Consider the following 132292-nt stretch of genomic DNA (forward strand, 5'->3'; position numbering starts at 1 on the left):
CCGGACACGTATTGATTATTGACTATTACGTCTTTCGTTGATGAACTATTTCAAGCTTGCTAATCTATGAGCTAGAAACTCTTTAGGTTTACCATAACCTATGTTCGGGAGATCCATTCTCAATTTATATTTTTGAAGGTTTCTTTAAAGTTATACTTTCAAACTTATCCTGATATACAAGAGTTTCTTGGATCTCGTGTTAAAGTCAAAACATGAACATCAGCTCCCAGTCCGAAGATCGCATTGTGAGCTAGAGGGGCTAGTGTTATGGGTATTTTTCAAAAAGAGCTAAGCGGGCTGGTCTCGACCCAGCAAGCCAGTCCAATCTCTCGAGGCTCAACGAGCCTAAGGCCAAGGCCTTCAAAATAAGGTCGCACGTCACTAAACCCGAGCTCAGACCTTGGGTACCAAGCAAGCTAATAGCAAAGCCTACAACTCGCTGACCGACCACACAGCTCTCTGACCGACCATGAAGCTCGCCTAAAAAAATGACCGCGGGATAATTGGAGGTGGAGCTCACTACTTTATTTGAAGCCAATCAAATCCCTAGCAATGCAAGATTCACTCCAAATTTTAAGGAAGTGATAAGGATATCCTGTCTCCATCAATATTATCTTCTTATTTTGGATTTTATGTAAATTGTAAAACACCCCACTTTATAAATAAGGGTCAAAACACCATTGTATGGACATGATCAATTACACATTGTTACTCTACCGGAATAACCAGAGAATAGTTGTGGAGTAGGTATCGTTCTGACAGAACCACGTAAAAACCCCTTTGTGTGTTCTCTCTTCTTCTCTATGGTATTTATTTTCTTAGTGTGGGCCAAACGAATCACGGTCGGCCACTTTTCACTGTCGACAAGTTGATTGATGAATAAAAATTCCATTTGTCAAATGCTTAATTTGCAAACCAAGACAAAATTTTGTTTTTCCGAGATCTTTCATTTCAAATTCTTTCTTTAAGTATTATATTGCCTTAGATAGTTTATTCATAGTTCCATTAATATTTAAGTCATCAACATACACTACAATAATAACGAACTTTGATCCTGAATTCTTTATAAAGACACAGACAAATAGGATCATTTATATATCCTTCCTTTAATAGATATTCACTCAAACGATTGTACCACATGCATCCATATTGTTTTAATCCATACAGGGATCTTTGCAATTTAATTGAATACATTTCTCGAGAACTTGAGTTATATGTTTCCGGCATTTTAAATTCTTTAGGGATTTTCATATAAATATCACTATCAAGTGATCCATATGAGCTGTAACCACATCCATTAGATGCATATTAAGCTTTTCATGAACTGCAAAACTGATTAGATATCGAAATGTAATTGCATCCACCATAGGGAAATATGTTGCTTCATAATCAATATCAAGTATTTGAGAAAACCCTTGTGCAACAAGTTGAGCTTTATGTCTCACGAATTCATTTTTCTCATTTCATTTTCGTACAAAAACCCATTTGTATCCAACCGGTATTACACCTTCTAGTGTTCGAACTATAGGTCCAAAAACTTTGCGTTTTGTGAGCGAATTTAATTCTGCTTGAATTGCTTCTTTCCATTTTGGCCAATCATTTCGTTGTCAACATTGTTCAATAGAATTTGGTTCAATATCCTCGTTTTCCTTAATAACATCAAGTGCTATAGCATATGCAAAAATATTGTCAATAACTTGTTCTTTTTGGTTCCCCATCTTTTTCTTGTACAGATAGAATTTATTGAGATCTCATCACTTTCATTATTTTCAAGTACCTAAACCTCTTCTGGGGGGGTTTTCATCAATTATGTCTTGAGTCTAATCAAGAGTACTAAACTCCTTTATTGTGCCATCTTGATCACGTACTCCTTTTTTCTTTTTCTAGGATTTTTATCCTTGGAACCGATTGGTCTACCACGTTACGTTTCAAACATGTCTTAAATTCATTAGCTACAAGCAGTCCTTTAGAGACATCAACTTTTGTAGGAGTATTTACAATTGGTATATGCGATTTAGTTATTTTTTTTAGGTCAATAAATGCATCTGGTAATTGATTTGTAATATTTTAAAGATGAATTATTTTTTGAACTTCTACCTCACATTGATTTGTGCGAGGATCAAAATGAGATAGTGATGATGCATTCCATATAATTTCCTTTTCCAACTATTTTTTATCTCTCTCTAATGCTGGAAAATTTGTCTTATCAAAATGACAGTTAACAAATCGTGCCGTAAAAACATCACCTGTTATTGGTTCAAGATATTTAATAATTGAGGGAGAATCATATCCCGCATATGTTCTCAGCCTTCTTTGAGAACCCATCTTAGTACGTTGTGGTAGAGCAATTGGAACAAATATTGCGCAACCAAATATTCTTAGATGAGAAATATCTGTTTCCTAACAAAAAACCAATTTTGATGGGGAGAACTTATGATATGATGTTGGCCTTATGCGTATAAGTGTTGCTGCATGTAGAATTGCATGACACCAAATAGAAATTGGGAGTTTTCTTCTCATGAGTAATGTTCTAGCAATTAATTGGAGGCGTTTAATAAAAGATTCTACTAAACCATTTTATGTATGCACATGAGCAACTGGATGTTCAACGGTTATTAATTCCAACTAACATACGATAATCATTAAAAGTTCGAGATGTAAATTCACCTGCATTATCAAGACGAATTGTCTTGATTGGATAATCTAAAAATTGTGCTCGCAATCTAATCATTTGAGCAAGTAATCTTGCAAATGCCACATTACAAGTGGATAATAAACAAACATGTGACCATCTAGTGGATGCATCTATCAATATCATAAAATACCTAAATGGTCCACATTGTGGATGAATAGGTCCACATATATCCCCTTGGATATGTTCTAGAAATATAGGTTATTCATTTTGAACTTTAGATGGTAAAGGTCTAATAATCAATTTTCTTTGAGAACAAGCAACACATGAGAATTCATTAGGCAAAAGAATTTTCTAGTTCTTTAATTGATGTCCATGTGAATTCTCAATAATTTTTCACATCATTATTGACCCGAGATGGCTTAACCGGTCATGCCAAACAACAAAACTTTCTTTATTAATGAACTTCTAGTTCATTGTAGCATATCCTTCAATTGTACTAATGTTTGTATAATACAAATCAAAAGAAAAGGCAAGTAGCTTTTCTAATACACATTTTTTTACCAGAGACATTTGATGTAATATAGAGATATTCTATATTATTTTCATTCATAGTCTCAACATGATATCCATTTTGTCGAATACCTTTGAAACTCAATAAATTTCTTTTTGATTTAGTAGATAATAAAACATCATTAATAGTGAGTTTTGTTCCTCTAGGTAATAAAATACTTGCTCTTCCAGAGCCTTCAATGATTTTTATATTGCCTGATATTGTAGTGACAGTGACTTCCATTATTTTTAAATTTGTAAAATACTTCTTATTTTTCAATATAGTATGTGTTGTGGCGCTATCTGCTAAGCATATATCTTCACCATTGATATCGAGACCAACAAAAGGAAGTGAAAGATCCATGCTTCTTCATTAAAAAAAAATAATAAAATTCAAGTAAAAGAAAGCAAATTACAAAAGAAACACACCAACAAAAATAAACACACCAATGCTAATGCAACATGAAGATAACAAATTTAGAAATGAACATTCTTATCACCAACTGAAGGGTTAATTTTTCCATCAAAAAAATCATCAATATTTTGGTCAAAAAATCTACAACATCCAAGTGTGTTGTCCCCAAAGAGTGAAGATAATCACCATCAAAATCACATTGAAATGCAAAGTTTGCTTCAACATTTTTTCCTTTCTCCTTCAGGGAGGCTTGATAGAGCACAACCAAATGTTTAGCAATACGACATGTATGTGACTAATGATCTTTCATTCCACACCTATAACATGCACTGTCAGTATGTTTTGGGGATCTTATTTTGTGAAATTTTCTCGTCTCATGGTTTTCTTCATTAGGTGTAATTTTCTTCAAATTGGAAGTATTATAATGACCACCATGATATTGAAAATTATTTCGACCACGACCACATCCTCTTCTATACCCACGACCTTATCCTCGATTGTTATACATTGTCGCATTCATTTCAGGGAATGGGGTAGAACCAGTAGGACGTGATTTATGATTTTTCATCAAAAACTCATTATTTTGTTCAGCCACAAGAAGGCATGTAATCAATTTTGAATATTTTTTAAAGCCTCTTTCTCGATATTGCTATTGCAGGAGCACATTCGAGGCATGAAACATGGATAATGCTTTTTTTTTTTAACATATCATCTTCATTAATCTTTTCTCCACATAATTTTAATTGAGAATTGATTTTAAATATTGCAGAATTGTACTCACTTACAGATTTAAAGTCTTGCAATCGTAAGTGCATCCAATCAAAACGAGCTTTTGGGAGAACTACCGTTTTCTGATGATCATATCTTTCTTTTAAACTTTGCCAAAGAATAAGTGTAACAGCCCACCTCTTCAGGGCGCGTTATGCCTTAGGAAATTTGTACTTATTTTTTTTTATTTCCTAAGACCTTATCTAGTGCTAGGCGAGATATTTACACTAGAAAATAAATACAAAGCGGAAGCTAAATCGAACCTGCTCATGGCAATACATACATGAATAACTGGACATAGCATTTATTACAAAGTTATTACATAAGCTTCTGAAAATAAAACAAGTGTTCATAATTCTTAGACTATTCATATTACAACATGGCGCATTTCCTTGTTTATTGACATCTCGCGTCACTACACATCTCCAATCTCGGTATCATCACTGCAAGTCCCGACTGGAACGTTGAATGTTCCAGGGCAAACCCAAGTTAGATGATGAACCATCTAAGTAAGGGTACATAATGTTATGCCATGTGTGTATGCAATGTCTTACCTCGTAGGTGTCAACTGCACCCTCATGCTACCTATCATTTTAGCGACCACCTCTATCGAAGCCGAGGTGTATGGGTGCACCCTTGGTAAGGTAGCGGTGCCAGTTCGTACTCCCTACGGCCTCATATGCATGTGATCAATGACATCAACGTGTATTTATGCATTTCATAATCATGTCATGGATGCAGTCTACATGTTGGGTACATATCATAACATGTCAATATGATGTAAGCATTCTCGAAGATAAACATTTATAATCGTACTAAGTTCGAAACGGTACACTTACAGCTAAGTTGTCTCGAAAGACGTGTCGGCCTCGAAAATTGTGTCGAGCGGCTATTTCTCAATCTTCTTGCCCTCAAGGGCTCCTAAAACATCAATTTATTTTTAGAATATCATTTCACTATTTTTCCATAATTTCTATAATTTTTCTCTATTTCTAGGCCTTATTTCTCCAAAAATTGCATAAAAATTATCTAGACTTTCATAAAGTCTAATTTCTCTCTGCTAGAATTCCTTAAATAATATTTCTAAAATTCTGGAATTTTCTTGAAATTTTCCAACTTAAATTCCTATTTTTCCCTTATTTCCATAATAATCAAATTCCCTAAATAAATAACTATTACATAATAATTATCTAAAATTTCATATTATTCAATTTCCCTTCACTAATATTTCTTAAATAACACTTCTAACATTTTGAAATTTTCTTGGAGTTTTCCAAATTAAAATCCTATTTTTTCTTTATTTCCATAATAGAAAAACCACCTGAATAATTAATAAAATTAGCATTTTCCAGAAATTTTTTCACAAAATAAGACATAAACAATATTCTAGACTTAAATAAATTTTTTGCAAAATTTTATTTCTTTTATTTTTATTTTTCTTTTATTTATTTTCTTTTCATTTTCTTTCTAGCGGGTGCGTGGAAGGCACGCGCCTTCTTCCTACTCGCGGGCGCGTGCAGCCACGTGCCCACCTAGTTCGTCTTCTCCGGCGGCTTTCTCGCCACCGGGGAAGCCCCCGAGCCTTCAAGCTACGAAACGAAGCTCTATCCCCCCTAAACCCGACCTCCCGAGCCCAAAAATAGCATTAAAATTGAGAAAAAAAACAACACAAAATACATTAATTTAACGTTTGAAGGCTCGGCTCCGGTGAATAGCGATTTTTTCGGCGAGCTTCGATTCCCCCTCCTTGCTGCTCCACTGGCCACCAAAATCACCAGAAAGTTTGCCCATGACTCAAAGACCAAGACCCCGCTCTCAAACCTCACAAACACTGCCTCAAAAGCCCGATCTTAGCTATCAAATTTTTGGATGAATGGGCATGCGCGAACTCGGCTATTTATAGCCAAAACTCCGCCGCGAACGTCCCATTGAAGGTGCCACGCGTCCCTGAGGCCATTCCTAAGGCCATTTCCCATTAATTGCCCCCCCTCTCCTTGATTTTGCTTGTTGCAAGCGCGATTTTGTGCCTACTCCAATTTCTGCCAGATTTTGCATTTTTTTTTACATATATATATATACAGATATATATATCATATACATACGAGATTACATAGCTATATACATACATACTAAATTATATACAGCAAGCTATATACATACTTATTTTCATTTACATACTTATATACTTATATATACTTATATTTACATATTTACATGCTTCTTGTTGTTGCCAAACTACAATAATTAAAATTTATGATGTGGGATCCACTCGAGCGTGGTGTTGGGTGAAGTTAGGTTGCCGTAAGAGATGTTGTCTCAAGGGAAATTGCCGCTAGGATGTTCGCCGCAAGGATTCGCCACTAGCTTGGCCACAAGGCTTCGCCACTAGCTTTGCCACAAGCTCTCGCCACTAGCTTTTGCCACAAGGCTTCACCACTAGCTTTGCCACAAGTTCTCGCCACTAGCTTCGTCACAAGTTCTCGCCGCTAGCTCTTGCCACTAACTTTGCCGCTAGCTTTTGCCACTAGCTTTGCTACTAGGCTCGCCGCAAGGATTCGATCCTGTTAATGCTGAGAAAATGGGTTAGAAGGCTCGCGGGAATCTTCCCCGCGAAGGCGCTCCAATGCCAAAGTCAGTCCCGAATCCCGATGAATATTCACGAAAAAATAGTCAAAGTGATAAGATTTACCGAAGTTGGAGGTCCCTCTTAATGTCCTGTAGCTAGGTATTTATAGGGTACAATTTTCAAGGGTGGCTGGCGTCGGCACGTGGTGGTTGCTGAATGGAGACAATTTCAACGAATATGCGGGGTAATTTGTCACAGGGTGCCGCGGGGCTAGCCCTCGCGGCTAGCCAACAAATGGCCGCAAGGTTGGCAGCCTTGCGGCCAACTTTTGTGGGGTCGCAAGGCTGAGCCTTGCGGCCAGTCAATAAGCAACCGCAAGGTTGGTAGCTTTGCGGCCAGCCAATAAGCGGCCGCAAGGATGAGCCTTACGGCCTGCCATTAAGCAGCTGCAAGGCATCAGCCTTGTGGCCAGCCCCCCGTGGGGCCGCAAGGCATCAACCTTGCGACCATCTTCCTTTTGCTTTTTTTTTTTTTAATTCATTTTTGACCCCCCATTTTTTCCATGGCACCACAATTGCCCCCTACTCTTCTGTTTTGTCTTTAGACAAAATTGAAGAGTAAAAAATATTAGCCAAGGAGTCGGGTCTAACACCTTACCTTAACCAAGTGCTCCAGAATGCCCAAAAGATCTCACCTCGACCAGGGACTGAAGTACCAAATTATCTCTGGGCAACCATACCCCTGATAGATAGACTTCACTGTGGAATTCTTGCTGAGTGTCCGAGCTTGCTGGGAGGCCTAGGCGCTAGATCAACTTAAGGAGTCGGGTCTAGCTCGGGAGCATAGCACTGGACCCAGTCAATGGATCCCGACGAGCCTTCGGGCACAGTCTCCAGAGCATCCGGTGATCCTATGATGGATTATAGCGCTCTGGCTATTATGTTCTCCATGTCCGTCTTTCGGGGTTAGCCTATCTCAGGAAATCTGGGTTTGGCCAGTGATCCAGCACGGGATTTCTACCAGACATCCGAGTTTGCCGGGAGATCTAGGCATCGGATCAACCTAGGAGTCGGTCTAACCAAAAAGGAATAACACCGAACTCAAACGAGGGATTCGGGTGAGTCTACGGGCATAGGCATCGGATGTTCTGGTAATCCTGGGCCGACTTGTGGTCATAGGCACCAGATTTCGACTGGATGACTCAACTCCGATAAGCAGGGTCATGGCAGAGTTATCATAGGGTTGTTGTCTTTCCATGCCTTCCTTGGTCCAATCTACCTCAGGGGATTTGGATTTGGCTAGTGGCCCGGCACGGGATTCCTACCAGGCATCCGAGTTTGCCGGGAGACCTAGGCGCCAGATCAACCAAGGAGTCGGGTTTAGCCAAAAAGGTATAACACTGAACTCAAACGAGGGATCCGGGTGAGTCTACGGGCATAGGCATCGGATGTTCTGGTAATCCCGGGCTATTTCGTGGTCATTAGCACCAGATTACAGCTAGGCGACTTGACCTATTGGAAGCGAGCTGTGCTTGAGCCGCCATACCTGCAAGACACATACAAATAATCTAGGCTCTTGTAGATTTTACGTGGTTCGGTTTATAGTTTTTCCTACTCCACAGGAATACATGGGATATATTCTTTTATTTATCGGGGGATGTTATTACAATGAAAAATTTGAAAATAATTCTGGCCTCTAACCGGGTCGAGGAACGCTTCTGACGATAGGCTTGACTCTATGTCTCGTGCTTCGTCCCTTCCCCTGGGGCTAAAGCCAGGAAGTACCTCTCGAGGTGCACGGTGTTATGAGATTTTCCTATCGCCTCCCTTTGTGGTGTCGGTAGTGTGTACCTGTTGGTGTCTACCATCTTCTAGATTTTGTAAGATCCTTCGCACTTTGGGCTGGGTTTCCCTTGCTCTTCTATTACCTTCCCCTACGTCCAAAATTTCTATTTGGGTGACAAACTGTTCTGCTCGGTCGAACAACTCAGTCACTGAATTTGGCTCAGAGAAGGCTAAGGATCTTCTAAGCGGGGCGTAGGTAGTTCTGTTTAGCAGGGCTGACGCTGCCAATCCGATTGGGAGATCCCTTACTTCATGCGTCGTAACTCTAAACCGCTCGATGTATTGCTTTAGGGATTCATCCGACTTCTACTGTAAACTCATTAGATATATTGCACTCTTCTTCTTTGGAAAATAAACGAAGAATGCATCTAAAAATTCTTTCTTCAACTGTTCGAATGATCGTATATGTCCTGCCGGTAATTTAGTGAACCACTGTTGAGCTTGTCCTGCTAGGGAGAGTGGGAAAGCCCTACACCTAGTGACCTCGTTCCATCCATGTAACACGGCCACTGCGACAAAATGTTGTAAGTGTTTCTCGGGGTCCTCCCTTCCTGAGTATACCGAGAGTTGTGGTAGTTCAAACCCTGGTTGCACTGGTCTCCTCTGGAGTTCCTCAGATAGAGGGAACCCTTTTGAGAGAGTTACCTTTGGTATCATCATTACCTATTTCTATTCTAGCACCTCTTCTATGAGGCGTTTAATGTCGGACACGCTAAGTGTTTCTTGTTTCCCTTCATTTTTGCCGAGAGATGGGTCATAAGGCGCTCCCGAGTAGGTATTTTCTATTGTCTCTTTATACGTGGGAGCTTTTCTTTCCCTCCTGCTATTTTTTCTTCTCGAGTCCATTACTTCCGAGACTTGACTATTCAACCCCGGAGTTCTGATTCTTATCCCCTATTGAGGGGCTCTTGAAGGGTTGCCTTGGGATCTCCGATATTCTACCCTTGTATCGATTTGTCCCATGTGGGGAATGTGAATGTCCGGCTTTCGTTCACGTAACAAAGCAATGACTTCCTATAGTCTTCTCATATTCTCCTCATTGGACATTTTGAGTTCGTCATTCTATTTCTTCAGCTCCCCAAAATTCTTCTGCAATAGTTCATAATCTGAGAGTAAGACTGTGGGTGGAGCTATTCTTGAAGTTTCCACAAGGTTTCCATTTGGAATTGAAGATTGTCCAAATGAGCGTGGTTCCTGACTGGCGGGCACTACATGGGGGACTTGTTCCTCTCGCCTTGTCGCGTATCTCCTCAATCCAGCTATGTGTGCTTTTTCTTACTCTGAATGCTCCATGCCCCCTAATCCGGTGGTATGGTTGCATTCGAGTACAGGAAAGTTCCCGGAACGCACTTCGTTGTTAGGGTGATCTACTGAAAATTCTAGTACTCTAGAGTGCACCTGGTGGGAGCTTTTCGTGGCTCCCGTCTTGGTACAAGCGCTCCTTCAGGTGGGGTCAGGCGGGCTCGTCCAACTGGCTGATCTTATCCCTCTCGGCATTTTGTGTTGAAATTGGCTATTTGTTGCGTTTCCCATAGACGGCGCCAAATTGTTGTTCCAAACTACAATAATTAAAATTTATAATCTGGGGTCCACTCGAGCTTGGTGTCGGGTGAAGTTAGGTTGCCGTAAGAGATGTCGCCTCAAGGGAAATTGCCGCTAGGATGTTCGCTGCAAGGATTCGCCACTATCTTGGCCACAAGGCTTCGCCACGAGCTCTCGCCACTAGCTTTTTCCACAAGGCTTCGCCACTATCTTCGCCACAAGTTCTCACCACTAGCTTCGCCACAAGTTCTCGCCGCTAGCTCTTGCCACAAGCTCTCGCCGCTAGCTCTTGCCACTAGCTTCGCTGCTAGACTTTTCCTTCGCCGATAGGCTCGTCGCAAGGATTCGATTCTGTTAATGCTGAGAAAATGGGTTAGAAGGCTCGCAGGAATCTTCCCCGCAAAGGCCCTCCGATGCAAAAGTTAGTCCCGAATCCCAATGAATATTCACGAAAAAATAGTCAAAGTGTATTCAAAGTGATAAGATTTACCGAAGTTGGAGGTCCCTCTTAATGTCCCGTAACTGGGTATTTATAGGGCACGATTCTCAAGAGTGGCTGGCGTCGACACGTGGCGGTTGCTGAATGGAGACAATTTCAATGAATAAGCGGGGTAACTTGTGACAGGGTGTCGCGGGGCTAGCCAACAAATGGCCACAAGGCTCAGCCTTGCGGCCAGCTTTTGTGGGGCCACAAGGCATCAGCCTTGTGGCCAGCCAATAAGTGGCCGCAAGGCTGAGCCTTGCGGCCACCATTTGTGGGGCCGCAAGGCATCAGCCTTGCGGCCATCCTCCTTTTGCTTTTTATTTTAATTCATTTTTGACCCGCCTTTTTTTCCATGGCACCACACTTATACATACTTATATAATTTCTGTCATAAGCATACTTTAATAAATTAATTACATATCATATTAAACTAAATAAATATATCATATTATTTTCATTTACATACTTATATACTTACTTATATTTACATATTTACATACTTACACATACTTATATAATAAGCATACTTTAATAACTTAATTACATATCATATTAAACTAAATAAATATATCATATAACCATAATTTATTTAAACTAAATAAAAGCATAACTAAGTATAATATTAAATTTATTCATAATGACTTAGGGTATTACAATAAGGGGATCATTTACTGTGAGATATTCAGATTTTAGTCCCTCATGAAGATGACGCTTAAGGAATATCATAGCCTTAGCATGGTTTTGGCTAGATGCATTATTTTTATCTTTAATGGTGTCTCTGATATTTTACTCTTGTGTTTAGTTTTGATGATGAAAAATCTCAAATGGTTTTTATTTTCTCTCAATCAAAGCATATAGTTTGGAAACAAAAATCAATTTCAAAGTGCTTTGTTAAAATGATCTATGATCTTTTATATTATTTGGAGATTAGCATAAACAAGTTTTAAGATCTAAAAAGAATCTCCTTGAAATCATTGGTCAAAACAATTCTAAGGCAAAAGACCAACTAGAACATGTTTTTGAAAGTGTGTTCATTTTAGAAAACTATCTCTTGGTAATGTTTTTGAAAGTGTGTTCATTTTAGAAAACTATCTCTTGGTATTTTGATATCTAATATCTCTTGGAAATGAAATGGTTTTGATAAATGTCTATATGAATGGTTTTTGATAAATGACTATATGAAAATCAATTTCTACTATGTGGATTATATGAATGAGAAAATGAATTTTTAGTATATAAGCTTTGAAGCAAGATATGAAAACTTATAGAAGAAATATTGAGTATGGTTGAGAGTGATTTGAAAAACTTGCTTGTTGAGAGTGATTTGTTTCAAAATATACTTTTGATAATCTCAACTTGCTTTCAAGATAATCAAAATGAGGTTTTAAAAGAATCGAATAAGGATGTATTGAAAATTCAAGTTTTTCTAAAGAATAGTCGACTATCAGGATCTTTCTATTGACTATGCTTCAAAATAGTCGACTATTTTTGATGTTCTGTCGACTATTTAAGCATCTGTCGACTATTTTAGCATCTGTCGACTATCGAGTAAAAATAGTCGACTATGCCTTTTGATCTGTCGACTATTTTTGTTCATAAGTTTCAAAAATTTCTTCATATCTCAGCATCTGTCGACTATTGGAATGTGTCTGTCGACTATTGAAATTTTGTGTTATAAAATAGTCGACTATTCGTTTTGTCTGTCAACTATTTCTTGCTTTAGTTGTAAAAATAGTCAACTATATATTTCTTCTGTCGACTATTTCTTTTTGCAGAAAGCTCCAACGGCTATTTTTTCAAATCCCAACGGCTCCAAACGGCTATATTTCTCTTCAACTTCGTGGGACACTTATATATACATGTCATAGATGATCAAGAGAAGGCTAATGGACGGAAACGAGATGATCTAGAATTTGGAAATCATTTTATTTGAGCTTACAGTGTTCTCTGTGCTTTCAATTTTATATTTTTCTATGCAAGGCTTCGTTCTATCATTGTAAACCTATTCTTAAGCCTAGTTTTCATTGTGAGAGAACTTGTGACTAAGAGTGTTAACTCTTAGCTTCTCTCTTTCATTTGTATCGTTGTTATTTTCCTAGCTTGTGTAGCTAGAGGGCCCATTTGAGTGGGAGGTTGTAATTCCTAGTCTTGGACTAGAGGACCTACTTGGTTTAAGTAGGGGGTTTTAGTGGATGGTTTGAAAAATCCTTAGTGAGGAGCTAAGGTAGTGGATTAGGCTTGGGTTAAGCCGAACCACTATAAATCCTTTGTGTTCTTCTCTTGTGCTTGTGGTTTTATTTCATTTATTATTTCAAGCAATTCAATAATCCTCACTTGCATCGAATTTTCCATCAAAAGGATTTCAAAGTTCTATCAAAGATTTTTAAAATATCCAATTCACCCCCCCTCTTGGTGTGTGCCATAGAACCTACTGTTCTAACAGTCTCCAAGACTCATAGCATCAAGATGGATTTCAGCATCTAGTATCCACGATAAATAATTTTTTCCAGTAATGTCAAGTGCCACAAACTCCAGTTTTGTAAGATTTACCATGGAGACTACTTCAATTTGTATGCTAGAATAAACAAATTGGTAGAGAATCGAGCTAATAACATGTTATAAAATTAAAGAGAATAAGGGCAAGAAAAATAGAAAAAAACTCATGGGATGAGAGAATAGAAATTTCGTTTATCCCTGTTATCAAAAGTCCTCCTCACAACATAAAATGCCTCTATTTATAGGCTTACAAGAAAAGAAATTCAAAGGTCACATGTTACAATTATCATGAAGGGAGTAAAGGAGTAATCATATGTTACAATTATCATGAAGGGAGTAAAGGAGTAATCATATGTTACAATTATAATGAAGGGAGTAAAGGGGTAAGAGTTTAGAAGATGAATGGACATCCACTTAATCATGGTATTTATAACATATTAAATTTTAATTTTATACTGAATTTTTATTTCTTTTTAATACTTAAAATAAATTTTTTATCTGGTTTTAATAATGATTGTTGTTTGTCTCTCATCAAATGATGATGTCATAAATTTAAATAAATTATTTAAAAATAAAGTGATAAATTTATTTTCTTGCTTTTAATTTTTGGTTTGATTTCGCAAAATTCTAACATTTAAAAATCTAATTAAAATTATAAGATTAATAAGAAGTTTAATAAAAATTGCATATTATACCAAACTTTAGGTGTGCTATATATTTTGTAATTATCTTTGCCTTTTAACAACTTGTTTGGCTCAACTTAAATCATAAAGCTTGTACAATAAAGGATGATGGTACTTGTATATCAAGAGCTATATCTTAAGTTACACACACGTTCACAAATGATTAAAATATCTCTTGCGTCTCATCGCCTCGGCTCACCACACCTCACTGTCTCGCGCCGTCTCACCAAAAGGTGTGAGGGGTATTTTGACCATTTGCACACGTGTGTATAACTTAAGGTGTAGTTCTTAATGTATAAAAAATATTTTCCCACAACAAAAATTTATTTACTAATAAATTATTATGTTCTTTTAAGATAATGAATAACAAAGAATTAACAAAAGTAAAAGACAAAAATAGATCCAAAATTAAATTCATCATATATCATAATTTCTTCCAAAACAAATAGGTCCTCTCTACCATCATATATCATGGTACACAAAAAAAAAAAAAAAAACATAAGGAGAGATGATATCCTAAGAGTCTATTGTAAATTGTCAATACGAGATACGAAACTTTAAAATCCAAATATTAAAACATGAAATTGGGAGTTCTTGAGTTGACGTTTTAACAATAATCACTGAACCCTTTCAATTCAAATGAAAATCCAAATAGAGCTTGAATGTGACAAAGTTGTAGCAAAAGACAAAAGTTAGTTTAATAAATCAAATTCCAATGTATTTTAAGGTAGCATATAGCTTATACATTAGTCTAACAAGTCACACTTGGTGAGTTAATTTAGCTAAATATTAGAAAGAACTTTGCTAGAGGAAAAAGAAGGCAACCATGGGGCAACCATAAGCTACATAAACACAGTTTAAGTGCAAGAGGGATTTAGTTCATTACTACTAAACTAACATGGGTTGCAAGATTTATGAAGAAACAATGCCTCCTATTCATTTTGCTCCGAACAAGAAAAGAAAAAAATTGATTTTCATGAAGACAATTCTTTTAGGAAGAAACTAGACTTAAACAACAATGATTTATTTATAGATCAAAAACAAGTAGATAAGTATTTTGGCCACAATTTTAACTCAAAAAAATCGAACATTGTCTTTTCATTGGAAATTGGTAGATGAGTGTATTAGTGGGGTTGGCAAGAAAAGAATGAAAGCAAGAGAAGCAAGGATTTATGAATAAGAAATGGAAGGTTGGATCTTATCAAATTTAAAAATTGATCAGAGCCATTGATCGAGTTCTCTCAATGGCAGTGATTAATATTTTTATAAACCAAGCTAATCCAATGATTAGATCTTACCAAATTTAAAAATTAATTTTTTGTCAAAAGTTTTCATTTTTTGAAAGGCACCGTTATCAATTTTTGATGATTGGAATAGACTATCAAAATCGTCTTGATCTTGCGACTCACATGCCCAAAAATCAACATGATCCAATGATTAATTTTCACAAGATCTGAAAATTAAATTTTTGTCAAAATTGCTCACATTTTTGGAAAGACACTAGTTGACTATCAAAATTACCTTGGTTTTGTAACCCACATATTCAAGAATCAACATGATCCAACAGCTAGATCTTACTAGATTTGGAAATTAATATTTTTATTAAACCTACTTTACATTTTTGAAAGGACACTGTTGAGTCATTGTCCATAGTAAATTCCGATGATTGGAACTAACCGTTAAAATTGCCTTGCTCTTTGACCCACATACCCAAATATTAACATGATCCAATAACATTTTTGAAAGGGCAACACAGGTCTTCGTCCATGGTAGATTTCAATGATCGAAACTGACCATTGAAATTTTCTTAGCCTTGTAACCCACGTACTTAAAAATCAACACAATCCAACAGCTAGATTTTACGAGATCTAGAAATTATTTTTTTGTCAAAATTGCTCACATTTTTGGAATGGCATTACCGATGCAGATTTCAATGATTGGAACCAAACATCAAAATTGCCTTAATCTTATGATCTACATATTCAAAAATCAACACAATCTATTAGTTGGATTTCTTGAGATTTAAAAATTAGTTTTTTTGGTTAAAACATGTCACATTTTTAGAAAAGCATCGCGGTCACCATCTAAGGCAGATTTCAATATTTGAAACCAACCATCGAAAATGTCCTGGTCTTGTGACCCATACACCTAAAAATCATCATGATCCAACAATAGGATTTTACTAGATTTAGGTTTTAATTTTTTCTATACAACAACCAATCTATGCGTATATACATATATTTCACTTAAAACCGTTGTAAACCACTGAGAAATGGCCAAAATTGCTTATCTTAAGATCAAACTACTCTAATAAGCCATCGTAGGTGTATGGGACTTGTTGGCTATGAACTTGTAAACAGGGCCGACCCTGAGGGTAGGATATCAAGGCGGTTGCCTAAGGCCCCCAACCATAAAAGGCCCCCCAAAAATTATGTTCGGGTTTTGAATATATACTTTAAAAATATAATAAATACATGCTAAAATATATAATTTACACCAATTCTATTTGAGCTTAGTTGGTAGAGTGGTGGGTTGTAAATCAAAAGTTTCTTAGGTTACTGGTTCAAGTCACTTCATCATTACGTTTAGTTTTTTTATATTTTAATATTTTTTAAACAATAAATACCAATCCCACAAATTTTGTAAGAAAAATTAATGATTTAGTGAATTTTTTTACATTTTAATGTTTGCTGGATAATAAATACCAATTTCACAAATTTTGTAAGAAAAATTAATGTCTTAGTGAATTTTTCTATATTTTAATATTTTTTAAACAATAAATATCATTTTTGTATCAAAATTTTGTAAGAAAAATTAATACTTTAGTCATTGGACCTTTGAAAGTTTTCAGTTAAATTTTTTGAACTTGAAAATCAATCATATAAACATTTAATACCAAATTCAATCTAAAATCTTGAAAGTCTAGGCCTAATAAAATTTTGATTTATGGGCTTACTTAAGGCCCTAAAATCTTAGGGTCAACCCTGCTTGTAAACTATAGTTGGGTAGATAAGGGTCACTTGGACAGTAATTTTGGTGTCAGATCACTAGAAGTCTAGCTGGTAGTTGGTTGAAAAAGGAAAGAAATGGATAGAGGAAGAGAGAAGGGTAGCCGAGCTAGGGTTTGGGGAAGATTCGATGGGTTGTCCCAGCCTTTTATATTTAGATCGTTAGATTGATATAAGAATTTATTCACACATTTATTGGTCATAATTGAATAGTATTTTATATGTATTTTACCTATAATTGTCTAGTATTTTGAGTTTCCTTTACATATATTTAATTTTTAGTACTTCTTGTTATTTTACAAGAATACTACTTGGTGTTTGGGTTAGAAAAAAAAAGAATAAAAAAATTATAAAGGTAATTTTAAAATTAATAAGATAATATAATTAAAGTTAATACAATTAATAGTATATTAAATATTAAACCTTCTATTTTATATTATATTTTATTATATCATATATTATATATCATATTTTATATTATATTATATATATATATGAAGTGGCGTGAATTGGGGGAGTATTAGGGCTAAGCCATGCGCACATATATATTACATAATGGTCCCGTTTGTTGCAACTTAATTAAAGAAATTATAGCTTATAGCTTCTTAGATTATAACTTCTAAAATTTAGAATAAGTTGTAAACCTGTTTGCTACAACTTCTTAGAAGTTGTAGTTAAGTAGTTGTGGTGTTTGATACCATAAGCTGTAAAATAACTTATTTTTGTATAATTGTCCATAATACCCTTAGTAGTTATAGAATGATAATTTAAAAATTAATTAGTGTATATGTATAAGTTTCAAGTGTTATAAAAAAATTAATTAAAGTATGGAGAGAGAGGAAGATGACGAGAGAGAGGAAGAGATTTGAAAATGGAAATGGCGGTGGAAAAGAAAAACCCATGATTGCGTAGACAAGAGAGTAATTCTTTGCTAAAAATAAGGGCAAAATTGTCATAAAAATATAATTATTTAAGTAGAACTTGTAAAAGCTGGGGTACCCCAGCTTTGAAAAAGCCAGCTTCTACCTCTTCTAAAAGCTAGTAGAAGCTATAAATTAGAATTCTATAAGCTAAAACAAACACTACATCCCAATTTTTTTGAAGTTAGAAACTAGAAGTTGCAACAAACAGGGCCAATATATAATATGGGATTGGCAGGGAGATTGGGAGAAGGCTGCGGTGGAATTTGGCAGTGAAGGAATTGGAGGATAGAAGGCCGCCGCGAAAAAGCAGGGATCGGAGGATTAAGAAGGAAGCAGAGATTGGAGACTTACAAAGCGGCGCACATGAGGACGAAATTGGAGAAGCAGCCGCAACGCAGCGTACGCAAGGTCAAGTAGCTACTGATCAGATTCGGCATCCAGATCTGTTTCAGATCTGGACTAGGGAGTTCCCTATTCTTCTTTTTCTTTGTTTAATTTATTCTCTTATGCTTCCATTGTTACTTTAAATTTTAATTAATTTTACCATAAATTAATTTGTTAAATTAAGACCATGTATTAATCGAAACTATAATGGTGCATTTTTTTACTATATTACTTGTACTATATGTGAAAATTTTAGGGCGATTAAGTTTTTGACGTCGTTGTCGAGAAAAGTATTCTTCCATATCATATTAAAAAAAATTCTTTATTAATTTAGACTGTATACATACTTTTTGTGAGTGTCTTGTTTTCTATAATTTTTTATTTATTTTTATTATTATTATTTTTTACCATTATTTTGCCTATCTTACATAGTCTTGTTTTACATTGCAGGCTGAGTAGTACATACCAAGAAATTGTGAAGACATTCAGCCATTTGATCCGGAGATAAACAAAACCTGCTGAACAATAAAGAAAGAGACTCGATTAGCACAACAAGTAACAGTCATGGCAGAAAATCACAACCAGAACCAGAACAAAAAATTGTTACGTGATTATACCATGCCAGACCTAGTTGGAGCTCAACCCAACATACTGAAACCAACAGTCAATACCATTAATTTTGAGATCAAACCAGCACTAATTCAAATGGTCCAGCAGGGGCAATTTGGTGGAAATCCAATTAAAGATCCTAATATGCATTTAGTAAACTTTTTAGAGATATGCGACACCATTAAAATGAACGGCGTCAGTGAGGATGCAATCAGACTAAGATTGTTTCCTTTTTCGTTGAGAGATAAAGCCAAGGTGTGGTTGAATTCCAAAGCTCCAAATTCATTTGCCACATGGGCAGCCGTATCACAAGCATTTTTGAGTAAGTATTTTGCACCAGGTAAGACTGCCAAACTCAGGAATGATATTATTAGTTTTGTTCAAATTAATGGTGAATCTTTGTATAAGGCATGGGAAAGGTTTAAAGAATTGCAAATACAGTGTCCACACCATGGTCTGCCTGACTGGTTGATTGTGCAAACATTCTATAATGGTTTATCTCATTCAGTTAGAATCACTTTAGATGCTGTAACAGGGGGTGCACTAATGGGTAAGTCTACAAAAGATGCATATGAGTTGCTTGAAGAAATGGCTTCCAACAATTATCAATGGTCTATTGAGAGAGGTATGCCTAAGAAAGCCTCAAGTATGTATGGAGTTGATGGCATTAATATGTTAAATGCCAAGGTAGACAATCTAGTAAGAATGTTTGGTAAGTTGGGGAATGTCAATGTTGTTTATTCTAATTTCAATTCTGTCAGTAATTGTGATTGGTATGAGAATGCTCACTTGGGTTCTGAATATATGCAAATTGAACAACCTCAGTATATTTCAAATTATAACATGCAGAACCAACAAAATAACCCATATTCTAACAGCTATAATGCAGGTTGGAGAAATTATCCCAATTTTTCTTGGAAGGATCAGGGTGACAGTAGCAATTTTAGGCCTACTAATCCTCCTGGTTTTCAACCAAGACCTCAAGGAGTGATGCAGCAACAACCAGAAAGCAAACCATCTTGGGAGTTGGCAATTGAAAAGTTAGCGAATGCCACTGCAGATAGATTTGAAAAGCTGGAGGCAAAAGTAGACCAGATGGCCAATTTCAACAGAAATCTAGAGGTTCAATTAGGGTAAATATCAAATGCCATAAATTCGAGAGGTCAAAATAAATTGTCCAGCAAAACTGAGGTGAATCCAAGAGATAAAGTCAAGACAGTGACATTGAGAAGTGGAAAGCAACTTGGTGAGGTAAGTAGCGAACATGTTATAGGTGATGTTGATAAAAAGAATAATGTTGAGATTAGTGATGAGAATGAGCAGGACGAGATACTATCCCTAACACTACCTATTAAACCTTATGTTCCTCCTATTCCTTTTCCTCAAATGCTTAAACAGAATAAGGTTGACAAACAATTTGAAAACTTTCTTGAAGTTTTTAAGCAGTTGCGCATTAACATTTCATTTGTAGATGCTTTAGCACAGATTCCTACTTATGCAAAATTTCTGAAAGAAATTATGTCAAACAAAAGGAAGTTGGAGGATTATAAGACCATTGCCTTGACTGAAGAATTCAGTGCTGTGATTTAGAAGAAACTGCCACCAAAGTTGAGAGATCCAAGGAGTTTTTCTATTCCCTGTACTATTGGTGAAATTAATTTTGATAAAGTTTTATGTGACCTTGGTACAAGTATTAATTTGATACCCTTTTCTATTTTCAGGAAGCTTGGATTAAAAGAACCAACACCCACCACTATTTCTCTTCAATTGGTAGATAAAAGTATCAAATATCCAAGAGGAGTAGTGGAAGATGTTTTGGTAAAAGTAGATAAATTTATTTTTCCTGTTGATTTCATTATTCTGGACATGGAAGAAGATTATGATATGCCCCTAATTTTAGGGAGACCTTTTCTTGCCACAGGGAGAGTTTTGATTGATGTCCAACAAGGAACACTTAGCCTTAGAATTTATGATGAGACAGTTACTTTCAATGTGTTTAAGGCTACGAAACATTCTAATGACAATGAAAAAAAAGTCTTAAAGATAGATAACATTGATGATTTGGTAGAGAGATTAGACGAGCCTATGGAAAATTGCATTGCTAACCCTTTTGATGAGCAGGAACAAATTTTAAATGTTAAGAACAAGGCTGTGGTTGTGGGCTATTTGGGAAAAAAACAAAAAGGTTGTCCATCTAGAAGAGACAAATTGTTGCCTTTGGATGTTTCTTCTTCTTCTTCAAAGGGCAAACCACCAAGTCGTAAAAAATAAAAGTTGATAAATGTGCTTAGAGAGTAAAAGAAGGGATTGGATTGAAAGTTGCTAACATTTAAGGAATAAGTCTATTAACCGGCATGTACAAAATTTTGACAAAAGAGTATTCAAGTCTCTGTGAAGATGGAAACATAGTCAAGCTAAGGACTATAAACAAACGCTTCTTGAAAGGCAACCCAAGTTCTTTTTTCTTTTTGTTTTTATTATTTTATTTTAGTTTTTTTGAATAAATATGACTAATAACCCATACTTGTGATGTTGTGCAGGTTTAAAAGAAAGGAAAATAAAGATGATTCAATTTGAACTGGCGTTGGTATTTGTAGTGTTTAATTATGTGGTCAGGGGAGTATTCATTTTTCATTCTCCTTCTTCTTTACATTTCACATTGAGAATAATGTGTTAAATAAGTTTGAGGGGTGGAATTATTAATTGTTGATATATGCTAATTGTTTTGCTTAGGTGTTTTTGATATGAAAACTTTTTGCGAAACTTATATCAAGTGCATATTTGGCCAACCCCTAGACTATATATAAATTTTTGTGAAAGATAAAATAAGCAGAACCTGTTATTTGAAATCATGATTTGCATTTGGGTTCTTTATTGTGTTTAACATTAAGTTTTTGATTTGGAATGGACAATATCTTATAAAGCAAGATTAAGTATAGTTGGGTTCTAAGATCATTTAAGTACATGTTCTTTGCAAAGTTATGTGAGTTGTGTGACTATGCATGAAAGATAAATGTAATACTTTTCTTATGATTGTTCCCTTTGAGCTAAGCCTAAACACGGTTTAAGTAAATAGGGTGAATAATGTTGAGCGAGATGGAACATAAAATGCACTCGTTCAGTTAAAAAAAAAATGAGATGGAGCATAAAATGCACGTGTACAAGAAAAAGAAAGAAAGAAAGAAAGAGAGAGAAAAAAGAAAAAAGAAACCCTACTTTGCTACCTTTGTTTGTAGTAGTGAGAAGGGATGATTGCAAGAATAATTGTTAAATTATTCGATCGTGCGAGATACATGACAAAGCATGATTGAGTTTAGAATTTTGTATGAATTCTTGAACTTGAGAATGTAACTATGCTTAGTTTTCTTTATTTGCTATTGTTGCATTTTAGATTGAGGATCTAGATGTAAGCATAGCAAAGGATTTGAATGTGATGAATGATTCAAAATATATGTTGTGTTTCAAGTTTAGGATTTATTTCCTTTCCTTGAGGGCAATCAATAGTTCAAGTTTGGGGGTATTTGATGTGAAAATTTATTCACATATTTATTGATCATAATTAAGTAGTATTTTTAGTATTTTATATGTATTTTACCTAAAATTATCTAGTGTTTTGAGTTTCCTTTATATATATTTAATTTCTATTACTTCTTGTTATTTTACAGAAATATTACTTAGTGTCTGGGTTAAAAAAAATAAAAAATTATAAAGTTAATCTTAAAATTAATATTAAAATATAAATATTATAAATAATTAATATGATAATATAATTAAAATTAATATAATTAATAGTATATCATATATTATATATCATATTATATATATGAAGTGGCGTGAATTGGGAGAGTACTAGGGCTAAGCCATGCGCACATATATATTATATAATATATAATATGGGATTGGCAGGGAGATTGGGAGAAGGCTGCGGCGGAATTTGGCAGTGAAGGAATTGGAGGATAGAAGGCCGCCGCGGAAAAGCAGGGATTGGAGGATTAAGAAGGAAGCAGAGATTGGAGACTTACAAAGCGGCGCACAGGAGGACGAAATTGGAGAAGCAGCCGCAACGCAGCGTACGCAAGGTCAAGTAGCTACTGATCAGATTCGGCGTCCAAATCTGTTTCAGATTTGGACTAGGGAGTTCCCTGTTCTTTTTCTTTGTTCAATTTATTCTCCTATGCTTCTATTGTTACTTTAAATTTTAATTAATTTTGTTAAACTAAGGCTATGTATTAACTAAAACTATGATGGTGTATTTTTTTATAATTTTATGTGATTGAATAAATTATGTTATGTTAAGTTATGTGATATTAAATTTAAAGTTTGTGAATAATTGATCATTATTTATAATATTTGATGCCTAATCTTGAGATAAAAAGCAGATAGGTTGGGAATTGTATCGTAGATACCATATACCATAAAGTAAAACTGATTAAAAATAGAATTCAATTTTTTTATGCAACTTTTAGAGATAAGATAGAAATTTCACAAATTATAATACGTTTTCATTTAATTAAACTTTTATAAAAATATAGAAAGTTAGTAAATGAGAATAAACTCGTTATAATCTAAAAATAAGATAACGAATGCGTTAAAAGATTTTACCGTCATATATTCAAGTGACCAATTCCTTTGTATAAAAGTCTATGATTTACATTACATAACTATGTTCATACATGTGCTTTAGTTATTAAAACTTATTAATTTCTTTGGTTCAACTTGCCTTCTAAATCAATTTTATTTTATTAATTTAATTATTTTTTTCTATTCCTTATTAAATTTGAAATTTTTGGTTGTCTAAATAATATAAAAAATTTAAAAATTTAGTATTTAAAATATTTTCTGGTGGAAACGATATTCTTACTCATTACTATATTATTTGTTCGACCCATATACTTATAGTAAATTTTAAGATGATCATGGATCGAGTTAACCTAATCCACATTCTCGCACGTCCTCATATTTTGAATACCAGGATATCCAACGTTATTGTTTCCTATATATATATGTGTGTATATATATAAAGAAATATGCAAATAATCAATTTATCATGTATAAAAAAAATGTATATATATTCTTTTTATTTATTTATTTATTCCTTTTATTCACACTTTAATTGTTTATTCTTTATATTCAATTGCATGTTCCCCCTTGTTTGATCCTTAAAAATGAGGAATGATTTGGAAGATCTAAATTCAAAGATAGTAGTATTTGCTAGCAACAATGCCTACCCAATGTCAAAAGGTTAAGGAAGTAGGTGACTTGATGATAGGGGGGCCGACGACCAAAGTCCTGATGAACAACAACTATAACCAAAACTGTCCTAAGATAGCAAAATTTCTTGTTAGGTAACTTCTGACCTACATGAAATGCATAACGATCTAGGCACTAGGTTGGGTTCTTTAAATGAATCAGGTTGGTCCTTTTATAGAAACCCATACTGGGCTTGATTCCCTTGAAGTTCACAATCAAGCAAAACTTAAGCCTACCCTCGTTTTAAACCACAATTGGGTTTGGTGTACTTTTAAACAAAATTGAGCCTGATTTCCTTTAAAGGCTTCCCGTTGTTCACCAAACAATGTCTGATTTAAACCCCACACCCAAAACACCAAATCCAAGACCAATTTCCAATCAAGTTAGACTTGATTTATAAAGGCTCACGGTCAACCCAAAAGGCCTACTCTCCTTTAGCCTTGTGCCCCAGTTCCCTGACATTTTAAAAGGAATGAAGAGGGTGGTCAATCTATTAAATGGCGGCTCAAGCAAGAGGCAAGAAGATGATAAACCCAGAGGCCATCTTCGGCAGCGACAGTGGCTTGAGGAGGAGGATCAACCAGCGCCTTAGATCTTGTGGTTAGTGGCGACGTTTTTTTTGTCAAAGAAGAAAGTTGGGCCCTTAACACTGCCTTGGTTTGCAACCATTAGCATGAGGAGATAAGGTTATCGGTCGGCGACATGCTGAAAGGGAAGACGATTGGTCTCGGTTGGTGAATGAGGATCGTCATTATTGGTCACTAAAGATTATTAGCCCTGTGATGATGAAAGAAGCCTAAAAGAGATCTTGGTCGGTGATGTTAGGGATGTAGCATCGACCGTCACTGCCCCCTGCCCTTATCAACCTCAACTCAAGGTGATTAGAAGAGAGTGGCTGCCAGAGACAACCTATAAATCAAATTAGTAGCGGACATCTCCAAAAATGGTGCAAAAATATAAGGCAAAATCCATAAAAATACCCTTGAACTTTGACATTTTGGCCGTGTGCCACCAACACATACTTGGATTTACTATGCCCCTTCACTTCTAATTTTGTAATAATTGCACACCTCTTTGTCCAATCAGCAGATAACATGCACTCATGCATGGTTGAGTGAGTGTGAAGTATGGTTCTATGTTGTTGAATCCACGACTAAAAATTTCAACTTTCACAGGGTCACATTCTCTGCTATTAATCTTTCTTTCCTTATCAACACTATTTCCGCACCAACGTTGCTTCCATCCCGACACTGCTTTCATCTACATATGAACGCCGAAGTAGACATGGAAGGTCAAGGATACAATTTGCTGGAGTGCGGGTATGGACTTTTCGTGCAGATGATTTTATGATTGTCGTTGATATAGGATAATTAATTTACTTTTTTTTTCCCCATATTAGATAATTTAATATCTTGATATATGTGGTTTGGTTTGTTTCTTGAGTTTAATCTACAGAGGGGTGAATTGCAATTTTTTTCGTGGCATGATCCTCCCATGCCTGAACATGTCTGGTATGCTATTAATGAGCTGACGAAAAGAATAAAGAAGGTTGAGAAAGAGAGGAAGAGTTTGAAGAAAAAATTGGCACTATGTTTTTTTTTACTGCAAGCTACCTTCGTTGAAATGCAGATATTGGAGAATTGTAGGTTTGCATGAAGGAAAGAAATTAGACCCTTTTTGAGTTCAACTCTGGAATTATATTTTAGAAAACTTGAAGTTGGTTATGTTTTATAAATTCCAAGTTGAACTTGTTTTCAATGAATTGTGGAAGGAAAAATTCAATCCCCTGTTTTATTAATCAATGTTTAGGTTGTTATAATGTACTCTAGCATTTGGGACCTCCGTCAAGCAAATAACTCCCAATCCAATAATTTAAATTCAAAACATTTTCAGAATCAAACTCAACACAAGGTATCAAGGAATAAGTTCATTTCAAAATCAAACATTCAACACAAGGTATCCCACATTAGACTTTAGTATTCACTTAATAATTTAAATAAAAAACAAGCATTAAATGCTAATTGCACTATTTAATTACATATATTGTTCAGTGCTTATATTTGAAGCATGCCCCTAAAATGTTAGTTGGTTGGTGGCACTTTGCTAAGAAAGCATGTTGGTTGTCGGAGTCTTGATACTTTGGTTGAGGTGACTCCACTTTGTTCTTGTCTTTTTCGCAATTGGTCAAACTTTTGCTATTGAAGTTGGTTGGTTATTACTGCATTCTTTCTTTTCAATTTCATCCCTAGTGGTTTAAAGCCAATGGTCACCTATGACAACTGTTAAGCTCTTTACTTTCTTCAGGCATATATAAGTCTTAGAGTGGAATTTAGTGACTGTATACCAACAAATAAGAAATTCAATCAATCTGACAAATTAAGCAAAATTTCACATAATGACATATTTAATATAGGTAAGCAGTATACATCACATGTCATGATCCCAGCAACTTCGTTGTACAAGACTCTCATTTCCCTCATCACAATCTGTCTTTTAGATTGAGAAGTCACTGGTGGAGTTGCATAAGACTTTTTAGGACTATTAATACCAACATTTGGACCAGTAACCCTCCCTGAACCTTTTTCAACCTCACACCACTACTAGGAACATTTTGAGTGGAACCTCTTTCTTTACCCTTACCCATGCCACTTGGTTGGATTGTATAACCTGAACCTACACTAACAGCAAAGATATATTGCTCAAAACATAGAAATATAAATCTATTGCACTATCTTAGTTTTCTTGAAAAATACGTGTAAAGATTAAATGATCAATTGTTACCAATATTGACTCCATGACTCATCCTAGATACATTTGCATTCAACTCATATTTCTTGACTACTGAAAATATAAAAATATAAAAAGTCAATAAAGTATTATAGGAAGTTGATATGTTATGTTAATCAAGACTTTACCGCATGATTACTTGAACTTGCCTTACAACCTTTCATCTCCTAAAATATTTACCAATTTCTCTTTTTGGTGCATCTCTATCCTTATTTCTCTTAAACTTTGGTCTAACTAGTTGTTTCTTAGGTTCAGGTGATTGAATAGTTGGATTTTTTTGACTAGCCACAATTTCATACCTCTTACTAGTTGCAAACTAAATCTGTATGACGTCAGATAAGTCTCTTTTCTACACCACTTTGCAATGTAATCCTCAAGATTCAGCTTTCTATGGAACAAAGCACATATAACATGTTAGCAAGATATCCCTTTCAAGTCCCAACTCCTACAAATACATGTCATGTTCTTCAAGTCCACAATATGCCTATACTTCCCTTCCAAAACCTCAAAATCAATTATCCCCATTCCATCGAAACTGACATTTCACTGTTAAAATTTTATTCACCTCCAACTTCTACATAGCATGAGGTGAAATATCTAAAATCCATGCATTTGCAAATTGTCTCATGGCTACAATCCTTTCCATCACTTGTACTCTAATTTATTCTAACAGAGACTTTAGTCTAGCATTGAGAATCCAACTATTGAAAGTTTCACTCATGTTATTATCTACAATCACATTGATAATTTGTTCTAAAGAATACCATGCACCATGCATTTTGGTTATAATACAAGAGGTCCTCAACTATCTATTTTCCAAGGTTATTCATTTCATTCAATTTTTCCTTTAACAACTACTCAAAAGGTGTCCTTGTAACCTCCTTAAATTTCTTTCTCCTCTCCTCACCTCTCCACTTCTTAACCTAGTTTGACCATATGTACCTAACACACATCGTATGCTCAACTTCTAATAACTCGTCAACAATTGCAAAATCCAAACTCTGGCATGCAAATTTTCAATTCATGTATTGACATTATATAAAGCATAATTAGTAAATGAAAAATAATTAATTGAACTATAAGTTCAAACACTACACCTTTTGCATGTTTGTGACCAACCAACACCTGTAGTGATGCCAAGGTTCATCTTCACAGTAGAGATAAACCATTTTCAGTTTTTCTTGGTTCTCTATATCCACAACCCCCCAAGCTATTGAATACATCTGATTATTATCATCCTTTGATACACAATTTAAAAGTTGACTCCTACATGGAAAGGATTCATCAAACCTTAGAATCTGTTTATACCTAGCCTTAAACCCCTTCTTGATAGTATCAAAACAAACATAAAACCTTCTGAAATGTTGTAGCTCATCTTCACCATTTTTGAATTTAACAAAACATGTAGATCCAGGATTGAATCTCTTAATTTCATCTGCATAGTTATGCAACCTATCATATTCAACCACGTAATCGCCTGTCATACTTGCAAGTAACTTATTCTTTGCTCTGCAAACTGTTTTCCCCACAAACACATTCAATAACTCCCTACAAAGTTTTTGAATTTTTCTAACTTTAATACTAGATTTTGACAAAATACTATCCATAAAATGCTAGCAATATACTTTGAATTAGATAGCTTATTTCTGTTAGTTCTATAACACTGGTGTACAGGGCTATAAGTTTTATAATGAAGTTTGATTTTTTTTTTTCTACACCAGCAAACAACAACCACGGTCACCATTCCTTGCACTTAACCTTACCCTTTTAGGCTCATTAGGTCTAATGATGAGGTCAACTCCCCTTGCAATAACATACTTAACCACAGTTGCTCTGAATTCATCCACACTCTGAAAAATCATACCCAACTACTAGTAAGGAATTTCAGTGTTTGGATCGTAACAAACATTTCTACCTCTACATCTTCTTCTTTCCCCAGACTCAACCTCATCTTCAAAGTCTCCCTCAGTACCCCCTCTGCTACCAGGATCAGAGCTATTCTCATAAGACTCACCACCTCCAGTTACACCCCTTCATAAAGTGTTCACAACAAGTTCCCCCTGGAAACCTACATCAATACCAAATCCTTTTAATGGTACATCATGCAAATGCCCCTTACTTGCAGCTCTGGTTTTCCTTTTGTAATTCCTTACCCTCTTTCTAGCTGTCCTTAACTCATCATCAACATCATTAGTAACTTGACCACCCTTAACATCATCTTCTTCTGATGAGTCAGTCCTTTCCTCACTTTTATCTCAACTGCTTTCCTAAATGCTTTCCCCCAACGCCTTAAAACCAAATTCTTACACCCTATTGCCCTTAGTTATTAAAAGGGTTAACCTCACTTTCTAAATGCTTAACAAATACATCCACAATATCACCATCTATAGTTGCAGCACAGAAGTCTATCACATCCTGATCTCTCTCAATCAAAGTGTAATGCTGGACATCACCACCTATAAGCCACCCATAGTAAATGCCCAAGTGGTTAGCGTATCCCAATTCTCTGACACGAGTTTGCAATTCAAAAAATAACAGCTTATCTGGGTCCGCAGAGTCTACATTTTGCAAGGCACCAATATACCTCTTCTCCCTATAATCAATAACAAAAGTACCCCCACGGTTCCACCTTAACCTCACAACCTTTTCAGCTATGTGCAATCAGCTTCCAAAATGTTCAAAGAATACAATAAACAAATATAATTTCAATTAGGGACTAGCAACACAGTCAACAAAATCCAATAAATTAATACCCAAAACCATCAATAAACCCTAACCAAAAAGACAATCATACCCACAATATTTTGTCATTACTAGTGAAATTGCAGAGCCGTTGCAGGTGAAATTGCAAAGAGGGGTTAGGGTCGGCATTGCTGGTGAAATTGTAGATTCAGTTGCTGATTGCGAAGCAATGGCCAATCCCTATGAATCATTTACAGAGACAACAAGTCATAAAAAAAGCCCTGCATTTTCCATTAAACGAGAGCATAAACCCATGTGCATAGCCCTAAAATTGTAGAGCCATAATCAATCTCCTCTGTTGTTCTTACCTCGTTTCGATGGAAATCGCCAACAATCGCAAAGCCAATCTCCTTCACCAACATTTATGTTCTTGTCAACGCTGCTTCCTTACTGATGCAATCTTATCTTTTTCGAAAGCTTTAATTTCTGTTCTTGCCAAAAAGCCAAGCTTCACCGACACAATTTTCTCTTCTCCAACATGTTTCTCTTCTCCATGAAATTCATTGACATTGGTGTTCTTGTTGCATCGGTCAAGATTCATTGACGAGATTTTATGGTTTTCCAACCGGTTTTTGTTCTCCAAATAAATTAATCACTAGGGTTTCGGTCAACTATTTTGTTGTTATCCCACATCAGGCTGCGTGCAGTCACGGGTTGCATTTTGGATAAATATGTGTGTAATTGTTACAAAATTATAAATTGAGAGACACAATAGGTCAAAGTTTAAATTAGGAGTGCCACACGACAAAAATAGTAAAATTTAAAGACATTTTATACCTTTTACCAATACTTGTCAAACTTACTTAATGTACATGATGCCATTGACCATATCATCTCATTGTCACAACAAATGTCTAATCTCACAAACTTTGAAAAACTAAAAATTTCTTATTGGATATTTTATCCTAAAACACATCTCAACTGTTGAATAAAACAACTTTAATTTATCACAATATGTTCCATTCTTTATCTCTAGGTAAAAAATCTAAATCGTAACTTAGTGTTGTTTTAAATAATTGTATACTTCTCTATAGCTTCAAGCAACAACAAACATTAAATAAATAGAATTCCATCAGGTCTTACAATCAAGATTCAGTTTTTTATGCTTTCAATGCCTAAAAGTCGTATCATTTCTTTATATTTTGGCAAAAAGGCATAGAAATGTCCATGAACTTTGGCATTTAGGCCATGTGGCACCCCCAACTTAAACTTGAACCTATTGTGCCTCTCAACTTCTAATTTTGTAATAATTATACACCTCTTTATCCAAATGCAATGTGTGATTGCACATGGTCTAACGTGGGATAACAGTCAAATAGTTGATCGAAACCCTGGTGATTAATTTATTTGGAGAACAAAAACCCATTGGTGAGGAGATCAAAAACACATCGGAAAACCATGAAATCTCATAGGTGAATCTCGGCTAACGCCACAAGAACATCAACGTCGGTGAAGTTCATGGAGAAGAGAAACCCATCAGATAAGAGAAAATCAAGTCGGTGAAGCTCGACTTTTTGATAAGAGCAAAAACGTCGGTGAACCTTTCAGAGAAGCCCATAAGAGAAGATAAAATCACGTTGGTCAAGAAACAACATTGACAAAAACAAAAACGTTGGAGACTGAGATTAGCTTTTTGGCTCTGCGATTATTAGCGATTTTCGTCAAAACGAGGTAAGAACAATGAAAGAGATTGATTATGGCTCTGCAATTTTAGGGCTCTGCAATCGTGTCTATTCTCTTGTTTAATGGAAATTTTAAGGCTTTTTTATGATTTCCTATCTTTGTAAATGATCCATAGGGATCGACCATTGCTTCGCGATTAGCAATCGACTCTGCAATTTCATCGACAACAGCGATGCTAACACCTTGCAACAATTTCACCGGTAAAGGCTCTACAATTTCATCAGCAACAACAAAATTTTTTGGATATGATTGTCTTTTTGGTTAGGGTTTATAGATGGTTTTGGGGATTAATTTATTATATTCTATTGGCTATATTGTTGGTCCCTAATTGAATTTATATTTATTTATTGTATTCTTTGAACATTTTGAAAGTTGATTGCATATGATTGAAAAGGTTGTGAGGTTAAGGTGGAACCATAGGAGTACTTTTGTAATTGATTATGGGGAAAAGAGGTATATTGGTGCCTTGCAAAATGTAGAGACTATGAAACTAGATAAGCTATTATTTTTTGAATTGTAAACTTGTGTCAAAGAGTTGTGATGCATCAATCACTTGGGCATTTACTATGGGTAGCTTATAAGTGGTGATGTCCAATATTACGTTTTGATTGAAGAAGATCAAGAAGTGATGGACTTCTATGCTGCAACTGTAGATGGTGATACTGTAAATGTATTTGTTGAGCATCTAGAAAATGATGTTAACCCTTCAACAACTAAGGGCAGTAAGGTGTAAGAATTTGGTTTTGATGTGGGGTTCCATTGAAAATTTGTTGTGAACACTTTATGTAGGGGTGTAATTGAAGGGGATAACTAGTACGAAGGTGCGGGTAAAAATAAAATTTTTATCGTGTATCAGATACACGCAGCAGAATATAATATACATACGATACATAGCTTAAGTATTTAAGCAACACATATATTCAACAATTGAATATAAATAAATGCATACCTGCTGCCCGATGTAAGGATAGAGTACAAAAATTATTTTTGTATTGAGACTAAATCTACTTCAAGATGTGGTGGTCCTAGTTGATCCACACCTAGTATATCGAATGGTACCGTTTCAGTCATCTCTTCCCATGCTAGACACAGAGATTCCGTGTATTACTAGTACTCACGTCTCAAAATTATACACGTGACTTTCACACGTATAATTTATGGCAGCAAAAGAAATTACAGAGGAAGAAGAAGGAAAAAAAGAGGAAGAATGTATGTGTAGGAGAGAGAGAGAAAAGGCAAAGGCCTTGCCTCTATTTTTTTTTTTAATTAATCAATCCCCCCTCCCATTTTCTTCTTCCTTCTCCCATAATTAAATTTCCCTCACGTCTGTAACCCTCCCCCACCTCCAATAATTTCAAAGTAATCATTCAAGAGTATTATACAATTTTACTATATACTATATACTATGCCCTATTATGTATTATTGGCAGAAGAGGCTAAAAGTCAACATCTAACCAATCACTTCTAGAGACATTATGAGCACAAAATATCAATACCAAATGTAACACTATATGATGTGTGACTTTTTAGATTCACTACCTGCTCGTAATCAGATGATACCAAAACCCCTTTCGATATTGGTCAACCCTTTGACCCATCACCAAAATTTCTCTAAATCCCAATGACGTTCCAACATTTTTTGAATAACGCCTAGCAGCGATTCAAGATAGTATAGGTGGCAGTGAAGTCTCACTTCAAGTAAACCTATTACAATTGACGATTATCGTGTGCTATAATCCTTCCATCTCTTAACGTCCCAACTCAATGAGAACCATGGAACGACAAACTCACAAACTCAGTAACTATGTATCAAACCTTATTAATGTGACTAAATGACGCCCTAGAAAACACCTTTCTTGACTTTCAATCTGCCCTGCTCAGGGACTGTTCCGTCACATTAATAGTAGATCACATAGGACGTTTACTCCATCAAATACTGACAAGGGCGACGAATCCTATTCCTAACAGTTGTTTTCATATACCAGCAATATGAAACCACATAGATGAACATTCCCACTTCTCAGTTAGATGGTTCGACTTATTAGCAAATCTCAAAATATTAATACACAAAACAATTGTGCTAGTTCAAGTCTAAAGATTAACACACCATCGCAACCTCATAACTCGACCATTATCCACTATGCTATGTGGTCAGTCATTGGCGTCACATTCGACTGATCGTTCCCCAATGACCACCCACAAGTTTACTAGCGACATGTCATGTCATATAGCGTGTGACACACCATCCTCCCATTGATATTCCCATACCGAATGAGATAGTAACCCCTGTGCTAGTCCATACTAGATTAATCGGAGTCCCCATCCAATGAATCTAAGGATTAGAAATAGTTTAAAAAGTTTTGTTACCAGATAGTCTTAACACCTTGAGAATAAGATTCTCACACAAAAAGATCTAAGGACTTGTTCATATAATTGATTGGAGAAAATATGAATGAAGAAAACCTTGTCTTTTATTTATTTATAAAAAAATACAATTAATGTATTAAAAATAAGCCCACTAGATGTCATCCAAGTCTAACATCAGGGCACACAACACTAACAATCTCCCACTTGCACTAATATTAGTTTACATCACATGTACATCTCGTACTGCACCATCGGCAGGAATCGGATACCCATCTTCTCAAGATGCTAATCTAGCTGTGACTGAGTCATAGCTTTGGTAAGTGGGTTAGCTATATTATTCACTAAATCTATTCTCTACAGTTGCACGTCCTTATGTGCTATAATCTCTTGAATCAAATAAAATTAGCATTCAATGTGTTTAGACTTTTAATGAGACCCGGGTTCCTTCGTCTATATGATAGCTCTATTGTTATCACAATACAAAGGTACTGGTGACAGAATGGCCGAAACCGCATCAACTTCAGAATCCAAACAGCTTCCTTACCAGTATCATATGTCGCAACATACTCGACTTCAATGGTTAAATATGCTATGATTGCTTGCTTGAAACTTTTTCAACTCACAGCACCATTCAAGAAATATACAAAACTAAATGTCAATTTGCGATCATCAACATCCGATTGAAAATTCGAATCAGTAAATCCATCCACATAGAAATCATTCCCTCCATAAATCAATAGCATATTTTTAATTCCTCACAAGTACTTCAGAATATGCTTCACTACGATCCAATGACTATCATTGGGATCAAACTGATATCGACCTATAACACTCACAACATATGTAATATTTGGCCTCGTACATATCATTGCATACATGAGGCTCCTAATCGCCGAAGCATAAGGTATTATACTCATACGATCCCTCTCTTCAAGAGTATTAAGGGACATCTTCTTAGAGAGATGAACTCTACCCGACAGACAATTGCCCCATTTTGGATTTCAACATGTTAAACCTCTTTAACATCTTTTCTATGTACAAGATTTAGGAGAGATTTATCAATTTCCTGACTCTATCTCTATAAAGTTTAACGCCCAAAATATAAGTAGCATCTTTTAAATCCTTCATGGAGAATACTTTAGACAACCAAACTTTCGTAGACATCATCATGCCCGCAATGTTACCCATAATTAGAATATCATCCACATACAAGACTAGGAACACAATGTTACTCCCACTAGCCTTCTTATCAGTGTTCTAAAAGGCGTTAGGCCCTAGTCGGGCGACAGACTCGTGCCTAACGTCTAGGCGCTGCCTAGATTTTTTTTATTTTTTATTAATACATTAACAAATACTAAAATAAATGATGTAGCAATTGCTACTTGTAAATATTAAAATATTTGAAACATTAACAAATATCTTTATATACAAAAGTAGGATAGTTTGGCAAAGAATTTTTTCTCCCAAAATTTGTATTAATTACTAAAAGTATTAATTATTGTAAAATTAATAATGAAGTTTCCAATACATGAGTTTTTCAATGCTAATTATGGGTTTTTCAATACATTATTTTGTGTATATTAAATATTTAGTTAATATACACATAATAAAATAAGATATTTTGTAAAAGAATTTTCCCCCCCAAAACTTGCATTAATAATAACTTAATTAATCCCTCAATCAATCAAAAATAAATATTATTTTTGAATAATATGAATAGACAACTTAAATTATTAATTAAGTCATAGAAAATTATTCATTTATATAAAATAAAAATAATTTACATTTAGTACTTATTATTCCAAAGCTATTGGAGACCTCTTATAAAGTATTTTAAAATTTTTCACTATCAATTAAATAAATATTATTAATAGAAAATTTGAATAGACAATTTAAATTATTAATTATGCCATGTATAGATATATAATTTCTCAATGAATAAAAAATAAATATTTTTTTATAAATATCATTAATAAAAAATATTTTTAATATTATTTTTAATTAATTCCTCAATTATTAAAAAATAAATATTAATGTATGAGTTTTTCAATATTAATTAAGAATTAACAAGTCACATTTGCAAGACTATGGAAGAAAATTAATACATAGTGAAAGAAAAATAAGTCAAAATTCATATTTTCAAAGTTTTGTTATCATTGCAAAAATTAAATTTCAAAATCAGAAATTAAAAATTTTGAGTAAATTTTTAATTAGCATTAAAAAATCCATACTCTCACATTTAGGAGTTTTAATTTATATTTATATTTATAATTTATAAATAAATATATAATATAATAAAATAAATAATTTTAGTTTAATAATTAATCAATCACTACCTTTAATTTAATGCAAGAGTAATGCATGGGTTTTTCAATACTAATTAAGATTTAAGATATTGTATTTTCAAGACTAATATATGAATTTTTTAATATTAATTAAAATTTAATTTTTAAATTTATTGTGGTTACATCTCTCGTGCAACTCACAGGTGAACACTAGTTCAAATAACAAATATTAACAAAAGGCAAAACAACACTTCTTGTGTAGCACATTAACAAATATTAAAATAAGTTAAATAACAAAGGCAACAACAAGCAACAAATATTAAAATAAGTTAAATAACAAAGGCATCAGCAACGCTTGATGCTTGCTTATTGTTTACCGGAGGACTGGAGGCCAAGGTATAAGAGTTTGGTGGCAGTGAGACGATTGGGGTCGACCTTGGAAACCAGAGAGAAAGGAACGACGGTCGACGGCATCAGCAATTCCACTGTCCACAAGAGACGACGGTGGCGTGCGATGAAAGAGGCTGAGACAGAAAGGGAAAGTGACGAGAGACGGAGAGAGAGGAATGACAATCGGCGACGACAACAACCAAAGAGAGCAAGCGGCGATAGTGACTCCACGAGAGACTATCAGTGGTGGTGCCCGAGAGAGAGAAGGCTCAGGCAGTTCATGGGGTTAGGTGGCCCATGCGACTAAGCGGCCGCCTATGCGCCACTCAGCACCGATTAGCTGGGTCGACGCCTAAAGGGGTCGATTAGGCCATAATTGTGGCGGCTAGGGGCCGCCTAGTGCCTCGTCAGTGCCTAGACGGCCTCTAGGCCGATTTTTAGATCACTGCTTCTTATAAACACATGGTCATCTGGATTTATCAAGAAACCAAACCATTTGATATCATGATTAAAACGGATGTTCCAACTTCTTGATGCTTGCTTCAGACCATATATTGATATCTTCAACAAGCACACCTGACGTGGATCGACGAACTCAAATATATATCTCCTTTTCAAGAAATTCATTTGGAAAAGTCGTCTTGACGTCCATCTGGTATATCTCATAGTCATAGTAAGCAGCAATGGCTAACATCATTCTGATGGACTTTACCATCGCGATAGGTGAGAAAATCTCATCATAGTCAATACTTTGACGCTAATAATAACCCTTTGCCATCTAGGTCAAAACCTATCAATTTGAACCGATCTTTCTCTTAAAGATCCATTTACACCCGACATGAACAATTCCCTTAAGTGGATCTACCAAGACCCACACTTGGTTGGAATACATAGACTACATCTCAGATTCTATAACTATTTGACATTTCGAGACATCGATATCAGATATTGCCTCCTTATAGGTGGTAGGGTCAACTAACTTTTCACTATCCCTATACAAGAATAATTCATGTATCTTCTCCACCGATAAACCATACTATCGATCCGGATGATGGGGCACTTTACCAGACCTACGGGGAACTTGTGAATGATCTCCCTGACTTAATTCGCTTTACTCAATAATCCAATTAGGTATTTGGGGAAGAAAAGACCTTTCTTCTACTAAATCTATTTCCTTCCCCATACCATCTTCTTGGATGAACTATTCTTTCAAGAAAATGACATGCTTAGCGACCACAACTCTTGGGCTAGCCGAAAAATAGATATAATACCCTAAATTATCTTTAGGATATCTCACAAAACAACATTTCCCAGATCTATGATCCAACTTCTCTATTCTCAACCTCTTCACAAAAATCGAGCAATCCCAAATCCTAACATACTTAAGACTCGGAGGTTTCTCAACCCCTATCTAATTTGATGTGGTTGAAACAAATTTAGTTGGTACTCAATTTATCGCAGTCAGAAGTGTAAGGAGGAGTCAATTGTAAAACTATACCACAAGTCTTATGATAATCAATAAACTCAATACTTAAGTATTCACCTCCTCGATCTAATTAAAAAATCTCGATACTTTTTCCTATTTGGTTTTCTACTTCAGCCTTGAATTCTTTGAACTTTTCAAATACTTCAAACTTGTACTTCATTAAGTACACGTAACCATACTGTGATATATCATCAGTAAAAGTTACAAGCTAGATATAAATGTTAGATATAAGCCCTTAAGACCAGTTCTACTAACACAAAGGGATTTGATCTTGTAATTCTTTAAATTCAATTTAATGACAACTTTTATGTTTAATTTAAATTGTAATATGGTTTGAATTAAGCATATAAATGTCCTTTAGTATAATAAGGAGTGGATACCATTCTCAAATGTTAAGAATAGTCGTGATGGTTAATCCACAATATGTTATGCTATAAATGAGTTCTTGACCATAGAGTTCATAACCCGAATATTAGCAACTCACAAAGGCCGGCACATCATCTTCCTCTTTGTTTTGGTATGAGATGCTGAAAGATAAGATTGGTGAGTCTCGTGCCATTCTGTATGAGATATAGAAGGAAGATGAGTAGGTGCTCGTTAGAGGAACAAATTCACTGAAAGACACATGGATTTTATCTCACGGGCTGTTAACTATGGATTTACAACTAGTTCTTAGACCTGAGATGACATGGATATTCGTGTGTTGGTGGATTAAGATATCAACGATATTATATGGTTGTTTTAATCAGGGACGACCATACGTATCTATGTGCCTAGTTCAGTGACACATAGGTGCATCACACATGGAATCTATCGCCTCAAGATATACGAGGAGAATATCCTATGTGATCCAGTAATTACTTGACGATAAATCCTTGGTCTAGGTAATATGATGATGGAATGTGTGTTCCATAAATGTTGTGTCATATTAGTCAAGATTAATTTTGGATTTGGTCATATGACGAGATTAAGAGATTTGACCTGCTGACCATGATTTCGTATCTTCTTAAGATATAGGATGATAGAGGGACCGTATTGCATGGCATCATAATGTAAAGTCCACATTACCCGCTTCACGTTAAATTAGGTAATTATAACATATTGCTAGATGTCACTCATAATTTACAAAAGTTAATAATTAATTGATTCTCGCTACTAATTTGATTGTGAATCTAGACAGTCACACCCAACAAAAAATCGTTTTAAAGAGACAAAGGACAAATTAGTAATTATGGAATTACTAATTATAGTGTAATTTATTTATTGGGTAAATAAGGATAATTAAATAATTAATATGTGCCTTAGGGTTTTAGGGTTTTTTGCTTATAAATAGGCCATTAAGCCCTGAATCTAAGATAGAGAAAAAGTGCATTCAATTAAATCCAGAAAGAAAAGAAATTTAAAAAAATGTTGTGTCCTTTCTTCTTGAAGTCTCTTGGAGTTTAGGCAATTTTGGATGGACTGACTCGGCATCTCACACGTGAGAGATATACTTATCGTTAATGAAATCAGATTTCGTTTCTAGGTACCTTTCATTTATGTTATAGTTTTATAAACCGTATAATCTAAAAAACGTGATACATATAAAATCATATTTTGTTTTTGTTGCGTATGGTCCGATCATATTATTCTAATAGTGGTATCAGAGCCATCATTTTTGCAGATTTATGATTTTTGTTTATGTGATTGTTGGACAATGTTTTATGTTTTGAATAATATATATATTTCGCTAAAAAAAATCAACAGAGGAAGATGAAGGGAAACCGTCGCTAGAAGACCCTTAGGGGACACAACGCTGTTGGGCGGCGCTGTCTGTTATGAGCAGACGCCGCTGGCCAATGCCATTGAACGTTGCTCCCTGGTAGCCACAGCAGTTACGGCGTTGCTGGGCGCCTTCGTTGTTGCTAATGATGGCGAAGGCAGAGCTGCCCAACGTTGCCATTGCCATCAAAGGCGATGGTAGCTGAGAAGGGGTACCGCGTTTGTAGATGCCGGCGAAGGCCAGGATGCCGTTGGGTAGCCATCGGACGAAGGGAAGACCACCGCCTAGGGCAGTGGCGTGCGTGCAAAGGCCGCTTTGGGCGGCGTGCACACGCACGACGCAGGTTGGGCTCGCAAGTCCCTCGGCCGAACGAGTAGGCCGACCCGTGATTCGTTCACTGGCCATGCGTGTGGGTTTGGGCCACCTTGTGTAGCCTTACCCATGTGCACACGTGCAGGCGCATTTTCGTGTGCATTTGCGCTTACACGCGGGCACGTGCTAGCTGCCTTGCCTCCTAATTTTTTTGATTTTTTTAAAAAAAAAGTTATTTAAAAATAATTATTTTGTTTTTCAAAAAACTTAAGGTATAATTGTTATACCTATATCCAATAATCGCATAAATCAAGTATTATATGCTTTTAATTGTTAATAACATGTTATGGATGCCTTGTCATATATCGATATTGGTCATGGACTTAGGACACTACATAGATGATGTATGTATTGTGTTGATGTATAGATTATTTTATTTGGCGACATGCGTGTTGAGATTTGTCCTTTTCTGGATGATGGTTGTAAAATAAATGAAATTTATTTTATTTTATTTTATTTAATTGTAAAAGTAATTTACAGTAAATGTAAAAGCGAAGATTGAGCTGTTGGAGGCACGGCATGGAGTAGAGTCGTTAAAGGTGAAACAATCGAGGAAACGGAAACCCTATGTAAAAGGGTTATGCTTGTAATAGTTATAAACAGTTTTCTTTTATTGCAATCACGTATGCACTGCACAATTTCAATGACTAGAATTGCGCCTAGTATGCATGTTTGAGTCTGACCATATCAACTACTTTTTATGCAATGTTTATTTACACATTTGATGTATGTTAAAACGTTACATGTGAAAAGTGAGACCTAATAATTAAAGACCGAAAATCTTCTATATTTGTAAAATTAAATTATAATCAATTAGAGCTTAAGAGTTAAGACAATCTAATCGGGGCTCTCCATCACAGTAGAAATGGGGGCATTTTGATTCGTATGTTGATCGGCTATGGATACATAGGGGTTGCACACTGATTAAAATGTTTTAATTTCTATTTAACATTTCTATTATATGAGGAAATCGATATTTAATTGTGCAAACTTGTCAGCGTAATGGTATAATTTGACTATATTCAATTGCCAATAAACTATTATGTGAGGTACATTAGACAAGGTTAGTATGGTGCTGTTAGGATCGATGGATGTCTATCTCCCAAAATATAACATTTTTTCAAGAATTAATACAGCACAATACTAACCTTGTCAGACAAACCAATAATTGATCATACTCTTCTTTGTTGGAAGAAATTAAAATCTCACACTTGAAAATAATCGAGAATTTTTTTAATAAGAAATTATTTTGGAGAATGAAAGAAAGAAACCAATAACACTACAAAAAATCAACGTTTTAGCGACGGAAAATTCCGTCACTAAAACATCAAAATTCGTCGCTAAATTTTTTAGTGACAGATTTAGTGACGAGTACCTTTCCGTCGCTAAAAAGGGTGTCGCTGAAATTTAGCGACAGGGTTAGCTACGGGATTCTTTTAGCGACGGAATCAGTGATGGGGGTTGTAAACGTCTCTAATCAGCGACGGGGTCAACCCCGTCAATAAATTCAAAATTCAACGCGTGCCAAGGCTCGACCTCCCCTCATGTGCGCCACATGGTCACGCCTCTGCTCGCCACGTGGCAGCGCTGGGATATTACTCCTAGCTATAATCTCAAACTCTACTGGATTCAAACCCCCAACCTCTCATAACCAAGTTTTGCGCGCGAGCCACTCGATCTAGAAACCTCCTTGTTTATTGATGTATATAAAATATATTTATAATATTCTCTTCCAAATATTTCAGAATTATATTCATATACCAAAATTTCTCAAACTTATTTAATGATATTAATTTTAATATTAATGCTAGTAAAGCGAAATGAATTTTAATTTTAATTTTATCTTGTTATTAATTCAAATAAAACTTTATTAATTATTATATTGGCAGTGAAAAATTATGTTTTTATTTTGATTTTAATTTGTAATATGTTTAAAAAATTATTTGTTTAATTTTTACTAATACGTTAGTAAAAATTATTATGATATGTTTAAATGTAAATTTTTAATTTAATTTTTAATTTTTTTATATTTTTTTTTTATTTTAGCGACGGGTTGACCTCCTAGCTAAATTTTAATTCTTTATTTAATTTTGTTTTATTTTTTAACGACGGGGTTGACCCGTCACTAAATTTTAATTCTTTATTTAAATTTTTTTATTTTTTAGCCACGGGATAAACCCATCACTAAATTTTATTTTTTTATTTAATTTTTATTTTTTAGCGACCGGGTGACCTCGTCGCTAAATTTTATTTTTTTATTTAAATTTTTTTATTTTTTAGCGACAGGTTGACCCCGCCACTAAATTTTCATTTTTTATGTATTTTTTAGCGACGAGGTTGACCCTATCGCTAAATTTTAATTCTTTATTTAATTTTTTTTTTTTAGCTAAATTTTATTTTTTTTATTTTTTAGCAATGGGGTGAACCCCGTCGCTAAATTTTAATTTTTTTATTTAATTTTTTTTATTTTTTAGCAACGAGCGACCTATCACTAAATTTTAATTTTTTATTTAAAGTTTTTTTATTTTTAGCGACGAGGTTGAACCTCGTCGCTAATTCCGTCTCTAAATTTAAAAATATTTAAAAAAATTAACGACAAAAATTCCGTCGCTAAAAACTATTTTTCTTGTAGTGTAACTTGAATTGATTTTTTTGAATGGAGAAAATAGAATTAAAGGGTCATATTTATAGATTTCAAGTGTCAAATCCTGAAAGGGCATGTTGTTTAATTCAGATTAATCTATATCGTCAGATCGCATCCTTTTAGATTTGGGCACGATCTAGTAGTCTAGATCACACCCTCTCATGAAGATCCACATCTCTCACCATGCACCTCTTACCACAAACCCAATTTTGTTTCATTACATAAAATATAGAGGTGTAGGGTATTCATTTGAACCAAAATGAACCAATCTTAGACTTGACTAAACTAAGATTGGACTTACTAAAAACCCTAAACCAAAGGTTGGACCAAACCAAACTGGTTTGATCTTAGACGATGCAAACTCTTCCTTTTCCAATGCTTTTAATATAAATTTTTTAAAAAATATGTATGTATATATCATCCAAACAAAAATTTTCATTAAAAAAATCCAATCAAAAATCAATATAATGTAACTACTTTTACTTAAATACAATAATAAATTTTTAATGCAGGAGAGTGTTGATGAGGTAGTGAGTGACCTATTCGTGACTGACTTGAATGCGAGTGACCTTTCTTTAAGTGACTTGTAAAGAAGAAATTAGTTAAGGGCGTGGGTGAGTGTCTTGCGCGGACTCTCCAATGCCTAAGTTAATTTTTGAATGAGTAGATAAAAGGCAAAAAGTAAATAAGGAGGGTGGTCTAGTCCTTCTATTTATAGAGATGAAAATAATAGAAAGATCACATCTTTCGACAAGTATCTCGGACACTCGTCCGAATTTATCAACGGGTAGTTTAGAGTTGAGTTTGATCTATTCTTCGTGGTCTCATGTCTGCAACAGGTCTTTAGAGGTCTACAGTCTCTTAGGAGAGTCTCTCACATGGTTTGGATGGCCTACGAGAGTCTCCAATATATTTTCTTGTGGATTAGTGACCGGTGAGGTCCTTTGAAAGGGCCTCTCGATAGTGTCTCGAGAAAGGCTTCTAGGAGGTCACTCAACCATATTTGCTTGATTGTTCAACTATTTTTAGGTGTCACTCGAGTAATAACTAGCCTCATTTGACTAAGTCTTCCATAGCATAGTCACACGATCTCTCGACAATCATCTCACTCTAGCATGTCTCTTGGCCTCACTTGGCCATGTATCTCATATAGCCTCACTCAACAATATGACATGGTGGTATAGTCTTTCGACAATATGGTCTCTCAGCCACTCGATTGTCGAGAAACCCTTCCTCGGTTACCATTTGGCCCATTTCTCAATCACTTGATTGGGTCCTTCAATTAGTCACATGATGGGCTTACCTAATGTGCTGTGAGCCCATTTTACCATACTTGGGCTCATTATTGGGCATAATAGTAACATTCTAAATTTAACTTCTAATTGCATAAAACAAATTAAACAATAAGCAAATGTAGGTATGTATCTATATGTATATATAAATATATATTAATATTTAATATTATTTATTATTATAAACTATAATTAAAATATATTATTATTAATAACCCTCAACGAGTTTTCCATCTTGGACATGCATCATACCAAACCGAATCAAAAACTGATCATTCTTCAATACTAGGACTGAGGACTGGGTTGGTGTCCACTTAGTCCCTGACCAAACCAACCGATCTAGATTGATTTGGACAAAATTTACTGTCTAGATCAGAATTTGAACACCTTTATGGAGGTTGATTGTCACTATATTTGTATTATAACCCAATCTCACATCAATTAGAGATTAGCCTTGTGTGCCCATAAATCACTTTCACTTAAAAACACTTTTAGCAAAGATTTGTAGTGTTACAAGTAGTATCAGACCTAACCCTAGACCACTAAAAGTGTTTCGAATTTAACTTGGATCAAATTGATCCAATCCCCCAAAGTCCAGTGAAACGATAGTGAGTATATTAACGATATTGGGTATATTATTTGGCTCTGCAAGACCACAAGTCACTTCAATAATACAATTTAAGACCTTGTCGAAGACTCAACCATCACTTTGGACCATGTTCCTTCCCATGACCAACTTGGAAATTTAATTTCAAGGACCATGAGAAGTCGTCGAGATTGTTACTATTTAAGTTGATGTTTAAATGGGGAAGTTGACTAAGAAAATCAATCCTTCATTCCAACGGTTAATTCTAAAATATTTGGAGATTTGATGTATTCGTCATAATTAGACACTAACATGAATAGTCTTCTCACGAGAAATGTGTCCATATACAATATAGCGACAATGTGGGTTAAATACACAAAGATCAATATTGTTCCTTTCTCCTCCGTTTCTCCTCTTCCTCATTGGTTTCTCCTTTTATTTCATGGGTCATGAATGCTGACTTGTAATCATACAAAACTACAAAAGATAACAAGATAAATTCCAGTTAACAATCATTTTCCTATTCAAAACCCCATGATATATAAGCATGTAACAAAACATGATTGTTTTGTGATTTCAAATTGTCAGCAAGATAGCCACAAGGCATTTTCAATTGCCAAAAGAGAAAGAAGAGCCAAAAACAAACAATAAAGACGAGGAAACCAAATACTAGACTCACTCTTGGTCAAGCTGATTCCTTTTCTCTTTCTTTCTATTCAGTTCTTCTTCATACTTCTTCAGCCTCTCGTTCCATATCTCCTGCACACAAATTACATATGAACACTATCAAAATATGGACTTTTGGAAACACCAAAATATCAAAATGGAAACAAGAGAAACAAAATTGAAGTTTTTGAAACCTTGTAGTGAAGCTCCGTCCGATGCATTACATAAAACCCAAGAATGCCTCCAAGAATGGTTCCTGTTATGATCCTGAAATAGCCCCATCTCACCGAACCTACCATTTTTCTATTTCTTCCCCTTCTTCTAAACTCTTAACTTTGATCTGTATTTGCCTCACTGTTTCAAAATAGGCATACTAGTGAATTAGCGATGGGTTGTATAAGACCCGTATCCTTTATGGCCAACCCGTTTGAAAATGAGAATCATGTTTGGAAATGCCCTGATTTTTTTTTGGCTTGTTTTAGGAAAAAGAACTTTAATATATTTGATTTCGGTATTAGTTGTTGAAAAACTGAAAATAAAAACTAAAATTGGTGTTCTATTTTCCTAATCTGCGTTCAAAATTTTTTTCCCGAAATATGATAGAATTAAATTCAACATTCTGTTGCTATGTTCTTAACAATAAAAATTCAGAAAAAAATATTAAATTCAGCACAAATTCGTAATATTAAAATCAACAAAAATGAAGAAAATAAAAAAATTAAACATTCTTCTTTAGAAAATTCAATTGTTTTGACCAAGCATGAGCGCTACTATAATATGTGGATGGATGAGACATGAAGGATGTCATTGTAACAACCCAAGTACTAAGGCCCTAATTGCCATTGATACTGAGACATTGTGGCTCCCACCTCAAGATCAATAAGTCACATGTACCATGATAAATACATACGAGCATCCACTATATATAGATGTCTAACTAATATGATGCGATGCGAAGTCAAAGTAGATACAACTAAATACCATGAGATGAATAATATAAGCATTCATTAACATAGTGGTGGAGAACCCATCCCTAAATAACTTACTCATGATATGCATCAGGATCGACAACATGATAAATAGAAGGACCTGATGTGTGTGTCTCCACAGAGCATCCTATATCATATTAGAGTCAAGAGTGTGAAATCATAGAGGAGAGGATCTGCTACACTGATATCAAAAGAAATCACCCTGAAAAATGTTAAGTGAGGGTGAGCCTTGCAAACTTGTCAACATAACTTATACTATTCCTACTAGGATAGAATGCAATAAAGCATACATTAAGGAGGGCTTGAATATATATACCATGCATTGTAGTAATAAGATAAGTAACGATATCATAGGGGTGAAAACATGCTACAACGAAGGTAAGTACACAAGGGCGACACATTGTCCTTTTAACTATTGCCTACGAGCCCTCTCAATGTGGTACTTTATGCATTTCGTTATTTTAAGAATATTCTATTGACTGACCGTCATAATAGGAAGTATAAATCCAAACAATGTGGGAAAAACCAGTAAAACCATGTCAAATATATTATAACACCCATAATAATAATAATAATAATATGGGTAAATTTCACAAATCACCACTAAGGTTTGGTGAGAAAACACTAACTACCCTTATGTTTTCAGAAATAACAGGTGCATCCCTTGACTTTCTAAACCTTGTAACACTAAATCCTCAATTGTTTAAGTAACATATGTTATTTTTATTGAGATCCCCAAAATAGCCTTCCACAAATCTCTTCATTTTAATTAAACAAAAAAAAAGAAATTAAAATTGCCAACCACCAACATAGCTTGCCAGTGGGTTCTTCTAGAAACCTACTGCTCTTCTTCTTCTTCTTCTTCTTTTTTTTTTTTTTTTTTTTTTTTTTGGGGGGGGGGGGGGGGGGGGGGGCATGGGGCTTGGCATTCCAACCAAAGGGATTGCATCGAGAACCCTATCAGTCGTGATGGGATTGAGAGAGTCACCACAGATGGGATTTCACGTTTCTAATTTTTAGAAACCCCATCAATCACGAAATTGCCAGCAAAAGAGAGACTTGTCACCAACCAATAGAAACTCTCATCTATCATGATGGAAGGTTTTTATTAGGCTTTTGAGATCATGGACAGAGATGCTTGCAAGAGAGAAAGGGAGGAGACAAGGATTGACAATGGCATACAAGAAAGAAAGATGGAAAGCAGAGAGAATTAAAAAAAAAAAAAAAAAAGGAAAGGGAAAAGAGAGAGGCAGAGATGAGATGGATTTATAGTACGGGTAAAATAGTCAATTTGCATGTTTATTAACTGGAAGAGAGGCGTGTGATATTTTTGAAAATATAGGGGTGATCAATGCTTTTTCACCAAACCTCATGGATGCTATATGAAATTTACCCTAATAAAAATGCATACTATCCCTGCTCACACTATATAGTCAAAGCATCCCAAAGCCACATTACCATGATGAACCTATTGTGAACACCAGGGTTCTAAACTAGCATGTCCACTAATATCTAAAAGGTACCCCCCTATGTCATCATAATACTAAAATCATCTATAATCATCATAGCATGCAACAAAATGCATCATATCCATTAACAGTTATATAAGCTGAGTACAAAAGAACATTTGGGTATCATAGCAAGTGTCTCTCCTTGTAGGATGAAAATAGTTCATAAAGTTTTGAAACATTTATGCAATTCACACATAAATCATGTAAGTTTATCAAGAATAAAGAGAACATGATTTATCAGTATATGCATGTGAATATAAATTAAAGCACTCACTTGATATACAAGGAAGTCAAGTATGTGGTGAAAGAAAAGGTTTAAGTGTAAGTAGTACAATAACAAGAACAAAAGGTCATCGCACTAAAATCGGGATGGCAAAAAATAGAAATCCCTAAGTGTGTCCTATTTAGTGCCTAACCAACTTTAGTGTTTGACATTAAAGTGGCTATCGCATACATTGCCTTAAACAAATTGGATATGACACTATGGAATTCGTCAAGCTAGGTCATCATGTCTCGCCAAGAGTTGCTATGTGTTAAGTGTACATTTTCTAAATTGTGTAGTTAGGCTTCACATGTTAAGTGTAAACAACGGGTATGTCAATATACACACAATGCCCATACACTCATAGTGTACTAACATACTCAGTCGAGTCAGTCCAACCTTACATACACATTATATTGACATATAATTTTACATATGCATGCTTATGTATATTTAAATACTTCTATGACACGTCTGGCAGGCAAATTGGAAGTGGGTGTTGCCTTTTGACACGATATTACTCCATTTGGTATTTTAAGATGGGTGGGATAAACTATGCCATGGATAATTTATCCTGCCTACGTGGATAAATTACCACCACCACCAACCACCCCAATATTAATCAATCCCACTTTAGAGCAATTAACAATGTTATGTTTGGACAACTTTGGCCTTTATATAAAATCGATTGCCGCATTCTCTCTCAATTTGTGCAAATCCTCTCTACATATTTTCTCTCCATGATTACCACCACCCACCCTAGACATCACCACCACCTTTTTTTCTTCTTCTTATTCAATTTTAGTCTTCTTTTACAATTTCAATCTTCTTTGTTTTCAGTCTTCCTTTTATTTGATTTCAACCTCCTACTTCAGTCCATTGTCAACTTTTAGATCTGACGTCCAAATATGTCGTTGGCCCTACTTTTCCTTTGCTTTCTAATCACTTACTGCCACCATTCATGAATCACACCTACTAGTTTTCCTAATGATATAATTTGCAAGATCCAATTTCATTGCGAGGACAATGACTAGAACCTAGTCGGATCCAAAATATGAATTCTAGACAAATTATGAAAAGCCGTTGGGGCGTAACCTTTCATAGCGACGTGCTACACTGCCCACGTGTAGTGTTAAGTGAGCTAGGACCACGCCCGGATGTAGTGACAAATAAGCAAGGGTCCTCGCATTTGCTTGGACAGATACGGGTAAAGAAGCTAGTCCAAAATCAAAATCAAATTCAAAGTCAAAGTCAAAGCCAAAATCAAAATCATAAATTAAGGATTGGGTCATGGAACATAGGAACATTACAAGCAAAGCTATGGAAGTGGTAGATGTGATGATTAGGAGAAAGACTAACATTATGTACCTTCAAGAGACGAGATGGGTAGGAAAAAAAAAAAAAGCAAAAGCTTTATAAAAAATCGGAAATAAAATATGGTACATAGGAAATGATCAAGCGAAAAATAAAGTGGGGATTATTATAGATAAAACCTTAGTAGATGAGGTAGTAGATGTAAAGAGAATAGGGGATATGATTATTATGGTGAAGATTGGTCTAGGAAAAATGACTATGAATATCTTTAGCATATATGCATCACAAGCGGGGTTAGGTGAGAAGATAAAAGCAAAATTCTAGAAAGACCTGGAGGAACTCGTACAAATGATACCAAGAGGAGATAGTAATTATAAGAGGTGACTTAAATGGTCATGTGGGTAGAGACGGAAACGGCTATAGAGAGGTACATGGAGGGTATGGATTCGGGAAAATTAATAATGAGGGTAAGTCTATTCTAGATTTTGCTATGGCATATGGGCTCATCATAACCAATACTAAATTCAAAAAATAGGACGAACACTTAATCACATATAAAAATATCACATCAGGCACCCAAATAGATTACTTCCTCACGAAACAAGATGATCGATTATATTGTAGGGATTGTAAGGTGATACCAAGGGAGTGTTTGACCACTCAACATAAACTTTTGGTACTTGACGTCCAAGTAAGAAATTGGAAGAGAAAAAATCACATAAAACAAAATCTAAGAATTAGGTGGTGAGATTTAAAAGGGGAGAAACAATTAATCTTCAAAGAAAAATTAAGGGGTGGAAGGGAATAGAATGGAGAAGGACAGGCAAACCAAATGTAGAGGGAAATGGCTATTGCTCTAAGAAGCACGACAAATGTAGTCCTTAGAGAGACAAATGGTAAAGCCCCAAACCTTAAGGAGTCTTGGTGGTGGAATGAAGAGGTACAATTGAAAATTAGACATAAGAAAACTAGCTATAAGGCTGTATATCAGTGCAACAATGAAGAAAACCTAAAAAATTTATAAGAAGCGAAAAATGCAGCAAAAAGAGCTGTTAGTGAAACAAGGTCAAAAGCATATGAGAATCTATATAAACGATTTGATACAAAAGATGGAGAAAATGATATATATAAATTAACTAAAGCAAGAGAAAGAAAACAAGGGATCTAAACCAAGTGAAATGCATAAAAGATAAAAATCAAAATGTATTAGTGAATGAGGGAGCGATTAAGGAGAGATGGAAGGAGTATTTCACAAAATTATCCAATGATGGTGGGGACACAAGAGTTAGGTTGGGACATCTTAGTAAGTCCGAAGAGAACGTGAGCTATACATTTTATCAACGCATAAGTTCAAAAGAAATAAGACGAGCATTAAAAAAGATGAAAAATCATAAAGCAGTGGGACCAAATAATATACCAATAGAAGCATTGAAATGCATGGGAGAAGAGGGCATCTCCTGGCTAACGAAATTATTTAATGCGATTCTTAAATCAAAAAAGATGTCAAATGAGTGGAGGAATAGTACTTTGGTTCCTATATACAAGAACAAATGAGATGTTCAAAACTATGAAAATTACAGAAAAATTAAGTTAATGAGCCATACCATGAAACTCTGGGAGAGAGTAATAGAGCAGAGGCTCAAAAAAGAAACAGACATCTCAAAAAATCAGTTTGATTTCTATCACGACCCAAGCGTGACAATGGCTTTCTTTCCAATCCGGTTAGGATCGGCGTATGTGTTGCTCAGAACAGAGCAGGCACAGAAACGATATTGAGAAGAAAGAGAGAAAGGGAAGAACAGTAGAGAGGAGTAGAATCAATAATTTCTCATTTCATGTTTTCCATAGCCATGTAACGGACTATATATAGGCTGCCCAAGGGCAGATTCCCTAGCCTGGCCGTTGCAACAGACAACCAGCTGTCCACATGCATAGGAATATTCTAATTGTCTAGTCAACTAATAAGGAAATACTAAAATAAAATTACAACAATATTGGTAATGCAAAAGGAATTAAATTGGCAGTAAAGTGTAGTCATAGGGTCGACAACCCGTGACAGTTTCATGCCTAATAAGTCAACAATGGAAGCTATATACCTACTGAATCGCATAATGGAAAGGTATCGGAATCATCAAAAGGACATGTATATGGTGTTTATAGATCTAGAAAAAGCCTATGATAGGGTCACTAGAGAAGTATTATGGAGAATTTTAGACAAGAAAGGAGACCGAATAGCCTATATACAAGCCCTTAAGAACATGTATCACGGTGCAAAGACAAGGGTTAGAACATATGGAGGGGATAATGAACTGTTTAAAATTACAATGGGACTACATCAAGATTTTGCACTAAGCCCATATTTATTTGTGAACTCACTAAACACATTCAGACAGAGGTTCCATGGTGTATGCTATTTGCAGATGACATAGTGATGGTGGATGAAACAAAAGAGGGAGTGAACACTAAGCTTGAATTGTGGATAAATAATTTAGAATCTAAGGGATTTAACTTAAGTAGAAGGAAAACAAAATATATGGAATGTAAATTTAGTAAGAATGCAAGAGTAAAAGATGTTATAATAAAATTGGAAATCATACAAAGAAAAAACCATTTTCGATATTTGGGATCAGTGATTCAAAAAAATGGAAAAATTCACAAGGATGTCACGCATAAAATTAAGGCATGTTGGCTAAAATGGAGAAATGCATCGGGGGTGTTATGTGATGGCAAAATTCTATTAAAACTGAAAGGAAAATTCTATAGGACAGCTATAAGACCAATTTTGTTGTATGGCTTAGAATGTTGGGCAGTCAAATACTAGCATGAGCAAAAGACGAGCGTAGCGGAGATAAAGATGCTAAGATGGATGCGCGGCCATACAAAAAAAGATAAAATTAGAAATAAGGTTATTCGTAATAAGGTAGGAGTAGTGCCAATCGAAGAGAAGATGAGAGAGACTAGACTAAGATAGTTTGGTCATGTGAGAAGAAAATCAAGAGACTCTCCTATGAGGAGAGTTGATAAAATGGAACAATTAGTCAAAAAAAAAAGGTAGAGGCAGACTCAAGAAGACTTTGGGAAAGACATTAAAGTTTGATATGAAGTGTGTGGGTCTAAATGAAGATGCGACAAAAGTCAGAAATACATGAAAGTCTAGAATTCATGTAACCAACCGCACATAGTAGGATAAAAACTGGATATGTTGTACTAACATTAAATTTTGAGAATTTTTGATGATTTGGAGTCTTGGACTGCCATTAAATCAACTCTACACCGAGATGGACATATAAGATTGTTATACTATATATATATATATATATAATTGCAAATGTGTTTGTGGTTTAGTAAATCTATTTACAAAATTATTTTAAAAATTAATCTTAAGATTTAGTCATATATTGTTATCCACAAAATTGAAATTATATATTATTTTATATATTTTTATAATTATAATATATTTGGACAAATGAGCAAATTAGTCATTTGACAATTAATGACTAGTAATACCCTATTTACTATTTGACACACCAAACATGAAATAGTTATAAATAGTACCTTCTTTTCCAAACATGGGACAATGTTATTCAGTCCCATAATTATTTTATCCGATCATTAACTTCATCCCATCATTATTTAATCCAAACACCAAATAGGTCATTACTATTTTAAAGTGAATTATTTGAAAAATAGTATTAAATTCATTAAAATTAAGAGTCCATGCCAAGACTCAAGCCAAGAGAATCTCTCCCTTTAACCTTCGATCAACTAAGTAATTCATGAATCACTTTCTAATTCCTAGAAGGCCTAAAGGAATCTTAATTAGTAACAGATATCCTAAGTCCAAATCTGTAACGCCCCGTTTTGGCTAGTTTAATTATGGGATTATTTAACCTAAATAGCTTAAGTTATTTATTGTCAAGGATCGAGAGTATGTGACGATACACCCAGAAAGGCAACATCGCGGTATTAGAAAGGCCAAGTATGAAGATTTCTTGTCTAGTTATTTCCAATAAATTATGTAGATTATTTAAGTATAAGGGCGTTAGTGAAATTTGAGTTAATTTGGTTATTGTAGAAAATTTAAATGTTGTGTATTGTTGAGATGTTAAAAATTCTAGGTTAAGTGGAAATGGAAGTCAAGACTTAAGGATTAAGGGAGAAGACTTTCTAGAAGCCTTAAGGGTGATGGCAAAGTTAAGACCTAAGGATTAAGGGAGACGACTTGATAATAAGTGTTTAAAAAGGAAAAAAAAAAGTGGTGGAAAAATTAGTAAAAAGTAAAAGAAAATTAGTGGGAAATATAAAGATGTAAAATCTGAATATGAGGTGCGGATGTGATCTCACATTCCAACATAGCTTTGAATTCCAAAACACATTCCAATGTAATTTTGGATTTCAAATTACATTCCAATATAGCTTTGGATTCCAAAACACATTCCAATGTAATTTTGGATTTCAAATTACATTCCAATATAGCTTTGGATTCCAAAACACATTCCAATGTAATTTTAGATTTCAAATTACATTCCAATATAGCTTTGGATTCCAAAACACATTCCAATGTAATTTTAAATTTCAAATCACATTCCAATATAATTTTGGATTTCAAAACTTATTTCAATCTAGTTTTGGGACAAGTGACAAGTCATGATGAACCCTCATTAATGACCCCTGAGGTGGCATAAAATGATTGGTTGATGACCCGAGGTGGCATGACAAGTGACAACATAGGATTGGCCAGGAAACTCTATAAATAGGCCCAAAATCCAACCCAAAGCCATTCCAAGTGGGTTTGAGCCAAAATTGGGTGGGTTTGAGAGGATTTGAGGTAAGGATTGTGTTCTTGAGAGAAAAGTGAAGGTTCTGAAAAAAAAAAGAAAAAGTGAAATTGATGGAGAAACGAGGGAGAACGAGCCTTGCTGGGAAAATTCAAAGCTTCGCCGGAGTTCAAAAACAACCTTTCTCTTCCAATTTCAAGCTTGAATCCAACTCTCTCAAGGCCTTAAATCCATCAAGTGTTAAAGAAATAAGTAAATAAGGCAAGTTCCTTCACTTCTCCTCCATTTCTTTTTAAGTATTGAATTTTCCTTTGGGGATTGGACTTGGGGTTTTAAGAGGGGAAGTTAAATGCTTGTAGAGTTGTCTAATATGGGGATTTAAGTGTTGGCATGAGTTTTAGAAAAGAAATCAAAGTCTTGGGAGGGTTAAAAGGTTGGGGGTTGTGATTTTAAATCTTGGTTTAAATCTTTTTGGAACTTTTGTTGTGAGCCAATTTATTGAGCATCCAAGGCAAGTTCCCCCTCATTTTTCTATTTTTTGAGCATTTAATCCCATTTTGGGGATGAGTTTGGGGGAATATTGGGTTGTTGTTAAATCTTCCAATTTGAGATCTTGAAGTAAGAAATTGGGGGCTTGTGAGAGTTGCAAACTATGGAGTTTAGTATTGGTGATGGTTTTGGGAAGAAAAACAAGTTTTGGAAAAAGGATAATTTTTTGCTTTATTTTGGTTGATTCTTGAATTTGATGGCTTTAAATTCTTGTGCATGTTTGTTGTGAGCCAAAGTGGGGTTTGTACTCCCCCACAATTTCTAAGGAATGGTGGTTTTTGATTAGGATTAGAAACTAGCAAGAATTGGTCTCTTGCTAGCCTTGCTCTTTGCTTCATTTTTTATCCCTGTAGTAGCTCAAATCAACTTAATTTCCCCTTAAGTCGACTCTTCTGTACCTTAAGTCAACTCATTTGATAAAAAATGCACAAAAATGTTCCAAATCAATTCTAAAGAAAATATCTTCATATTTTCATGTCTCCCAAGGTCCCTAATGAAATTTAAAGGAGTAATTGGCCATGATGCCGTGATGTAAATGTCTTTAATTTTTGAGAATCTTAAATCTTGGCATAGCATGACTTGGAAAGTATGGTATATGTGCATCATGAGCATGGCTTTGTGTAAGCATATGATAACATGATACATGAGTGAGCATGGAACACGAATTATAATTGTTGCACGTGCATATGTGTGTGGGCACTAAAGTGTTGCATTCCATGGCAAGTTAATGCGCGCAGTGCGGAGGATTCCGCAAGATATATCCCCTAACAACCGATGGACTTATGTTATGCATGACTGGCATTTTACACTCCTTCAGTGACGACTGGGGAGCGCGTCCATTGGTGACGACCATGAGTGAGAGTATATATTTATTTGGCTATAGCCAACAATTAAGATAGGACCATTGGTCCACAGAGATATCACTGTTTCTTTGGTTGCAGGTGTTCAGCCACAAGAGAGTATGTATTATTGTTTATTATGTGGGGCCGAATGGCCATGTATGTGTTACTGGCTTATATTTGCATGTTGCATAGCATGATATTGCATTGGGTGGGTGAGTGAACAGCTTAAATATAATGCCTCTTTGTGGTTTGAGTATCACCCACAATGTATCCATCATGCCCGAATTCGGCTATACTGTTCTTATATTTTATGTTTGTTGAGCCTTATGGTTCACATTTGTATTCTTTACCATTCCAAATAAGGGCAAAGAGGTAGCTGATGGGGGTTCGAGTAAGGCAGTCGGTTAGCTATGTGTGCCGGGGCACCCTCAATTGAAAGATCTTGGGAGTGTTTTGAGAGGCTAGTGTGTCATTGTTATCCCTTTTCAGTGAATGTAATATACCCATAGGATGTATGTCTTGTAAAAATGTTAAAAGTCTCCTTGCTTGTTTTAAGTGGTAAATGAATGGATGGCATGTATGGGTTGATGTTTGTCTTAGTATATCTCTTCATGCATGTAATAAGGTGAAGGGTAGGTTCCTATCCTCCCATCTAACACCCTCTCTCCTTGAACTTATAACACCCCCTCTCCTTGGGCAACCTTGAACTTGTAACACCTCCTCTCTCGGGCAACCCAACACTTGTAACACCCCCTCTCTCGGGCAACCCAACACTCAGGGATCCCCGAAAAGAGAGAGTTAGATGGGAGGATAGGAACCTACCATTCACCTTATTTACTTTTTTCTTTAACACTTGATGGATTTAAGGCCTTGAGAGAGTTGGATTCAAGCTTGAAATTGGAGGAGAAAGGTTGTATTTGAACTCTGGCAAAGCTTTGAATTTTACCGGCGAGGCCCATTCTCCCTCATCTCTCCACCGATTTCACTCCTTTTTGCAGAACCTTCCCCTTTCTCTCAAGAACACAATCCTTACCTCAAATCCTCTCAAACCCATCCAATTTTGGCTCAAACTCACTTGGAATGGCCTTGGGTTGGATTTTGAGCCTATTTATAGAGTTTCCCGGCTAATCCTGTGTTGCCACTTGTCATGCCACCTCGGGGTCATCAACTAATCATTTCATGCACCTCAGAGGTCATTAATGAGGGGTCATCATGACTTGCCACTTGTCCCAAAACTAGAATAAAATAAGCTTTGAAATCCAAAACTATATTAGAATGTGATTTGAAACCCAAAATTACATTGGAATGTGTTTTGGAATCCAAAGCTATATTGGAATGTAATTTGAAATCCAAAATTATATTGGAATGTGTTTTGCAATCCAAAACTATATTGGAATGTGAGCTCACATCCACACCTCATATTCAAATTTTATCTCTTTATATTTCCCACTAATTTCCTTTTACTTTTTGCTAATTTTTCCACCACACAATTTTTCCCCTTTTAAACACTTATTATTAAGTCCTCTCCTTTAATTCTTAGGTCTTAACTTTGCCTTCACCCTTAAGGCTTCTAGAAAGTCTTCTCCCTTAATCCTTAAATCTTGACTTTCATTCTTCCACTTCACCACTTAACTTATAATTTTTAACATCTCAACAATACACAACATTTAAATTTTCTACAATAACCAAACTAACTCAAATTTCACTAAAACCCATGTACTTAAATAATCTACATAATTTATTGGAAATAACTAAACAAGAAATCTTCATACCCGGCCTTTCAAATACCGCAATGTCGGCCCCCCAAGCATATCGTCATATACTCTCGGTCCCTGATACTAAATAACTTAAGCTATTTAAGTTAAATGATCCAATAATTAAAATACTCAAAACGGAACGTTACAAAATCAGTCTAACCAAACATGTCTAGGATATTTGAGACAATGAAAAAAGGACAGGTCAAATCATTGAATTGGATAAAAGTCAAACTTGGGCCAACCCAAGGGCTGCCACAGCTAGACTGGATCCAACCCAACTAATTTGGGTTCAACCCTAGCCCACCAAACCTCACCAACTTACAAGCCAACCCAATTTATAGTTAAAAACTTAAGGCGCAACTCAAAAACTTAGAAACTTAAGGCCATTTTATTTTAAAAGAATAAAGCCAACTTAAAATTTAAAACTAAGCCCAATTTCATAGTCTTAATATAATAGGGCCCATATCATTTTCTAATAATAATTTAGGTTTAAAGCCCAAAACCCAATTAGGGCAGCCAAACAGCCCCTTAGCTGGCAAACTAAGGGGCAACTTTCATGGTGGCGTAGCTGCCGGCTGCCGCACGCCTTCCGGTTATCGGACCTGATATCACCGGATTCCGCCGGTCGTGGTGAGTAACATGTCTAACGTTTCTGGTAAAACGTAGCCGGCCACTGCCCACAGCGATTCCGACAATCGGACTCCCTTTTCCTCGGTGACTCGCATATCCAAAAACCAAAAGGATCTAACGGTCAGATCTTAGTAGATCTGAATTTAAAGAAGTTGATATTCACCTCAAACTGGCATATATAGTGTATATATATGTACAGACTAGAAAAGAAAGGGAGAAGGGTGCTAGAGACCTTACGGGAGAGTGGTGCAAAATCGCTTTGTCGTCGTTGGCGGCTCGCCGCGAAAATGGCCGGTCGCCCTTCGTTCGCAGAGAGAGAGAGAGACAGACAGACGGCGGCAGAAACGAAGAGTAGGGTCACCTTAGGGTTTCCCGTCGGTTTATATCCGACCCTATTGGGTCGGATCCTGCCACAAATGGGTGTCAGATCCGGTTAGTTTTTTTTTCATTTTTCTCTTTTACAAAATAATTAATAAACAAGTATCTTATTTTATTTAATTATCTATATGCTATTTTCTAAAACAGTTTCATATGCCGAAGAAAATGTCATGTTAACTATTCTTAATATTATTTTTTTACATTTTGGTATAAAATAAATTTATAATAGAAAGTTAAAAATAACCAATTAAAATTTAAGCATTTAAAAATATGATTCCAACCGATCCAAATATATCTTATAAATTTTGTGTTTGAATAATTCATTTGAATTCTTTACATTTAGAATTTGAAATTTATTTTATATTTCAAATTAAAAAATTTAAATAATTTCCTTTAGATTTAACCTATCAAAGTATACTATAAATTGTTTAATTTAAAAAAAAAATCACAAATTCAATCCCAAACCTTATTACAAACAGTTGTTTGTGAACAATAAAAAGTATATATAAAAAATATAAATAATCAAATAGTGAATAATCAAGAAAATAGGTAATATCGACGACTATCAACTTCTAACATTCATTACTCAATAATTATCACACCAACAATAAATAAGTAAATTATAAAATACAAACAATCAATACATACTATAAACAAAGAAGAGAAGTCTTATACAAAAAAAAAAAAAAAACAAAGAAATTAAAAGAGATTTTTTTAGCCACTCAATGACAATTTGTACTAAACCACCCATCCAAAAGGGAAATTAAAGGGTGGTGGTCATTGCTTGCCACAAATGACCCTTCGAGCAAAGAGAAGTTGTTAGAAGGATTAATAATATATTGTCACCCACTAAGTGATTCTAACACTTAATAGTTGTTGTCGACCTTTGATAATTAATTACTCTCCAACTCACTTTCTTCAAATCTAGCATCCGGTGGCTTTCACAGCTATATAAGAGTATGAAAATATGTGGAAGAAATCAAAGCAAACTAAATGTGTTTGCATTAGAAGCAAAATGAGATTGAGCTTACTTTTCTCTTTCTTACTCGTTTTCTTCTTCATATTAGATTTTTCGTAGTACCTTACATGCCTCTCGTAGTTTTGTTCTTTTTGTGCCACGAATGAATTCGCACAATTAGAAACATAGTTTGTGGGGAGAGGGGTGTCACGAATTGTGTAATTATGATATGAATCATACATCATCAAGAAATTATGCGAAAAGCAACAAGTAAGCATAATCTCAAACATAATATCAATGTTGTATTATGTTTTTGTTCCACTAGCTATGATAGGAAATCTTTATTTTTCTAAACACTTCAAAAGTTCTTTTAATTGTGTTGCATAATTATTCATGTCAAAAGTTTAACACCTTCTCTCAAAAAGGCAACAAGAGTACTTTTTTCAAATTATATCTAAATTCAACAACCCTAAGGAGTTGTCGAAAGAATGATGTATTTCTAATGTATAGACACTTTTGTGGTTATGTTATTTAATGATTTTCAGAGTGGATGGTTTAAATTGAGTTCTTATTTGTACCTAGACTTTTAGTGATCTCTTTTTGGACATCCTATGCTAGCGGGATCTCCGAGAATGGGCTGTTACAGTAGTGGTTGTGGCTGATCTTAAAATGAAAAAACCAACTGTAGAGGTTACTGTTGAGCTTTCGAAAATAGATGTTACAATTGCTTTTGTAAAAATTGGGGTTCCTACTTAACTCATATAAAAAGTGAAGGTTTTAGTTGAACCTGTAAAAACTGTGTATGTGTTATAGTTGATCCCTAAAATCTAAAGTCTCTTAGTAGATGTTTTTAATTTTTTTAGTGAGGAGCTAAGATAGTGGACTAGGCTTGCTAGCTGAACTACTCAAAAATCATGTGTTCTTATGGTTTGCTTCGAATGCTTTTTAATGATTTTACTGTTCATCTTCCATACAATGATTTCTCATTTAAATTTAAGTTCATCAGTATCTTATTTCAGTTTTCATTGCAAACATGAAAGATCTTTGACATCACTACGCTCATACATACTATATTCAAATGCATATGTTTTCTGTTAAAATTAGAGATAAATGTTTGAAAAGAAAAGTGATCAATATAAGTTATCATCATATCAATTTGTTTATGATAACCCCGCCCTTGGACACCCCAGCCGAGGCACTAAGGGAAAGGTGTAAAAAAGAAACGGTACATGCTGGGGTTACGAGGAACACATACACTGTAAGCACCCCCGCTCGGATATCCCAACCACCCGGACTACTTGAACGGGAGCTCCTACGGAATGAGGAAAAATGGAACATAAGACAGAAACTACCCTGACATGCATACACAAAAAAAATCAATCAGCAGAAACTAACCTATACATATGCATGCACTACAGGTACTTTGCTAGCACAGCGGACACGTAATAGATAAATAAATAAATATAGACTCATGAGCCGACATACACAAGACACGAGAAATAACCTGACACAGTAAAAAATAATAGAGTAAATTCTACTGAGACATCAGAGTTGATGGGGACTGGCGAGATTGCTTGTATACCATACCGACTCCCCCTAGAAACTGACTCCCTTACCCTTGACCCACGCTACCACAACTTGGAATGATAGAAAACAAAGTGAGTCGAGAGACTCAGCAAGCATAGAGAAATAAAGGCTGAAGGCTGAACATATCCAGAAAACTCTCCCCATAAAAAAAACCCCAGGTACACACAAGCCATGAGATGCTACAACACAATAGTATAACATAATGAAAGCACATACCGGTCCTTGGGGCCTACACAAGACACACGATACTCAAGTCCCATACCAACCCGTCGCTGCCTTGAAAGGCAACATATATCTCCAACAAACCTGTGCGCGCCATCCCGGGTCGATACTCTTGTCACTCAAATGCTCGCGTCGGTCCTCCCGACACCCGAACTGTAGAATAACTGAGTCATAGGCTCCATCGGAACGGTCCTCCCATCCGAGATCTGAGAACTGTCAGTAACCATACAATGGACATAAAAATGCAATAGCGTAGTGAGCATCAACGTGATACACTGACACCCATACATCCAGGTATCAGGCCATGCTCCGCCCACATAGTAAACCACACGCGATGCATATGCCCTTGCCAAATGCAAACTAACTAAGCTAGTATGTTCGTGACCAAGCTATAATATCCCACATTTTCAAAATGGCTCAAGAGTAATTTTAGCATGGGTCATAAGTGAAATTATCAAAAGATTAGAGGGCTTAAGTATAATTTCTTACAGTTATTAGTACCGAATCGACTATAGGGAATGCCTTGGAGTGCAAATGTCGATGGAAAATGATATGATCTTGATAAGCGTTCTGAGATAAGATTTATGGTATTAAAAGAAATCAAGATTGAGATGATTTTCGATACAGAAAAAATGCAGCTATGATTTGGGTTGAAAAATCGAATTATTGTAGAAGACCTCCGGGAAATCAATAGAACCTTGAGGGGGCTCCGGTTTTTCATAACGATCAACCATGTAGTTGTTTCGAGATGAAACAAGGGTCCCGTGAGGGCGCATGAGCGAAATCGATATTTATTGAGTAAATATCGGTTATTAATTTTGATAAATCAAGATATTATGTGGCTTGAGGGTAATTGTTTTAAGGCCTTGGAGGGTCCAAGAGCTATTATAAAAAATTATGGTGTAATTATCAAGACCCTAAGTGCAATTAATGAGAATTAATAAGGGTAAATGCGTAATTTAAACACATAATATATATACATATGTATTTGTGCAGGTTGCCCTAGCATTTCTTCATAAACTTGGATCTGGCCGAGAATGAGAGATGCAGAGGAGAGGGAGAGCTTGAATTGGGTTGAGATCAAATGTGAGATCGAGAAAGAAAGAGATTGAATGAGAGAGAGAGATTGCGCGAGAGAGAAATGGCTGATCGGCCATGGCAAACGTAGAGGGAGCAGCCAGCGGCCATGGTTGGTCGCGATGGAAGCTGGGCCGAGCAAGGATGGTTGGCGGTGAAGTTGGAGAAGAAGAGGCGGTCGGAGACGGGCGCGATGGTGGCCGAAAGCGGCCGGAATGGGCCGCAACAGCAAGCGGTAGCCATAGCCGCAAACTGTTGCGGCGATGCAGTGACCAGCCGCGATCGATGAAGGTGGAGTTGCTAGCGGTGGCGGGAGGCGGAGCCAGGGGTAGGTGGTCGCAGGTGCTGGTGCAAGGGCCGCGCGAGAGAAGGGAGGAAGAACATGGGAGAAAAAAGGAGAAAGGAATAAGAAGAAGAAAAGAAAAGAAAAAAAAAAGAAGAAAAAAAAAGAAAAAAAAAAGAAGAAAAGAAAAGAAAGAAAAAGAAAAAAAATGTGAAAAAAATGGAGAAAAATCTTGAAAAATGCCAAAATGATTTTGGGAATTATCTTGGGGCTAGAGGAGTATTCCAAAGCCGAAAAATTGATCGGGCACGCTTTTCAAGATCCTAACGCGCATACCGAGAAAGCCTAAGAGGCTAAATTAAGGTGAGTAAATTTTTTTAGAAAATTCTAGAATTTCAGAAACGTTATTTTATGAATTTTTATAGATAAATATTTACAGAATATTTAGTTTGGATGTATTGAGGAAAATAGGAAGAAATAGATAGAAAAATAAAGAAAATACAAGAAATTATGAAAAATAAGTTTTAATACTTATTTAAATAAATATGATGATTAGGGTGCCTTAAGGCTTAAATTGAAATGTCTTGTGCGAATTTTAAGGTTGACCGTGTAAAGGCCATCACAACGATTTGTATTTTTCAAACTCCGATTTGTATTTTTCATAGAGAAATCTCTGATCAAGGATAGAACAAGATCCGTTTTGCATCATATCTAAGGGATTCCTTGGTTCGGGCCGACGAAGCAATATCCCTCGATCATTATCAAACTAACTGTAATCTTTTTCTGTCCGTGAGGATCCCACCAGAGCGCTTTCTACTTCTAATAGGCCATGAACTAGATTAGAATCATTCTCAACGAGTCTATAAGAAGTGATCCCATTTTTTTCATCTTTCTTGATCAATCCCTTTGCCCCTCATTCTTCGCGAATCAGAAAGATCATTTTCAAGTTTGAATTTGTTCATTTGGAATCTGGGCTCTTCTACTTCATTTTTCTTTTTTTTATTTAATATTTTTTAATACCTTTCCCTCTTTTTTTTTTATATCATTCCTTAAGCCTTAAGTCCCATAGGTTTGATCCTGTAGATTTTGACTCATTTTCTCATTGAGCGAGGGGTACGAAATAAATCAGATTGATTTTTCGATCAAAAGTATTATGTGAAATCTTCGATTTTTTCTTCTTCCTCTATCCCTATCCCATAGGTATAGTGTTTGAATCAATAGAGAACCTTTTCTTCTGTATGAATCGATATTATTACATTCCAATTCCTTACCGATACCTCCCAAGGAAAATCTCGAATTAGATCCCAAATTGACGGGTTAGTGTGAGCTTATCCATGCGGTTATGCACTCTTCGAATAGGAATCCATTTTCTGAAAGATTCTGGCTTTCGTGCTTTGGTGGGTCTCCGAGATCCTTTCGATGACCTATGTTTGTTGAAGGGATATCTATATAACCCGATCGATTGCGTAAAGCCCGCAGTAGCAACGGAACAGGGGAAAGTATACAGAAAAGACAGTTATTTTCTATTCTATTAGTATTTTCTATTAGATTAGTATTAGTTAGTGATCCCGGCTTAGTGAGTTCTTTCTTCCGTGATGAACTGTTGGCATCAGTCTCACATTTTGTCTCTGTGGACCGAGGAGAAAGGGGGCTCGATGGGAAGAGGTCTCTCGCTTTCAACCCAATCGATAAAAAAAACTTTGGCTCTTACCATCACAACAAATACAACAAATATAGGAATAAAATCTGGGTCCCACATGAGTCTGGCCTTACGACCCACTCGAGCTTACACGAGTCCGGCTCTCAAGCCACCCGAGCTTGACGGTGTAGCACCGTAGGGGACATTCCAACAGATCTAGCCCGTATCACCCACACATATTACATGCTTGACAAAATAAAACAATATACACATAATACATGTATAGGATCTCTTCATGTATAAGGCTAGTTATACTTATTTAATCATGGGTGACATGCATGGGACTCATTTATTTTACAAGAAAACCTGAGCCAAAAGGAAGAAAAGAGAATCAAAACTTGCAAGAGGCATTTGGGCCAAACAGGGGGCAGTCAGTGGCATCTGTCGATAGACAGAACCCCACAACACCCGACTCCCCTACTTCTTTCACGCGAAACCTAGTTGAGATGGCTCAAACTCTTGCCTAATCTTTAACTGAACAAAAACACATTATTCCCAAGAAAAATTGGGGAGAATAAATCCCCTTGGAAGCGTTAGAAGAGATTAAATGAAGGAAAGTAAGTAAATTACAACCATGTAGAAATTTATTCAAAAAACAGAGAGTTTGTTAAAAACCCCTTTCAACAACTGAAATTCTAGGTTTTAGACCATAAACAAGGGTTAGAACTTGCCTTAGATTCCTTTTCCAACACTGTCTAGCCTTTCTTGACCCTTAACTCCTCATGTAACCTGCCATACATAGGGATTTCCAGCTCCTCTTAGCTACAAAACAGTGGATCAATAGAGTTCTAGGCTAAAGAAGGGTTAACAGATAGATTTCCTACCTTGAAACACCCTCTTAAACTCCTTAGTTGCTTCAAGAAAAAGAGAAGAGATGAGAAGAAGAACTCTAGCTACTGGAAGTGCTCTCCCGAAGCTCTCTACCGCCTCTCTCTCTCTCTCTCCCTCTTCAACTTTTCCTTATTTATACTTTCTTCATTTTGCTTTTATTTAATTACTAATTTTTCAGCCCACTTAAGGCCCCTTAACCCTTTCTTTTTATCCCTTAATTCCCCTTTAATTAGAAGCCCTCTTATCTCACTTTCAACATTCCAAACTTACCCCTTGTGTTGACTTGCTCTCTTCTCCCTTGACTTTGAATATTCAACCCCCTTGTTTTCTTCCTTGACTTGTTAACCCTCCTACCTTGACTTCTAAATTAAATTCCTACCTTAACTTCAACCTACCAAATTAAATTCCCAAGTTAGTATTATTTCACATAAGAGAAAATTCCCCAAATAATAATATAACCGTACCATACTAACGGGGCGTTACACTCTTTATCCTTCTTTTCAAATGCAATCCATTTTCTATATGTATATATATATATATTATATCTTAAATATTTTTGGATAATATCTATGAATGATAATTTATTACATATAATTTCATTTTGATCTGCTACACCTTTTATATTGGAAAGAATATTGTTACAAAATAATTAAAACGGATATTTTCTTTAATATCGCAAAAAGTTATTTAAAACACCCAATTCACCCCTTTCTTGGGTGATCTTTCAATATTGATGTCAAAGGTAAAGGGAATGTAGTCATTGGAACTAGTTCTAGTATAAAACTCATTTATAATATTTTATTTGTACTTGATATTGATCAAAATCTGTTAAATGTGGGATAGCTGGTTGAAAATGACTATTCTTTGTCTTTCAAAGATAAAATACGTGTGTTTTTTTATTATGTTGGAAATGAGATGTTCTCAATTAAGATGAAAGGGAAAAGTTTTATGTTAGATTGTATGCAAGCATATTCCTATGTATATACTAGTTCTCCTGATGAATCTCAGCTTTGGAAGAAAAGGTTGGGACATTTTCATTTTTCTGCCCTTACCTTTATGCATAAGAATCAGCTCGTATAGGATTTACCTGGGGTTGAAGAAGAAACTAGAGTTTGTGAAGTTTGTCAACTTGGGAAGCAATCTAGATTGCCATTTCCATAGAACAAGACTTAGAGAGAAATGGAGAAACTTCAACTTGTTCATACAGATGTTTGTGGTCCAATGAGAACTCAATCCTTAAATGGAAATAGGTATTATATTGCATTCATTGAAAATTTTAGGAAGATGTGTTGGGTTTACTTTCTAAAACAAAAATTTGAAGTTGTTAATGTGTTTTGGAAGTTTAAAAATTGGATTGAGAATCAAAACAACCACAAAATAAAGGTGATTGGATTAAATAATGGAACTAAGTATACTTCTAACAAATTCAAGAAGTTCTGTGGTATTGAACATCAATTAACAACAACTTGCACTTTGCGACAAAATAGAGTGTGAAAGGAAAAACAAAACAATAATAAAGATGACCATGTGCTTGCTGATTGAGAAGAAACTACCTAAGTAATTTTGGGTTGAGGCTGTCAATACTGCAGTTTATTTGCTTAATAGACTGCCAACAAAAACACCGAAGAACAAAACAACATTTGATGTTTGGAATGGTTACGAACCTTATGTATAAAATTTGAAGGTGTTTGGCTACATATGTTACACACATGTTCTTGATGTAAAAAGAGCAGTTGAAAAAGAGATAAATTAGATCAAAAGGCTAAGATTGGGATCCTGATTGGCTACAACAACATCACCGAAGGCTTCAGAGTTTATCATCCTATGACAGGAAAGATGATTGTCAGTGAAGACATCAAATTTGATGAATCTGCAACTTGGAATTGGGATAAGTCCAAAGTAGAGCATAGTGAAGAACCAAATTTTGAAACAATTTAGGAGGAAATAATTGATAAATTAGTGAATGATATTCCAATTAGAGGTATCAAATTGCTTTCTAACATTTATTAATAATGTAATGCTGTTGCACTTGAGCCTGCAGGTTTTGAAGAAGCGACAAAGGATCTAAAATGGATTGCAACAATGAAAGAGGAGCTGAGAATGATATTTGATGGACATGTCAATTCCTAAAAGCCAATCTGTGTAAAATGGGTGTTCGTAACCAAACTAAATCTCGATGGTTCTATCAATAAACCCAAAGCAAGACTAATAGTCAAAGGGTATGCACAATCATTTGGAGTAGATTTCTCATAAACATTTGCACCTGTAGCAAGGCTTAACATAATCAAAATGCTTCTAGCACTTGTAGCTCAAGAGGAGTAAAAACTTTATCAGCTAGATGTCAAGTCTGCATTCCTAAATTACTATTTGGAGGAGGAGATTTTGTTAAGTAACTTGAAGGTTTTACAGTGAAGGGTAAAGAAGATAAGGTGTGCTTGCTTAAAAAGGCCTTGTATAGCTTGAAACAAGCACCAAGAAGATAAGGTGTGCTTGCTTAAGGTTTGAGTGAATCAACTCTATACGTGAAGTTTACTAACAATGATATTGTTGTTATTTCTTTATACGTTGATGATTTGCTTGTGACAGGAAGCAATTCAACTTTGGTGTAATAGTTTAAACATCAAATAATGGAGGCCTTTGAGATGACAGATTTAGGAGAGATGTCATACTTTCTTGGCATGGAAATTAAACAATCAAATATGGAAAATTTCATTGGGTAGCAATGGAAAGGAAGTATTGAAGAAGTATAAAATGGAAAATTGCAAACCTATAAGCACTCCTTTAACACAAAATGAGAAGTTGTGCAAGGATGATGGGGCTAAGAAAGTTGATGAAGGTCATTATTAGAGTCTTATAGGTTGTTTGATGTACTTTAACTGCTATAAGGCCTGATATAATGTATTTTATGAGTATATTGTCTAGGTTTACGCATTGTGCAAGTGAATTACACTTCAAAATTGCAAAAATGGTGCTAAGATACAGTAAAAGCATTATTGAGTTAGGAGTGTGGTTTGAAAAATCTGAGAAGTTGAGGTTAAGTGGTTTTTTTAATAGAGATTGGACAGGATCATGTGATGACATGAAAAGCACTTTTGGACATTTATTTAGTTTTGGTGTAGGTCGTTTCTCTTGGAGTTCAAAGAAACAAGAGATCATTGCTCAATCAACAACAAAAGTAGAGTATGTTTCAGTTGTTGTAAATCAAGCCTTATGGTTGAGTAAGTTACTATCAGATTTGAAGCATGATCAAAGGAAAGCAACTGAGATTTTTGTTGATCATCATGTTGTTATAGCTATTTCAAATAGTCTATATTCCATGGAAGGACAAAACATTTTAAAATTAAATATCATTTTTTTAGAGAAGGTCAGAAGAATAAGGAAGTTATTCTAGTGCATTGCAAAACTGATGATCAGCTAGCTAATATTTTAACAAAAGCTTTGCTTAAAATCAAATTTGAAGAATTAAAGAAAAAGTTGAGAGCTTGTAGCAAAAGTGGCAAGGAGGAGTGTTGAGCTATTCAACTTTTGCTCTTATATTTGTGCTAGAAAAGATGTAGAAAATATTTTCAATAGCAAGCAAATCTCTTTTGAATTTTAGATGTTTAGTTTGAATAATTCAATTCAGTTTGAATTCAAGTCAAAATACAAATACTTACCCAACAAAAATGCTCTATAAATCAATCTTCAAGCTATGAAAACCACAATCCCAACTATTAAAATTCCCCATAAGTCAAAATGAATAGATAATGAATTCAATTAAACCAAAACCAAGAAACGAAGACTAAGCTTATGAATTAAGGTAGATGACCTTACATGAGCTATCAATTTAAAACCAAGTCTTTGGGTATGTGGTGTCTATTAATTAAACAATAAGATGACAATGTGACTATATATATATATAGTGTATGTGTGTGCGCGCGCGCGCATGCGTGCAAACCAAATAAGATGTGTAAGAATAAATATAAATCCAAAATGGAGGTGAATTGGGTGTTTAGAATTTGTTTTGGTTTTATAAACTATTTTCACAAAAAATGCTTTTAAACAAGTTATGCTTTTGACATAAAATGCTGTGAGTTATAAATTGTAAACGTATACACTTTTATGCCTTTGAAACAATGCCAAACTGTAAGATGCAAGATGTAAGTGCTAAAATGAAAATCAAAATAAACAAAGCAACACACGAAGATTTTATAATGGTTCAACTCAACTAGCCTATTCCACTCCTTGGCTCATCACCGAATATTTTAACCAACCTACTCGATAACTTTTAAAATGAGATCAACTACAAACCACTTTACACGATTTTTCAATAATCAATCGAAATTACTGTCTTTTTAGGGATCAAGCATAACCACAATACATAATTTTTCAAGGATCAACGGAAATCGCTACCTTTTATAAGATTAGGCGTAACCCCTATGGCTTGCAAGAAGCAAAAGTTTTAAGAATACAAGAAAAGCTAGCAATAAAACTCAAAATAGTAATGGGCTTATCTCAAATACAAAGATTTAAAGAGTAGGAAAAAAAGGATCACTTTCTCTATCTTTACACACTAAGAAAGATGTATATGATTGTAGCTCTTTGAACTCTTTGAGAATAATAGTGGAAGAATTTAGCTTAGCATCAACTTGCTCTTCTTGAATTACTTCTGCCTTTTATAACTTAGCTTGTCTCATAATCATTAGCCTTTTGTCCAATGGGTAAAACCTACAAGATTTTCAAGACATATATCTTTATTTATTTTTGTTCCCAATGGTTAGATATATAAATTATGCTCAAAGAATATTTAGAAGGCTTTTTTGCAACGGTTAGAATCGAAATTGTGGACTTTTTAGTTGTCTATAATGGCTAGTTTAACAACTATAATTTTTTATTTTAGAACACTATCACTCGAGTGGAGACTTGTGATACTCGACTACTTATGAAAATAATTGACTAACAAATTTAGATAATTGATTACTTTTGCAGAAACAAAGACCAGTTTCTACCAGCTAAAATCTACTTGAGTTGGCCTTTTTCTCACTTGATTGCACATTTTTAATACTTGAGTACACATATCATCACTCGATTATACAATTCTCCTTCTGAGTATACATAGCATTTTCACTCAATTGCACATTTTTAATTAGTCAAATATATGTAACACTCTGTCGGATGTTTCTCACTCAATTGGGATACTAGATACTTGATTACATCATAGCATTACTCGATTACATAAACTTCTCACTCGATTGATGCACCTAATACAAAGTTTAATACTCCATTCAAAGATTCTCACTTGAGTGGGTCAAAGAATACTTGAATACAGAGCTATTATCACAATCAAGTGCAATTTTAACTTAGATACTTGATGTAGACATATTTGAATGTTCTAACTCAGATAAAGGTGTCTCATTGATAATTAACACTTTTGACTTTAGATTGAATGATCAATCAAGTTATTTTTGGAATTCTTGAATAAACCATGCTAATAATTGAGTGAAACATTCCCATTAGTTGATTACTTTAAAAAATAAAGAAAATCACTCTCTATTCAGTATAATCCACTTGACTGAAACATGTGTCTTAGCCAATTACTATCAAAGTCTAGAGACATGACTCATTTTAGCCACTGTAATACTCAATTGGGAGACCATTCTACTTATTGATAATACAAGCATAAAGGCTTGTCATAATAGCTCATTTTTCTCACTTAATTGGATAGATAATTCACTTAACTACTAACAGATCAACTTGAATAAAATGTTAATCACTCAATTTAGGATCTTACACTAAGATAGCCATATATTCATCCTTTCAATATCTTAAGATGAGTTATTTGACTGCTATTTGGTTAACTTGAACACAATGAAAATCACTCAATCAAAAAGAAAATTAAGATCAACAACCATATGAATACTCGAATATTGTTGTGAAAGTAGTTTAAAACTAGCTTTCCAATCACATTCACTCGATTACTAAAAAAATTATTAGACTAGAATAATGAAATATTCTAGTACATAGGATTTTGCCTGAATGCAAATGATAATAAGTTGACTACAATGCTTGTTATTCAACTAAGAACTTTTCTTTCTAGATTAAAGAAAGATCATTCAATTTGGCTCATGAAACACAACATACTTCACAAGTATACAACTATATGAGTAAAATGATTTTTTCATCCATATTTACTCAATTAAAATCATATATAAGTCAAATAACTTACCTATTACTCGATTGAGACAAAACATATTTAATTCCTATTCCTTAAGCTCTAAAAAATTTCATTCAATTACTAATATTGAATACTCGAGTAATACTTGAAAGATGGCTATAGCTACTTATTTTAGAACAATACTACTTGATTGAATTGACTCTTTACTCGAGTGATTGATTAAACATCACTCGATTACCAACCTGAAGAGTTGAATACTTAGGAGCTTGACCAAATACTGCTTCATTCAACAAAATCTAAATCCTTCAAATACTTCAAAGATTTGCTTACTAAGCAACAAACATTCAACTTATAAGATTTTCAAATGTTCTTCTATTAAATTTCAGAATATTGAGAACCTTAAAAATTTAATACTAAACATCAAATAGGCAATTTAAACTCTATGAATCAAAACCTAAGAAACACTACATGAGTATATGATCATTTGGACTTTGATGTTTGACACTTAAACATCAAGAATATATATGAAATAGATTGCTCTTAAACTTGAGTACTATTGCCACACATTTTGAGCACATAGGATATCATTTAATCCTAATGCTTACTCTAAGAATCATGAGCTTTACAAGATACTCATGCATTAAGAACATATTAAACATATTAAGAGATAAAACAATCTCAACAAAGCAAACAATCCCAACATATATGAGACCATTAATAGATAAAACCTATGAGACATTCCTTGAACTTTCCTTCATCAAAGCACCCTCAAGACATTCTCAAGAAATATAATGACGCAGCGTGTAGCGCGAGTGTGAAGAAAACACACCAAAATAAACCTTTGAAAGAGCAAACTTCAATAGCCGAAGCTTGGCTTTCAAGAAGACGCAAAAACAAGACTGTTTTGCTTAGAAAACCCAAATAGGTTGCTGAAATTTGATTAATAAAAACTTGATTACAATCTCTAGATTCTAGGTATATTTATAGTGTTTGGCTAATCCAAATCCATCTAATATTTGGAAAACAAAATCCAACTAGAATTCTAATAGAAATAAATCCTAAATAAAAGTCAACTAGAATCCTAATAAAAATAAAACTCTAATCAAACATGAAGTAGAATCCTAAATCAAGTAGAAACATGAAATAGAATCCTAAATCAAGTAGAAATATAAACTAGAATCCTAAATCAAGTAGAATTCTAAAACTTAAGAAGTATTAAAATAACATTATAGCACTACTATTTTGGTGATACTATTCCGGTTTAATTGGGTCAGCCTTGGGCCGAGTCTTGATTGGTGACCGCATCATTCACCTTCACTTGAGAAAAAATTTGACCTCGAATTTTGATCCTGTTTGGACAAATCCACATCCGATAAGTACGAAGAGAGATTAGCTGCTTTGAATGTTTAGAAATACCCATATGATTAGGCAAATCCACAACATAAGCATTGTCATTGGTCTTCTTTGGAATCTTGTAAGGACCATACTTCTTTGGCTTGAACTTGTTCTGCTTTCCTGCTGGAATTTGTTCCTTCTTCAAGAATATCATGACTTCATCTCCAACCTCAAATACCTTGTGCTTCCTATGTTTGTCAGTTGTCGCCTTATATTTCTTATTTGTGCAACTTTTGCTTGACATCTTCCTGAACCGCTTGAACTTTTCTACTAAGGGAACATGAGCAAAGACATTCCTCCCCTTCTTAGCCATATCAACATTGGCATGGGTCCAATCATCGCCATGTTTGTTGCCTTCTGCCTCCATTGCATTATTACTGTTAGATTGAGGACGTTGAACCTTCCATCTTGAGCGCTTCTCTAATCTAGTAGATCTTATTGCCTTCGATTCAACCATGCCAGATCTTGAATAAACTGTAGAAGGATTTGCTACCATGACCTCCATCTCCTTTACAGTAGCAAGTCGATCAGAGGAAACACCACCATCATTGGGTTGCGAAGCAATGCTTGAGCCATCGAGACTGGAAAATACCCCAGTATGAGTCAATAACCTTGGAGTTTCTATCATGTTAGCAACATAAATCAGACCTGAGTTTGCAAACGTTGAGGTTGCTGGGACAACATAATCTTCGAAATCAAGCTCCACTTTAGAAGCTTTGGTTTGATTCTTTTCCACTATGGGTAACAAAGTATAACGCACACCTTTTTTCTCAAGCTGATATGTGTTCTTCCTACCCGAGTGCGTAGCATCCACATCAAATTTCCAAGGCCTCCCAAATAAAATATGGCAAGCATCCATATCAACAATATCACAATAGACTTCGTCGGAGTACTTACCAATAGAGAAAGGCACCCTGCAACGTTCATCCACATGTATGCCACCAACTTCTTTGATCCATCCAATCATGTAAGGGCTTGGATGTTTTTCAGGAGTTAACTGCATCTTTGCCACCACGTCTCTTTCTATGATGTTCTCCTGACTTCCACTATCAATAATCAACTCAAAGATTTTTCCTTTCACCGTACACCTCGTGCGAAAAAGCTTATGCCGTTGAGTAGTATCTTCATTCTTTTGAGATAACATTAACTTCCTCACTACACAGGTATATTGCCCATGTCCATAATCTTCTTCATCATCCTCCCCATCAAGCCCGCAATATACTTCCTCTTCAGCAACATCTTCCTCTTCATTTTCTACAATGTTAACTGTTTTCCTCCTTGGACAATCACTAGATCGATGCCCAACCTCATTGCACTTGAAACATTTTAAAAGAATAGGCTTTACATAAGGATTAGGGGATTTTGGAAGATTAGAAGTAGTACCTCGAATGTTTCCCCCCGTTGTAACCTTATTAGGGTTGACTGTATGGGGTGGATTGGAGGGTTGCGCTCCTTGATCCGACTTGCCTTTATCAAAAGCTGGTTGTTTATTTTCATTCCCACTATACCGACGATAGTTGTCATTACGAGATCTCTCACTCAACATTAACTCAGCCTTTAAAGCTAAGTTCCTTGCTTCTTGCACACTCAGAACCATCTGAACCCCAATTTTATCACGAATAGCAGGGTTCAATCCATTCAAGTAACGAGCTGCTTGTTGATTGTCACTTTCTGATAATTGGTTTCTCTCCGCCAATCGCAGAAACTCAGAGGTATATTCATTCACACTCTTCATTCCCTGTGTACATCTTTGATAAGCTTCAAACATATATTGTTCATAGTCAGGGGGCAAAAATCTACCTCTTAACAGCTGCTTCATTCATCTCCATGTCTTAACTGGCAGTCGGCCTTCCCTCAATCTCGTTTCTCTTAATCGCTCCCACCAAACAGATGCACCGCCTTTCAACCTGTAAGCCACTAACTTTACTTGTCGTTCATCTGGGATCTCCATGTATTCGAAAAAACGGTCAACCTCAGTGATCCAATCCAAGAACCCCTCAATATCAAGATCTCCACTAAAGGTAGGAATATCAACTTTTAGTTTATACTTATCGTTGCCCCAGTGTTTGTACTGATGCGCATTCCTCCTAACCCCTCTACCACTAGGGTTAGCTATTGCTCGACCAAAATCATTCTCTTCATCGCTATCTTCAATCACTGGTCTTCTAGGATTAACAAGGACATGATTAGTGGGTGGTCTTCCCGCTCCGGCTTGATTCACCCCATTATTTAGGTTCCTGTCATCATCAACTCGTAGTAAGGTGCCCAATTGGTTGCTATGTTGCTCCAATCGCTGCTGGATAGTATGAGTTACTTCCTGTTGTTCTTCGATTGCTCTCCAAACTGCGGACAACCCCTGATCACCGTCACGAGGCTGGTTGCTACCGTTACCTTCAAGATTGGCCATCTGATTGGTTGATTAACCGCTCTGATACCACCTGACGCAGCGTGTAGCGCGAGTGTGAAGAAAACACACCAAAATAAACCCTTGAAAGAGCAAACTTCAATAGCCGAAGCTTGGCTTTCAAGAAGACGCAAAAACAAGACTGTTTTGCTAAGAAAACCCAAATAGGTTGCTGAAATTTGATTAATAAAAACTTGATTACAATCTCTAGATCCTAGGTATATTTATAGTGTTTGGCTAATCCAAATCCATATCCAACTAGAATTCTAACAGAAATAAATCAAGTAGAAACATGAAATAGAATCCTAAATCAAGTAGAAATATAAAATAGAATCCTAAATCAAGTAGAATTCTAAAACTTAAGAAGTATTAAAATAACATTATGGCACTACTATTTTGGTGATACTATTCCGGTTTAATTGGGTCAGCCTTGGGCCGAGTCTTGATTGGTGACCGCATCATATAAGAACATTAAAGTTTTGCATAAACATTTATCATCAAAACATACTCAACAAACTCAACAAGGTGGTCTTATGTGAGTTCCGATGATGGTGGGAAATGATGGTGTTGGAGGAAGTGAGCTGTGAGGATGACTGTCCCCTATTTCAAAACCCTAGTTCAACTTAAATAAGATAGTCTTATGTGAATGGAAATATGAAAAAATCTTAGGGGTATTTTTATCCAAAAATAAGTTGTGTTTCAAGTTGTGGAATACATTTGCAAATTCAATTCCACTTATTTTGGTGGAATTTGCTTTAGCTATGTTGAATTCAACTATTTTTTTTCATTCCAAATACAAAAAGTTTGAATTAGAAATGAAGTTAAAAAAGAATTGCGCAAGTTTTATTTTTTCCAAACAAGCAATAACTATTTTTTTAATTTTAATTTTTTATAACATATATTTTCAGACTATACACAAGATATTACAACTAGTGAAGGCAACGCAAAGGGGATTATAGCAGAGGGAAGAGTAACAGATGATGGAGAAGGCACAATGAAGTCAATGTTGAGATAGACATGGATAGGCCAATTAACCTTATGGTTGGCTTGGTCTCTACTTTTCATCCAAAAAGTAGAGATATTTTCATCACAATAGGTCAAAGTTACAAGTCACATACATTTTGCATATAATAAGCAAATAATGTTTAGGGTAAGTCAAAATTATAATCTTCCACCATGGAGGACAACCCTTACAAAAATAGCTTAAGGCAAGATAATAACTACTACAATCATTTCTCTCTCCTCCTTGCATTATCAACTTCCTGCTAAAGTCTTTTGTTGCTTGTGAGTAGGCCATTAATTACAATGCTATTTCTTTTATTCAATGGTCCATCCTGTTACTCAAAAAGGTTCTAGAATTAACAATATTTAACATTAGATTCATAGCAATTAACAATATTCACACACACCTATCATCTCAAAGATACTTGGAAACAACACAACCATAAAATCTCCTCCGAAGATTCTAAAGTAATCTATGAAGTGTGAGTAGGAGTCCTTAAGCCACATTTGTGATAGCAGACCTCTAATGTAGTGGATGACTAGTTGAGTCCATTCAAATAAGGATAATTCATTTCAACTATGGGTGTTTACTAGGAACAATTTACGGATTGGGGGGGGGGGGGGGGTGTTACAATTTTTTGGATCAAATGATGGATGACATAGGAATAGGACTTGGGCATGTGTGATTCCCATTATCGATTTGGGTTCAGGTTAACGGTGATTCATGGAATTGATAGGTAAGGTGTCATGTGATTTCTTGGGTTAGATATTGGGGGGTGAAAATGACATATGATTTAAAACATAAGATCAAAACTTATCTTATGGTCTTAGATTTCTAGGATCAATTTAGGTTGAGCACTGATCGCAAGCAAAGTCAATGGTCAATGTGTGGTTGGGTTGTTTTAATTGGGGTTGGAAATTTCTTACTACATCATCACTGGTGAAATAGATGGAGATTGTTAGCAAAATCAATGGTCACTGTGTAGATTTCTTGGGTTGAAGGAAATGATTTCAAAACCATATTGTTAAAGGAAAATGGTTTTTGAGATAGATTTATCTTATTAAAATTTTCAATGATTTTGATTTTGGGATCTTATTTTGGCTTAAATGATGTCGGGTGATATGATTAAATAACCCAACTTCAATTAATGTTGTTTGAGCTTGAAAGTAATTGAGGTGGTATACTTACAATAAAATAAAATTAGAAGGTCCTCTAGAAGCATTTCTAAACCACATGGAGTGTGCACTATTGACTTAATTCACATGAGATTTAAGTGCATTTTACCCTTATTATTATATGTGTATTATTTATATACATAGAGAGGGAGATAGAGAGAGGGGTCTACCCCAAATCAATAAATGTCCTTAGTTCTTTAATCTTGTGTGCATGTACACATGGATGTCTAGCCCAAATCTAGGGTTCAAAGTGCGTATGCGAATAAATAAGGAGAGAAAAAAAGGAGATGTGTGGCTAGTCAAAAAGGGTCCTCCAAAGGAGAGCTTCTTGGTGGATTTTGTGGAAGGGTTTTAGTGAATAAAATAGGTTTTAATTGAGTTTAATAATTTCCAAATTTTTCTTCCCATTTGCACAAAAATTGGGACAGACAACACACTTATCATATGGTGTTGCTAGTTTTTAGAAATTGAATGAAAATTTTGGAGATTGGTTACCCTTTTCCAACAACACCCTTTGTCATAGTTTTTTCATTCCATTTTATTTGAAAACCTTTTGGTTTCCAAAATTTTCGTTTAATGTCATAAAAATAAAATGGAGAAACTAGCAACACAATCTAACATATTCTTATTAATTGTAAATTTTGTAAATGGGAATAAAATTTGGAATTATTGATTATAATTAAAAGTTTAAAACTTATTTTCATTTTCAATTCCTTTCCTTTCAAAGGCACAAACTAACTATTTTTCAATCGCTTGATAAGCTCTCCTTCGCATTTGTGTTCCTTTCGCACTAGGACATCTCTCCTCTCTCTCTCTCTCTCTCTCTCTCTCCCTTTATACACCTGCTAGCAATCCAAGCTCCCAATTTGGAACCAAGTGATGGAACCTATATGACTGGGTTAACAGAGAGAGAGATAGAATTCTATAATGGAGAACCAATATTCTCTGGCAACAATGATGCCATATCTTCTTCAACACCAAACAACCCACCCCCCCCCCCCTCCCCCCCCACATATATATATCTGTCCCTCGTCTCTCTCCATCCCTTTCTATATCTCATCACTCTCTTGATGTCCCTTGTCTCTCTTCATTCTTCTCTATACGCATCACTTTGAACCCAACAATGTTGGGGTTCATATACATCACCATCTCTTTGAATCTAAGAGTGTCGGGGTTCTTGTATGAACCCCATTGCTAGGGCTGAGAAAGAAAGAGATTGCACTATAGTTGACGCAAAGGGAGCGAGCTGAATGAGGGTTGCAAATAGAGAGAGGGAGAGGAAAGACAGAGGAGGCTGGAGTTTCAAAATAAGGAAAAATTTTCAATTTATGCAATATGTTGACTGACAAAGAAAGCCTCTTACCATTTCAAAAACCAAAAGCCACAACAAAATCAAAATGGGTCTTAATCAAGAATTTTACAAGTAATCAAGCTAGTAGAGACAGGCTTATATTAAATGAACCATGTTGCAAACTTGAACAACACATTCACACTGAGAAGTGTCTCAGAACTACTGCATCCAAATCCATACAACACAAGGCTACAAATGACAAATTGATTACAGCAGCTAAATCTTTCATTACATATACAATTTCCTCCACTCCCAGTACATGGGGAAACTAACAGAGCATTTTGCTTCCTTTAAAGACCGAGGAGAAGATGACCATAGCATGTACAGTTTCTCTATCATAAATTACACTGAAACTCATCTACAACACCAGTGAAAAACAAAAGTTGAGCATGCAAATCTCTGAAGCACCAGTAACAAAAAAAGAAAGTGATCAGATTTTTGCTGCTTTCTCCATCACTCACTCAGTTACCTCTGTATCTTTCTTCTTTGACCTCGCCTTTTGTCCGGATTGCTGCTTTCGAGCAGGCTCCACGAGTCTTAAGCGAGACATTACATAGGCTAAAAGTTCTTCTCGATGTGAGAATGTGAAGTCCAAATGAGCATACTCAAACTCATTGTATGATACCTCCACGCCTGATTCTTTCATCAGTTTATAGTGTTTTCTTACCATGGAGGGGCGGATGACCTTGTCCTTGCGGCCAGCAACAAGATCAACTGGGATATCGATAAACCCATAGTATTCTCCCAAGTCTAATGGTTCGGGAGAACCATACGCTTCCATGTTGGAAGCTGCACTCCCATAGTCAAACATCACAAATTTTCCTGCTCGCTTCATTTGTGCCAGGTGATGAGCCACAAGAAATGAAACTCCTGGCATGTCATTCATATTATAATGTGGTAGTCCTAAAACCCCAACCCAGTTTGAGCTGTCTCCACCGACTACATAACTCATTAGGGTCTGGACAAGCCCTCCAACCGCAGGGTAGTTATGGAAGTCCCGCGCCAGCTTGTTTAGCAGCATACGGAAAAATCTTGTAGGTATATAGAAGGCAGGCACAAAAGTTGCCAGTATAGGAGCCATCAAAAGGAATAGGTTCTCCATCAATGTGAAAACAAAGGTGGAATCATCATGGAAGCCAGCAGGTGATAGTAGGATCAACCTTGAAAGTCTATGGGCTTTTTCTTCAATCCGGCGTGTAACAACATACATCAAAATAGCAGCTCCTCCCAAACTGTGGCAAATTGCACAAAGCTTATATGGCTGATCACCAGTGGTCTCTTCCTCCAGAACAGGCTGCCCTGATTTCAATTCATTCATTTTTACTTCATGAATTTTCTCAATCATTGCAGGTATATCCTCAGTCCCATGCTCATTGATAGAGTAATGCCAATACCTGGATTTTGATTCCAGTGTTATAATGTATATACAATAGTTCAGTTGGGATAATTAAAAATTTTCATAGAACGAAAGATATCTTCTATAAAATTTGATGCAAATAATTGAAGCTGGTGAGGTTCCATGACATAATTGAAGAGTGACTTTCATATGGAGGAACTTACTGCCGTGAAGAAATACTCTTGTCAATATGCTCCCTGGAAACTAAACCGCGAAGGTTCCCAAGAAATACATCATAACCTGATAAAAGAGCAGAACATAAATAACACGAAGAAAAAAGAAAGCAACACCTGCGGACATAGTGGTCGGATATATCTTATATACTAAATTCCACAATTAAAAGGCCATACCTTGATCAAAAGCGGCAAAGGCTGGAGAACCAACGACTCCATTAGATACCCAACTGAAAAAAGTAAACAACTTATGAGGTATGAATGTGATAATAGCAAATGAAATAATTACAGGGCAATCATTGAGACTGAAAGGAGAAAATAAAAGAAACATATAAATAAATATGAATTTGTGATTTTATTAAAAAAAGAGAATCTGATAAACAAAGTGCTTAACCGCAGCAACCTAAATTGCAAGTCCATCTATCAGAACATGAATTCCTCAATGGAAGCACAACTGCTGTAGACACTCCCTCCCCCTCCCCTCAACACCGTTCTTCACCGTCCTGTCAGATCCTTGAATCTGACACAGAATTCTCAGCCAATCAGTGAGAATTGGGGCAGAAAATTAGGAAGAATTGAGAAGAAATTCGGGGAGAGAGGGAATCAACGAGAATAAGAGAGGGAAAGATCAAGAGAGAGAAGAGAATTTGAGCGGGAAAGCAGAATTTGTCTCAATAATTGTTCAATGACTTGAATTGGGCTGGATCAGTTATTATATACTGATCCTAGTGGTTGAGAATGGCGCCAAAAAGGCTGCCAAATTCAAATGAAGTACAACTGCCTGTAGCTATCATCTAAGTACAATCAGCTATAGCTATAACCGCCAATACAATGTACAACCCCCCAACAGCAGTAGGTACATGACACGTCCATACATTTAGTTTTGAGATGACAGCTTTAAAAACCCAAGGATTTCAACTGAATCAAACCTTTTTGTTTTTTTATTATTTTATTTTTTTGGAAAGGCCCAGACTCTATCCAATCAAATTTATGTCTATTAACCACAAAAGTAAATGAAGTGACAATGCATATCTTTTATACAAATACTAGACATACAGCATAATAGTTTCTCTTATCAACAAAAAGTACATAAAAGAATCCATTATTTAAAAGCAACAGGAAATAGGCAATGGAGCAAAACCCAAATCCCACAATCCCAACAGGTTAAAAAGATCCAGTACTGATGCTATTTAGGAAGGCCAAAGCAATCCAAAAAGATCCAATACCAATGCTAATGGTCAATCAATTGACATGTCTATACTAGCTCTTCAAGTCTGTTTATAGTTTTACAAGAGTTGTATGGGAAACAATCTTTATCTGTCTTCAAGATAGTTGCTAAATTTATACCAGCCCATAAATTACTTTATGTTGATGGGTAAGCTATGAGGTTTTAGGTGCTCCAAGCTTTCCCCTTGCCTGGAAGCTTAATGGCTAAATCAAGATTTAGGAAAATGGAATAGGGAAGTTATGGTAAATACTAAGTTGAGAATTGATAATCTATGAACTTGGGTATTTCAACTTTGAAGAGGATAAAATTTCTTTGTCTTTAGAAGAGAAATTGTCCAGAATTAGCAAAAGAAAATCAAAAGAAATTTGGAAAAGCTCCTGGTTATTAGTTAGGAGACAAAAGTTCAGTAACTTCTACTAAGAGGGGGGGAGGGGGGGGGGGGGGGTGGAAGGACCAAACTTTTTTCATAAAATATCAAATGGTCATAGGAGATCTAACTTTATTAGTAAATTAAAGATTAGGGGCCTGGAGGTTTCTACAGAGGAGGAAATTGAATCTGAGATTGCTGGATTCTTTAATAGACTTTACTTAGAAGAGGAAGTTTGGAAAATCACCCTCTCTAGTTTAGACTTTAAAATGTTTATAGGGGACTTGAGAGGCTGGGCAGAAGGACCATTCTTGGAGGAGCGGTTCTTGAGGCATTGAAAGGTTTGAGCAAGGAGAAAGCTCCAGTCCCTGGTGGTTACTAGCTTTCTTTCAACATTATTGGGATTTTGTGGGTTTTGAGATTAAAGAAGTTTTAAAAGAAATTATTTGATACTTGCCTGATTGGAAAACTTTGAATGCTACCTTCATTGCCTTGATTCTTACTAATGGTGGAGTTCCTATTATCCCCTCTCCTCCTCATAATTGTTGTGGGGGCTTTTAGTCAACTAACTTCTAGAGCTAAGAGATTTGGGTGTATTAACGGGTTCCAGGTGGGAGGTTGGAATTGAGTTAGTTTGAAAGCTTTTTGCATCTTGTTTTCTGATTACAATTATTTTTTGTGTTCCCACAGATCCTCAAAACTTTTTAAGAGACATCTTGGTGCGTTTTTTGATCATTTCAGGCCTATAGATTAACTTTCTGAAAGTGAAATAATTTTTCTTGGAATCATTTATCATTGAGCAATATTTAGCAAATGTCCTTGATTGCAAGAAAGGATCTTCGCTAGGTTTACTATTTGGTTCTTCTTTTCATTCAAAAGCAGTTTGGGATGGTATCGAAAAGTATGGCTTGAGCTTGGCATCTCAAAGGACAAAAGTTGTCACAAGGGCTGGGAGGTTAGCTCTGATTAGGACTACCTTCTTGAGTAGCCTTCTTATGTGTTAAAAGAACATCCACTCCATCATCCAGTGATTCATGGCATCTGGAGATTATTTATTTGCTTCATTTTTTCTATTTTTGGTTCAAAGGGTATGCCAGCTTCAATTTTGGATCTTTCCCATTATTGGAGTCAGTTTTGTCCTAGTATTGGAATTAGGAAGCTTCATTTCTATTCCATTTTTGTATCGTCTCGCATTTTTGGTTAGCACAAACCTATAAGACCAGCTTTGCTGTACCATACAAAAAATTGGGTTGTAAAGCAACAAGAAGTGAAAAATATAAGCATCATAGAATTATACATGAATTTATACGTCATAAGTTTGAATTGGCTACTATAGAAGGTAATATCTATGAGATACAATTAATATGGTTTGGTCATGTGAGAAGAAAACTAATAAATGCTCCTATGAAGGGAGTGGGTGGAATAAGGATTTTTTTAGAAAGGATGTAAAGCAAGACCAAGAAAAACTTTGTGGGAAACTCTTAAGCATGATATGAGTTATAATAGCTTTACAAAAGATATGACCATAAAAAGAGATGATTGGCAAGCTAGAATCCATGTAGCTAAGGAGATTATTGTCAGATCTGCGAGGATCTGGCAGAGTGCGGTGGTCGATCTTTCCCGCGCAGGATCGATCACGAGAACGAGAAGAATCTTGTATTAGGGGGAAAAGAACTAGAAAAATAGAGAGAGAATTGGAGAGGTAGAATAAGAGGGAAATTCAGATTTCCTTCAAAACATGCATGCCAACAGAATGAGGCCGGCTACTATTTATAGCCTTCCTCACCAGTTACATCTCCTGCCAAGAATAACCGCTCAAGTTTACAGCTCACTACTACCCTTATACAATTGCTTATATCATTTCTTCCCTACCTTTTTTATTTATTACAGTATCCCTTAGGTACATGACAAATACCCTCCCCTTAAAACATTTCTTGTCCTCAAGAAATAGTTAGGAGACTAGCAGCTCTTGGAAACTGCTTGAGTAAGTCTGGGAGATACTCCCAAGTGCTGTTGTCTGCTGGTTTGCTGGACCACTGCACCAATACCTGCATTAGTGGGGCTCCATGCTAGTAAATGACTCTACGATCCACAACGGCAATAGGTTCTGGGATCAATTCATCGTCGGCTGGTCTTTGTGGTAGATGGGCACTGACTGGCTAGTTCTCCACTGATTTTTTGAGTAGTGACACATGAAATACTGGGTGGATGTGAGTTCCCTCCGGTAGCTTCAGTTTATAGGCTACATTTCCCATCTTAGCCAGAATGGGGAAGGGGCCAAAATACCTGGGACTCAATTTAGAGATGGGGCCCGGGGTTAAGGCTTTGAGGTGTGGCCCCTTTAGCTTAAGGTAGACTGTCTCACCCACTTGGAATGTTCTCTCACTCTTTCCTTTGTCCGCTATTTGTTTCATCCGATTCTGAGCCATGGCTAAGTCCCTTTTTAGTTGTTGAAGGACCTGTTGCTGTTGCTGTAGGTACATCCACCTCAGCTACACTGGTAGATATAGGCAGGGATGGTAATAGGGGGGTTGGTAGCCAAAGAGGGCTTCGAAAGGTGTCATTTTGATGGCGTTGTGGTAGGAAGAGTTATACCACCACTATGCAACTGAGATCCACTTATGCCAGCGTTTTGGGTGCATAAAACAAAGGCACCTAAGGTATGTTTCGAGGCATTAGTTCACCCTCTCGGTCTACCCATCCGTTTGAGGGTGATCGGCAGAAGAGAGGCTTAGCTTCGCTCCCAATGACTTCATTAGCGATTGCCATAGAAGGCTGGTGAAAATCTTGTCTCGGTCTAACACTATAGTTTTCGGTACTCCATGCACTTTCACCACTTGGTCTAAGAATACTCGAGCTACTTCATGCGCTGTGTAAGGGTGAGTAAGGGCCATAAAGTAAGCAAATTTGGAGAACCTGTCTACCACCACAAATATGCAGTCCTTTCCTTCTAATCTTGGAAGCCCTTCAATGAAGTCCATAGAAACACTCTCCCATGCTTTTCCGGGAATGGCCAGAGGTTGTAGAAGTCCTGGGTAGGCCACAGTCTCTGATTTACATCTCTTGCACACATCACACGCAAGTACAAACTTCATCACTTCCTCTTTCATCTTAGGCCACCTAAATAGTTGCTTCACCTTGTGATAAGTATTTTGGACTCCGGAATGGCCACCAAGAGGGGATTCATGTAAGGCCTGCAGTATCCTCCTCTTCAGTTCCATGTCGTTTCCCACCACCAGCCTACCATTGAATCGTATCACATTGTTCATCAGCGGATACCCCTCCTTACTTGCAGGAGCAATTATCAACTGTTCCAAAAGATTCTTAGTCTACTCATCCCCTTCATAACTCTTAGCCACTTCCTGACATCATTCTAGAATCACGACTGATATAGCAGCAGCTGTTCCGTCTTCAGGGCATCTAGATAAAGCATCGGCTGCAATGTTTTCCTTTCCCTTCTTGTATTGTATTGTGTAGTCCATGCCCATCAGTTTAGTCATCCATTTTCTTTGCAAATGGGTGTGAAGTTTCTGTTGAAGTAGAAACTTCAAACTTTCATGATCTGTTTTTATAACAAACTGGTTTCCCTCCAAATAATGTCTCCATTTTTCCACCGCAAAGATGACCGCTAGCAGCTCCTTCTCGTACACACTGAGGCCCATATTCTTTGGGGCTAGGCCTGACTAATGAATGCCAAGGGTCTTCCCTCTTGTATGAGCACTGCTCCTATGCCCATTCCACTTGCATCCGCCTCCACCACAAATGTTTTGCTAAAATTTGGTAGACCAAGCACGGGAGCCTCACTCATATCTCTCTTCAATGACTCAAAAGCGGTCTCTGCCTTATGATCCCACTCAAATCCATCTTTTTTAAGTAAATCTATCAGTGGTCTGCTAATGCTCGCATACCCCTTCACAAACCTTCTATAATAGCCGGTTAACCCCAGGAAGCCACGTAGGGCCTTAACAGTCTTCGATCTTGGCCAATTGGTCATGGCAGCCACCTTCTTTGGATCCGTACTCACCCCTTGGCCCGATATGATATATCCCAAATATTCCACTTGGCTTTGTGCAAAAGCGCACTTTGATCTCTTAATATACAGCTGGTTGACCTTAAGAATTTCAAATGTAGTCCTCAAATGTTGTAGGTGGAGTTCAAAGGTTGGGTTGTATATAAGTATGTCATCAAAGAATACAAGAATAAAATTTTTGGTTCATTAAGGATTGAAAAGTGGCCAGGGCATTTGTTAACCCAAAGGGCATGACAAGAAATTCATAATGGCCTTGATGTGTTCTAAATGCAGTTTTAGAGATGTCAATTGGATTCATTTGGATTTGGTGGTATCCGGATCTTAGGTCTAATTTAGAGAAGATAGTGGCATGTTTAAGTTCGTCTAGTAGGTCATCAATCAATGGAATGGGGAATTTGTTTTTGATGGTTATCTCATTTAGCTGGCGGTAATCAATGCAAAACCGCCAGGACCCATCTTTCTTTTTGACTAACAACACAGGTGATGCAAAAGGACTGTGGTTGGGCCTAATGAGGGATTTGTGGAGCATCTCCTTGACCAATTTTTCGATCTTAGTTTTCTGGTTAGGAGGGTAGCGATAGGCACGGATGTTAACTGGTTTTGTGTGGGGTTTGAGGTTAATAGTGTGGTCAATAGTTCGGTTTGGAGGTAGGGATTGAGGTTCTACAAATAAATTCTCAAATTCAACTAGGAGTATATTAAGTAGATCAGAATGGCGTACCTCAGTATGGAATGGGGTTGTACTCCTGATGGTTAACATGAATCCCTCTTCTGTAGTTCGCTCATCTTCTCCTTCCTCTGTGGCCTGAACAGAAAATAGTTGAGCCACTTGGCTCATCTTGTGTTTGAGTAGCTTCTGCAGGCCTTTACCTGTAATCATCTTGCATACCCCAACCTCCTTGCTGCCTTTAAGTGTCATATTTCTTCCCTCCTTGTTGAAGGTTAATTCCATTTTATTGAAATCAAAACAGATTGGACTAACATTTTTCATCCAATCAACTCCCAGTACTACATCACATCCTCCTAATTTAAGTAGTCTCAAATCGGCCTCGAATCCCTCTCCCTGCATATCCCAGCAGAACCCTGCACATGCTGACTTGCCCATTACCTTATTCCCATTGGTCACCGTTACTGTCAGTAGCTGAGTTGGAATCAGAGGACATTTCAACCTCTTCGTCGTGCTCTAATCCAAGAAACTGTGGGTACTCCCACTATCTATTAGAATCATTAGCTTGCTCTCCTCCACTTGTCCTTCCACCTTAATTATCTTATTGTTGGTGAGTTCCTTAAGGGCATGTAGGGATATCTCACCATTGTCTTCTTCGTCTGGTGCGAGTGTTGTTTCTTCCTCTTCTACTGGATCCTCTTCTTCTCCTTCTAACAACAAGAGTTGTCTCTTGCATTGATGTCCCACATAGTACTTATCTCCACATCTAAAACAGAGGCCCGCCTGTCTTCTCTGTTCTATGGTCTTCCCTCCCTGGGTGTTGGGAGCTAGTAGTGCCAAGTTCCTCATCCCCTAAGATCCTCTTCCCCATTCCCAGGTTAAGCTTCTGCCAGGCAGTGAATTCATGGGAGCTACATTCTTATTCGCCACCCTTTGTTTCTTCATTAGTGCTTCCACTGCCACCTCATGCAACCTAGCACTGTCAGCAGCATGCTTGAGAGTACGTGGCTTTAGCACTTTCACCAGGGGCCTCAATTCCTCATTCAAGCCACTTATAAAACTAGAAACGAAATAAGCCTTGGTTAGGAAGGGGTTGTGGTTGAGCATTAAAGCCTTTAACTCCTCAAATCTAAGTTGGTACTCCATCACCGTCCCAACTTGTTTGATCTTGTTAAATTCTTCAACCATGTCAGTGAGTCCCCGATCTCCAAACCTTTCACAAAATTCTTCTACAAAGTCTTCCCACTTGTAGAATTCTCGAACCTTTGACCACCCTTGATACCAAGCATCCCCTGTATCGTTCAGATATGCTGCAGCTATGGCTACCTTTTGCCTCTCTACTACTCCATACCATTTGAACACCCTGTCACACCTCCTGGCCCACTAGCGGGGGTTAGTCCCATTGAACAAGGGAATCTCTAGCCTTGACATGGGTAAACCGTGTAGGTTGTGATTTACTGGATCCTCTTGTCGCCATTCCCATCAGGCTTCCCCTGGCTCACCCTGATCATCATCTCCGACCGATGTCTCAGCAGTCCTTGGATTCCTCCTTCCTGGTATTATGGGATCCGTTCTGCCTTGTCCGGTCAGAATTGGATCTGTCTTCTCACGCGGAGGAAAATTAGGTGGAATACTTACCTGATGCTGCCTGGCAAACATCACCATAAATCCTTGGAGCTCCTCTCAAATTTGAGCTACCACTACATCCAACTTCCTGTCCATGGCGATGATCGCCTCATGATTCCTATCCGACCCCAACTCCAATTTATGTTGGCCATCGAGGATCCGCATTGCTGCACTTGTGCCTTTATTCCTTTCATCCGTGTGCCTTCCGCCATTGTTGATTCCTTCGATTCACGACTCCCAGAAAGCCGCTCTGATACCAAATTGTCAAATCCGCGAGGATCTAGCAGAGTGCGAGGGTCAATCTTTCCCGCGCAGGATCGATCATGGAGAGAACAAGAAGAATCTCATGTGAGAGGGAAAAGAACTAGAAAAATATAGAGAGAATTGGAGAGGTAGAATAAGAGGGAAATTCAGATTTCATTCAAAACATGCATGCCAACAGAATGAGGCCTGCTGCTATTTATAGCCTTCCTCATGAGTTACATCTCCTGCCAAGAATAACCACTCAAGTTTACAGCTCACTACTACCCTTATACAATTGCTTATATCATTTCTTCCCTACCTTTTTTATTTATTACAGTATCCCTTAGGTATATGACAATTATCTGGTTAACAAGTGTTATCTATAGAAACTAGACAACTAGAGCATTCAATGTTGTAAGAATAGAATATGTAAGATAGTCAATTCTGTAAATATAGAAAGTAGAATATCCTATGCACAATCCTAGGATCTAAAATGTATATATAATAGTGTAATGTGTCTTTGCAAGATATAGAAAATACAGAATATTTTTCTATCTTTACATGGTATCAGAGCCAGCCCGTTTGCCCTAGTTGAGCAAGCCCTTCTACCCAAGTTGAAGCCGTCCTTGTAATGCCCAAGGTCTGATCATGAGGTGTAGTTCCAAGCCCAGTTCCAAGTGTGCTTGGTGTGCTCATGACTGTTTTATTCACAACCTTGTTCAAGTTGCAGTGGTGGCGGGATCCTGTTAAATCCAACAGTACAGTAAGTCGAGTTCCCAATGGATACTCAAGTATCGGCTCTTCTAAGTTTCTGGCAGCCAATTGTGTTTTTGGTGGTGACTCGAGTATTGATTCTTCCCTGATGAACCACCATCTGATGCAGCTGCAAAGAAGCCATGCCTGCATGAGGATGCCAAGATATTTCTACAGATCTGAAACTCTTTTGACACTGAGGTAATTAGTCTAGTAAAACATTGTGAATTTGTTAAGGAGCTTATGGATTACATAGCCTTTTTATACTCCGGCAAAAGTAATGTCTCTCGCATCAATGATGTATGTAAGGAGTTTTACTGCCCAAAGAAATAGGATAGGACCCTTCCAAAATATTTTATGGACTTCAAATGTGTGTACAAAGAGTTGAATTCTCTTCTTCCACTTAGCACCGATGTAAAGAAGCAGCAATCTTAGCATGAACAGATGGCTGTTATGAGTTTTTTGGCAAAATTTGATGCTGCTCGAATGCAGATTTTGTGCAACCCGGAGCTTGGATCTCTCTGTGATATTTTTACTAGGGTTCTACGAGCAGAAAATCCTCATCCTCCTCCAAGTACCAATTCTGCTCTTGTAAGTCGCAACAATTGGACTGTGCTGAATTAGAGAACTTGAGAGAGCCAAACCCTAGTTGAAAGAAATAAATTCTTCACTAATACAATAGATTGTAAACCTATATATACTGATACTAAATAGGTCATGACATAAGCATGACATAAATACAAATCTCACTCCCCCTTAAGCTGGAATAAATATATTATATATTTCAAACTTGTCACAAATGTAGTTTATCTGAGGGTACGTGAGATCCAAAGAAGAGGCCACGAGATCTGAGAGACGCGTTGGAAGGAGATCAGAGAAACCAGCCATGAGATCTAGACGGGAATGGTGCGGATCTGGACGAATTTGAGCGAAGGGCAGTCGAATCTAAAGAATGATGGTCAGATTTGAGGGATTGACGGTCGGATCTAAGAAATGATGGCGGGAAAGACAGTAGTCGATGAGGTAGATTCGACGAGAAACCGATGAGGCAGATCCGACGAGATCTGAAATGGCAAATCGATGGACCAGATCTGAAATGGCGAGATTTGAGGAACAAATGTAGTCGATGGCGACAGAGAGCAGCAAGAAGCTGGAGGCTACTGTGGTGGCGACGAATAGAGCAGCCGCTGCTGGAGGCGATGGAAGATCTGGAGAAGGCAGTGGCGATGTCGCTTGGTGATGGCGGAAGTGGATTTGGTAGAACCAGAGGCGACTGATGGTGATTGCAAAGCGAAACAAGGGCCGCGATGGTGACCGACAGTAATGGCATCGACCGGGGGTTGCAGATCCAAAGGCGGTGGGACTGATGGCAGCGGCGCAGGGCGTCTGTAGATGGTAGCGGCAGCGATGGTGGTGTTGGCGGCTGGTTGCAACTAGGGTTTGTATTTTGACTCTGATACCATGTTGAATTAGAGAACTTGCAAGAGCCAAACCCTAGTTGGAGGAAATAAATTCCTCACTCATATAATAGATTGTACACCTATATATACTAATACTTAATAGGTCATGACATAAGCATGATATAAATATAAATCTCACATGTTACAAATGGACATTGTGGTGGAAATGGTGGTTGGAATGGTTGTAGAGGGAGGCACAATGGTGATACTAGTGGCAATGGGGGTCGCGGTTCTGATAGTAGTAGTAGACCTACTTGTTATCACTGCGGTGAGGTTAGTCACACTAAACGTACTTGCTGGAAACTTCATGGGAAGCCCTCACAACTGCAATTTGCTAATATTGTTGCTCATGATAACGGCCCTTCACCTTCTGAACAAACAGTTCTGATTTTTGCTAATGAATACCCTCATTTTACCCAATACCAAGCCTCCAAATCATCTATCAACGCCCCAACAGGCATTAGTGATAGCTTAAGTAATCCTACTACACGTCTTATGTCATTCTCTTCCAAATGGGTCATTAATTCCGATGCTACAGATCATATGACAGGTGACCCAAGCATTCTTTCATCCTTTGATTCCCAAACTCCTTTCCCAAATGGTGACATTGGCCATCGGCCATTGCATCTGTAGTAGGTTATAGGCTTGCCCATCCTACTCCATCTCTTTCATTGTCATATGTTTTATGCCTATCTGATTTCTCTTTTAATTTACTCTTTATTAATAAGCTCATTTGTGTCCTTAACAGTCGTGTCTCCTTTTTTTCCTACCCATTGTGTCTTTTAAGATCTTATGACAAAGAAAATTATTGGTAAAGGATATGAGTCCGGTGATCTCTATCTCTTGGGAAGACATCTATTGGATGCAAATGGGTATTTGTTGTCAAGGTTAATCTTGATGGTTTTGTGGCTCGGCTTAAAGCCCATCTAGTTGCTAAAGGGTATGCTCATACCTACGGTGTTGATTATTCTGATACTTTTTCTCTAGTGGCTAAACTTGCTTCTTTTTGCTTGTTTATCTCTCTGGCTGCTACTAATGATTGGCCCCTCCATCAATTTAATGTCAAGAATGTTTTTCTCTATTGTGACTTACAAGAGAAAGTCTATATGGAGCAACCACCTGGGTTTGTTGCTCAGGGGGAGTCAGGAAAGGTCTGTAAGCTTTGAAAATCTCTATATGGTCTAAAACAAAGTCCTCGTGCTTGGTTTGGGCAATTTTAGTGAGGTAGTTCAAGAGTTTGGACTTAAAAAAAGTTCCTATGATCATTCTGTGTTTTATCAACAATCAAAGGCTGGTATAATATTGTTACTCATATATGTTGATGATATTATTATCACCGGGAGTGACAATGCAAGCATTGCAGCTTTTAAGTCCTTCATCCAGATGAGATTCTAGACTTGGGAGAGTTGAAATATTTTTTGGGAATTGAAGTAACAAGATCTAAAAAGGGTATCTTTCTCTCCCAACGTAAATATATCCTTAATTTTTTGACTGAAACAGGGAAGCTGGGAGTAAAACCATGTGATGAGCCAATGATATCAAACTTGCAACTTACAGTAGATGAGTGAGAGCTGTTTGAAAATCTTGAAATGTATAGAAGATTGGTTGGGAAATTGAACTATCTAACCATGACTCGTCTTGATATCACTTATCTTGTCAGCATTGTAAGTCAATTTATGTCATCTCCCAGAATGCCTCATTCGACTGCTTTAGAGTAGATTTTGTGTTATCTCAAAGGAGCCCCAGGACATGGCATATTATATAAAAACCATAGGCACTCTAATATAGAATGTTTCACAGATGCAAATTAGGCTTATTCTAAGGTTGACAAGAGATTAACAATAGGATACTATGTCTTCGTTGAAGGCAATTTGGTCTCATGGAAGAGTAAGAAGCAAAATGTGGTGTTTCAATCTAGAGCAAAATCAAAATACTGAGCAACGGCAATGGCACAATCAACATGTTTACTTATGTGGATCTATTAATTAATGAGTGAAATTGAATTGGGCAACCCTCTGCCTATGAAGTTATGGTGTGATAATCAAGTTGCCCTACATATTGCATCAAACCCAATTTTCCACGAGTACCAAACATATTGAAGTTAATTGTCATTTCATCCAAGAAAAGATCTAGCAAAACATCATATCAACTAGTCATGTTAAGACAGACAAACAACTGGGTGATATATTCACAAAAGCAGTGAATGGTTATAGAATTGTTTATCTATGTAACAAGTTGGGCATGATTAACATCTATGCTTCAGCTTAAAGGGGAGTGTTATCTATAGAAACTAGACAACTAGAGCATTCAATGTTGTAAGAATAGAATATGTAAGATAGTCAACTTTGTAAATATAGAAAGTAGAATATCTTAAGCACAATCCTAGGATCTAGAATGTATATATAATAGTGTAATGTGTCTCTACAAGATATAGAAAATACAAAATATATTTCTCTCTTTACAACAAGAAATAGGAAAGCTTTTGATAATTTGAAAAATCTCACTTCTGTCTTAAGGTACATATATCTTTCTCATTCTTTCATGTTGTAAAGGTTTTATGTTGCTTTGTTGAGTCCTTTGTTAACTTTTTAGATGTTTTTTCTTATGCAAGTCTTTTGCCTTTTTTGTTTGTAATGATAGCATTTTGTTGTGAATACTAATTACCTTTGAAAGGGAAAAAAAATGCTTTTGATTTTTTAAAGATAGCATTTTGTTGTGCATATTATTCCTTTGAAGAAAAAAAAATGTAGTGCTGTATTCATTCCTATTTGGTGAAACAACAACAGTACTCATTCTTTTCCTCAAAGTACTCTCCCAAACAACCATAATCATGTCATTTCATAAGAAATCCAATATGCTCTTTCTAAGTCAATGAACAACATTACAGGCTATATTGACGAGACGACTTCCTTCCCTACTGTTTCTCATTCTTTCCCTTTTTTTACAACCCACAAGAGGCATCATATAAACCTCTAGCTACTCAAAACTTCCAAGGATAACTCTATTCAGATACTTAATGCCCAACTATCAAAGAATCTATCAAAGCAGTATATTTCCTTTCTCTAACTGGCTGAGGTATAAGGAGCGTGACAACCTGCCAATAAGACTCATAGGCAGAAAAGTAAATTCAGGAAGAGATAAGTTGGTGAACCATATGCTCCCGTATATAATAATAATAAAAAAGTACGGCCTATCTAAGAAAGCAGCACACCATACACTAAAATATGACTGATTCTAGTTACTTTACAACATAACGAAGATGATAGGCCTCCCACATGGAGGAGAAGCCTGACCCACTTTCATTGGCCAAGAGAGGAAAGGAAAAAGAAATAACTCACCCCATTGATGAATCCAATATTCCATGCTGGAGATAAACGACTTTCCTTGAATCACGTCTGCAACACAGAAGCAGGAATCAAGCACCATTGTTTTACCATAACTTCAGTGGTGAAGAAAATACTCTGAGAAATTTCCTACCTTGGAATCCTTTCCAACAGGAGAACATAACCATCAGCAGTTACTACACGAATAGCTTCATATGGGTACCTAGATGAGTAGAGAAGAAAATTTTCTCAATATACAACAGGAAACTAGTATAAATCTCAGCACGGTGAAGCAATTCTGATTGAACATATTAATGCCCAAGAAAACAATCAAATATCAGACTGGAGTAGCTCTAACCCAGAACCAAACCAGATTCTGTGAACAATAGTTGCCTGGAACCTACCAGGAACAACAGCAAAGAACACAGTTTGGCTGATTTTCATTTTAACCAAAAATTGTAAGAATCTGGATAAAAATGAATCAAGAGAAGGAACCAAATAAACTATGCAAAAGCCATCCAAGAATAAAAAATGGAGAAGTAAAAGTAAAATATTCTTGTTTATGTGCTATGCATACCTTGAGTAATGTTTTATTTTATTTTATGTTTTTCATTTTTTTCTATACATAAATTAGCAGTGAATACTTTGCTTGATGCTTAACTGATCTTGGCACCATCACTTCTGTAACCCTTACTTTCACTAAATTGGGAGTCTACAAGTATCATGTATCAATAGCCTAGTTCTTATGATACAAACATTAATAGTTAGTTACATGAAGTATGATCAGATGACCCTTCATTTGAGCATTCACAATTTTATTAATCTTGACATGTAGTTTCCATATTGATTTCGGAAGTTATTGATCAATCTCTCAAGAAAATGCCTATTTTTGCCTCCTAAAGTCTGTATGGTAGCAACAAGCAAGTGCCTACTTCCAGCAGTAGTTAATGCATTTTTCTTTAACCACCAGAAAAATTGTCTTTCATACAGAGCTTCTTGCTATCACATTCATAATAGAATTATAGTTTGAATTGATACAAAATGCAGCAAAACCAGTAACTAAAAACTGGTAATAATAATGACAGAATAATGCAACATCATTCAAATTTTTATATTTGCTTGCAGATCCTTGGAAATTAGAGGTTTATATTTCATATATGCATGATTGCACCTTTTATGTCCTTAATATATTTAAATACATGCACATCCAGGGCACTGATTTCCTCCATAAGTGCATTGTGCGTAAATCCAACCACAGTATAAAGGAAGTTACCATACCCAAACTGTGTTATGACATCTTGACACGTTCGAGCATCTGTATTCAAAGCCTGATGAAAAGTGGTTTTCCTTTCAGTAAGGGATGGATTATCATCTCCGAGAGTGGCAGTTAAGACGGTGCCATCCAGATCACTGGCAGCAGTATGTTCATTGCCACTGCCATGAGAAGAAAACCATCCAAATAATGCTCTGAATAATTTTGATGGTGAGAGAACGCCATGTGCTGCCTTGTGAACAATATCAAATATTGCTTCTATAGAAATTTCAATTGCTAGATGGAGGTCCTGGTCAACATAATATCATATGCAAATAAGAAATTTTACAGAGAACTATTTTTGAGTGGGAGAAAAGAAAATGAAAAGCAAAACTTAATCCAACAAAAGTTATAGTAAAATGGGTAGGATGTCTGAACAAACCTCTATTACTCCACGTCTCCTGTCAGTGGTGCGTTGAATGAAATGGTCCTTGAGGCCATGACTTCTCCTAGGAGACCTCAAAATAGATGGCTGGAAACTTTCAGCATTAGTAGGAACTCTTGACTGTCTACAGAAAGATGAACGGTAGAGATATAATGGAATACCCAATAGAAAATTAATAGGAACAAGTATCCATGAAAACATCCATCCAATCCAGTGTGTCCTACGCCTGTCAGGCTTAGTGAAGCTGTTTGCCCTGGAGACCCTGGAACTGTGGGACAATGGAGATGCGGGATGTGTATTTCCATCACTATCTTCTCCAGATGAGTAATCGAGACTTGATGATGTATCAGAATCCACAGAAAGTTCATGGATGAACTGATTGAAAGATGAAACACCACTATAATAGAAAAGAAAATTTAAGGACATTAAAAACTGAATTTGTTTTCCAAACAAGATATACCAAGAAAAACTGTTGTGGCATTCAAACACAGCAAACCAAAAAGAAATGTCAGGACATCATTAAGTGAACATGCGTGTCACAACCCAATCCCACATTGATAGTCTACTACTAGGGAGGTCTTGAGTGAAGGCCTGTGGTGTTATAAGTGGTATTAGGGCTAATGAAAGACCACTCACATGGGTGCGGGGCAAGAAAATGTTCTGAATCTGACTTGGGTCAGACTGATTGATATGGTATTTCTAGCCTGGCTAGGAAGCTAGGTATCGGTGGTGGTGGTTTTGGGTGTGTTTTATTTAATCTAATTAATTATTATTATTATTTTTTGGGGGTGGGGGGTGGGGGTTGTCACGACCCAATCCAACATTAGTAGTCTACAAAGGAGGTCTTGGGTATGTATACTACTTGGTCCTAGGAGACCATAAGTCACCTTCAGCTAGCACTTTTGGGGAAGGACCCGCAGTATTACAAGTGTGTGCTTCTGATCTGATATAATGATTCTATCTATTGGGTGACAGAACCACAACCAGGCAATTTGTCTGTGTGCATGAATTAAGTGCTGCCAATCAGACTTACTAGAAAAAATACCTAGATCATCTGCATATGGAAAGTATAGGCATTCAAATGCCAAAATTACCCAGCAAAATGCATCTAAAACTTGGTTTACTTTTTCTTAATGCAAAAACAGATAATTCAAAATAGATTTCTTGTATGGTAGAAGATTTACCGAGAACTAGATAGAAATTAGTATGACAACATGAAGACTCGAGAGAGCAACACATAAAAGATGCAGCTAGTTAATGGCATTGCATGATTGATTTAAAAATAAGATTAGGGAACTTTTAAGGGGAAACAAAAACAGCACGAGCAAATCAAGACTTCATAGAGAAAGATACATAGTAAGTTGGCCTCTTAGAACAATTAAATTAATGAAATGTTTCTCAGGAAAATCAATGTGCAAACTCTTGAATATGCCAAAGATCACATAGAAGATATGATTATATTAGACAAAACTTACTTTTCCATCCATTGAGGAAATCGTGGTCCACGAAATGTTGGCCTAAGTTCCCAGCCATGAACACCTTCAAGAATAGAAGTCTTCCCAGGTAAAATGGCTAATAGAAGGGCTGAAATTCCATTTATCAGCCTCACAATATTGTTCAAAGATTCATAAGTAACTGTTTTCACTGACCTGAATTGATTAAAAAAAGAATCAAAGAAAAGAAAAACATGCTCATATTTACTCTGATATTTATATTTAAAAGGTTCTATTTACAGCATTACATATCAATCAAGAAGGTAAAGGGCATAGAAACACATGCATACAAAAAAGTGACAAAAATAAGTTGATTCCAAAAAAGAAAAGGAAAAGGCAACTCATTTAGATAAATTTGCCTCCAAAATGAATAAAAAAAAACAACACAAGATTAGAAGATCATCATTTTGGAAAAGTAAGCTTTCGAGATAACCCAGGTTGTGTTCCCATAATGTACAAGTTGGTTTCACAATATCAACTATGTGATGGAACATGACCACATCAATTATGTTCATTCACCACCACCTCATGAAACTTTTTTATATGAAGATGGTGTTAGAACTTAATCCCATCACTCCCTTGCTAGAGGGTTGCATCATAAAGGGCATCCGACATAAAATTTTGCCACATTACTCTTTTGCATGGATTCATATTGTCAAAGTGACTTCAAAAGTCAATTGACATTATGAATGCGATAGCACTTACCCTTAACTTGGTTAGAATAAGGTGCAATTGATGATCAAGTTTCAAGATGACCCAAAATTCAATCACAGAAGGACTTAACTAAGGAAAAGTAAGAATAAAAGCCATTTAACCTAGCCAGTGCACTAGTTCGGTAACTACTCAACTAAGAAGAGCTTAACAAAGATCAGGCTGTTAAAAGTAGTTTGGAAAAGAAAAAGGGAAAGGAGAATATTCCATGAATGCACTCCACCACCTTCCAATGGTATAAACTTACCTGTAAGGCAGCAACTAGTCATTTTGGTTGAACTCAACAATCATGCTAAGACTAGAAGTAGATTTTTTGGGTAAATCGACTCAGTATTCCACAAAACCAGGGAACTAACAATCAGGTCCAAGTTTTTACTTCCTAAGTCATGCCATGCAATGAGCATCCTTACAATTACAAGCCTCAACTAGAGGAAAGTCCAGATAATATCCATTTAACGTTGATGTAACACAACTGTAATAACTACTCAACTCAACAAGAGTTTTTATGAAGGATAGCATCTTAATCATAATCTTAAGAGGGGGGTATAAGAGAAGAATATTCCATGTGGATTTCCACTGCCGTCCAATGGGATTGACAATAAAAGCTGGTTATGCCCAATTCAGGTTTAATCCAAAAGCAAACTCATTTCAAGCTATAGATGTCAGATTCTTTTAGCTGTATATACTTGGTATTCCACAAGAACAGCATATTATTCAACTTTCTGATGCTGTCCTAATCTCTAGGTTTCTGAGCTATCTCATGTATGGTTATAATCCTTATGGGTTTCTAAAAGTTATCTACTTGTTAGGAATTAGTGGACATATAACCAATTTGGGAACTTCAGTCTAAGAATTTGTTAAACCATTTTCTTAATGGGAAACTGTCTATACTTTATATACAAGCAAGAGTTTTCTAAGAAATAATAAAAACAACTTTGAATATATGCTTCACTCACATGTTCACTCTTTTCCGGTAGTAAGGCTCCATGAAGTTCAACATGAACCTTTCATTCAAAAAATGAAAAAGAAAATAAAAGCTGAAATTTTTAAAAGGCCATTCCAAGACTTCAAGGTTTATAATTCTATTTCTTCTTTATCATATGTTACAGGGTACAAGACAATCAGACCAACTTGGTCTCTATGAAATCTATAGCTCCACAATGATGTTTGATGCCAAAACCATAATATAGGAAGAGCATGGATAGGGATTATGGCCAGCATAGACATGTACATTGGCACAAGATATGTTGACATGGGAAAAAAATAAAAGAATACAAACACTACAAGCATAATAACAACATATCAAGCCTTAATCTAGTGGATGAGGTCAGCTACTCAAATTCTAGCTCACCAATCATCTCTATCTGCAACCATATCTTCTCAAAGGCCCTTACATCTTACCTAAGAGTTTTCTATCAAGTTATTCTCGGTCTTCCTCCATCTCTTTTGCTCAAGACTTCTTCCATTCCATCCGCTCTTTTCATATGACTAAACTATTTTACTCATCTCCATTATGCTCATATTTTGTATATGTTAATGCTTTAATGCCAAAAATTGTGTCATGTAACAAAGCTAGTCTTGTAGTCATCCTACAAAATTTCTTTTCAACTTTAATGGAATTTAACTATAATATAAAATGCTAAACACTCTTTCCCATTTTAACTATCATGTCTTAATTCTACGGGTAACGTCCTCGTTAATCTCTCTAACTTTTTGGATATTCTACGGGTAAAGTCCTTGTTAATCTCTCTAACTTTTTGGATATTCTATAGGTAACGTCCTCATTAATCTCTCTAACTTTTTGGATAATTGATCCAAGATTTCTAAACTAATCTTCTCTTGGGACAGACTTGATTTTCAAATCTCATCATAATATCATCCACACATATTTTTACTAAACTTACATTTAAATATTTAGTTTTCAATTTAATTAATTTAAAATATTTAGATTCTAAAGTATTGCTCTACATCCCTAAGTATCCAAATCTCCTTTCCACCAAGGCAACATCTTCTGTTACTAACAATGAATTTTAGAGAGGGGGATGAAATGAAAATTGATGGAAGAGAGTTCTCCTTGTTTGGAGAGACATTTGTAAGGGAATGGAACGTAAATGGATTGAAACATTTTCCATCCATTTCCATTCAAAGACCTATTTTTTTGTCTCCCCCGAATTGGGAGAGACGGATGAAATGGAAACAGATGGAAGGCTTACTTCTTTGTTTTGGCAACATTAACCTTAATAGTTTTTTAAAGGTTCAAATTTGACCTTGACTAACTCCCTCTCTATATTTCATTAAAAGGGTGCAATAGTTATTCGGTGTTTAATATTCTTCCATTCCATCCATTTCCATTGCTCTCTCAAACAAGGAGAAACATTTATCATTACCTTCCATCCCCTACTCTTCCAAACGGGAAGAAATATTTTCCATTCCATTCCTAAATCTCTCCCAAACAAAGCCCAAGGCAAAAAGATCCTTGATGTAATCCAATTGTAATTGAACTTTCATTTTCAATTTTATTCTTATTATATTGACAACAAAAATAAAAAATGGCATTAGGCTACTCATTTAGATTTTCAAAAATTTTGAAACAAGGAAAAGGTATTTTCATAATTTTTCGTTTCATTTCCATTTTCTTCCTTTCCCGAGGACCCTCACCATCAATGAACAAGGTCGTTGGGGACCTTAGATGAGTCAATTGATAGGAAAAGTGAGGTTGAAAAAACACATAAAAAATATCAACACAAATAGAAGAAACCTTTTTTTTTTTTTGGGTACGCAAATAGAAGAAACTCTAAATCCAGTAATCAATTGATTTTTTTGGGCAAGTACTAGTATAGAAATACTAATAATTGTACAGGAAAAAAAAAAAACAATCAACAACTAGCAAAGTGTTAACATAGAGGAAGGCACCTTAAAAACCTATCTATCTACACACAATCTCATTGCCAAAAGAAATAAAAACAAAAGGTGTATTCTCTCACAACAACAAAAATAAAAAGAAGAGGGCAAAAAGGAGTGTTCCCTTCACAAAATGCAAAAGATTAATAATAATAATAAAAAAATAATCAACACCTTTAAACACTCTACAATTTCTCCACATTACAAAAGTAGGAGTAATGTTCTACACAAAACTCAAGTTTATCCTAGGGAATGTTCTACACCATTTCAGATTTTGTATCTATTAAACCACTCATACAAGAAGAAGAAAGTGCTCCACTTGATTCCCCTCCTTTCTTACACGTGGCAATAGTGGGACAACACATGTCTTCCCTTCCTCAAGTTATCGATGGTAAGAATGTAGTATTGTGGACCCATCAAAAAGAGTAAGGTCACCCTAGGAGATGCTCTTGTTTTCCAATTTCTTTCCAAGGGAAGCATGATCCCTCATCAATGCCTTGTAGAAGAACCAAATGATAAAGGTATCTCTCCCAATTCCAAAGTACTAGAGGAATTATTGGACCACCCTTCCCAAGAGCAATTGTAAATAGCAGCCACAACTCTAAATACAAAGATCTTAGTATCAACAGTGAATCTCCAAAGCCGTGTCACAACAAGGGCTTTGTAGAAGAGTGCAAGCTTCTTGTTACCTAGGCCACCTTTCCTAACTAGATTACAGGCCATGGTCAAACTCACATGGTAATACTTAAAACTCATCTCAATGCCTTCCCGTTGGAAATCTCTTTCAAGCTTCTCTAATCCATTGATAGTAGAAACAGTATCCAACAAGAGAAACATGGTATGAGTATGAATACACGAGATAAAGAACTGTGGATCAATGTTAACTTTCCTCCTTTCAAAAGATGCCTTCTCTTTACAAAGCAAGATTTCTCTTGTATTTCTCAATGATACTGTCCCGCACAACTTTGGACTTAAACTTGAAGCCTACAGGAAGACCTATACAAGTCATCCTAAATCTGCAAAAAAATCTACATTATCCACAGCTCCCATAGAGATAAGATCACTCTTGGATAAATTGATGCATAGTGTAGACAAACCTAAACGCACCTAAAAAAGCATAACTCTCTAGTTTCAGCCCCACAAAAAGGAAGTGTCCTTAGCCAGAAGGAGGTTAGACAGATTAACTCCTCTCTGTTTCACACTCCAAAACCTCTAACCAACCCTAACTTATTTGTTTTCTTAAGCATCAAACTAGGGGCTTCATAACCAAAATAAAAGGGAGGGGAGAAAAAGGGGGGGGGGGGGGGGGGGGGGGGGTTTGGGGTTGTTAAAGGGACTTCCCTGCCTAAAACCTTATGTGACTGTATGAAACCTTGGAGAATCCATCAATTAAGATGGAGAACACGACATGCAAATGAAAATAGGATCCGTGCTCTCCACTTGGTTCCTAATCCCATCCTCTCCATAACATAATTCAAAAGGTCCAATTAGCGTGATCATATCCTTTTTGCACATCTGATTTACGAATTATTCCTGGGATATTATTAGCCATCTGCTAGTTAACATATTCATTAGCGAAGAGAATTGCATCCAGAATTGGACGAAAACCTCTCCACCATAAAGGCATTTTGAGAACTAAAAATGCCTCCACCATAAAGGCATTTTGAATCTAGAGGCCAACACTTTAGCCAAAATTGTGTACATGCTTCTCAAAAGGCTAATGGTTTTAAAGTGTTTAAGCTTTGATGCTCCTTTTGTTGGGATGAGCAATAAAAGAAGCATTCAGGCTTTTCTCAAACCTGGAAGCATTAAAAAAATTGATAAAGCCAAAAAGTATCTAAAACATCTCCCCTAACCACCACCAACAATGCTAGAAAAAAAAAAAAAAATAGTTAAAACTGTCAGGACCAGGAACTCTGTCCCTGCTACAGCTATTAAGAGCTAAGAAAACCTCTTCCTCAAAGAAAGGTCATTTGAACCACTCTCTCTATGTATGAACCCTCCTTAGACCTCGATCTCGCAACCCTTCTACGAGAGGCCACAAGGGACTAACTCGTGTACTAGGTTTATTTTTTTTTCCTTCAGGCTTCCAAAATCCTAGCAAGCAAGCAAAGCATTGGCCTGCCACTGTCCCTTTATTACTTCGGCTGTTGGCCATCAACCTATCATCCCCTTTAAGAAATATGCCCACATCCTCATGGCATCACTGCACTAAACATCACATAAGCCATATCTTGTCATTCATTCACCGTTAGGTATTCAAAATGCTAGTTACATAAGTGCTTGAAAAGAAATAATAAAATTGGCTTCTCCATGACTCTTCAAAGCATGACATGTTTGCTAGTGCGCAAACCTTACTCCTCTGTCACATATTTTAAAATACATGGTAAGCTTCCTGCTTAGTAATAAAGTTATGCAATGCAAATATACACACAAGATATATGTCTAGATGTTCACAAAATTCCAACTAGCATGAGAAACTAACTACAAGTAATCAAATGACACAAAGATAGGCCACCCACAAAATCATTAAGACTATACCCTACCAACTAATGCTCGAACTAGCCATGTCAACCTTACCAATATCAAGCTTATGCCGATGAACTAACAGGGTACTAACTGAGTCTCAAGAAGTTCATGTAGTGCAAACCAATATGAACAAAAAGACAATAAGCAAGTGTGAATCACATAAAAATGCATAGGCATAAACTTCTCACCTTCTTAAACTAGTCATGAAAGACTTCTCTCTTTACTCCTTCAAGTCTCTAAGTCGCCTATTAGAGAACACATGACCATCATATAAGTCACATTCCAACTATTAGTGCATTTCAGCGACCTGCTTAACTTCATTCTCATTTTCTAGTCACTTCACACGAAGCTGTTCGTACTTTTAGTTCATATACTTAGGCTTAGCAATAGTTCTAAATCACTTACCTAGACTAGATAATGCTCTCACGGCTCTTTTATACCCTTGCATGCACTTGGATTTTAAACTTAAACTAGAAACCCTTTTCATTCAAAGGCACCCATTCACAATGCAAGTCCACTTCTAGGCTTCTAGTAGCTAGATAATGCCACTCGAGTTAAGAATCAACAAAAGAAGTTAGATTTTCACCTCTTGAGGAAACCCCACACTCTCGGTTATGCCTTAACCAAATATTCGGCTATGCCTCTTTTTGTCTTGCTATTTCCCTTGCTCAAATCTTTAAGTCTTGTTTTGTTTCAATCTTCTTATCACTTAGAGAAAAATTAATAACATTAAAGTCCATTCAAGCAAGACTATATCAAACTCTCCTCTGTCGCATTTTCTTTATAACTTTCCAAGGACCCAAAAATGGATCATCAAGTCACATGCAAGAGCATATTCAACTTCCAAGGGACTAATTTAAGCTAGATAAACCAAAACTAAAATGAAGTGAAGATTAAAACCTTATAAAACCTTCCTTGATTTCGATACCCCTCTAGCTGTGTGCTTCCTTGGAGTTTCCGTCGCCCATACTTCCTAATTTCAAACAATATCAAGGCCAAAAGCAACCTAAAATCAAGAACATACAAGCCTTAAACCAATTCTCAAAACTCAAGTCTTTGCATGTACTCTCTTACTTTAAGAAAACCTTATAACTCAACCAACAAAGCACATGCAACACTAAAGGAGACCTCTGTGGGATTGGATTAAACCAACTAAGTGGAAAGATCACAAAAAGAATGAACAAAGCTCTCACCTCAAGCCCCCTAAATCTTTTGGTAACATAGTTGAGAGGTACCCCATTTTGTTTGCATCTCTTTTAGCTTCAATTTCCATTGGATTTTGCTCTTGATTGAATCCTCTTCCAAGTTCTTGTTCTTTCAAACTTGCTAGAAATTAAGAAAACTTCCCAATCTCTCACTAGTAACTCTCAGCTAGGATGTGCAAAAATGAGCAGAAATGCTCAAGTTTTTTTTTTACACTATTTAGAAGACTTAATAGCTAAGTCTTGACAATTTAGTGCAGCTTCCAATATGAAAATACATTGTTTGAACCAAATATGGCCTTAATTCCCCACTAACTCAAGCTTAATCAATTTTTTATTCCTACACAACTAATCTCATGTGACTTGGGGAAATTTATTAGTGATACTTTCACCAATTTCCCCTACCCTAATCACCTCTTTTAGGCTTCGGTCTCTCTTAAAACCAGCCTTAATTAAATTCCCTACAACTAATGGTCAGGTTTACTTAATGGGTTTGTATCATGACCCTACACTCACATGGGTCCTCTATGTCTCATAAGGTCCTCTATGTCTCATAAGACCCACACAAGATTTTTCCTATACCTAACTTAGTCTCCATTAGGGTTCTGTGGGTTTTCCCGATGCTGTTTCTGAAAATTTATCTGTCTAGCCAGAATATTCGGAGTTCAGTTTCTGTTCCTTTTTTTTTTTGGGTAAATTATATGAAACCCCCCTACACTTAGGGTCATGTGCAACTTACCCCCCTATATTTTCGATTGCATCAAAAAACCCCCCTTACACTTTCAAAATATTGCAATCAGCCATAATTTGTTGTTATTTTACATAATTTTGTACAATAATCTACATACAACATACATAATTCTACATATATCATTTTAATATATCAAAAAAATATAAAATTTTGCATTAATCAACCAATAGATTGCATAAAATTATGTAAAATAACAATAAATTATGGTTGATTGCAATATTTTGAAAGTGCAAGGGGTTTTTTTGATGCAATCGAAAGCACAGGGGGGGTAAGTTGCACGTGACCCTAAGTGCAGGGGGGTTTCATATAATTTACCCTTTTTTTTTTTCTAAAACAATCTTTAGGCCTATCTCAAGGCTTGCTTGAGCTTCCAACCCTTCATTTTGAACTCCTAAGTTCCTTGAGACTCTCTGCAGCTGATTCAGCCCCTTTTCCAGCTAGTGACTTGCTCAGTAAGTCCATTTAAGCTTCGGCAAGATCCTGTGCCCTTGCGGCTCTTTTGACTTCTTTAGAACCTTCACTGTAATGCACATGTCCAATTCCATCATTCCCCAAATCCCAGAAGTTTTCCTAACGATCTTTTTGGCATTCACCCCGTTTACTCAGTATTCTTGTAGTCTAATTTTGATTCCCATTTGCAAAATCTGATCACATCCTCAGGACCCTTTGACCTCCTTATCAACACCCTAACTTGTTTTTTAGGCCCCCAAGCTCCAGGGTGTTCCCTGCAATCAATTCAGAGTTCCAGCAACTTGTCTGTCACTTAATTCTCCCAACACCTATACAAATGGGAGGGGTATCACACTCTACTGCCCAAAAATAGAGTTAAAACTCAATCCCTAAAAGGGTAAGCCTCCAAAAACCCTCCTTTGAAACAAATTACCTGTCTCCCTCTTTGGCAAACAGGGTCTAGAATTCCATCTCCAATTAAATTTCATCTACAATAAGAATTAGAAGTATTTCTTGTATAAGAATTTCAATTAGAATTAATGGCCTTGCAGAGGATACAATCGTGGATAGAGATGACTAGAAAGCCAGAATCTAGCTAACCAGCTCTATGTCTCCACCTCATGCATTAAGGTTTGTTGTTCTCGTTGTCTTGTATGAGATTGTGGAGAAACAATTAAATATTATTACATCATGATAGTGAGGGCTCTAACGAGCCTTATTTTTACCAATTTTGGTATTCATCAGATTATACCAAACTCTTTATGCACTTTTTGGAATTTTCCAAAGGAAAATGCGGTTCAAATAGGATTACAAAAGTGTGAAGAATAGTCCCCACATGTTTGTTTCAATATACTATGAGTGAGTGGAAATAAGAACTCTTGAGGAGGCCGATTTAGCTATTTATAGGCTTAAACTGTTTTTTGGTCGGGAAAAAAAAAATCTGAGTCCTTTTGTACGTACTAATTTAAGAAAGCCTTTTTCCTTTTCAAATGTCGTATAGCTCCTTTTCTACAGTCCAAGCACACAAAGGCAAAACCCTTCATTCAACATTGTTGCTATGATCTACTTACCTATCAAAGCCAATAAAGAAAAAGTGTAGAGAATGATTACAAAGTGAATCTACCATTAAATTTAACGTGCTACAAAATACATTAAGAATGATTGTCATAACTAACAACTATGAATATTCTAAATTAAAGTCTTTTTAAGGCAAATGCCCAAAAACAAATCTAAAGTTGTTCACCACAAGCATTCTCTGAATTTCTATTTTGCAACTAGATAATACTCGAAACAATAACCAAAAGAGCCTTATATGAAATGAATGCTTACCAAAAGAGTGTGACTTAATTCTTTCATTTGAACTTTTAGTGATTTCTTTCAAATACGCAAAACTATTGTGTTCACTGTTATCACAAAATTGTTGCCCCAAAAAGCCTACTTTTCTTGGCACTAACTGGCTAATTCCTACAATAAAATAACCACCTTGTGCTACAATAGAGAGGTAAATAGAAGGATGCTTCCATCATTTCATCCTGAATTTCATGATAACACGGTATTTCAACTAGCATGGCTTCACCAATCAAATAGTATAGGACTTCAACAATCAAAAGCTAGTAATAATTGGAACTTTTTATTTTTTTTTACCAAGTCTCCAACATAGACGCTTACACATCTATATCGGAGAAAAGACCACCAGTACGTTAGGAAAACCAAACCAATCCCCTCTAACAGCCGGGATAAGGAATAGGTATTCACGATAATCTCACCAATCGGTTCCAAAAAAAACTCAGAAGTTCGTCAAATCCAATCAATCACAGACCACAACACGATCAAATTCCAAAATAAAATCTGAAAAAGAACGAAGATTCCCGTTCCAGAAAAAGAGTAAATTCAAAATGCGAACGTCGCAATAAACCCCTATATGTAAGAGAGAGAGAGAGAGAGAGAGAAGAGAGAGAGAAAGAGAAAGAGGATGGGGAGAAATTGAAGGCTTACTCTTTGGTGACAGCGAGGACGTTGTCAACGAATCGTTGCATTGGGCGAAAACAAAACCAAATCAGATCGAAATGGAAGAAACCAAACACAGATTCTCCAGAGAGAGAGAGAGAGAGAGATGAGGAGAAGGATCGAAGCCGAAGGCGAAGGGCGAGGGTTCTTGTCCTCGAAGCGATTCAGAATTCTCTGGAGCCAACAGTTCGAGCATTTGTCGGGCGAGTGGGCAACACGTCAAATACCAATTGGCTGAGGGGATTATGTGTCGCTCTCTCCGCGGCTTCCGTTGTGTGAAGGGAAAGCCATAACCGACTGACGAAACGCGTTATTCATTCATTCCCTCCTTTTTTTTAACTTATTTGTTACAACAACGTAAATTACAAACAATGATTATATCCAATAGTACTGACACGTGGCGGTCCAAGAACATAATCTCAGTTAAGCTTCGCCAAACGAGGCCAATGACTTCCGCGACCATATAATTAATGTTAATCGATAACCTTAAAATCAAATATTTCTCAACAAATTATATTCTAATCCAAATTAACACTCTCAAAAAAAAAAAAATTATTGCCGAGTGATTTTTAACCAATAATAAAAAAAAATAACTACAAATGATTAATCTTTGCCGACAATAACATGGAACTACTAACAATGATAACAATCTTTATACATATAAAAATAGTATAGTCTTGAAAAAAGAAATTTCTTCTCAAAACTTGTATTAATGATTTGTAATTAATATTTATTGCATTAATAATTTATATTTTGTAATTTACATTAATAATTTAAATCTTTCAATTGCTTTGAAATAATAAGTAATAATAAAATTTCTCCCAAAACTTGCATTAATGATTTACATTTAATACTTATTACATTAATAATTTAAATCTTTCAATTATTTTGAAATAATATGTACTAATTATTGTAAAATTAATAATGAATTTTAAATACACGAGTTTTTCAATGCTATTAATGAGTTTTCCAATACATTATTATGTGAATATTAAATATTTAATTAATCCGTCAATAAATCAAAAATAAATACTATTTATGAAGAATATGAATAGACACTTAAATTATTAATTAAGTCACAAAAAATTATTCATTTATATAAAATTCTATCTTTATATAATATAATATAAATATCTTTATATATATAAAAGTAAGATAGTCTTGAAAAAAGAAATTTCTCCCAAAACTTGCATTAATGATTTGTAATTAATATTTATTGTATTAATAATTTATATTTTGTAATTTACATTAATAATTTAAATCTTTAAATTGTTTTGAAATAATAAGTAGTAATAAAATCTCCCCCCAAAACTTGCATTAATGATTTGCATTTAATACTTATTGCATTAATAATTTATATTTTTTAATTTACATTAATAATTTAAATCTTTCAATTGTTTTGAAATAATATGTACTAATTATTATAAAATTAATAATAAATTTTAAATATATGAATTTTTCAATGCTAATCATGAGTTTTTCAATACATTATTATGTGAATATTAAATATTTAATTAATCCGTCAATCAATTAAAAATAAATACTATTTATGAAGAATATGAATAAACACTTAAATTATTAATTAAGTCACAAAAAATTATTCATTTATATAAAATTTTATCTTTATATAATATAATATAAATATTATATATTATAGTAGAATAGTATAATATATAGTAGAATAGTATGCAAATATTTCTTCCCTCCAAAAATCTGCCAAACTATTTTTACATCTAAAATTTGTATTAAACTTGCATGAAATTTTCAATGCTATTAATTAATCAAAAATAAATATTTTCTGTTAGATCTTCTCATCAATTAATCTGTCAATCAATCAAAAATAAATATTATTTATGAAAAATATGAATAAACACTTAAAATATTAACTAAGTTACGAAAAATTATTCATTAAATAAAATCTTATCTTTGTATAATATAATCTTTATATTTTTATATATATAAAAGTAAGATAGTCTTAAAAAAAGAAATTTTCCTTCAAAACTTGCATTAATGATTTGTAATTAATATTTATTACATTATATTATCTTTGTATGATATAATAATATATAATATATTATATTAAAGTAAAATAGTTTGTAAATTTTTGTTCCCTCCAAAAATCTGCCAAGCTAATTTTTGCTTCTAAAATTTGTATTAAATTTGCATGGGTTTTATAAGAAATATTAACAGACAACTTAAACTATTAATTAAGTTATAAAAAATTGTCCATTTACTTAAATATTATATTTATAACTTTATTCTATATATATTTATATAATATTAAAATATGATAGTCAAACAAAGTATTTTGCCAAGTGTCAATCAATGGTGAATTTTTTCCCTCAAAAATTTGCATTAAATCAAAGGTAGTGATTAATTAATTATTAATTACTTTAATAATTATATTATAGTCTTAAAAATGTGACATCTTAACAAATTCATAAAAATTCATTTAAGGTTGTCAAATGTTAGGTTTTTTCAATGCTAATTAATATTTAAGGTATCACATTTTTAAGACTATGGAAGAAATCAAAATTCTTATTTCCAAAATTTTGTTATTATTGAAAAAACTTATTCTTACTCATATTTAAGAGTTTTAATTTATATTTATAATTATAATATAATAAATAGAAAATAACGAACGTCTTTGAGTAAATATATTATAGATTTTATAATATTTATTTATAAATAAATATAATAAAATAAATAAATAAAATTATTAGTATTTTGTCAAGTGACCTACTTAATATGTTAATTATTCTTTAGTACATTGAATGGCAGTACATTAAATTAAAAGTGTTCTCCATTGGCATATTGAATAGCGAATAATTAGTTAAACTTAAATTTTGATAAATAATTGAGGATTAAAAAAAATTATAATTATCAATTTTGTTAAAATTATTTAAAATAACAAGCTTATTTTTTTTTAAAATAAATTCTCCCGTGTATCACACGGGTTCACCACTAGTTATTTCTAACAACAAGAGTATACTATTAAGACTAACAAAGGCAAACAGACTTCGTTTTAATCAAGAATAACGTCATTTTGCCAAGCATACTCTTCTTTTTCTTCGTTTTTTTTTTTTTTTCCTTCTTACTTCCTCTTCTCATGGGTAAAAACCCTAGCCACATTTGTTCATGTTATTCTCTCCCTTTCTCTAGCTAGGAAACTCCTCTCTTTCTCTATCTATTTCCATGACCCAAAAAATTTGGATTCGCTTTGTGTTCACAAACCAAATTATGGGTTTGCATGTTACAAACCCAAGTTTAGTCCTTCAACATAGAATCTAATAACAATATAATTTCTTACATATTGATTTATGGTGATCATGACTTTTGGTGGACTACTAATCTCTATGTGGAGGATGTGTAGTAGCTACATACCTTTAGGCTAATTTTGTTATAGGACACTTAAATATGTATCCTTCATGCTCTACATTAAATGATTGAATGGATGGATTATGGATGTAATAATAAGGATGTTGAATGTTGTTTGGTTTACACTATCATTTTAGCAATTATATTTAGATTGTAACTACTTGAGAACAAATTTAATTCTACTAAATTACTTGAATGAATAGTGAATGGTTGATCGCTCACTTCATTTATAGTCTCAAACTGATGTGAACCCTACGAAGGAAAGTGAGACCCGACGATAAAAAATGGTTCCTTTGCCAAGGATCGTTCTAAAACAGATTTGTAATAAAGAAAACAAAGGACCTTGACCCGTTATCTATAAAGAGATAAGAACCAAAGGTATAAGAAGGTAAGGTTGACACCACACTCAAGATAGATGAGAAGAGTTGTGAGTGATAAGTCAAGGATGAACGCCACAAAATGAAATCTTGATAAGTTTAAAAGTAGTTCGTTGAAGAACCAAAGAGAAAACTCTCACTAATAATATTGTTCAAAAACTAAATTTCTCTCAGGTTACATTGGCTTATATAGCCGAACTCAAATTCTAAATTAGAAGGAAATAAATCAAATCCTAGGCATAGTAGGAATTGATTACAAGAAGGAAATAGCATAATCTGATAAAGAAACAAGAATTATCTAAAATAGAAAAGATTTAAAACAAATGAGGAAATAAGGAAAGCCTGGATCTTATCAATCAATCAATCATCCCCAAATCTTGCAAATCTTGTCAATCAATCAATCAACCCCAAATCTTGCAATCTTGTCAATCAATCAATCAATCAACCCCAAATCTTGCAAATCTTCTCAATCAATCAGTCATTCCCAAATCTTGCAATCTTGTCAATCAATCAACCCCAAATCTTCTCAATAAATCAATCAACCCAAATTACTTTTAGAGACTTGGATAACATTGACAAAGCATTGACTATCTTGAATACTTAATTCAGGCATATTAGAATCTTGAATGATGCTTGAATTTGAGATGTGTTAAATTAGCCCATTTAATGCTCCCGTAATTTTCTTGGTTCATGCCCTTGTCATTGGACCTCCATGGATGCTTAACGGGTCATGTGGGGTTTCAGCTATGTGACTTGCATCATTCCCTCTCTCTTGAAAAGGATTTGTCCTCAAATCGTCACCTACATCAAATGGAGACAAATCAGCAACATTAAAGTTGACACTAACATTATACTCACTTGGGAGGTCTAACTTGTAAGCATTATCATTGATCCTTTCAAGTACTTGAAATGGTCCATCTCCCCGTGGAAGCAGTTTTGAACGCCTTTGAACGGGAAAACGTTAGAACCCGTGATGGGCGGGCACGACTCTCGAGGATCCTAGTCAAGTTGGAACGGGTCTTGTGGCCTGGCCTAAATTTTTTGGGCTCCGCTCCGGATTGTTGATTTTCCACGTGTCAGTCTCTTAAGCAATCCATGTGGCAAGTGAGACTATTAGCACGTAGGGGTATTATGGTAATTTTAGGTGGTGCCACATCACTTGCCCCCCACTTCTTGAGCTGAGCTAAGAATCACGCTGGGTCGAGGAGTATAATTTCTGAGGCTATTTGACTGTAGATTTTCCTGAGATGCACATGAGTGTTTTTAAGCACGAGATTAATGTTCAACAACCCCATATATTACCTTAAAATCATAAGGGATCTTTGGTTAGAGGGAAACATTCATTATTTTGAATTTTTAAAGGGTATTTGGCTGGAGGACTTAGGTCCCTCCATATAAGCCCTAAGGCCCCACCCCTTAATTATCACTTTAAGACAAGCTCCCCACTTTTTGAGGTTAGTCTTTCCTTCTCTCATTTACTTTTCTTTTTGTATTGCTTTGATTGCTTGTTTATTTTTTTCGTTTGATTTTTTTTTTTTTTTTTTAAAAAAAACATTGCATCTTCTTCCTCGGCCAGGCAAAGGTTTGCTTGGCCGAGGTCAGCTTGGCCAAGCCTCGGCCTTAGCCGGGCTTGGCCCCACCAGATCTTGGAGGGGCCGAGCTCCTCGGCCATGGCTGAGGCGCGGCCAGGACCGACCTGGCCGCCCTCTGCCAGGGCTGGCCTGGCCGAGATCGGCCATGGCTAACCTCGGCCATGGCCAGCCTCCCTTGGGGCGCTTGCCCCCTTGCTCGCTTTACTCTTTTTTTTTAATATATACAAATATATATACATATACGTAGATACATATCGGGTCAGCCATTGAGCTCCTGCCCCCTACCTTTCCTTTTTCTAATTTATTTCTTGCTTGTTATTTTTATTTAATATATATATATATATATTTTGTTAATAGTAACAAAGAAAAACCATAACTCGACTAACCTGTTTCTTTGGGCTTTTTTTTTTATCACAGGTGTGGCTTGAGATTTCCTAAGATAGGTAGTGCCTATTGAGCTTCATTTGGCTTGTGCCCAGCTGTGGTTTTCCTTCCCTGACATTCTACATTTCTTTAATTCAAGAACGGTCTAGAGCTCTTGACCCTTGGATTTAGCTACTTCCGTGAGGGTGTTGATTTTCTTCCAGCCCTTAGTCCACTTTCGTCTTGGGGACGATCTAGGGCTCTTGACCTTTGGATTGTCACCACTCCCATGCGAATGAGGGTGTTGAGTTTCTTCCGGCCATTAGTCCATCTTTGGCTTGTGGATGGCCTAGGGCACTTGACCCTTGGATTGTTGCCACTCCCACTCGAAGGAGGGTGTTGACTTTCTTCCGGCCTTCCATTTTCGGTTTGTGGACGGCCTAGGGCATGTGACCCTAGGATGAGTTTTTTCGTGGCCATTAGTTCACCTTTGGGGACAGCCTAGGGGTCGTGACCCTTGGATGTTTGCCACTCCCATGCGAAGGAGGGTGTTGGGCTCTTGAATTTTTTCTGGCCATTAGTCCACATTTGGCTTGTGGACAGCCTAGGGCACTTGACCCTTGGATTTTTTCCACTCCCACGTGAAGGAAGGTGTTGGGCTCTAAATTTTTTTCTTGGCCATTAGTCCACCTTTGGGGACGGCCTAGAGCTCGTGACCCTTAAATTTTAGCCACTCTCTTGTGGATGAGGGTTGTTGTTTTTCCTTGGCCATTAGTCCATCTTTGGGGACGGCCTAGGGCTCGTGACCCTTAGACTTTAGCCACTCCCTTGCGAAAATGGGTTGTTGGACTAAAGTTTTTCCTTGGCCATTAGTTCACATTTGGGGATGGCTTAGGGCTCGTGACCCTTGAATTTTGGCCACTCCCTCACGAAGGAGGGTTGTTGGGCTAGAATTTTTCCTTGGCCATTAGTCCATCTTTGGGGACGGCTTAGGGCTCGTGACCCTTGGACTTTAGCCACTCCCTCGCGAAAGAAGGTTGTTGGACTAAAGTTTTTCCTTGGCCATTAGTCCACCTTTGGGGACGATCTAGGGCTCGTGACCCTTGAATTTTAGCCACTCCCTCACGAAGGAGGGTTGTTGGGTTAGAATTTTTCCTTGGCCATTAGTCCATATTCGGCTTGTGGATAACCTAAGGCACTTGACCCTTGGATTTTTGCCACTCCCACACGAAAGAGGGTGTTGGGTTCTGAATCTTTCCTTGGCCATTAATCCACCTTTAGGGACGACTTAGGGCTCGTGACCCTTGGATTTTAGCCACTCCCTCACGAAGGAGGGTTGTTGGACTAGAGTTTTTCCTTAGCCATTAGTCCACCCTAACTGGGGGACGGCCTAGGGCTTGTGACCCTTGGATTTTTCTTTGACTAAGTGTCAGCCTTTGTGAGATTACTATTAGATGGAGAGAAATCCGAAGTCTTGCCATTAGTCGTAGAAAAGAGTACAAAGAGGTTCGAAAAATTCCCTTCCTCATTGATAAGACTTCGTTAAGTTTTGGACATTCCAGGTATGTTTCAAGGGCTTGCCTTCCATGTCTTCTAGTCGATATGTCCCCCGGACTTAAGGATTCTACCACTCGGTATGGTTCTTCTCAATTCGGAGTTAGTTTATTCGCGTCTTGAGGATGACTCACGTTGAACCGTCGTAGTTGAGGATGACTCACGTTGAACCGTCGTAGTACAAGATCTCTTGGTATGAAACTCCTAGCGTGGACTCGTCGGTTATAGTGTACCTAACAATGCGTTGATTATACGCGGCTTGCCGAATTTGCGCTAGGTCTTAGAGCTCATCCATCCCCAGCGGGCTGTTTTCTTTCTCTCTGGGGTGGTGTTTGACTTCGCTCTCGGATGGACGAGTCCCGAAGGTAACCCCGGTTGATAAGCTCCTGATTCTCTTCTTTTAACTGGATGCAGTCCTCTGTAACATGGCCGTGGTCACGGTGGAATCAATAATACTTCTTCTTGCTTCGAGTGTTGGGTGGAGACCTCAGCGGTGGAGGACGCCACAGATAATCCTTATCCTCTAATGCCAATAGAGTCTTTGCTCTACTGGTGTTGAGGGGAGTATAAGTCACCAGGTTGCCACAGGCAGCCCCAAAACCCAGGCGATCTTGGGTTCAAGAGGGGCGATAGTCCGTCTTCTGTTCTACCATTGGATTTTTCTTCTCTTTTTCCCTTTCCTTCCTGTCAGGTTGTTCAGCCCGCTTTACCTTCATCATCTCTTCAGCGTTGATGTACTTATTGGCCCGGGCAAGGACTTCTGTGAAGGTACGAAGTGGAGTTTTGGCCAAGGACTGAGCGAATAGCCCCGCCCTCAAGCCATTCTGGAGAGCCACCATTGCAATCCGCTGATCAAACTCGTCGATGCTCAATGCCTCCTCATTAAACCTAGCCACGAAATCCCTTAGGGACTCACCTTGGTTTTGCTTGACGTTAACCAGAGCCATAGAAGACTTTCGATGGCGCCTTAAGGGAGCGTAATGGGCAAGGAAATAGGTCTTCAACTCTTCCCAGCTATTAATGGAACGATGGGGAAGACAGGAGTACCAAGTCTGGGCATGACCTCCCAAAGTAGCTAAAAATGCCCGGCACCACTGACTGCTACACTACCCTGCACATTTATTTATCAAAACTACAACCAAATTCATCTAACGTCAATCCTCTTATTAAAGCAGGTGTAGGGCGATTATACTCGCCAGTGTGCGAGTGTGCGTGTAGTACAATTTTAAATTTATATTTCGGTGAGTCCGAGTCGATTCACAGGGAGATTATTTATGGATGAAAATGAAGATCACACGATATTTGATTTTAGGAGGTAATTAAGATGATCTAAAGACAATAATTAAAGCTAAACTAATACTGAATTTAAGTAGCTTGGGTCAAGATAATTTCAGTGTCAAAACCAATTAATTCCCAATTTGATAGAAAAGATCAGCAATATTCATCTGAATTAAGTTTTACAGCTCTGTTAGTAAATTTAGTTCAAGATAATGGTAATTCTTGTTTAAGCAATATCCATACATGGCATGGAAATTCTAAGTTAAGCAATTACCATAAATTGAACTATATTCCATAGACAGAATTTATAGATATAGATTAATCATTTAGGCTTGGGTATGAAAACATTTCCAGATCTAGCAATCTTCATACGTGGCATGAAAATTCTAAGTTAGGCTTATGCTCCAATCCAAACTTAAAGATACAGTATACGCACACTGCTCAAATTGAATCAGATTAATATTACATATTTTAAGCGCAGCTTTCCTTAGGAATCATTGGCGTTGGACACTGTCCTTGCCTTAACCCAAGAATGGATTTAGCTACTCATCTTCATTTTAAAATAAATTGGCAGGAATTTAAATAACGAGAATTAAAAGACAGTATTTAAAAGACTATTTTTTAACCGACCATATAGGCGGTATATAATGAAAAGACAATAATTGAAAGACTATTTTTTAACCGACCATATAGGCGGTATGTAATTGAAAGATAATAATTGAAAGACTATTTTGAACCGACCATATAGGCGGTATGTAATTGAAAGACAATAATTGAAAGACTATTTTGAACCGACCATATAGGCGGTATATAATAAAAAGACAATATGAATAACATAATACAACTATATGGAAACAAAGGTTAAAGATTTAAGAGAAAAATTCTAAGAACAAAACTATATAGAAACTAAAGTTGAAAATTTAAGAGAGAAATCTAAATATCACAATTATACTTTCATTATAAGAAAATCCAATCCTTACAAATGCACCCTAAGTGCTCTATTTATAGGCTAGAAAATGTAATGGAAACTATTCAATTATATAATTTAATAATACAAAATATCTAATTAATGATGTAAGCGATGATGTAATTCCAACTCATGATGTAAGCGATGATGTCACTACAACCCATGATGTAAGCGATGATGTCACTCCAACCCATGATGTAAGCGATGATGTCACTCCAACCCATGATGTAAGCGATGATGTCATCAATTTGTGAGACTTGGGCTTTTCATATTTTTGGGCTTGGGCCTTGCTTGTGTTGGGCTTGGGCTTGAACCTTCCTTGTGTTGGGCTTGGGCTTGGGCCTTCCTTGTGTTGGGCTTGGGCTTGGGCCTTACTTGTGTTGGGCTTGGGCCTGGACTTTCCATATTTTTATATTATTATATTATTATATATATTATATTTATTTTTTTATATTTTATATATATTTTTATATTAATATTTTAAACATGCACAAAATCACAAAATGCATAATAATATTCAATTTAAACTATTTTAAGATCAAAATAAGGGTGAAATTATAACAAAATTTTTACAAAATTGATCACTAATCAACCACATCGCGTCGGACCCCGACTACACTAGCATGTGAGAGGAGAAAAGTTCTACGTGATCATAGGGGTCTATGCTTCCGTCATAGAGCTTGATGGATGGGATATGAAACCTTTCTGATGGAACCTCTGACATGATGCCCTTGCTCAAGGGTTGGTTAGAGCCGAGGTGGGGAAGCTCTTCCTTTCCCTTTTTGAGTTCCTGGATTTGCCTCTCCAGGAAACGCAATCGCCTCTCCTGCGAAGTCCTTCCTTCTCGTGAGGGGGAAGAAGTAAATCCTACCTCCTCAGAGGGGTGGATTTCTTATCCCGATTGGCCGGATTGACGAGGCTCCCGAGTAGGAGGAGGTGACTGGTGCTCCACCCGCTGAGAGGGCACATGCAGACGATGTTGTTCATTCTGGTGTAAATAACCAGTTAATAACTCAGTTAACTGTTGGACCTGATTCTCCAGCCTGGTGAGTCGATCCTCTAGTATTGGATTGGCCGGAGGTGGTGGATTCTCCCCTTGCAGCGGGGCCCCTAGATTGGCACCAGCCTGGCTACGAGTCACATCTCTTCGGGGAACCATGTAGTTAGTTATGGAAAAAAGTGAAATCATTGACACTTGTGGAAAGTCCGAGGTCCGAGGTGAGGAGTGGAAGTCTGAAGCTCGAGGTAGGGAAAGAAGAGGCTGGTGAGTCTGGACGTCGGCCCCATGGTAGGCACCAAATGATGATGGTTTTTGGGATCGATCACCACGTGCCACGTCTGCGAATGAACTTCAGGAATTGAACCCCGAACTTGGCGATGTCGGACCTCGGTGATAGAACCTGCAAGACAACGGAGTGGCGGGGCTAGGGTCCCCCAGGGTGGACTCCAACACTCAAATTAGTAGAATAAATGCAAGTAGTAATAAATGTGAGAGCTGTAGAGGTTGGTCATACCTAGTGAGGACTTTTGTCTTTTATAGTTGGACCCGTTATGGGGTACCTGAGATAAAACCCGTGATGGGCGGGCACGACTCCCGAGGATCCCGGTCAAGTTGGAACAGGTCTTGCGGTCCGGCCTGGATTTTTTGGGCTCCGCTCCGGATTGTTGACTTGCCACGTGTCAATCTCTCAAGCGATCCACGTGGCAAGTGAGATTATTAGTGCGTATGGGTATTCTGGTAATTTTAGGTGGTGTCACATCACTATTATTTGAGATTGTTTGAAATTAATGATATGATTTGCGTAGGTTTGGTCTTAAACTTATAATTTTTTACTTATAAATGGATTATAGTTAGGAGTGAAGAGATACATATCATAAATTTTGGCGTAAATTATAATTTTTTAGATTTGATTGTTATTAAAAAAAAATTTACACTAAAAATTTAAATCTGATAGTAGGTTGCCTTGGCCTTTAGCCCAAGACAACTCACTAACAGATCTGCTCATGAATGAGCACCCACTAAGCCTCACATTGCCTTCTTGTTTGCCAAATAAAATAAAAGTGCAATGGATAAAAATCATTCTTGTTCACAAGACACAATTATCTTTAATTGAATGCAATTAACTAATGGAAAAACTCGTAACATATGAACACAGAGAGAGAGAGAGAGTAATATGCAAATAGTACTTCCAATTGGGTTCTCTTGGAGGTCATAATTAATACAACTACTACATCTCATTATTTTAATTCTTTGTGTTTGTTCAGTTACACTTGGAAAGAAAATGTAAGGAGAAGAGTAATAATTAGGATTAAGAGTATCAATGCTAGAAATTCTTTCTTTAAGTTGTTACATAATTAGAAAAAAAAGTGATCCAAGTAACACAAGTATTCCTTTCAAATGGAAGATAAACAATTATATATGAGTAGATCCTTACCTAGAATTTCCAATGAGTGAATCTTGACTTGAAATTTCCATCAAATGAATACATTTAACAAAAGCCATGTCACAAATAATATTCCAAAAGAATCACACCCAACGTAATTTTTGTAAAACTAAATTATTTGAAAGTAGACTAATACGAATACATAAATGTTAAACAAGATAATGAAGCACAAGAAAATAACAATAGCATAATATGTGAAAAATTTACTACAACCAAAATGAACACCAGTCCACCATATTTGTAGTTAGGGGTGTGCAATCAGTTACAATCGAATTGAATCGCCCAAAAATTACTAATCGAATCAAGGTATATAACCAAACTGAACCGGTTAAATTATCTAAACTAATCAAAATAACTTAAACCAAACTAACTGAACAACATTTGTAATAATCAAACCGAACCGAAAACCAAACTTTTTCACAAAATAACTGAACATATTGAACTAAATTTCAATCTTATTGTTGCCATTGGCTAACGATTCCAATGATCGGAACCGATTATTGGATTCCCCCAACTGCAGTGGTTAATATATCCAAAAATAAGTTTGATCCAACGATTGATTTTTTATAGATTAATTTTATGGTAAAAAAGCTCAAGTCACATTTCTGAAAAAACGTTGTCGGCCACCATCCACAGCGGATTCCGACTATTGGAATTGACCATCAGATACGCCTTGGTTCAGTGACCCACATATCCAAAAATTAAAATGATCTAATGGTTGAATTTTAGTAGATCTAGGTTTCAATGTAGACTAACCACCCACAAGAAGTTGTCGAAAAACTTACCAAGTGGGCTATCAGCATCGACGACGAGCATGGTGGTGCAAATTGGAGGGAGAGAGAGAGATGTTGTGTGGGACCCCCGCCCGGATTCCTCAGCCAAGCCGAAAAACCCTAGTGGGTGGACCCGAGAGGAAAAAGAAACTAAAAGGGGAGTGACAAACTTGTCATGCATGCACACCTGATTTACATACATCTGATAATGAATCTAACAACATAAGTAAAAACCACAACCTAGGCATGCATTTTAGAACACAACTGGCCCACAGGGCTACAAGGTTTACATACATACAAGCCCCCCCCCCCCCCCCAAAAAAAAAAAAAAAAAAAAATTCAAAAGAAACAACAACCCTGTCATATAACTCTACCCCCATGGTAAGGTCAACATGGACTGCCCTGTACACCATTTACTCAAGTTGGTCCGGCACCACTAGATTCACCCTCAACTTTGGCGTTGCCCTTACCTAGAATGAAGAGAAGCAAGAGTGAATTACAAGACTTAGTAAACATATAAGAAGGAAATGCTGACAAGAATAAAGAGTTAAAGGATACCCGCACCCAAGTGCAAAAACTCATGCAAAGCATGTCAACCAATAATATAAGAAATAATAAGTACCCACTGCATAATAAAGATATACACATATCGGATCTTAGGGCTTAAATAAAATGCACTAGTACCCAAATCCATATCACAAACCTGTTATTGCCCTAAAGGCAAGTTGTACCTATAATTAGAGCTGAAGCTAACTCAGGTGGGAGTGACCAACAGCCGTACTTGAGCCAAAGCTCACTCAGCACGCAAGAGTGTCCGTGAATATAAACTTGGTTCGGATTAACCTACACCGCAGAACTGTAATACTAGAGCCGACACCAAAAGCCATGCAAATGCGTAACAGATAAGGATGGCGGTGTAGTAGGCCATAACGTGATACCTAACCCCCATAAGCTATGCATCATGCCAAGTCTTGCCCATATAGAAAATCACATGCCGAATAAAATGCTCATGTCAACCAAGGTATTAAAACAACCTAGTAAGCCCGTGTCTAAGCACCCAAATTACATGGAAACCCCTAAATGCATAACCCCAAGCCCTTGCATGCACTTGGAATAATAAAATATGGAAGATTACATAAGATAAATGTAGTGTACTCTTAGCTACAAATGAAATCTCCCTGCATGCATATAAAATAACATAATATGGGAAATAAAAGAACCACTTGCAATTTCTCTTAGCCACAATTCACACCACCTCCCTACGGAAATCTACCCCCCACGACATCCTAGCTTCATCCCAAACAATAAATTTGAAGGGTGACCAAACCCCTCAAGGCATATGACAGATAACCCACCAAATTAGGAGCCATACAACCCCTTGCCTTTCAATGACAAGCTAACAACAAAGAGTGAATCGAGTGTGGTAGTTTTGAAAACCCTCACAAATTGAACAATGGAGGTTATTGAAGCAAAGAGAGGTATAAAGATATTGCATGTGCAAGAAGAAAAGGGAAAAAAGCTTGCCTAAAGTGAAGGATTTGAACCCCTCTGCTTCGTCTTCTTCTTCTTATTTTTCTTCTTCACTGCTGATGCTACTCTCTTTATTAATAATTTCTCTTTTCTCAACACTTGATATATATATATATATATATATAGAGAGAGAGAGAGAGAGCAAAGGAAAGTGGGGAAAAATTATATGGCAAGCTGGGAAGAAAAATTCCTCCAACATGTCTCCTGAAAATCTAGTTTTGGATCAAGAAAATGGCCTAGGAACTTGCTTGGTAGTGGGGGATATCTGGACGTAAGAGAGGTCATCTGGATGCAACCGCTGGATTGTTATGAGTGGCATCCCGATATGGCAAGAGTCATCCGGATACAAGAGATAAGGCTTGGCCAAGCTGATGTGAGTGATATCCAGATATAGAGAGGGTCATCCGGATGCTAAAGACAAAGGATTAGGAAGGATATCCTGATGTGAAGCATGCCATCCGGATGCAAGACACAACAAACAAAAAGGCATATCCAGATGGGTTAAGGAGGTATCCAAATGCTAAGCCCCCTATTCGGATCCAAGACCTACATACCTAAAGCCATATCTGAATATCACCAAATCATATCCGGATGCTACACCCCCATATCCGGATGTCATTCACAAATAATCAAAGAAACATCTAAATATGCCTCCAACCATCCGGATGCAAGTCACAAAACTCCTCCAACATATCCAAATGACTTCCCTCTTATCCGGATGCACCTCTAGCCATCCGGATGCCTCAATCTACATTTGAATATAAGGTTTTCTCATTCGAATAGCTCACCACTGTATCCGGATGCATCATGCCCCATTCGGATATTTCAACTTATATATACACACACCATACCCAGACATCCAAATACTTAGAGAATAATACGAAAACTACTTGCTACACTTATAGGCTAACTAATTCAACCTCAGAGCATAAATACATTGCATAATTAAATTTGGGTCGTTACATGCTAGGTTGGCATCAGAAGAAGATGAAGGGTTGAGTGAATCGGAGACGAAGACGAAAGGCCAGCCCTTTAGCTTCAACCCATTGCTCGGCTAGTTAGCCCTTCATCTCTATCCTCTTTGAGTTTCCGTCTTCGTCTTCGAGGGATGATGGTGGTGATAGGGGGCGGAGGTGGTGGTGGTAGGGGGTGATTGGGTTGGATAATAGAAAAGAAGAAGATAGAAGTAAGGACGGCTAAAAAAGAAGAAGATAGAAGTAAGGGCGAGTAATGGTTCAATTTGTTCGGTTAACCAACCAACGAAAATCGAACCAATAAAAATTAATCAAATTTTTTTGTCAAAAATAACCAAACCGCTAACCAACAATGAAATAACTAAACTGAGTCAGTTTGGTTCAGTTGGTTCAGTCTAACCGAACATCTACACACTCCTATTTGTAGCTTGCAAGCAAAATATGTGAAAAAAGAGAAAGTAATCATGCTTGCTTGTTAACAAAACAAACAAATGTTTGATCTCACAAGCCAAAAACTTAATTCAATGTGTTCTTTTTCTTCAATTTGACTTCCTATTTTCACTATTCTAGATGCAGAAGAATAAAGAAGGTCCATTACATACATATAAAGTTATGGAAACAAAAGCTCTCACCTAGTGAACTATGTATAATTCAAAAAGATTTGAAAGTTTAAGACATTTCCCAAGTGACACTGCACATCTTATAGAACAAAATCATAAACAATTAAGAACATATTTATTAGAAACTACAATGACATTACATGCAAATCACAAACTATTGTTGCCTTTCCTTTTGTTATCTAATACTTATTTTTTAGTTTCTACTTTTTTTTTTAAATCAAACCTATACAAAATTAACATAATGAAAGAATAAATGCAAAAGCAGAAACAAAGTTAAGTGAAAAGATCATATCAAAGAGTTCTGAACCCATTGATGAACTAACACTACTCCAAAAAATGCTACAGTTCAATAATACAACAAAAATCCAAAGGTATCCCTCTCCAACAAGCCAATAGCTAGTTGTTGGGAAAATTCCTAATTTCTTCACAAGCAACTTCTAGCTAACAACATGCAAAAATCCACCAAAGTGAACACTCATGCCAAATGAACACACAAACCAATAAAACAATAGATATAATCCCCAACTAAAAAAGAGAAAAGAGATTAGGGTTGAGTAAGGTACCTTAAGACTTGAAATTTGGTTTCAATAGGAGAAAGCAAAATGCATAATACCCACCATTGCCTAATCAAGGACTCTTAAAATGAAGAGGAATGTCTTTGATTAAGGTTTTCTCAAATAGAGAAGGGAGAGAAATGAGGGGACAAATGGAGTAAGGAGACAGGCGTAAGGCATGAGAATGCCAAAATATTGTTCATAGAGAAGGAGCATGATAGTGAGAGATAAAGTGACTGAATGAGATGAACAAGGGAGAAGAAGTTGTTGTTTTTTGTTGGGTCCATTTATTTTCTTTCCCAATCAAGTCTTGCGATCTTTGATTTGGATGTTCAAGAAGGGGCAACCATATTTGATTTTCAAGTATATCTTAATTTCTTCTTCGTATAGATAACATCTTAATAACTTTTGACATTTTGATTTATATAAACACAGATCAACCTTGATTGTAAATTATTTTCTATAAAATTGTTTATATTACTTTTATATGAAAAATTAACATTATTTCAGAGAGATTTGAAGAATTTTTTCTCACATTAGGATATAGGGATTGACATTATATATATATATATACGCATCATGTAAGCACCCCCGCCCGGATATCCTAACCACCCGGTCTATCCGAACGAGTGCGCTCACAGAAGGGAAGAGGAATAGACAAAAGACAGAAATGCCCTGGCATGCATAAATAAGAAATTTAACAGCGGAAGAAAAACACATGCATGCACTACGGGTACCCCGTTAACACAGCGGTCACAAGATAAATAAACAAACACAAACTCCTGTGCCGAAATACACAAGACTCGAGAAAACACCTGGCACAGTAGAAAATAATAGAGTAGACCCTACACAATCATCAAAGTTGACAGGGATTGACGAGACTGCCTGTACACCACCGCCCGGATATCCTAACCACCCGGTCTATCCGAACGAGTGCGCTCACAGAAGGGAAGAGGAATAGACAAAAGACAGAAATGCCCTGGCATGCATAAATAAGAAATTTAACAGCGGAAGCAAAACGGTAAACATGCATGCCCACAAGCACCCCGCTGATACAGCGGTCATGAAGTATATAAAAATACATACAGACCCTGTGCCAACAATAGGAGGTACAAATGACAACCTGGCACAGTCAAAAATAAAAGACAGCGACTCTAGCAAAACATCAGAGATGACGGGGGCAGCTAACTATACACCTTACCAACACGGCCGGCTGCTAAATGGAACGATCCTCGCCCTCGGCCTTTGCTTTACCCTTACCTGGAATGATGGAAAGCAAGGTGAGTCGCAAGACTCAGCAAGTTTATAAGAAATGAAAGGCTATAAATAAAAGAAGAGACCATCCCAAACACAGCCCCACAAGTACACACAAGTCATGAGACGCTACAACACAACAGTGCAGTATAGTGAAAGCACATTCCGGTCCTTGGGGCCCACACAAGACACTTGGCACCCAAGTCCCATACCAACCTGCCGCTGCCCTGGAAGGCAACAATATCCTCAACAAACCTGTGCGCACTGTCCCAGGCCGGTACTCCCGTCACCTGTATCCGTCGGTACTCCCGACAACCGAGCCATAGGCTCCCTCGGAACGGTACTCCCGTCCGAGAACTAAATACTATCAGTATCCATGCAATGCACATAGAAATGCAATGGCGTAGTGAGCATCAACGTGATACAAGGCGCCCATACATCCAGGCATCAGGCCATGCTCCGCCCACATAGTAAACCACACGCCATGCATATGCTCGCGCTGGATGCAACCTAACCAAACTAGAATGTCCGTGTCCAAGCATTCTCAATAAATGGATATCCCAATATGCATCCCGTACCCATGTGCATATCAAATCATGAACAGTAATACAATGTATCTAATCATGCAGTAAATCACATACCGGCAGAGCTAGTCAGCAATGCCCGGCACCGGTCAACGGTCAGTGACTAGGGGTGTCCACCCGACGGTCCACATCAGGGCCGTACCATAGTCTACCCCAACGTCACCAACAACCGACCCCTGCCCCACTGCTCGATAGCTCTAACCGAACCACAAATAAATCTGAGAAAAACTGTAAGTAAACCTAATAAAATCGTAAATAAACCCTCATGTCTAGGAACCTAGTCCCCAAACTGGTTCAGCATCATTCCCAAAAGGAGTGGGGGCGGTACAAACCCCCATAAGCTCACAACAAACACAACTCTAGAAGTCTCGGATTTAATTTAAATTAAAACAAATGAATAATAGTTCAACTAATAAGGCAATGTACCGAATTAAAGTAAGGGAGGTGATAAAATACAGGAAATCACGAGGTCTTTCACGGGAATTAAAGAACACGAGAAGAGGGTTAGGAGCTTGCCTTTACACGACCGTTTCCTCCATTTCTTGCATTCCCGCTGCGAAGTAAAATGTTTAAAAACGTTTGATAACAATTAATAAAACCCGAGACTCACATTAATTAAATCTAATCGTATAATATAATTAATTTAGCCATCTAAATCCCACATAGGCACCTCGTAAATAAAATCCCAATAAATCTCATATTTCTTTTAAATTAAATCATGCCCAAAACATTCCTAATTCGTATAATTAATACGCAAAATCAAACCGAATTAAGGGAAGACAAGGGATTCACCAAATGGAAATAGATCGCAAGAGTAGAGGAGAACTTGCCTCGCATTAAAGCAGCATTTTTGCTGCGATTTTAAGGCCGATTTCGGCCAAATTTGAGACAGAACCAGAGGAAGAAAAATGAAGAAGAAGCAGCGCGCGCGAGGGTCATTTTTTAGAGAAAAATTGAAGATTAAATTACGTTTAATCGTGATTTAATTAATCAGGTAAGTAAATAATTATGTGTTATACATTCTCTACGGTTGAAATTTAATTTTGGGCTCAATTTTATTAATTTTGGGAGTTTAATCTAATTTACAGCGTGTATTAATTTGGTGATGTTTAAGCATGGAAACGCTGTAATCAGCTTAAGCGAGGCAAGTTCTCCTCTACTCTTGCGATCTATTTCCATTTGGTGAATCCCTTGTCTTCCCTTAATTCGGTTTGATTTTGCGTATTAATTATACGAATTAGGAATGTTTTGGGCATGATTTAATTTAAAAGAAATATGAGATTTATTGGGATTTTATTTACGAGGTGCCTATGTGGGATTTAGATGGCTAAATTAATTATATTATACGATTAGATTTAATTAATGTGAGTCTCGGGTTTTATTAATTGTTATCAAACGTTTTTAAACATTTTACTTCGCAGCGGGAATGCAAGAAATGGAGGAAACGGTCGTGTAAAGGCAAGCTCCTAACCCTCTTCTCGTGTTCTTTAATTCCCGTGAAAGACCTCGTGATTTCCTGTATTTTATCACCTCCCTTACTTTAATTCGGTACATTGCCTTATTAGTTGAACTATTATTCATTTGTTTTAATTTAAATTAAATCCGAGACTTCTAGAGTTGTGTTTGTTGTGAGCTTATGGGGGTTTGTACCGCCCCCACTCCTTTTGGGAATGATGCTGAACCAGTTTGGGGACTAGGTTCCTAGACATGAGGGTTTATTTACGATTTTATTAGGTTTACTTACAGTTTTTCTCAGATTTATTTGTGGTTCGGTTAGAGCTATCGAGCAGTGGGGCAGGGGTCGGTTGTTGGTGACGTTGGGGTAGACTATGGTACGGCCCTGATGTGGACCGTCGGGTGGACACCCCTAGTCACTGACCGTTGACCGGTGCCGGGCATTGCTGACTAGCTCTGCCGGTATGTGATTTACTGCATGATTAGATACATTGTATTACTGTTCATGATTTGATATGCACATGGGTACGGGATGCATATTGGGATATCCATTTATTGAGAATGCTTGGACACGGACATTCTAGTTTGGTTAGGTTGCATCCAGCGCGAGCATATGCATGGCGTGTGGTTTACTATGTGGGCGGAGCATGGCCTGATGCCTGGATGTATGGGCGCCTTGTATCACGTTGATGCTCACTACGCCATTGCATTTCTATGTGCATTGCATGGATACTGATAGTATTTAGTTCTCGGACGGGAGTACCGTTCCGAGGGAGCCTATGGCTCGGTTGTCGGGAGTACCGACGGATACAGGTGACGGGAGTACCGGCCTGGGACAGTGCGCACAGGTTTGTTGAGGATATTGTTGCCTTCCAGGGCAGCGGCAGGTTGGTATGGGACTTGGGTGCCAAGTGTCTTGTGTGGGCCCCAAGGACCGGAATGTGCTTTCACTATACTGCACTGTTGTGTTGTAGCGTCTCATGACTTGTGTGTACTTGTGGGGCTGTGTTTGGGATGGTCTCTTCTTTTATTTATAGCCTTTCATTTCTTATAAACTTGCTGAGTCTTGCGACTCACCTTGCTTTCCATCATTCCAGGTAGTGGCGGCGTGGGCCATGGCAAGGGAGTCAGCTTTAACGGCAGAGTCGGTGTGGTGTACAGGCAGTCTCGTCAATCCCTGTCAACTTTGATGATTGTGTAGGGTCTACTCTATTATTTTCTACTGTGCCAGGTGTTTTCTCGAGTCTTGTGTATTTCGGCACAGGAGTTTGTGTTTGTTTATTTATCTTGTGACCGCTGTGTTAACGGGGTACCCGTAGTGCATGCATGTGTTTTTCTTCGCTTCCGTTGCTCTCATCTTTGAGTATGCATGCCGGGGTGGTTTTTGTCTGGTGTCTCATTCTTTTCTCCTCCCGTAGGTGCTCTCGTTCGGGTAGTCCGGGTGCTTGGGATATCCGGGCGGGGGTGCTTACACATCATGTACAAGCTTAAATAGGCAAAGAGAAAAAAAAAATTATGGATCTAAATAGGAGGAAATCAAAAGAGAGAATGATGGATCTAGATAGGATAAGTGTAGATCTTAACACTGCCTTTCAAGATGGTACATAGATATTTACATGCACATCTTGTTTACAATACCATAAAACACTTTTTCCCTAAGAGCTTTTGTAACATTAGCCAATTGGTCAAAAGATTTGACAAATAGTAAGGAAATTATTCTAATATTGAGCTTCTCCTTGATAAAGTGTGATCCACTTTGATGTGTTTCGTGCGATCATATACTTAGTTATTGGTTATGTTGATAGTTGATTTATCATTGTAGTAGAGCATGACAAGATATTGCATAAGCCCTAACTCAAGAAGTCTTTGTAACTAAATAGCCTCATATACTCCTTATACCATAGACTTATACTCAACATCAACGTTAGAGTATGTGATCTCAAAAATACTATTCTAGAATTGAATAGCAATGGCACCAATATCCAAGAGGGAGGTGAATTGAGTTATTTAAAAATTTGATTGAACTGGAAATTCATTTTGATGGAAAATGAGATTTTAATGCAAGAGAGAATTTGCTTGGCCTAATAAATAAAATAAGAACAAGAACAAGAACAAAGAGAGATACACAACAATATATAATAGTTCGACTTAAACCAAGCCTAATCAACTCCCTTTGCTCCTCACTAAGGAATTTTTTAACCAATTCACTATAATTCTCCTATCTTTCCGGATAGTCCCTCTAGTAATAACCTACGAATCACAATCCTTCTATAAGCAATGTAGGCCCTCTAGCAAACTAACTAAGTAATACAACCTCTTACAATCAATGTAGGCCCTCTAACTATAGAGGTTAGGTAAACGGAGAATGATACAAAAAAAAGAAAAAGAAAGGATTTGAGAGGCAAAACTCTCAGTTACAAATTCTCTCAAAATGAGATAAAGCTTGAAACAAATAAATACAATGAAGTAACAAATCCTTGAGAGAAAAATAAATGAAACAATGAAACACAAAATGAATGAGCACTTGAGAGCTTGTAATATGATCACTTGGTTAGTTTGAATCATCCATTTGACTTCTATTTATAATGCTTGACGAGATCTTGCAAGAATATATTCGTTAGTGGTGGGAATAACACTATAGATGAGTGGGAAAACTAGCTGCTGGAGATTCATGCAACAGAAATGGTCAACAGATGTAAGGCATCAATCAATGGATTAGTTAAAATTAAAAAATTGGTCGACAGTCTAGGGAAGAACTGTCAACACCTTCTTGCAAATCATTATGTTGGTTGACATATCATAGAAGATTGGTCTACAGACAAAAGCTTAAAATGCAAAACATGTATGTGAAAGCCTTTTGTTAGTCGACAGCTTTGAAGCAAACTATCAATAGATAAAAACTAAAAATGCGAGAAATTCAAGAATAAACATTCTGTTGATTGACAAATTCAATTGGATTAGTCGACAGATTAAGGTGAAACATCAAATTATAAAGAGCTATCATTTTTCCAGTCGATAGATCAAGGAGGATCGGTTGACAAACAAAAGCAAAATAGCTTAAGAAGTCGACATATGACTTGATTTTCCTTGAAGGATTACTTCATTTTATCAATACAAAACACCAATTTTAAAAGTTCTTTGGGGATAATTTTTGAGAGATATTAAACTTTGTTTTTCCAATCTCCTTTGATAAATAAGACAATTTTGTATTTTGAGAATGTGATGCTCATTTAAGCTAGAAAATGATATTTATCCGAACAAGGTGTATGAAATTGATTTTAGTTTTAAAAAACACATACTTAACTTTAGGTAAGAACTTATTCATTGTTTTTCATCATCAAAATTTTAACACAAGAGTAAAATATCAAGTTTCAATTCTTGAAGTTAACTATTATGGTGAAATTCTACCAAATGGTAGATGAGGTATTCATTGTAACACAAGTTGAGAAATCAAAGAGTTGGTAGGTGGAATATGGATATAGGAAATTTTCCATACATCCCACAATCTCTTAGGAGTAGAGTTGTCAAAGAGGACAAGTTGGGCAATGTGACTTTTGAAGATATGTTCACCTCATTGAGATGAACTTTTTTTTGGTTAGTTAAGTTTTGAAGTAGGTCTCTAAATCTAGGGTTTTCAAGTCTTAATACCCTTGAATTGTAAGAAGGATCAAGTGAAACCAAATTGGATAATTTTGAGATCTTTAAAGGGATCTTGCAATAAAGTTGAGTACCAAAAAAATTTATAGTTAATAGTTGCAAGAGATGCTTGAATTTTGCTAGGATCTAAGAGTAACAAAAAACGTTATCAATAATGTTTAGTAACCTAAGATGAAGTAGTTTGAAAGGGCTACTATTTGAGTTGATAAAGCCAAAGAGAAAACTGTCATTAAGGTCAAGACTAGGGCTAGCTCAAGGCATAAGCCATTAAGGCCCATGCCCATGCCTATGCCTAGGGCTCCCCAAAAAAGAGGGGGCCCAAAAAAATGCGGCCTCATATTCTTTGAAACTCTATTCCTTGATTTTTTTTTGTTTGAGTTCATAATCTATTTATTTTATTGTTCTATTTAGACAATGAGCCCCCCCCCCCCCTAATTCCCGGAGTCCACAAATCATTTTTCAATGTTAGGTAATGAGTAGTAAGGTGTCCTTTAAACAAGGAGGCACCCTAACTTGCCAAGTCCGTGGATCATTTTCCAATATTAGGTAATGAATAGAAAGGTGTAAATCAGTAACGCAACGAAAAAAAAATGCAAGAAGTGGTGTTATTTTAAGAGGACAATCTGATCAAATAATTCTTTATACAATAGAAATTTCGTTTGGAGAATTCGCATTAATCTGGGCATTAAAGAAAAAAAAAATTAAATCAATGCAGAATATTTTAGAATTAATTATTTTACATATTAAGTTAATCATGCTATTTTCTCTTTTCAAAACAGATTTGAACAATTTAAAATATAAAAATATAATTTTGGTTTCCTTTATAATGTAGAAAAATTAAAATTGCTTGATAATGATAATTTGAAGAAAAATTGTTTAAATCTTGAAAGCTTTCTAAAATATGACATGCTATCTGGTATTGATCGTTTGAATTTATTTTCAAAATTAAAAGTTTTAAAAGAAATTATAACCATAAAAATAAAAACACCACTTGTAATACTAAATTTTATACAAAAGGTAAATTCTTTTCTAAATGCAAAGATAGGTTATAGATGGTAACTTATTTGATGAAAAGTGAAATGAAAAGACGATGATAGTGCTTTAAATACAAATAAAATAAAATAAAATAAAATAAAAATTATTTAAATTTAAAAATATTTGGTAATATGATAAAATCTTAATCTTTTAAATGCATAAATCCAATCGTACACTAAATGTATCTAAATATTTTTTAGCAGAGAACAAATGTTTTTGTCTTGGATTGCATCCCATGGGGGAAAAAAATGTCAACACCCTCCCGTTAAAAGAAAAAGAATTGAAGAAATCAATCACTATTTCCCCCTTTTATTTTATGTAAAATAATTAAATAAACAATCGATAAACAAAATCTCAGGTCTTGTTCTCAAGTCCCAAATAGAGCTTAGGTTTGGCACATTAGCACCAACCATCTATTGGCAGGGGCTCTAGAACCAATTAATTTTCACAATTAATGGAGACAGATGTAGGCTATCATCTATATTTGAGATTTCCATGAAGCATAATTCATTAACTAATGGGGAATAAA

The 132292-nt window shown here is 36.2% G+C and overlaps 2 protein-coding genes, 1 long non-coding RNA gene and 1 other non-coding gene across 14 annotated transcripts; 1 reads left to right on the plus strand and 3 right to left on the minus strand.

Annotated features, from left to right (window-relative positions):
* Positions 1-4748: 4748 nt before the first annotated feature.
* On the minus strand, positions 4749-58223 carry LOC127789966 (uncharacterized). 7 transcript variants are annotated; one of them, XM_052319097.1, is made up of 7 exons: positions 58088-58223; positions 46265-46409; positions 45413-45572; positions 45232-45311; positions 18764-18812; positions 5207-5288; positions 4768-4823 (listed from the first exon to the last, which is right to left on the minus strand). In XM_052319097.1, the coding sequence occupies exons 3-7, from the start codon at positions 45515-45517 to the stop codon at positions 4783-4785; spliced, it is 357 nt and encodes a 118-aa protein (XP_052175057.1). In that variant the 5' UTR covers positions 45518-45572; positions 46265-46409; positions 58088-58223; the 3' UTR covers positions 4768-4782. The 7 variants fall into 7 exon arrangements, with proteins under 7 accessions (XP_052175063.1, XP_052175057.1, XP_052175058.1 ...); XM_052319098.1 differs by having other exon boundaries at positions 58083-58205; XM_052319099.1 differs by having other exon boundaries at positions 46308-46409; positions 58088-58155.
* On the minus strand, positions 19258-19364 carry LOC127791254 (small nucleolar RNA R71). Its single transcript, XR_008020895.1, has one exon. It is a non-coding gene; the product is annotated as a small nucleolar RNA R71 (small nucleolar RNA).
* Positions 22777-31498, plus strand: LOC127789968 (uncharacterized). Its single transcript, XR_008020704.1, has 4 exons — positions 22777-22985; positions 25332-25475; positions 25612-31356; positions 31484-31498. It is a non-coding gene; the product is annotated as an uncharacterized LOC127789968 (long non-coding RNA).
* A 20334-nt stretch (positions 58224-78557) lies between the features above and the next one.
* LOC127790253 (uncharacterized) lies at positions 78558-107676 on the minus strand. Of its 5 annotated transcripts, none has more exons than XM_052319607.1 (10): positions 107363-107676; positions 96806-96914; positions 95492-95727; positions 95328-95417; positions 94912-95195; positions 93788-93856; positions 93649-93705; positions 80114-80166; positions 79928-80003; positions 78558-79761 (listed from the first exon to the last, which is right to left on the minus strand). In XM_052319607.1, exons 2-10 carry the CDS (start codon positions 96861-96863, stop codon positions 78825-78827), a joined length of 1860 nt encoding a protein of 619 aa, XP_052175567.1. In that variant the 5' UTR covers positions 96864-96914; positions 107363-107676; the 3' UTR covers positions 78558-78824. The 5 variants fall into 5 exon arrangements, with proteins under 5 accessions (XP_052175567.1, XP_052175565.1, XP_052175566.1 ...); XM_052319605.1 differs by having other exon boundaries at positions 96806-96979; XM_052319606.1 differs by lacking the exon at positions 107363-107676 and adding an exon at positions 107134-107266 and having other exon boundaries at positions 96806-96979.
* Between the last annotated feature and the right edge of the window lie 24616 nt (positions 107677-132292).

The sequence above is a fragment of the Diospyros lotus genome, chromosome 14 (genome assembly GCF_014633365.1).
Source record: "Diospyros lotus cultivar Yz01 chromosome 14, ASM1463336v1, whole genome shotgun sequence".
Taxonomy (NCBI): Eukaryota; Viridiplantae; Streptophyta; class Magnoliopsida; order Ericales; family Ebenaceae; genus Diospyros; species Diospyros lotus.

Excerpts from the sequence above, each read along its gene's own strand:
- LOC127789966 (XM_052319097.1), bottom strand. The coding sequence starts at position 45,517 with ATGGTAGGTTCGGTGAGATGGGGCTATTTCAGGATCATAACAGGAACC. Across the intron at positions 5,289-18,763 it reads AATGTCTTCACAATTTCTTG|GAGCCCTTGAGGGCAAGAAG; the intron begins GTATGTACTACT and ends TTGATGTTTTAG. Across the intron at positions 4,824-5,206 it reads TCTTTCGAGACAACTTAGCT|TCGGGACTTGCAGTGATGAT; the intron begins GTAAGTGTACCG and ends TCAACGTTCCAG.
- LOC127790253 (XM_052319603.1), bottom strand. The coding sequence starts at position 107,403 with ATGCAACGATTCGTTGACAACGTCCTCGCTGTCACCAAAGA. Across the intron at positions 93,706-93,787 it reads CTGTTGGAAAGGATTCCAAG|ACGTGATTCAAGGAAAGTCG; the intron begins GTAGGAAATTTC and ends TCTGTGTTGCAG. Across the intron at positions 79,762-79,927 it reads AAGAGTATTTCTTCACGGCA|GTATTGGCATTACTCTATCA; the intron begins GTAAGTTCCTCC and ends ATCAAAATCCAG.